Source organism: Phascolarctos cinereus, unplaced genomic scaffold (assembly GCF_003287225.1).
Source record: "Phascolarctos cinereus isolate Bilbo 61053 unplaced genomic scaffold, phaCin_HiC Scaffold_726;HRSCAF=1367, whole genome shotgun sequence".
NCBI lineage: Eukaryota > Metazoa > Chordata > Mammalia > Diprotodontia > Phascolarctidae > Phascolarctos > Phascolarctos cinereus.
This window is the reverse complement of record NW_027556098.1, coordinates 61,120,797-61,242,156: the sequence shown is the minus strand read 5'-3', so window position 1 is coordinate 61,242,156 and position 121,360 is coordinate 61,120,797. Positions and strand designations below refer to the sequence as shown.

General features: G+C 37.7%; 3 protein-coding genes across 5 annotated transcripts; 1 reads left to right on the top strand and 2 right to left on the bottom strand.

Annotated features, from left to right (window-relative positions):
- The first annotated feature begins 15,276 nt into the window (after positions 1–15,276).
- On the top strand, positions 15,277–39,951 carry MPC1L (mitochondrial pyruvate carrier 1 like). The gene is made up of 2 exons (XM_020967123.2): positions 15,277–16,584; positions 37,418–39,951. Exon 1 carries the CDS (start codon positions 15,749–15,751, stop codon positions 16,118–16,120), a length of 372 nt encoding a protein of 123 aa, XP_020822782.1. The 5' UTR covers positions 15,277–15,748; the 3' UTR covers positions 16,121–16,584; positions 37,418–39,951.
- Positions 24,694–45,621, bottom strand: CUNHXorf38 (chromosome unknown CXorf38 homolog). 3 transcript variants are annotated; one of them, XM_020967122.2, is made up of 7 exons: positions 45,333–45,621; positions 43,383–43,511; positions 36,066–36,185; positions 32,320–32,469; positions 31,835–32,014; positions 25,633–25,798; positions 24,694–25,129 (listed from the first exon to the last, which is right to left on the bottom strand). In XM_020967122.2, the coding sequence occupies exons 1-6, from the start codon at positions 45,546–45,548 to the stop codon at positions 25,658–25,660; spliced, it is 936 nt and encodes a 311-aa protein (XP_020822781.1). In that variant the 5' UTR covers positions 45,549–45,621; the 3' UTR covers positions 24,694–25,129; positions 25,633–25,657. The 3 variants fall into 3 exon arrangements, with proteins under 3 accessions (XP_020822781.1, XP_020822780.1, XP_078002708.1); XM_020967121.2 differs by having other exon boundaries at positions 43,383–43,517; positions 45,333–45,620; XM_078146582.1 differs by lacking the exon at positions 45,333–45,621 and having other exon boundaries at positions 36,066–36,257; positions 43,383–43,456.
- A 6,863-nt stretch (positions 45,622–52,484) lies between these two features.
- Positions 52,485–118,065, bottom strand: MED14 (mediator complex subunit 14). The gene is given in 32 exon segments (XM_020967120.2): positions 52,485–53,108; positions 55,475–55,667; positions 56,769–56,894; positions 61,022–61,129; positions 61,223–61,402; positions 62,160–62,395; positions 63,563–63,745; positions 66,249–66,380; positions 66,911–67,022; positions 72,365–72,511; positions 74,072–74,341; positions 74,674–74,826; positions 76,543–76,634; positions 76,726–76,872; positions 76,963–77,123; positions 85,648–85,724; positions 88,812–88,946; positions 89,287–89,481; positions 90,863–91,005; positions 91,008–91,021; positions 93,178–93,256; positions 94,465–94,590; positions 97,356–97,467; positions 99,569–99,719; positions 100,579–100,711; positions 101,553–101,660; positions 103,187–103,315; positions 105,190–105,319; positions 106,003–106,176; positions 109,420–109,525; positions 112,622–112,648; positions 117,802–118,065. Coding segments are annotated over 32 exon segments (4,362 nt in total). The 5' UTR covers positions 118,011–118,065; the 3' UTR covers positions 52,485–53,034.
- Positions 118,066–121,360: the final 3,295 nt, after the last annotated feature.

Below are 121,360 nucleotides of genomic sequence, written 5' to 3'. Positions count from 1 at the left end.
CGTCCTTTGGATAGTTATGGCCTGACCTCAAGGAAGAGTATATTTCTTCCATGTTGAGATCCTGTTCACAGATGGCCAATGGCACCATCCATTTTCAGGGTTAACTGACATTCCACCATTACTCTTAATGCCTTGTTATGTCCATGAAGGTGACTTTAGGCTCTCAAAGGCTGTTCCAGTCAGTCTCAGCAATAGAACAAGTCTGCTTCTGAGGGCCAGCCTACTTTTAAATTCGGAGAAGCTAATTATCAAGAAGCTGGCCACTTGGTGGTGAATTCCATGACTACAACAACCCTTGAAATGGAAATACAAACTATCATGTAGGGTTTTCTGCTTCTGCAGTGGAATTGGCAGAAAAAAAAGATGGTTCCAAGAATCAGTTTTCAGAGGGTCTGTAAACTTTAACTTGGCTATTCATGCTTTAAATGTTAACTGACCAATGAACGAATAAGCATACTAGAAAAATGGAATTGTATTAATCTTGACATTCTTACTATACACAAAACCAGGATAAGGAAGTTGCACCCAAATAGAAAGGTGGCTTGGAGTCCTTGAAACACAAAGGGATTGGCAGGGTTGGTTTATTGTGTGCCCAAAGCCACATTTAATCATCAGACATTTGATCATATATTGTACTGCTCATGTACACATTTGCAAAAAATGTCACTGTAAATGTAATTTCAGCTTCTCTACAAATATCTTTTGCAAAGAAGGAAAAGAACCTCCATGAAGTCAGTAGCTTGCAATTTAAATCTAACATATACTTTAATATCCAGCAAAAGCAACGCAAAGGTTAGAGTAGAAAAAACCAGTGAGAAATACTTTGGAAAATATGGGTGATCCTATGATCAGGAGTAAGGAATGAGAAGCTAACAGCTGCCTTATGCCTGTGTCTCGAATACTTAAAAGGGGAAAAAATTGGTAGACTCTGGACACAATAAGCATTACAAAAATGAAACTGATTATATTTTAATAGACTGGAAATGAGTTGTTATGATGTGGGTGATGTTACTAAATCAGCTCTCTATACAGTCTGACTACCAGCTTGTTAGAGCAAAAATGTAAATGAACACAAGGCAAGAAAGAAGAACAAAAATAAGAAAATACATGGTATCCAATTTAAACAATAACCCTGATCTATTTAAAGAAATTATGATAAAATCTATTGTGAAAGGAAGGACATTGACTGCAACAATTTCATACAGAATTTTAACTGATGTAAATCAATTGATTTTACAAGAAGGATACAAGACACTAAGCAAACACTTGATCTGTTTGTCAAGTGGGGAAATACAGAAGTCAATAGCAAGAATAGTTTAGAATGTCAACTAGTTTGTAATGCTCAATTCCTGTGAATAATCCAATGAATTGGTTACATGTATTCAACTAAACACTATTCGAAGTTATGAAAATATGATTTATTCTAATCCAGTGGAAATATGCCCAAATTTGGATAATATTACTGCTTCATAAGACTTATTATTTGCACTAATTATGAACTAGGTCTATTACAATGGGTGATTATAAAGGATTAGCATCTTGCAGAGTAGAGAGAAGCAATGTAAGGTAAAACTAGTGTAAAGAAAGCTTGATGAGAGACCCAACTAAGCAGAATCATACTAGGGATTTTAAGAACAAAATATAAGGAAGGCAACAAATTGGGGGGGGGCGGGGAATGGAAAAGATCTGTGAAATTTTTCGAAATAAAGTAGCTTCACCATCCAGCGTTAAGCAACAGTGGAACCACTCTGTTGATTCTAGAATGAGAGTCTTGGATATGCTTTTAGAAGAGGTGTAAATGGCACTGAAGAAAACAAAGATGGAAACAACTGTATTAGGCCAAGTGTAGATAGAGATGTGTGTAACACAATTGTGAAGATATTGAAAAATTTATTCACAAGATAGCTGGAGAAAAAGATACCAAAAACAGGAAAAAAGGAAATTCAAACCCTATAAATACTGAAAAAAACAAAACAAGAACACCAACAATTGTTGATCTATATATCTACTTCCCCATCTATAAAAAAATTTATGAGAAGCATCAGCATGCTCACTGAAGGAATCATCATTGATGGTATTAGTAAAAAAAAAAAAAAGGCAGGCTTTCACAAGTGATAGTCCAAAAGAGAATGTGTGTGTGTGTGTGTCTGTATGACACATATTTACCATTATATAATTTACTGAAATACGTAGAGGAGAACCCAGTCATTTACATTAGGAAAATACATTTACTTTGTTTAAAAACTTGCCATCTGTTAAGATATAACAACAGAACCTTATTCAGTGTTTATCCTACATATCAGATGTGACACAAAAGAGGAATTTGCTTACCAAAGACGTTTGCCACTATGATGGGGAAAGGGGAGAAAGGAAGGGAATAAGCATTTATTAAGTGCCTACTATGTGCTGGGCACTGTGCTAAGCACTATGAATACTTCTCATTTGATCTTGCAACCCTAGAAGTTAAGTGCCCATTTTACTTATTTTTATGATAATATTTAATATATAAATAATATAATTATTAAGCCCATTTTATAGGAGGAGATCCAGCAGAGAATCCAAGTTGAAGGAGGATTCCCTAATGATAGTGAAATTCTCCTTTCAAATTCTATCAATCCCTAAAATACTGGAGAATCTCCTGGAAGAGATCCGTAGCCATTCAAAAGAGTTTGGCCTAGCTATCCACACAGGAAAAGTCAAGTGGATGAAAGCCTCTGTCGCTAAGATGTTGCTAGGCATTTAGATGCACAACTCTAGAGCTCATCTATTAGTGTATACACACACACACACACACACACACACACTCACACGTATGTATTTACATATTAAGAAACTACGGTCCAGAAAAGGAAAGTAACTTGTTGGGTTTTGTTTTTTAGGCAATTGGGGTTAAGTGACTTGTCCAAAGTCACACAGCTAGTAAATGTCAAGTGTTTGGTCTGAGATTTGAACTCAGGTGCTCCTGACTTCAGGGCCCGTGCTCTATCCACTGCACCACCTAATTGCCCCAACAACAATAACTTGACCAAGGCTCAATCTTCCTCCACATGGCTGCCAAAGTGATTCTCCTGAAGTGGAGTTCGGATCATCTCATAGCTCTCAAAATAATCTATAGTGACTCTTTATTTCCTCTAGGACCAAATATAAAATCTTCCAGTTCACTTTTAAAGCCCTTCACAACCCAGCCAAATCCTACCTTTCTAAGTCTCCTTACCTTTTACTCCCCTCCATGTATTGTATTACCCAGAGACACAGGCCTACTTCTTCTTTCCACATGATGCTATTCTGATTCCATGACTTTTCCCTGTTCGTCTCCTATGCCTGGAATGTTCTCCCTCTTAAATTCTGTCTCTTGACTCCCTTGACTTCCTTTAAGACTCAGTTCAATGTTTTGTTTTGTTTTGTTTTTACCCTACTTAAAAACAAAAAACAAAACTCTTCCTAATTTCTTCCAGGAATTCTAATTGAGTTTGTTCCCAAGCTATGTTTTTCCTTGAGACTTTGGACGGGTTGCAGTCATTTTCTCCTTTTGAGTTGGAATTTTCAGTGTTCCTGTGACCATACTAGTATTTTAGGGTGGAATTATTTTTTGGTTTGCTCACTCTTCCAATCTACTTCCTGACTTCGGTCTTGATGTCAAGGCTGGTGTCTGCACACTTCTGGAGGGAAGGCCTAGAGTTGGTTCTACTGCTGCCTTCTCGGGGGTAGTAAGTGTTGTGTCATCTCAGGATCTCAGGAACAGCTCAGTCTGAGGACTTGTAACCTTTCAGTGCCCCCACAGTGATCTGATCCAGGGCAAAGTCTGATTGCTGCCCGCCTGGTCTGAGCTCTGCAAGTTCCTCACCTGGGCTTAGGTCTGAGCTACAACAGCCTCCTGGGGGACTCAGCCTCTGTCATCCAGCTGGGAAGCTCTGCTGGGTCAGAGTGACAGAACTGCAGGCTCCCTTTTGGACTGGAGTTCTTGAGCTGCTTATTCCGCTGTAGGCTGAAGAGTAGGCTTGAAGCTGCAGCTGAGGGGTCTGAGCCACATGGTTGGCTGCTGAGTTCTGAACTTCCTCCTCTCTCACCTAAAGCCTGTGTTGGCTTCTTAGCCCTCCTCAGTCGACCCTGGATCTGAGACTCAGAATTGGGTGGTGGGTGCCAAAGATTCCGATTGGCTCCTGTTCCTGAACTCTGCAAGAGGCTGCAGCACCCGAGAATGGGTCAGATTTGGGGTGGGAAAGCCTTTGGTATGGGCCTGGGACCTCCTCTTGTCTTGATGCACAGCCTCTCCCTGGGTTCTGGAATGTTCCATCCATTCTGCTGGACAGACCAGTCAGTGTACACAGACCTCTCTTGATGGCAATCTGGGTTTGCAAAATGACTCACGATGACTCTTTTTTGTACTTCCCCTTCAGGGTTCAGTCTAGTTCTGGTTGTTCATTCTTGAAGAAGACCAGAATGACATCACAATGTCAAGGTCAAGGTCCATTGTGGTCCAACTGTGGCTGATCAGACCAATATGAGTTTGAAAGGCTCTACCATAGATTGGGCACAAGTAGTGCGTATGAACATCTGAAGTGGAGATGTCTCTAAATTTGCTCATCTTACATTTCTTTTGAGCCACTGCTATTCTACTTTGCTCAGCACCTTCTTTGATGCAGGCATGCCATGCTGAATGGTCCTGTGCTAGTGTTTCCCATCTCTCACAAATGATTCCAAAGTTCTTCAGAGAGACATTGAGAGTGTCCTTGTATCGCTTCTTCTGACCTCCGTATGAGTTCTTGTCTTGTGTGAGTTCCCCATAAAATAGTCTTTTGGGCAAATGTACATTTGGCATTTGAACAATGCGGCCTGTCCACTGGTGCTCTCTGCAGTAGAGTCTGAATGCTTGGCAATTCAGATGGAGAAAGGACCCCAGGGTCTGGTACCTCATCTTGCCTGGTGATCTTCAGAATCATCCCAAGATAATTCAAATGGAAGCGATTCAGTTTCCTGGCATGACACTGGTAGGCGGTCCAGGTTTCACAGGCATACAACAATGAGGTCAACACAATGGCTCTGTAGACCTTCAGTTTGGTAGGCAGCCTAATACCTTTTGTCTCCCACACATTCCTTTGGAGCCTCCCAAACACTGAGCTACCTCTGGCAATGTGTGTGTCAATCTCATCACCTACATGTACATCCCTGGAAAGTATATTGCCAAGGTAAGTGAACATATGCACAGCATTCAAAATTTCTCCATTTGCTGTAACCCATGGTTCCACATATGGGTGGTGTGTGGTGCTCATTGGTGGAGAACTTCTGTTATCTTGTGTTAATTGTCAGGTCAAAATGAGCACAAATGGCAGAGAATTGATCTGTGGGTAAGATTCAGTCAAATGCAGTTTCTAGGTCTATTTGGGGGAGTTTTTAGGGGGAGTTCACTATAATGCTTTCTGCTACTCTACCATCTTGGCTCTGCCTTTCCCAGTACTGTTAATGATTCAAAGCCACTCAGTTACAGAAGATCATATTTTAATATCAGTATTCTCACCGTGATGCAATGCTCAAATGAATCACTAATCTTATCAATTTGGAATTTTCCTTCTAACAATGCAGACCACAAACCATCCCGACCCATCCCTGCTCATTCTATTAGTCAAGAAGCATTTATTAAGCACTTGATATATGTCAGGCACTGTGCTAAGTCCTGGGGATACAAAAAAAGGAAAAAGAAAACATGGTACCATCCTCAAGAAGCTTAGATTTTAACAGGGAGACAATATATAAAAAAAATACTTAAATATCATATATAACATATATATGTATATATAATTCAAATGGAAATATATATGATCTATATAAAATGTGGGTGTGGGTGTGTAGCTGTGTGTATTACATGGAAGGTAATGTCAAAGCAAAGGCAGTAGTAGTGGAGGGAACTGGGAACAGCCTCTTGTAGAAGGGGATGCATGGAAGAATTGTTTACGAAGGTGGCATTGACTGAACTTGAGAACTGATTAGATATGAAAAATGAGAGAAAAGGAAGAAATTAAAATACCGAGGTTTCAAACATGAGAGAGGTTGAATTGTGGAGCCACAGGTTGACATAGTCAAGTCAGAAGGACAGGCAAGGGTCAGCAGTAAAAATAAACTTTGTTTGGATAAACTGGGTTAGAAGTCCTCGAAGGGACACCCAGGTTTTTTGTTTTGCTTTTATCCAAGTATTTTGTAGGCATGCTAGAAATACAGGTCAGAACTGGAGATGTATCTTGCAGACTTGTAAGGTTGTTCAAACCCCTTAATGTGGGTAACTTTTACTCTCCTTTTGTCTCTTCACTGTAAGGAATCATGAACCTGATTTTCAACTCCAGAGGAAAGAGAAAACAAAAACCATTATAAAACTATTCTAGGTATACATGAATTGGGTGTGAGACATTCTTTCTCTTTGTTAATATGCACAGCTCCCACACCTTTCCCTGAAGGTCCTTAACTTTAGATTCTTGTCAGTCAGCTATTAATTTTGTACACAATACTGCTAGTTGGGTAGTTGAGATCTAAAATGGTGCAATGTGGTTAAGATTAATTTTTCTTTTTTAAAGTTCCTTATGGAAACATTGCCATAGAAGGTAGATTGTTGTGATGAAATATGAAGTAAGCCAAAGCCTTTGTAATTCAAAACTGATGAGATTTTAAGTTCACGGGTAAGAAAAAAATTAATTACACGACAGCACTGATCCTTACAGGGTATGTGGCACCAACATCCTCCTAGCTATATTAGTTAGAAGGCAATTAATTAAAATGGATGTTCTGCCAAGATTATTACACCTGTTGCTGATGATCCTCTCTTAAATTAAGTCTAATTTGTTCAAGAACATAAATCATGATGTCAGGATTGGTGTGAGAGGCAGGAAAGTCGGTTGCACAGAATAATCTCCCACTGACACCTATTACATTGGTGGGATTGTCTGTTTATGGAAGGTTTGAGATTCCATGTGTAGTAGTGTTTGTCTATACTGTGTTCTTATAGAAATCATTTGGCACTGAGTTTTGTTTTCTTTTTCTTTTTGGTTCTCTTTATTTCTAAGAAGAAAGATTGTGGATGTCACATGAATGCAACTACAGGTAAAACCAAATAAAACTATATTGTCTCAAAATGAAATAAAGTTATCTGTCCATCAATGTCTCCCATCAAAACAAATTTTCTTAAAATTATGAGTCAATCAAGTAATAGCTAGTCATAGACATTAGAAACTTTTTGTTGAAATATGTTTTCCAGGATATGAAGAACTGTAGTCAACAATTACCGCCTATTCTGGTTATAGAATAACATCAATGGTTATAACTATGGGCCCAGGTCATAATGATTGCATATAAAGCAAATGATACTCTTTAAATTTTTAAGAATTTCTGATTAGACCTAACTTTGTACCGTCAACAACTTGACCCAAGAAAAATTAGTTAACACAGTGGTACAGACTTAACCTGATAAAACAATCTAAAGGAAAGAAAGGGAGAAAAGGGTGGAGTCAAGATGGTGAAATGAGTCAGCATTTTTGCCTACTTCTCCCAATACACCTCTTCCACAACCACATGCACTATATCAAATTCGGTTTAGGAAGGCCAAGGAAAAGCCACAATGAGTTGTTTTTCCAGCCTAGGACAGCTTAGAAAGATAGAGGTCTGTGGATGCAGGAGTTGTGTGTGGTGGCAGTGGTGGGGAACATTTTAGTGTCCAGGGATTGTAATAGGGCTTTGATTAATCACCAGAGCTGGAAGCACTGGGGAAGAAAGAGATCCCCGGGGACCCCTGAACCAAGACTGGGAACAGGAATGGGGTGCCTTGTGGCAGCTCTGTCACCCATTATGCAGTCCTGATTTACCATTCCTGGGCAGAGAGGAGCACTTGTGGTCACAAGGGAGAGACTGAGCAAGAAACAAATGACAAAAACTTAGCTGTGTGTCTCTGAGCCCAAGAGCAGAGAGAGAACTCGCTTGTACCCTTCAGTCTCACACACAAGCCTGCAATGGAATAACTTGGGAAGGAAAACAAAATCAAAGGGTAGTCAAGCAGTTCTGTGGCTCTGAACCCGCAGAACTCCCAGCAGGCGAACGGTAACTGAGTTCAGCACACAGGCACTATATGAATACAATTACAAGACAGTCTCCACACAGATAAAGATAGATCTAAGTAATTGGAAAAATATTAATTGCTCATGGGTTGGCTGAGTCAATAGAATATAAATGACAATACTAGCTAAATTAATTTGCTTATTCAATGACAAACCAATCAAATTACCAAAGAATTATTTTTAAAGAGCTAGAAGAAATAATAACACAATTTGTCTGGAGGAACAAAAGGTCAAGAATATCAAAGGAAAAAATGGGGATAAAATGAGAAGAAAGAGGGACTAGCAGTACCTGAACCCAAACTATATTACAAAGCTGTGATCATCAAAACAATTTAGGGCTGTGTAAGAAATAGAGAAGTTTTTCAGAGAGTAGAACAGATTAAGTACACAATATACAGAAATAAAGGAACAGAGTGAACTCACTGATTGATAAGGCCAAAGATCCAAGCTGTTGGGGCAAGAATGGACTATTTGACAAAAACTATTGGGAAAACTGGGAAGTAGTCTGGCATATGCCAGACACAGACCAACATCTCACACTGTTTATCAAGATAAGCTCAAATTGGATGCATGATCCAGACATAAAGGATGACAGCATAAGCAAATGAGTGGAGCAGGGAAAAAAATAACCTGTCATATCTACGGATGGGGAAGATTTCATGACCAAACAAGAGACAGACATTCACAAGAAAGCAAAATGGATAATTTTGATTATATAAAATTAAAAAGTTTTCAAACTAACAAAACAATGTAGCTAAAATTAGAAGGAAAGCAGGAAAGTGAGGTAGGGGGAATCTTTGCAGCAGTTTCTCTGATAAAGGTCTCATTTCTCAAATATATAGGGAACTGAGTCAAATTTACAAAAATGAGAGCAATTTCCCAATTGATAAATGGTGAGAAGAAATTAAAGCTATCAAAAGCCATATAACAAAATGCTCTAAATCACTAATTATTAGAGAAATGCACATTAAAACAGCTCCAAGGTACCACCTCACTTGTATCAGATTGGCTAAGACAACAAAGAAGGAACATGAGAAATGCTGAAAGTGTTTTGGGAAAAACAGGCACACAGGGGTACTGTTGGTACTATGAAGTAGTCCAACTATTCTGGAAAGCAATTTGGTACTATAACCTCGTCTAGTAAACTGTATGCCCTGTGACTCAGCAATACCACTTCTAGGGTTATACCCCAAGGAGAGAAAAGGAGGAAAAGAATCTATATGTAAAATATATATATATATATATACATAAGCTCTTTTTGTGGTAGAATTGGAAACTGAAGAGATTCCCATCAACTGGGGAATGATTGAACAAGTTATATTATATGAATGTGATGGAAAACTATTATGGTGTAAAATATGATAAAGGAGATGGTTTTAGAAAAGCCTGGGAAGACTTATATAAACTAATGCAAAGTGAAGTGAGCAGAACCAGGAGAACAATCTAGTAACAGGAGAACAATAAGAATAAGCATATTGTAAAGATAATCAACTCTGAGAGACTTAGTAACTATGATCAACACAATGATCAATCACAATTCCAAAAGACTCATAATGAAAAATGCCTCTATCTCTCATCTGCATGAGGAAACATACCTCCAGACAGAGAGCTGGTGCACTCAGAGTAAAGAATGAAGCATTTTTTCCTTTTTCTACTTCTTGCTTTCTTTTCTTTTTTTCTTTTTTATTTTTTTGGCAGAGTGGGAGATATGGCTAATGCAGAAATTTGTTCTGCATGACTATACCTATTTATAATAGGTTTTATTTTTCTTGCCTTCTCATTGGGTAGGGTAGGGGGAGAGAAAGAATTTGGAACTGAAGAGAAAAAAAGAATTTTTAAAGTCTCGGTTTAAAAAAACAGATGTGCACTTGGTTTAATAATTTAGCTTCCGGAGGTGGGGATGTTCTTGGGCGTGAAATATTGTTTATATTGTTAGATTTTTTCAGTGCATTAATTGGTTTTACTGTTTTTTTCCCTCTTCCTCTTTTCCTTTAAAAAATTCTTTGTTGTATGAGATGGCTCTGTGGGAATGTGTAAGATATGGCAGTTTATAAACAAAAGATATTAATAAAAATAATTTTAAAATAAAAAAGCTGTGGGGTCACACTCTAAAAAAAGAGAAAAGAATGGGATATAAATAGATTTTAACAGTCTACAAATATTTATACTGTCAGTCAAGCATTTATTAAGTACTTAGGAATGTGCCAGCTATCATGCTAGGAGAGACAAAGAAAGGCAAACATATGGGCCTTGGACTCTAGGAAATCACATTCTCAGTGCTGGAAACTCTATGACCAAGTCTATGCAGATACAAGGGTTTGGGTAAATCTGTCAGAGACAGCTAAACCAGGTTGAGGGTGACTGACAAGTTTCAAACCTGTCAGTGAGTTAGTGAATGTGACCCAAAGGATGTGAAGACTTCTTCCTGGGGAGTGGGCAGATGAGAATAATTTGGTATGCAGGTGGCTGAAGCAGACCCTGTGGGGCACTTAGAGCTTGGTCAGACATGGAAGATGCCATGATCATCCACTGTATCCCAGGCTATCATGAGTCATCCTGACTTTTGTCCTGCCACTGGACTTCAATGACTCTGGAAAAGAGGGTGAATCTGACAACTTTGTGTAACTCTGCCTCACTTAAATCCAATTTACATGCAAGTCAAGACAGCTCCCTGTCATATCTTCGGTCCTCTTCAAAAACAAACAACTATTCAATTCTTAAAGAGTATCATTTGACATTTTTGGGTATGATTTTTATCACTTTTTCTTTGTTGAACCTTTGAGGGGACAGATTTTGGACTTAATTTGAAATTATTTTTCCAATAAACTAATATTTAATAGACTTTTTAAAAACCTAAAGCTTCTATTTAGTATTTATTGGGTATTGTTCAGAAATGTTTATTGATAATTTTTTTCAAAATAGGAAAAAGAAACACTTATTTCCTGTCTGAATTTTGAGAAGTTTCATCTACTAATGATAAAGAGCTAGAGATGTCTGTTCTGCCTCCCTTATAGCTCCACACAACTACAGCCCCTTGCCACATCATTTTAATACTCTTCTCTAATGGCTCCAACTATTATCACAATCTCAACATCCCTCCCCTGACAAGCCAATCATTGGAATTTGCAACCTCGTCATTTCTCTTCTTTAATCATATCCTAACCAACTTTCTTGACTCAGATGCACAATTTTACTGGGAAGCCTTCCCTAATGAATATTTGCTGAATGAATGAATTTATGAATGTATAACTTTAGCTAGCAACTAGGTAGGACAGTGAATAGAGCACCAGGCCTGGAGTTAGGAAGACTCGAGTTCAAATGGCCTCAGACCCTGGGCAAGTCACTTAACCCTGTTTGCCTCAGTTTTCTCATCTGTACAATGAACTGGAGAAGGACATGGCAAACCAATCCAGCATCTTTGCCAAGTAATCCCTGTATGGGTTCACAAAGAGTTGGACATGACTGAAAAATGACTGAACAGTAACAAAAACTTTAGTTGATACTCTCTCTCCCTTCAAGTCCCTTTGCACTAGTTTTCTATACTACATAATTAACTATATAGTGTCTTATTGTTACACATGTTTATCTTGTCACTTCAGATACTTCAATCCATGCTTCAACCAACAAATATTTGTTGAACAACTCCTATATGCACAGTATCCCTTTCCTCAGAGTTATTAGTCTTTAGTTTGGAAGATTACACACAAATACAAGTAAAAATCAAATCAGAATTAAATAACATCACATAAAATCAAGCCATGTTACAAGGCTGAGCATAACTGATTAAACACCTGATGGACAGGGTTGCTTAATTTTACCCATGCCCCTCAGCATGTGAGTTTGTGGTAAACTCACAAATAACTACACCCTTGGCTGATCAAAATCTTCTGAATTATCTTTTAAATACACACAAGACAGTCTACAAGCAGTTGCTATGCTTACCATGTGCCAGAAAACTCAATTACTGGGTATTCAAAGAAAGGGACAAACAGTTCCTGCCCTGAAAGAGTTTCAGATCCAATTTCTATCCGTATCCCTGGGTAACCAATGTTCCCAAGTATAATCAATATTTTGAGTTTTACCTACATGTAACAAGATCCCATTTGGTAAACATTTTAATAGGATTTAAAGAAAATTGAGCATTGCTTTAGAGCAGGGGATAAACCACGCATTTTGCAATTTATGTTAAAATATTACAGTATTTGGAATGAGTAAGGGAAGAATTTATAGGGCATTTATTTTTAAGTATGAAGGGAAAGTGAATAGAAAGCCAGTCAGCAAGACAGGAGTTCAAGGTTTGCCTCTTACTCGTACCAGCTGTGTGGCCTGGGGTGAGGCACTTCTCAATGACTTAGCAACTCTTCTAGAATATAAATTACAGAGAAGGATCCAACTCGAATTGGTAGGAGTTTCCTCCTCTGTGAGTTCACTGTGGCAATGAGATCACAGGTCCAGCCCCTATCTTTATATTTAAGTATGGAATGAATCCATTATTTTCAAACTGATAATATTTTGTGAAGGAAGGAAAAAAGGTGATTAAAACTTCTTCAAAAGGAAAAAAAATGTGTTGGTGAAAAAATCAAAATCAAAACCATTGTGTGACACCAATGTGGAGACAAGGCATTTCTCAGCATTTATTCAAACACAAATAAAAACTGCTACCTTATTTCTAGATGAAGTGTAATTCAGGGAGAGAAAGAAAGCTTGTGACAGTTTTGTCATTAAGCATGTACAATGGTTTTGCCAAACTACTGACATCGGTTTTAATAATGCACATCAAAATGATAGCAAATATTGCCAAAGACAATGTAGACCAGAGCAATTTTATATAAAGTTCAGGAATCTCATCACCAAATCTGGTCAAGGCAAAAATGTGGTTTTATAAGAAAAATCAATCATCTCTGCTTATATCTCTGTATTACAGAGCAATGATTGATTAGCTGTGGGAAGGGGGAAAGTAAAAACCAGCTGCAAAGTTGGGGAAGGTATGGAGATGGTCTAAATCTATTTGCACATCAGAAATAACATAAAAAATCGTAACCCTTACGTATATCTGTAACAGAATGCTGCATTTCTAATTATGGTTCAAGCTCAGTTAATCAAGTAGTCAAAAAGCATTTCTTAAGTGGCTACAAAGCAGCTACAAAGAAAGGGGGGGGAAAGGCAAAAAACAATAATCTCTGCCCTCAAGGACTGTACATTCCAATGGAGGGCAACAATGTATAAACAACTAGGTACATATAAGAAATATAGGGTACCTACATGGCACAATGGATAGCATGCTGGATTTAGAGTCAAGTACTCGCTGTGTGATCCTGGGCAAGTCCCTTAACCCTGTTTGCCTCAGTTTACTCACCATAAAATGAGCTGGAGCAGGAAATGGTAAACCACTACAGCATCTTTGCCAAGAAAACCCCAAATAGGGTCATGAAGAGTCAGACCCGACTGAAATGACTGACCAAAAACAAATATAAGATACAGAGAGAGTAGATGAAGGCAACCTCAGGAGGAAGGCATTAGCAGCTGAGGCTTGGGACAAAGTGGGAATGAGAAGGGCTTCTGACAAAAGGTGAGATTTGAACAGTTTTTAGAGGAAGCCATAGAAACTAAAAACCAGAGGTGATGGGGCAGAATGTTCCAGGCATAGAGCCAGTGCAAAAGAATGAATACGGTGATGAACGCTGGAAAGGTTAGATTATGAAGATCTTTAAATGTCAAACAGACTACTGGAACTCACTGAGCAGGAGAATCTTAGCTTTAGAAAAATTGACTTGGCATTTGAGTAGAGAATGGATTAGAGTGGTGGGGAGGGACCTAAGGCAGGGAGACCCAACAAGTCTACTGTCAAAGTTCAAATGAGAGAGGCTCTACTAGAGAGGCAGGTATGGGAACAGACAAAAGGGGACATGGAAGGGATGTTGTGAAGCTAGAAATGGCAAGATCTGGCAATACATGCATGGTCAAACAATGAAGAATCCAGGATGACAGCAAGGTTTCCCACCTAGTCTGGTTGGGAGAAAAATAATGCCTTCTACAGTAATAGAGAACTTCTGAAAGGGGTAAAGATCATGAATTCTGTTTTGGAAGTATGGAGTTTGAGATGATTACTGGACATTCAGTCAGTATTCACTGAGAAATGTTGAAGAGGCAGTGAAATTTTTAACTTTTTTTTTTCAGTAAACAATTTCTCTCCAACTTGTTCCCTTAGCCATTAAGATACCTAAATTTAAGTGCTCAGTTAATTTTTTAAACTTAAAATAAATTTTAAAAATTAATTTAAAATTTAAATGAATTACAGATTCAGTTAAATATTCACTATAAAATTTTTATGTAGCATTTGAATATTATTTATGTAACTATATTTATATAAATCATATTTTATGTAAATGTTTTACATATATAAAATTATTTTAAATATAAACCATTTAATTATATTCAAAATAACATTCATGTATGTGTAAAACATTTATATAAAATGATTTATATAAATATATTTACACAAATAATATACATTCAAGTGATATATTATATAAACATTTTATATTTTTAGTTAAAGTTTTTAAAAATTTAAAATTTAAATTGTGAGGATCCATTCCTTGAAGGGAAGATTCAATTAGGGTGTTCTGCAAGTCTTCTAATCCCAGCTTGCTCCACTCTTTTCTTTAAATATATTTATAAAAAGTAAAATAAATATATTTGTATGAAATGTATTTATACAAAATAACATATAAAACAAAATATATTTACATAAAATTGAACTATTTATATAAAATTTAGAAACATTTATATAAAATAGGCATGTTTATATAAATACATTTTATTAAATATACACATATAAGTTAAATTTATTTAAAACTTTAAAAATTGAAATTGTAGAGGTTCACGTCTTCAAGGGAAGATTCTGAATGTTTTGAAAATCCTCTCAACTCACCCTGCTTGGCTCTTTAAATTTATTTGTATAAAATTACATATATATATATTATATATATATATATATGTGCATAAGTAGTTATATGAAATATTCACATACTATATGAATATATTTTTGCATTTTAATTTTTATTTAAATTGTGGGAGTCTACCCCTACGAGTGAAGGAAGGCTCAGTCTAGGGGCTGGGCGGGTCGTCCAATCCCAGCCTCGCTGGGCTCTTTTCCCCCTGGGGCCCGCTCTAGGAAGGTGGCGCTGTGGCTTCCCAGAGACCTTTGAGCTCCTCAGCGGCCGTGCACAAGTACAGCGAGCCTCACCCCTCTTCCTTTCCTCCCGCCCACCACGGGCGCCTCAGAGGCTGCGCGCGCACCTTTCCAGACGCGACCAGACGCGGGAAAAGGGAAAGCTCGGAGGCTGCGAGGCACTCGCCGCACGCGTCACGCTCGCGCTCCCCTTCCTGCCCTGGGCGCGAGCCAGGGAGCAGCGGTTCTCTCGGCTGTTGTGGGGACTCCAACCGCTAACGGCCCTGCGGCGGAAGCGGCACTAGCAGCCTCGGAGGAGGGGGGCCCGTTGTGAATCCTCGAACTAACGCGGCCGGCGCCCACCCGCCCTCGGCCTCTCCCTCCCCTCTCCTTTCCCGCAGACTTCGGCTCGGTGCCTGCCCCCTCCCCGGGTGGGGAGAAGAAGTAGAAGTAGGAGTAGGAGAGAAAGGAAAGAAAAAAAAGGATGCTGCAAGCGTTTATCGGGGTGCTCTTGGGGAAGGCGAAGGCGTACGTACGCACCAAGGAGTTCCGGCAGTACGTGAAGAGCACGCACTTCTGGGGCCCAGTGGCCAACTGGGGCCTGCCGCTGGCCGCCTTCAAGGACATGAGGGCGTCGCCCGAGATCATCAGCGGCCGCATGACGCTGGCGCTCATCCTCTACTCGCTGGCCTTCATGCGCTTCGCCTACCGCGTGCAGCCCCGCAACTGGCTGCTGCTGTCGTGCCACGGCACCAACGTGCTGGCGCAGAGCCTGCAGGCGCGGCGCTACGTGCAGTACCATCGTGGCGAGTCCCCGCCGCCCGAGTGCGCCTGCTCGCCGCTGCCGCCCGCGTAGGCCGCCCGTGGGCGCCGGGGCCGAGGGGCCCGCCTGCCCAGGGAATGGATTTGTTTTTGACGGCCAGAGCCTTGAACCTCGTCTCGTCTTGCATTATCACAACCCCCACCCCTCCTTTAAAAAAAATCTATTATTTTTTAAACTGGAAAAAGAAAGATTAGATATTTGTGTGAGACTGACCTTTCAAAACAACCCTCTTCTAAAAAAAAAAACCAACCCAAATTCGTTCCTGAGAATCTCTTGGGTTTCCCCGGGAGACTTATTCTTCCATTCTCAGTCCGTAGTTATTAATTATTAGTTAATTAAAAAGAAAAAAGAAACGCTGAAGTCGAATCGTGGTTATTTTCATAGTCTGAAGACGTTATCGTCATCATCGTTATTATCATCGTCATTGTCACTATCCTTGTTTCTTATAAAGAGGACACTCTCCCCGCACAGGAAGTTGGCAAAGATGATGACAACAGGTAACACGATTTTAAAGATTTGGGGTTAGAAAGATTAGCTTTTGGATGGTTTCCTGAAAGGATACTAGAACTAGATAGGGCGGGGAACCTGGATGCGTCTTAATTTTCATTACTTGAAATGGAGACTTAGCTTCGTTTATGGAAGTAGGTAAATGTTTTGGAAAGAGAGCCGTAGGCTTCATCAGAGTGACTAAAAGGAGAGGGAAAGGGAACCGTGACACAAAAGAGGGTTAGAAAAATATTCACACTCTTTAAAAAAAAATTACTGTTATGAGATTAGACTTTAGAACTGGATATGAACTTAACGATCAGCTCAACTCGTAACAGTGCCGCCCCCCAAATCCGCCGTACACCCTGATGGAATTAACAGCATCTTTTTCAATACTAGAACCTGGGCATAGGCACAGACACTTTCACAGAAGCCTACAAAACCAGTTATTTTTTTCTACTGGGGGCAGAACATGAGCTCAAAAAAAAAATGCACCCAGAGAAAATTTAATGTTAAAATACTTTAATGCATTGTTTCTCAAACTATTGCAAGGAACCTTCAAACACCCTAGTTTTTTTTTAAATGAAACTTCGTTAATAACAAATATTAAAAGTAATGATTTTAAAGGATTTTACTGCAAGGGTTCTGCCAATGTTTTGTTTAAGCCGAAGATTTAAACCCACTGTGGAAAATTCTGAGAAACACTGCTTTAACGTAAGAGGACCCTGAAATGCTTTACCCAGGGGATCTACACACCATTGAGAATGGTTTCAGTCAGTCCTCCTTCCAAGAGAGTAAACAGATGGCTAAAGCGAACTAGTACTCTTTTTTGTTTAGGAGAGCAGTTGGCAGTTGACAGAATGTGGTTAAATTTAGTCCTGCTTGAAGGTAGATGAATTGTGGTCGGCAACCCTTTGTCCTTAGTGATGTTGGTATGTGGGCAGCTTGGGAATACTGTTATAGATCTCTCATAAAAAAAACCCTTTTTTGCTTACTAGTTTTTTCTCAAGTTCTTTCCTGTGAATGTTTTTAATATATAAAGTCTAAGCATTTATAAGTACCTTAATGGTACATTCCCTTGTACGGTTGTTTTACTCAGTCCTCTAACTAGGATTAATTCCTTCTTATAAATTTTTATTGCCTCTTTGTGAGGCATTGTATTATGAACAGGAAATATGGTAAAGGATACAGAGATGACTAAGATTTTAATTTCTTCCTTTCAAAAATTCTGTGGCGAGTAGGTGGATGTGAATTGTTAAAACAACTAAATACAAGGCATAAGGTAGGGTGGCTGGCTTTGTAATTGGAGGCCCTGGGTGCCTGGATTTGAATGGGCTTTAGTTTCCTTTTCTGTAAAATAAGTGGTTGGAACAAGATGACTCCAAAGTCCTGAAAGAGACTAAAATTACTATGCTCTTTCTATGAGCATCTGAAATAGAAACAGAGGTTGGGCTGCCAAGGAAGACTTCATGAGGTTGAGGGAGATATTTCTTGTGACAGTTTCTAATGCATTAGAACCCAGTCAGTTTTCAGAAAAATTGAAAAAGGCATTAATTTATAATTAGAATATGTATAAATAAAACCATTATACTTTTTCTACTCTTCCCATTCCCTCTACTCCTACAAGAATTGTTAGGGCTAGGTTATGAGCCGCATGTAGTAGGTATTATTAATATGAAGACCTTGCAGACTACAGAATTTATGGCTGTGAAATTTCCCTTCGTTCTTGACAGTGATTCTTTTATGTTCTGTAGATAGTGCAAATTCATGAAGCTTCTTTTTGTAGCTCTAATCATAGGGAGCAATTCTAATTAAAACAGTTTCATAAGACCTAAATGTTTCTTTCCCACAGAAATGTCACAAAGCAATAATTAATAAAACCTTGTTATTCTTGACTCTGAGTTAATCTCAGTGCATTTCCTAGGGCCAGGCTCTTAACAGGTGAATTTTTATTCACCTATAATAGGTGAATTTATTTATCGAGGTGACCTCAATAAATTTTTGATCATGTTAGATACAAACAAGATAAACCATTCCAGTTCAGCTTGCCTCTTTCCCAGTCCAGAAACTTTCCCTTTCATATAGAATAAATTTTTCTGCCTATTTGAACCCCTCCTTTGGGCTTTTGATGAGATAAGTAAGACGACTTACTTGGAAAGCAAACAATAGATTTAGAACAGGGCTTCCTAAGATGGGGTCCACAGATCTTAGTGGGGGTGGTCTGTGAACTTGGAAGGGAAAAGGTTACATATTGATTTTTACTAACTTTTATGAAATTTTGTCATTTCCTTCAATTATTTAAAAATGTTATTCAGAGAAGGGGTCTATAGTCTTCTCCAGAAGAGAACCAGAGGAATCCATGACACATAAAAAGCTGAATCTCTGGAATAAAACCTCAGTCTAATAACTGCTTCCCCCCCCCCACACATCTGTACTGGTAAGTAATCTATAACTTCATCACCAAGATACTTTGTTGCTGTCTTCTTGATGGACCACTGTCTTTCAAGAAACCAGGATTGAACAGTTCCAGAAAAACCTATCCCTTCCCAACAGTTACTGTAATGTTAAGCCATTTATTCATAATGGAGGCTTCACATTCTGTCCCAAGAATGGAAAGATTTCTAGTTAACAGTTGCTTTACCAAGATTGGTCTTATGGGAAGTATGATATAAAAGGGAATCTAAGAGCAATGGTTTGGAGAAATTAAACTGTTAAAACAATTATTAAATACTTGAACTTTCCTAACCTTTAAAAAGACAAGACAAAAGAATCTAAAAATATTTGTATGCCCTAACATATAGGGAATGGTATAAGTAAGCTTTTATACACTTCACATGAAAAGAAGTATAGCATAGTTTCCAAGTTTATAAGCGTACCTAGTGTATATGGTACCACTAAGTATGAGTGATGAATGGATAAATAGCAGTGTCCCCTTAACATATTAGATACTTTGAGCTAAAATTCAGTGAATAGAAAACCCATTCTGAAAGTACTAAAAGGACCAGAACCTTTATGAAACATAATTTATTTCAAGATTATTTTAATGTAAAACTACAAGGGCATTCTCCTATTCCATTAAATGTCATGTTACTGGAAATTAATATATTTCTTTAGTGCTCAAGTAAAATGTATTTTTTAGAACGCAGCATGCTTCATAAAAAAGCAGTTTGAATTATATTTCATTAAAAGGTCAGTGCCTACTGAAAAATTTGAAAATGGGTGGACTTCTGTTAGCCTGGAAATGGGGAGGAGTCATTTTTGCTCATTTTTTTTTAATTTAGAGGGAAAAATTTATAATGGAAATAAATGAAAACAAGTTGTAATATTTAACTGCACCCTAGATCTAATTTGCAGCATACCAGACCGATCTACCTCTTTGTTGCTCAGCATACTGCTGATGCTTACCAGCTTCCTTCCTTTCTTTATTTGTTTATTTATTTTTGGTCTAGATCTGTGTAATGGATCATTGGTGAAGTTTATAGGATCACGTATTTAGAGCTGGAGGGGACCTTGGAGGCCTCCTCATTCAGCCCCCTGTTTACAGATGTGGAAACAGACAAATTAAGTCAGTTGCCCACAACTATTAACTGAGGCACCATTTGCCACCTGGGTCTTAACCTGACTTCAAGTCCAGTGCCCTATCCACTCTGATTTCACAGATATAGAACAGCAAGTATATTAGAGGCATTAAACATCTGAGGATTAAACATAGCTCTTTCTGACTTCTAGACTGGCCCTTTATCCACTACACCACATTACCTTTTAATATTCAGTGATTTGATAGTTTTTATTATTTATTTGGACAGTTAACCTCACACAATTTCCCAAATTCTAAGAAATAAATAAATCCTCTGCCTTTGGGAATTTAAGATGCTATGAACTGCCCATGGGTCCATATAACCTTTAACAAACTAAAAATTGCTACAGGTTGCTAATCCTAAGCAGCTGCCATTGATACACATAGATTGTTTCCCAGATTTTGGCTATTTTGTCTTCTGTAGCATGACTTCATTGAGAATTTTAAGGTAGTTCAAGCCTAACTTATCTAACAAGAGAACTGAAAAAAATGAAAACTACTCTTAGCTAAACAGCAGTACTGTTAAACAATAATTATTTCCTCCAAATTTCTATACTTTAAACTCTCTTTTTCAAGGGGAGGCTGGGGGATTCCCCAGGGGGCTCAGCAATGCCTTTCCAACAGATCAGTATTCATTTCTTAAAATCATGGGGATGTGCCCGAGAATATTGTAGGTAGACACTGCTATGATATTTTCTCAAGGGTAGACTGATTAAATTTTACATGTACAGTTTGAATTTTCTTTCTACATCTTGCCTTTACAGTCTTTTTCAGGGATTCTTGTTTCCTCTCACTTCCTATTTCAGTTTGATTATTTTAATATTGCTGATGTCAAGTACAGTGACTTGTGAATGCCAGAGTGCAGATGTTTATTCAACAAGTATATATTTTTAAAGAGCCCATATTGCAAGTCTAAAGGTTAAGCTGTCCCCAAAGACATGATGTAGAAGCTTTTATTTATTAAGGCCTAAATTGGGTGGAGTATGAAATTAAGTAGGATATCAGATCCAAGACCTTTTGTTAGTCATGGGGTGAAGGACTCAGGATACTGACATCTCTTTACAAAGCTGAAATTATTATTTCCTTGGCTGGACTTGAGGAAAGTGGAAGGTCCTTTATATTTTGCTATGGAGGTCCTTCTAAGAAAATGAAAGATCAGAGATGAAGCATCATGTGGGAAGAGAACTGGAGTTGGGCAGAGAGGATATACACATCCAAACATTCTCTATAGTAAAATGCATTCCTTGGTATTAATAACAACAACACCAAAAAAAAAAGACTAAAAACTCTGCCATCCCAGTTCTATGGGATGTGTTCAACTTCTGATGGATACTTAAAAGAATTAAGGACCACATTTTCACATTGGTCTCTAAATGTAAATGAGTAAGATAGTGGTCAGTATAGTGGTCAGTCCTGTACTGTTGTCCTAAGAGGACCAAAAAGATGCTGCTGTTCACTCTGTCTGGTCTTTCTACTCTTGGAAGGTAGTCTTGATTAGGAAAATTAGGAACAAATTTGCCCTGCGATATGATCTATGGTATGGCATATAATATTTATGGACTGCTGGGTAAATTAGGAAAAAGTGACATTTTTGGTGTGAAATGTTTTAGACCTAAAGAAGTAGAACTTCCAATAATGACAGGCTATGAAAATGCATCTTGAGTCACAGATAAAAGAAATCAAAATTCTTAACTGTGAAGAGTGTGTTGCCATTAGTATATTCTCCTATCAACTTTAACCATTTTTATTTGAACAAGGTTTTCCTGTCTCCTTTTAAGGTCAGCTGTCAGGCAATGATGGGTTTGAATTTCCATGAGTATGTTTAAATTTCTCACTTGAAATTCAGTAGCAAGGATTAGCTTCAACCAGTATTTTCATATACTAACATTTCAGTCTAGGCATTGCTGTTTTATGAATAATTATGACAAGCATGGTAAGATCTGCATGAAGTGAAGCAGAATGAAGAAATCAGGGCCTAAATAGAAACGTTGATCAAAACAGGAGCAGTTGTGTGTACGTGTACAGGCCAGCGTGTGCACAAGGAGTTGGGGAGCAATGGCGGATAGTCCCACTGCAGGTGTGAATGTCAATAGGGAGTTAACAGTTTCATATCCACAGGGGACGGGGGGGGACATGATGATGGGTCCCTGGGAGCAGTTTTACTTTGGAGGAAAAGGGGGTGTGCTACAGGAATGGCACTTGCTGCTGGAAGGAATTGGGCTCCCTCCCCTTCTCTCTCCCTACCTCCATTTCAGCATCTTGTGGCTCATTTGTCCCATTCTAGTTAAGGCTTTTGCAGTACAAGTAGGCAACAAAATGATGAAATACAGCCATCAGTATTAGTACCTACTGTCAAAGTTAAAGGACACATCCCTCCTTTCTGTTAAAGTAGATTTGCCAAGATATTTGTTAGGATGTGTTAAATGTGTCAAAAGAAAATTATGTAAAACAAAGTAAGATTTCATTTGGGAAGAAAAAAAATCTAATGCTGATATGATACTTCATTGGATCTATGATCTCAGTTGATGTAGGTACTTCAACAGTGCAGATCTGTCACAACTCATCCATCCCTTTTCATTTTGTGTGATTCTTGTCCATGTCTTCCCATAAATTCTAAAAAGTGGGTCTACCCAACGCTGGAGGGTTCTCTAGATACCATGACATTATGTAGATATCAAAGGAACACAGAAATGGCCCAGAGATACCACGTTGCTTTTTGTTCCAGTCCAGGTCATGTCTCTCTGATGACATCTTTTATGCTGTTTCTCTTTTGCACACATGCAGTTTCTCGTGGGCGGTACACTACAGCCTAACATCTGCAGTGTGCCTCTTGTCATTGCTTTTGGGGTGACCTCCAACTTTTAATTTTCCAGGCTGGTATTCCATAACTCAGACATAAGACACCATCAGCAGAATAACGACATTAAAAAAAATAGGCCTTTGTTTCGGGGAAAAGCTTTGGGTCTAAAGGCCTGTATAATTGCCTCAAGGCAAACCAGCCTGCTTTCCTCCTCCGATTCTGGGTGCAATTCATTTTCTATTTGCAGTGTGTTCAAGAAGTATGTGTGGGTATATTCTGAATTTAACAAAATGATAGCAATAAACATTTCCATATATTAAGAATAGAAAAAAGATTGTATGTGAAACTGAATTTCTATTACATACAGCTTATCTCCCCCACCCCCCACCCCTTGTACTGATGGACTGGCTTGACAGGTTGTCAGTATCACAGTTTAGAAAACAGGCATTATTCAGCTACTTGGGTTTTCCAGTGTGTATAGTTAGGTTGAACTTTTGAATGAATATGGACATGGATTTCATTTAGGAGGTTCTGTAGGGTTCCAGGGCTTAATAGTACTTAACAGAAGAGGGACATTAAACAGTATCTTTGTTGTTATATCTTTCCAAGAAATTTTTATGATTTAATGTTATATAGGAAATACTGTGTGTCAGGCACTGTACTAAGTTTTACAAAGATCTCATTTGATCCTCAAAACTACCCTGGGAAGTAGGTGCTATTTTTATCATAATCCCAATTTTATAATTGAGGAAACAGGCAAACAGAGGTTAGTTGTTTTGCCTAAGGTCACAAAGCTAGTGAGGTCAAATTTGAACTCAGGTCTTCCTGACTCCGGGCCTAGTGCTCTATCCACAGAACCACTTAGCTACCTCATGATTTGTCATATGCATAGGGCCCACCCTGTTGGAAGTTTTTGAAGCAGTGTTTTGCTGTACTGAGTCAAACAAATGCTTTTTAATAATTAGTGGAGTGGGATCTTATTTTCTCTATAACTTTTCAGTCAATTTCAGTCTGTAAAGATTTGGTTCGCTATAGAATACTTCCTGCCACTGCTTGCTTGTTCACTTCCCAAGCCTTCAGCAAGGATTCCTTCAATGTGGATGCAGGTCATTCTTCTAAAAATTTTATAGAGGTAGAAATGTAGGCATATGGGTTGGGAGTAATTTCTTGGTTGCCTTTTTCTGCTTAAAATACGGCCTGAGACTTTCCAAGTGCTTGGTATCATCCTCCTTTTTAGATATTTTGAGAATCTAGCTCTTAGTATTCTCAAAATTGTACTGCCTTTTACATGGATCTCCTGAGTACATTTTATCTAGCTTGGCACTTTACTCGGTTTTTTCTTTTGTAGTTATGTAGCACTTTTTCCCACTTTTAGCCCCTTAGCTATGTCCATTCTCACTTACTGGACTTACTACTGCCATACTAAGCAGTTTAGCTTGATTTTTGTAATAACTGCAAAGGTTTTGGAAGCAGCATCTACATGACATAACTGAATTTTAATCATGAACCTATTTTTTATAACTAACCCATTAATTCTAATTTTAGGAATTTGAGGCTAAGGCAGTAAGAAATAGCAGTATTGTGGCAGTGGACATATCCACTGACTTAACATTTATAAAGCTAACCTTGCAGAGGTTCTTTCTATAGCTCTCTTAGGAATAGAAAAAAAGCCTTTGTTTTAATAAGAAAGTGACTATTGGGTAGGAGAAAGTTGTAGTATAAGAACTTCTAAAAAAGTTGGTATATGGAGAAGATAGAGCACCCAAACTTTTAATCATAAAGAAAAAGAGTCTTGAAGAAAAATCCCTCTTGTTACTATAAAGACTTCCGTTTGCTATTATATATATATTCTTCCTCCTCAAAAGTTTCCAGTAATGAAGGAGGAAAGGGAATAAGCATTTATATAGTACCTACTATGTGCTAAGCACTGTATAAATAGCTCATTTGATCTCCACAGCAATACTGAAAGACAGGTGCTGTTACTATCTCCATCTGATAGCTGAGGAAGCTGAAGTAAACAGAGGTTAAGTGGGTTGCCGAGTCACACAGCTAGTAAAGTGGCTGAGGCCAAACTCAGGTCTTCCTAGTTCCAGGCCCAGCTCCACCCTGCTTCCTCAATAATGAGACTGGAATCAAGATGGTCTTCAGGTAACATGTTTCATTTTGACTAAAGAAATCCCTGAAATGAAAGAATAAGGGTTTTAAATTAATTTTTCAAAGAAAAGGCAGGCAAAAACTAAAGGTTATTTTTATGGGTTGTTTTCACAGAATAAAAACAACAAATATTTCTTAAAATTGTCAGTCCCTATTACAGTTACATAAGAAACAGGCATCTTTATTAAATGACAATTTTAGGGATGAACTCCCCACCCCTCCATTAAATCTATTATGGATATAAAGTTAATTCTCTTAAAAGTAAAACAGTTAATATAGTTTTGTTTGTATAAGAATTGCTGAGTTTTGTTACACATCAATTTGCTTTTCATACTTAAGAAACCATTACTTGAAGCAAATCCAGCACGTAGCCGTTCTTTCTTACAAAGTCATCTTCCAGCAGTAGCATACATCATTTGAAATCCTTAAATTTAAACTCTTAAATAACCCTAATATCCCCCCCCATAAGAAGAGATTAGAGAAGAGACAACTCTGTCACTTAGTTAAAATGTGTGCATTAAAACTCACCTTCAACCTCCACCAGTTCAAGCGCCTACTCCCCAGGTTCCATTGTACACCTTTTTTGATACTGTAGATTAAGATCTTCCAACTTTTGTATTTCTTCTTCAAAACTAATTCCAAGATCCTTGTTGTTTCTTAGGAAGACCTTCATTGCCTGTACATTTTTAATGATCTGCAATAGTGAAATTAAACAGACATTTACACTGAAAATGATTTTCACAAGCTTTTCATTTTAAAGCCCAGCTCTGGGGGTGAGGGAAGTTATCTTGTGGCAGGTAATCATCTACCTCTCTAGTTATCAGCTTTATGTCTTATAACAAAGTATCATTTCCACTTACATTTCTAGTCTCCCTGGTCAATTGTCACAGTCAATACTGAACTTAATATTCCAAATGTGATACAAACAATGCTGAGTACCATGGAATTATTATTACTCTTTTGTTCTGGATGCTCAGCTATTTGACATACTTCTTATTCAGTCGTTTCAGACTGTTCGTGCCCCTATTTGGGATTTTCTTGGCAAAGATACTGGAGTGGTTTGCCATTTCCTTCTCCAGTTCATTTTACAGATGAGGAACTGAAGTGAACAGGGTTAAGTGACTTGTCCAGGATCACACAGCTAATAAGTGTCTGAGGACAGATTTGAATTCAGGAAGGTGAATCTTCCTGACTGCAGGATCAGCACTCTATCCATCTGCATCACCTAGCTGCCCTGAACATTCTGCCTGGTATGTATTGTATCATCTCAGCAGAATATAATATCCTTGCCCATGTAGGTTACTATGTAAGATTAATATAGAGATTTATACTTGCCAAAGCATTTTACAGATCTGATCTCATTTGATCCTCATTGTAGCCATGCAGATGTAGTAGTTTCTACTTAAAGCCCTCAAACAATTTCGGAGGGATGTTTCCCCTTACGAATGCCTAAAGAAATAGTGCTTTTGTTGGTGGGGAGTCTACCCTATTTTTTTCCTGGATTTTAATTTTTACTATTCTAAGCTTGACAAACATAACAAACATGGTCATTTCCCATTCAAAGTAAAAAATAAAAATTATATGAAACAATCTCATTACAGATATACATTTTTATTAAAACATATAGTGTGTAATATATAATATACATTATTATATATAACACATAATAAATTCAACATATTAGTTCTAGAGCTTTGTTTTCCCTCTTAATTTGCTCTTCTGTTTATTAAAAAAATTTTTTTTAATTGATCCTCTTTTCTTTCTTGGCATCACATCACCATACCCCTTCTTCCCACTTTCTTCCTACCCCAAGTCCCCAAAATGCCTTCCCTTGTAATAAATAAGCAGAGTCAAGCAAGGAAAATCTATACATTGGCTGTCTAAAAGTATCTCATCATGTGCCTTTAGTCCATCATCTCTCTGTCAGGTGGGAGATAAGCTTTATCATTCATTTTCTTAACCTTAGAGTGCCTGCTTTTGAATTGGAACAGGGAACACCAAGACATTTATTTTTTCTTCTACAGGAGCATTTTAGCTGCATTTATTAAAAAGTCCAAATAATGAAGAGAGTGGTAAGCATCTTCACATGTTAAAGGATCATGTGAAAGATGCCTTATGGCTCCAGCCCCACCCAACATGGTTCTCTGCTAAGCCTGAAGCTGCATTCTGATGAATGCACCCCTTGTACAGCTGTCACTTGATTCAAACACTGTCTGAACATCTACTGATCCCATTTGGCTCTTTTGCTGAAAATGCTTTAGTATCATTTGTATACATGTGCTGTATATTTTAACATTGCCCCCTTTTTATAATTTCATTTATTTATTTATTTTATTTATTTATGTTATTTATTATATGTTTATTGTTTTGTTTTTTTATTATCGTCAAGGCTCAGGCAAACTATAGAAAGTGAAAGGAGATTATGAGCTATGGCTGCCACAGTGTCCTTTGGTATCCCTCAGGAGTCTTCACACATTCTGTTTACATACCGCTATACATGTACTTTAAAGTGTCAATGTCACTCTCATCTTTCTAATGGACCAGTCTGAAGTCAGTCCCAAGTCATTCTTTTCCTATTATCTGTATTGAAAAAAATATAACTTTGGATTGTTAAATATAAGGGGAAAAAAGTTACTGGGCCCCATACTATAATGAATGGCAAACATAGGGAATTATAGTGAGGGGAAACCCTACTCTTGTAGTGTTTCAGGAGTAGGGCCTTGCCTACTCTTTCAGCACTGTTGTTATTTTGTTCTAGTCATACGAGCATGAAAATTGAGTTTAGCTGCCTCAGGACAGAAATGAAAAAAATATGGTGGCAATGGCAGTGGAGATGAGTGTGTCTCAGGATGGGCTTTTCTAGCCCCTTCTTCCACAGCTGCTAGGAGGTAAGATACCAATTTTCACCTCTGTCATCAGGGCTTTGCAGCAAAGGGACTTTGAAAGGAAAATGAATAGGGGCAACTAGGTGGTGCAGTGGATAGAGCACTGGCCCTGGATTCAGGAGGACCTGAGTTCAAATCCAGCCTCAGACACATAACACTTATTAGCTGTGTGACCCTGGGCAAGTCACTTAACCCCCACTGCCCAACCAAAAAAAAATTAAATTAAAAAAAGAAGAAAGGAAAATGAATACTGACTCAAATGGCAGAATTAAAGATGTGCTAGAAAAAGAGAACATTTAGTAAACAGCATCTTCCTTCTTGATGAAAGATAAAACTGATTTGTGATTAAAAATTATAAAATTCTAAGAGGTTCTTAGTCATTTTTTTGTGTCATGGAACCCTCTGGCAGTTTGGGAAAGTCTGTGGACTGCTTCTCGGAATGATATTTTAAAATTCTTAAAATAAAGCATATAAAATAAAAAGTGTTTTAAAATGAAATTCAGAAAGCTATAAAGGAAACCAATTGTCCTGATATAACATTATAAAAAAAAAGTTAACCAATTTACATACCCCAGGTTAAGAAGTCCTGCTTTAAAGTCTAATACCCATGAACAGAATCACAGAATTTGAGATTGGAAGGGACCTCAGTGACCATCCAGTCCAACCCAAAAGCAGAACAGGGAATCCTTGTTTAAGATTTTAAATATTTACTGTCAATAAACAAGTCACTGAGTGAATATCAACACATAATTGGTAATAAGAATTCTTCCTTGTGTTTAATCCAAAGTTCTCTTTTGCACCTCTTCTTCTGAATTTTCTCCTTATTGTATTTCTTTATTTTGGAGTTATAAATCTTTCATTTTCAGAATCTCTGCTGCTCTGGAGATTCTCCATCAGGTTTTAACTTAATTATTGTAGTGTTTGTCTGATACGTTTCTTGGAGGCAGGTAATTATGCAGTGGATAGGGTTGGGCCTGGAATCAGGGAGACAAGTTCCAATCTGGTCTCAGACACTTACTAGTTGTGTAACCCTGGACAAATCACTTAATCTATGCCTTAGTTTCCTCAACTGTAGCACCCTTATTCTGCAGGGCTGCTATGAGATCAAATGAGAGAATGTCTGTAAAAAGTACTTAGCCCAGTGCTTGGCACATAGTAGGCACTATAGAAATACCCTTGCTCCTCTCCCCTTCCTTGGGAACTCTGATTGCTGACCTCTCCCCATACAAATATCTTTTTTTTTAAAGTTGTGTTTCACTTTTGAATGACAACTGGAGCTTCTCGCTGTTGTTCCATGATCTTTGGAAAATCCATAAAATTTATTGTCTTGCAATAAATACACCCCCTCCCACACACACACAGACAGCAATGGTGGGGCAGGTAGGGGAGAAAGCTGAAGTTCTTCACCATTTTTGTGTCATGAAACTCTTTGGTGGTCTGATAAAGCCTGGGGACCAACTCTTAGAATAATGTTTTAAAATGCATAAAATAAAATTCAGAAAGCTCCAAAGGAAACCAATTATCTTGATGTACCGTTATCAAAATATTCTTTAAAAACCAAGTTCACGGACTTCAGAATGAGAACCCTTCATTTAAGTTTTAATACCCATTAAAAGAAGCATAGAATTTGGCACTGGGAAGGACCTCAGTGGTTCCAGTCTGGCCCTTATGCAGAATAGATTTGAACAGTTGTCGTCCATCTTTTGCCTGAAGGCTTTGGAAAACTGCCACCTCTCTTGGCAGCCCTTTCCTCTTTTGGACAGTTTGAATTTTTAGGAAGTTTTTCCTGCCATTAGTCCTAAACATGCCTCTTGTTAACATCCACACGTTGCTTCTAGTTCTGCTCTTTGGGAACAAGCAGAACAGGTCTAATTCCTCTTCCATACGAGAGCCCTTCCACTAATATAAAGAAGGCTATTGTATCCTACCCTCCCCCCCTCCAATTCAGACCAGTCTTCTCTAGTCTAACCATCCTCAGTTCTTGCAAGTGATTCCCCATTTAGTATGAATCCTTCACTGTCTTGTTCCGGTCCTCTGGATGTTTCTTAGCTTATCCATGCTTTTCTTAAACTGTGATATTCAGAACTAAACACAATGCTCTGTGTACCGTCTGCAGCAGTGTACAGAAAGACTATTCTTTCCTCATTCTTGGAAACCACACTTCCCAGTGCAGCTTTGTCTTGTGCACTACAGTTGCTATAGAATTAGTGCATTCTTATTCCAAGACTACTGGGATAGAAAAGTTACATGAAAAAAACTACCTTGCCAACCAAATGATCATCTTCCCTGTGTTTTAAGTAGCCACTGGCAAATGCTACCCATGCTACTAATAGGACAAGAGAAGAAAAGGAGTCGGGCAAATTGAAATTCAGAGAATCCTGGTGATTTTTGCCTAATTAGACCTATAACACTTCTGATGTCCATCTGTATACAGTGTTGTTCCTATTGCTATTTTTTATAGTCCTCAGCTGAGAACCTTGCCTCATATTTTACAGAAACAACTGAAAACATTTACTGTGAGCTCCATCTTCCTCATCACATAGATACCATATGTCCCTACTGCTTCCATCACTCCTGTCACACAGGATGAGGTAGCTTTGTTCTACCAAGGCAAACCCTCTATCTACTCAAATGATCCCCTTTCATTTTGTCCCCTCTGTCATTCCCACTCTTTCACTTATTTTCAATCCCTCCCAGTTTCTCATTTTTTTCCCCGTTGCCTATAAGCATGCCCAACTCTTCCCAAAAAACCCTCACTTTAGCTCTCTATCCCCACCATTGTACTTTGTCTCTTTTGCCCTTTGAGGCTAAACTGCTTGAAATGGCCATCAGCAATAGGTGCCTCTACTTTCTCTCCTACCTGTCCAGTCTTCTTACACCTTATGCTCTCACATGTACTCTTCAATCTAATGACCCTGATCTCCTGGCTGTTCAAAGATACTCAATGTCTTGGCTCTGGCTATTAACCCATCCCTGGTATGCTCTCCCTTCTGTCTTTGCTAATTGGCTTCCTTAAAGTCCCAACCAAAATCTCATCTTCTACAGGAAGCCTTTCCCAACCCCTCTTAATTGTAGTGCCTTCTTTCATTTATTTTCTATTTATTCTGTATATACCATATTTCACCACATAGTTGTTGTTTTTTTTTCAGTCCAAAATTGGTTTATAACCTTTCATCTCATAATTGTTGCATGGTATAATTCTGTTTGTCATGCCGCTTAAAGGGTAAACAGAGGAGCAATGTATTCAACCAGGGGCATATGGATACGAATTTGTCTCTTGCAAATTGCGAGATGTGAGCCTAGAATTCTCAGTGCATGCACATTATCAATATTTAATTTTAACATATATTCATGAGTATTCCACACATCCTAATCTTGCAGCAAATACAATTTAGTAATAAATGATTTTTAAGTTATACTGGCACAACTTCAAAAGTCTCACTCCACTTTTTTATGAAAAAATTTGGCATGAAATCTGCAACAATCAGTGGTGAAATACGGTAGTTTTTTGTACATATTATTTGCCTGCTATCTCCCTATAAGAATGAGTTCCTTGAGGGCAGGTATTGTCTTTTGACTCTTTTTGTATACCCAACACTAAGCATAGTGCTTGGCATACAATTAGCACTTAATAAATGTTTATTGATTGACTGACTTACACTTTTGACTAGTAACCAGGATTCATATTTTTAAAATATATTAATCTGTATTTATGAAATATTCATTGTCAGTAATTATTTGGTTTATAAGCCAGAACAGGAAATGTTCATTATAAGCATGGCTTGGATTACTAATTTCTCCTAATGGATTTTTTAAAAGAATTTTTACACATATCTGCTTTTTACCTCTTCAGGTGATATTGCTTGCTCTTCTGCTTGAATATAATTCTCTTGAAGTTTTTCCCTTAGTAATTCCATTTCTATTTCATTGATTTCACTTTCACTAAGGTGAATGCTGGTTTCACTTTCAGGACCATCCAACTGGTCATTCCCAGGGATGTGGACGGCCCAGTCAGATGTCAGCAGCTATTTGGATCCATAAAAGAAACATATATTAATTCATTTATATTCAAAACACAGTCTTTTAAAATCATTCAATAAGGATTATGATTAAAAGCTGTTAATTGGGGCTGTGTTGATATCATTTTGACAGAAAAAAAAACATCTAAGTAGAGGAGGATTTCAGGTCATATATGAACCTATCTGGAGCACTCTCTTTTTTTGTATCAAAATCCTAAAATTGGGTTAAACCCTGTTAAGATCCAAACTCCAGATGCCTGCAAAATTTTCTTCTTTGTTCCATGTATCACATAGTCACCAGATGTTTTTACCTGTTCTACTCTGGCACTTGTGGCTGCAATCTCTGGGATATTCCAGAATTCATTCAAAAAACTTTGAATCTTCTTCTGAAAATCTTGCAGCCATGTAGAAGAGACTTTCATTTCTGAAGAGTGCATGATTTCATTACGACACTTAATCACCTAAAAGTAAGAAGGAATCACAGAATCTTCAAGTTTGTATATGTCCTTATAGACCACCTAACTGAATTCATACTTGACTGGAGATGCCTCTACAACATCCTCAACATTCTGGGGAACATAACTATCTCTCAAATCAGTCTTTTTTATATCTTGGTAGTTCCAGCTGTTAGGAAGTTTTTCCTTTACGTAAAGATGGAACTTGCTTTCTTTGAGTTTCTTCAGTTCTGAGTTCAGCTCGTTACACCAACCAGAACAAGCCTAATTCCTTTTCTACATGCGAACCCTACATGTAATTGAAGAGAACTGTCATGTCACGTTATGTGTTCTCTTCCCCAGGCTAAACATTCCCAGTTCCTCCAACTCATTTTCATAAAGTTATGAACTTGAGGCCCTTCACTATCTTCTTTCTGCATGCTTTCCAGCTTATCAATGTCTCTCTGAAAATGTGAAATCCAGAACTGGAATACTCCTAATGTGGTCTGAGCAGGGTAAAATAGAGCAGGACCATTACCCTCCCTTATTCTGGACCCTTTGCTTCTCTTCAAGAAGTTCAAAGTTTAGGGGCAGCTAAGTGGCACAGTGGATAGAGCAACGGCCCTGGATTCAAGAGGACCTGAGTTCAAATCCGGCCTCAGGCACATAACACTGTGAGACCCGGGCAAGTCACTTAACCCCATTGCCTAGCCAAAAAAAAAAGAAGCTTAAAGTTTGCATTAGTTTTTTTGACTGTCATATTGCACTCTTGCCTTAGCCCACCAATGCCCCCAGGTCTTTTTCACGTTAATTGCTATCTAGCCAAGATTCCCCCATCAATTTGTAAAATTGATTTTTTGAACCCAGATGTGGGACTTTACATTAAGTATTAAATTTTATCTTGTTAGATTTGGCCTATTGTTAGCTAAAAAAAGTTAGTTTTTTTTCCTGGTTGTCATTCATTGCGTTAGTTCCTTCTTCCAGCTTTTGTGTAATCAGCAAATCTGACAGACCTGCCATCTTTACCATCTTCGAAGTTACTGATAAAAAGAAGAGCAGTACAGGGCCAAATAAAGACCCCTGGGGATCATCACATGAGATGTTCTTACTCTCTTGGCAACCCCCTCAGCCCTCATGGGTTTAATTACCATGTCTATGCAGATTACTCAGAGATCTGTATATCTAGCGCCTCTCCCCTGAGCATCACCAATTATCTGTTGTACATTTCAAATTGCCTGTTACTGAGACATCTCAAATACAACATGTACGAAACTGAACTCATTATTTTTACCCCCTCTTCCAAGCTAACCCATTTCTATTGAAAACTACCATCACTGTTCCAGTATCCCAGATTGTCAACCATGGCATTTTCCTATACTCCTCATTCTCCCTCAGCCTACATATCCAATTAGTTACTAAATCTTGCTGTTTCTACCTCCATAACATCTGAATCTAGCTCCTTCAATCAGGCCCTTAACACCTCTGATCTAGATTATTGTCACAGCCTATACTCTCCTATTCATTTCCATACAAATAGTTGCCTTTTGCCTCCAGCATAAAATATAAACTCTTCTGTTTATCTTATAATGCCCTTGACAACCTAGTCCCAGTCTATCTTTCCAGCTTCACTGAAGTAGCCTCACAGATGCAACTAGCTTGTTCAGTGAATATAGCGCTAGGCCTAGAGTCAGGCAGATGGAAGTTCAAATCTGGCTTTTGGCATTTACTAGCAAGTCACACAACTTCTTTTTGCTTCAGCTTTCTCAACTGTAAAGTGGGGATAATGACAGCACCTACCTTAAAAGGTTGTTGTGAGGATCAAATGAGATCATATTTGTAAAGTGCTTAGCTCAGTGCCTGGCACATAGCAGGTGCTATACAAATGTTTTTCCCCCCTTCATTGGACGTTACTCCCTTACTTGTCCCCTGTGATTTAACCAAACTGGCCTTCTCTCTGTTCTTCACACACAATACTCTGTGTATTTTCTGTCTCCATACCTAGAATGCATTACCTTCTTAACCCTGCTTCATAGTCTCTCTTTAAGACAAAATTCTAGCACCATCTTCTGCATGAAACCTTGTTTAGTTTCCTCAAATGCTAGGGTCCTCCCTCCCAAACTACTATGTATAAACTACTTAGTATGTATTTGTATTTGTTTATCCACTTTATATTCATATTGTATATATTTTTGTTTGTACCTGTTGTCTCCCATATTAGAATGTAAGCTTCTTGTGAGTAGAGATTTCCTTCATTCTTTGTACTTTTTAGTGGCTAGCCTAGCTAGGCACTTAACACATACTTGTTGAGAAACTGATTCTCAGCTAATTATAATTAGTTAATAAATACCCTTTGTGTGTAGTTATTCAAAACAGTTTCAAATCTACCTCAGTGTATTACTGTGAAGCTCACCTTTTTTCCATCTTTTATTCAAGAGTAGCAGGAAAGACAGTCAAATATTCTAAATGAATGAAAATGTATGTATTAACTACATGTATTTGACTACATGTCAAGTACTAGTGATACAAATACAAAAAGTGAGACAGTCTTTACCCTCAAGGAGCTCAAACTCTAAATTGGGGAGACAAGACATCTTGTTGCTGCAATGTAGATAAACGCTAACTACAAATTCCCCTGATTTAGTTTAAAAATGTGTCAGTAAATGGGGTTAGTTGGGCATGGTCCTTTTTTTTTTTTTAAAGAAACCATGCTGGCAATGATCAGCAACTTTTCTAGATGTTTACTAATCATTGTTTAAATAATATATTCTTAGAATTTTATCAGGAATAGAATTCAAGCTCATAGGCCTATAATTTGCAGACTTAGTTCTCTTCAGTTTTTAGAAAACTGGGAAGTGTTTCCTTTTCCAGTCTTGTCACACCTCTTCCATTCTTTATGTTCCATCAGAGATCACTGACAGCTCAGCAGTCACAGCCATCAGTTCTTTCCATATGCTGGGACAAAGGTCATCTGGATCTAATGACCTGGACTCAAATTATTTCAACTTCTTATTTAGACATTTTAGTTCTGTCCTGTCTAGTTCAAAGAACATCCTCTTTGGCTCAGAAAATGGACAAAATTGAGCAAGTCCTTTTCTCCATTATTGCTGTCCTATCCACCTGAAACAACAGTCTTATCTGTTTTCTCATACTCTTTTCCCCAACATAGTTAAGGAATAATAGTAATTTTTAAAATGTCATAGTTGAACAGTGACACAAGTTTAAATTAGAAGAGCAAATGTCAGGAAGAGAGCATATGTTGGGATGGGGGGGGATTGTGATTTTTAAAAATTTGTTCTGTTTATTGAGTAGCTTTTATTTTACCTATTCTTAATTTTAAAAGTGGAGCATTTTACATTTCTGTATCTCTTTAAAAGAAGAACAAACATCTTTGAATCTTACAAAACCATCAAAAACTGAATTAAGTTGCTTTATTTTTGTAGTCCTTGATTTTTTTTCCTATGAATCAGAGGTTCTCAATAGGAAAAAGATTTTCCACACTTGATTTACACTGATATTTTCCAGTGAAGGCCACTACTAAACTACCCAGTTCACTGGCATTCATGGCTGGCTTAAAATTTAAAATCAGACAACTTAAGTGTTTAGAAGTACCTGGAAGTTCTTACCTCTATGACTTTCTTTCGATCAATCCTGAAGTGATCACAGGAGTTGATAAGACTTAGAAGAGCAACTGCATCACATTCCTCAGGTCCTTTTTTGTCTGCCAGTCCCCTGGGCATAAAAGCCTATATCACAGAGCCCACAAAATTCTTATTTGCTTTAGGAAGTTGCAAATCATTCATCATATGTATATTTTCCTAAGGATAACAACCAAGGTTTTTTTAGCCTTTAAATAACAAAAATTTGCCTGAATCAGGGTTCTGGTGAATCCTAAGTACAAGTTGGGCAGCAGGATTCTAAATAATCATAGAACTTTCTGAAAGAAACTTCAAAGGAAGGGGTTCATCCAATCTGTTTTTCTTACCCCAAGTAAAACTGGCTAACCCATAAAATTTGTTATTTCTCCTGTTTTCAAAGGTCTTAAGAATCTTTTATAACCTCTCCTGGTAACTTGTGCCAGTGTTTCACAAATTCTAATAGTAAGGAGGCTTTCTTATTGAAATACAAGTGTTAAAACACATAAAAGCATTATAAAACTCAGACAGTGCCCCAAACAGACACAGTCTATGGGAGAGAAGTAAAAGAAACATCCATACAACACAACCCACTACATCTCAGGATTCAGTGTAACCAGACAGGAAGATAGAAGTCTAAGAAAGATTATACATACTTACATACAAACACATGTATCTATATCTATGTTCTACTAATGAAAACAAAATCAGACTACATACACACAGAAGAAATCTGTGCTAAAGCTAACACAACTCTGATGGATCAATTCTCAAGCTATCTGAAAGAGGAGAGGATAATAAACCCTTGGGGGGAAAATCATGTACCTTATAGTTACTTAAAAAATGAGACCAAGAAAATGGCAAAAACCATTGCATCAAAATGTGTGCTTGTGTGTGCGTGTGTATAAAATCTCCCTTAGATTATTACATGTTTTAGTGCATATTTTTAAATAAATACACACATATATGTGGTAGTGTCCTCAAAATTTTGTGCGGTTTTAAGCTTTAATATATGTAATTTTAAAAATATATTCATATATTTAATTTTTTAAAATATACACAATTTTAAAGCACTATTATCCAGTGTAAAATAGATTCTTTCTTATTAACCTGGCCTAGCTTGTCTCCCCTTCACTCTATAAATCAGCCTTTTTTCCCCTTAAAGCCACACTGAATGTAATAGGAAAATAGAAAATCTTGTAATTTCACAGATTCTCTAGCCCATGGTAGTAATGGTCCTAAGACTTGACTGCTTTGTTTTTCTTCCTCATTTCTTCTTGCCAATTCAGTAATGTTTTATTGTGTATTTAAGTCTTATTGTCTCCTTTTATTTGAGTTCACAGACTGTCAGCTTTTCCTAAGGAAGTTTAACTTGATGTAAATCAATTACCACAAAGAAGATACTAAAAGAACCTGAGAACTGTTTTATCAGCAAATACTTGATCTTTTTGCCAAGGGAAGAGAAAAGGTAGCCAAGGGCAATACTGGCATAGGCTATAAACTCTTGTAAAATCTTACAGAGGAAGATGGTGGAAGAATATGTGCAGTATCAGTTCATAAAACAGTAAGAAACAATGAAGGAACAAGTTTATAGAACAACGTGGCATGGAACACAACCATGCCAGATCATCTGAAAAGCAGTTAACAATAAAAATGGAAAGAGGACAAAGACACTATTTCTCTAAAAGAATTTCTCCATAATGTAGTATAGCTACATCCTGTCTACTTTTGACATATGGTTCCCGTGTGAGGAAGCAGAAAAGGCGCTAATGAAACAACATGGGCAGAGTGGCTGGGCTAGACCACGTACCCCCAGGAGGGATCGATGCTAGTGGTGAAAACTTGAGAGATCAATTCTCAAAATACTTGAAAGAGGGAGGAGAGGATAATAAACACTGGGGGTGGGGGGGAACATGTAGTTACTGAAAAATGAGACTAAGAAAATGGCAATAACCACTGCATCAACAGCAAGCTTGTCTCTATAAGTCCATCTCTATAGAAACCTTTTCACAGAATAATGCCCTCACATGCATTCAGGTTATCTTCAAAGATTTGAGAAGGGAAACAGGCAGGTTCTCACAAGCAACATTCAATAGTAGACTCTCCATCTTTACTATCACACAAATGACTGAAAGCTACTATAGAGCATACAAGATCCTACTTTCTTTCTTATTAACCACAAAAACCACTTGACTTGTTAGAGTTAAAACATTGCCTTAAAGATTCTTTTCCAACAAGATGGCTTCCATACACTGGTCACAATCATATAAGATTGCAATTAAGATATTAAAATATAATCATAGATTACAGGATCATAGTCACCTAGAAAAGACTGTGGAGGTTATTTAGCCCAATGCCCTCAAGAAAATGAGGCTGAAGGTAGTAAAAGGCAGAACCCAGGATTCAAATCTAGGTCCTGTGACTAAATTTAGCCCTCTTCTCATTGTACTACAATAGAAACTGCTTTGTTCTAAAGTCCTCCAATTATTAATGTGAAGCAAGGCATGTTACAGAAGTTGTATGTGTACCAAAAGTATCTGCTGCTGCCATGGAAGATGTCCATAATTGAATTTAAATGGAAGAGGTACATGCCCTCTCGATCAGGAATTCTTAAACCGGCTTCCATGTCATAGGGTCCACGGATAGATTTCAGAAGGCCCATGAACTTAGATGGGAAAAAGAAACACATCTTTATTTTCACTAACCTCTAACTGAAATTTTGCACTTCAGTTATTTAAAAATATTCTTCTGAGAAGGGGTATCCAGGTTTCACCAGACCACCAAAGGGATCCATGACATAAACAATGTTAAGAACCCCTGCTCTAGATGGTAAAGCTCTCTCAGATGCTCCTGGTAGCTGATGACATTGTGCTGGTTACATCAAGCCCCAGAACACCCAGCCACCTAAGGGAGATATGTAATCACTATTCACATGGGACCAGAGAAGAATGCCTGTTGTCCAGATTATGATACATAGTCATACATATATCAGAACATATCTTAGACAAAAACTAAAAATGGACAATGAACTGCACCCACAATTGATTAACAGGAGAAAGGAAGGCTGGCTTAAATTTGGGAAACCTCACAGTGCTTTTAATGATCCCACACTTCTCCTTGAAACAAAGCCTTGTCTTTTTAACATCAGTGTTTTTCCAGGGATGAGATGTGGATACAAATCATGGGAATAGTCACAGACTCTGAAGTATCTGAATTTAAGGGGTGGCCACCAAAGAGTAATGTCGTGGTAGGTACAGATGGGTCTGAGAAGGCTGCAGTATATTACCAATTCAGAAGTGAACAGGATAAGCAGCATAAAGATCAGAGAGAGATGTGACCAGAAAAGAAGTTGGGCTGCTCACATTATGAGAGTGAAGACTGGAAAGCCTGCCAGCTCCACCCAAGATCTAGGTGAAGGCCCCTAGCACAAGGGGTGAATGGCCTGTGAAGAATTTACAAGAGGAGCACAGGGGTGTTAGAAAGCTCGAAAGGACTTCCCAATGCCTCAGGAGAACATAGGATAAATAATGGTGATTGTTATCTGCACTGGTGGGTAAGCCTGGAGCCCCCCTTAAGAATCACCATAAGAAACCTGGAATATTAAAGGCCAGGGATGGTTTCCATATGACTGGACATTGTTACTTAATAAGCCCTCCCTCATAACAAAGAGGTATAGTTAAGAAAAACAAACCGAAACGCTTACCCTAATAGCAATGCCTCTTTCTGTTCCTACAGCCTACCACCTTTCAGTTGAGACTGAAGGCATGCTTCAGTCCTCATCAGGTCAAGATTGATCTGAGTACAGTGATCTGAATTATGACATCTTTTTGTATTTTTCTTTGTATTTTTGTGATCATAATATATGACCACCAAATAACCCTCTTGGTTCTGTTTATTTTAGCCTGAATCATTTCATACAATCCTTCCCACATTTTCCTGAATTCCTTGTATTTGTTACTGACGCAGTATATTTGTTATATGATGCAATAATAGTCTATCACCTTCACAAAATCACATCATTTTAGAGCTGGAAGGTACTTAGTGGCCCTTTGTGTATGGGTCCAACCGAAACACGGAGGAATCATATTCATAAACCACAGTTTGTTTATCCATTTCTTAGTCAATGGGTATCACCCCTTTTCAATTCTAGTTTTTCCTATTACAGAAAGCACCATTATTTTGCAAGGACACATGGAATATAAAGTCAGGTCTAAATTAGTCTGCATCTCCTTGGGGCTACCAAATCAACCCTTAGGGTAAATTTCATCTTCCTGCTCTCCAGAAATGGTTAGTGCTGGCCAATCTGACTTGACCTAAACAGTTTTTATTTGTGGAGCATTTTCTGGAAGTTCCTCATCCTACCTTCTGTTTTTCATTTCTTCCCCACCAGCCTCTATAAAACACATCAGAAGTTTCTTCTTGGGTCAGGGGAATAACTCAGGGTGCTGTTATAGTCCCTGCTCATTTGGGGATGTGGGAAAGAACCACATTACCTTCTTAGACTGCGGTTTTTTCCATTTTCATGGCCCCAAAACTCTGAGGTTCAGACTGGTGCCATTCCCAGTCAGTGCCCTAAGGGAGCTCTGGATTTCAGGAGAGGAGAGGGACCCTGATGTAACTATGGAAGGAAGCTGACTTTAGCCTCTAAAACACAGACTTCCAGAATGTTCTGGGGACTGCAGCTGTTCACTCAGTCAGTAAGCATTTATTGAATACCTGCTGTGTGCTAGGAACCGTGCTAAATGCTGGGGACTCAAAGAAAAGCAAAAGACAGTCCCTGCTGTCAAGGAGTTTGAAGCCTAAAAACAACATGAAAACAACTGAACAAAACAATATATATGTAGGATAAATTAGAGATAATCAGTAGAAAGCAGGCACTAGTAAGCAGGGGAAAAGCTTCTTGTAGAAGATGGGATTTTAAAGGAAGCCAGGCAAGTCTGGAGGCAGAGATGGGGAGGGACAATATTCCAGGCCTGGAGAACAAATGGCCACTGTAAATGCCCAGATTCTGGAGATGGGAATGTTTTGTGCAAGGAACAGTGTCTCTGGATGGCACAGTTCATGGAGGGGTGGGGAGGGAGTAAGATGTAAGATGTCTGTTGAGGTAGGAATGAGCCAAGTTGTGAGGGGTTTTGAATGAAATTTTTTATATAATTTTTTAGAATTTTATACTTGATCCTAGAGGTAATAGGGAGTCACTGGAATTTACTGAATGGGGGAAGACATGGTGAGATCTGAGCTTTAAAAAGATCAATTTGACAGCTGAGGGGGTAGACTGAAGAGCAGGGAAAGCCTGGAGGCAAGGGGACCAACCAGCAGGTTTCTGCAATAGTCTAGGGGTGAGATGATGAGAACCTGGGACAGAGGAGAGAAAGGGGCCTGTATGAGAGAAATTTCATCACCCTTTTACCTCCCACTCAGTTTTCAGCCTCTGGCAATCTGGTTTACAGGTCCACCACTGAACTGAAACAGCTCGCTCACTCCAGGTTACCAAAGATGTCTTGTTAAATTCAGTGACCTATTCTCAGCGTTCATCTTTCTTGATCTCATGGTAACACTCAACCTTCCTGACCTCTCTGCAGCACTTGATGCTGGTGACCACCCATTCCTTTGGCCATACTCTCCTCCCTAGACTATCTTCCTAGCCATTTCCATAGCATGATTGCAAACTGGAACTCAGGGTCCCACCTCTTCAACCACAGGTTTCTGACTTTCGAACATTCACTTTCTCTTACCCAGACCCAGACCCACCATACTACCTCTCCACCATCTCCTCCTTCAGTCCATTCCAACTCTAGCCCAGAAAACAGAAATCAAATCAACACTACCATTTCTGGAAAGGAAGTGTCAGTTAATTGTCCTGGGACTTCAATCACTGTTCTCTAGGACTTTTCCTGTTCCAAACACTCCTCCCTGGCCACCATGTCTTCTTCTGTTAGAATGTAAGTTTCCTGAAGACAGGGACTGTCTTGTTTGCTTTTATTTGCATCCCCAGAGTTTAGCACAGTGCCTAGCATGTAGTAAGTGCTTCATATCAATTCATTTTCTTTTCTTTTTTCTTTTTGGTGAGTCCTCTCTGATGGACTCTTCCCAGTGTCCTTTGCAAAATCATCTATCTTTTGTCCCCTATGTGTGAGTGTTCTCAAGACTCTGTTCTAGGCCTTCTTTCTCTATGCTTCATAAGTTCAACTAGCAGAGGACTAACAGATCTAGATATCTTACCCTCCTTTCTCTTCTGAGTTCTAGATCTCCAATTGCCTCTTAGGTATGAGTCACTGGAATCCAGAACCACCTCAAACTCAGCATGTCCCAAACTGAACTCAATCTCTGCCTGCCTAAACTCTTCCCTTCTCATCATCGTATGGCTCATATCAGTGATGTTTTCTGGCCACCCAAGTTGGCAGCCTCAGAGTCATCTTTGCCCCTTTTCACTATATCCAATCAGTTGCCTCTAGAACATCTCTTGCATCCATCCCCTTCCTTCTGCACACACTATGACCAACATAATTCAGGTCCTAATTACTTCTCACCTAGACTACCAGCAGAAACCTCCTAATCTTTGCTCACCTCTGTCCTCCCTAATCCATCATCTACACTGATGCCAGGCTGATATTCCTAAAGCACAAATCTGTCCAGATCACATCCCTGCTCAGAAGATGCAGCTGTTCCCTATGCCTTCTAGGACAAAATACAACCCCCTTTGGCATTTTAAAACCCCCTCATAATGTAGTTCCAGCCTGTCTTCTAAGCTGATTACATTTTTTTCATTTCAGCTAGAATGGCTCACCAGCCCAACACACAGCATCACATCTACTTAGGTGCCTTTTCATGCATTCTCCCCCACATCTGGAGCGCTCCCCTCTTCACCTGTGCCTCTTGGAACACTAAGTACCCTTTACAGCTCAGTTCAAGGGCCTTCCTTACTACCCCACATGTTAATGCCTGTCCTCCACCCTCTCCATTTTATTTGTATTTATCATATAAATATTTCCTACCCTTCTCTCTCCATCCATCTCACTCATCTGCTATCATTTATCTACTCAGTTACAAAAAAGTTCCTTGAGGTTGGAGACTGTCTCATTTTTGTCTCCACATTCCCAGCTCCTAGCACAGTGCCTGGCACATAATAGGAAATTTTAAAAATGCTTGTTGAACACAGTGCTTGGCACACAGTAGATGCTTAATAAATGTTTATTGATTGATTGAACTGAGTTGAATCCTACAGCCCTATATTTGGGTTACACCTTTTGCTCCCTGATGCTAGTTTAATATAGGTCCTTGTGAAAAAAGTATTAGATAAGAAATTACCTTTGCCAGTTCCCAGGGGTCAAAAGGCCAGCGCTCAGGCTTGCAGTTTCCCCAGTAGATGTCTCCATTTCTGTTGGTGTGATGTTTCAAAATCTCCTTTTTCCATTCTGCACACAACTGACATTGAGGCTGAAACTAAAAGTAATTAAGGGGAGGAAGGAAAATGGTATACGGAGTTCTGAGTAATTCTGGATGCAGAATGCTGGCATGGCATGGTGACTGGAATATAGTAGGTGCTTAACAAATGCTTGTGGACTTGGCAGATCTTAACTATCACTTTTCAGGGTAGTTCAAAGGTCATAGTTATAGCTGGAAGGGGCCTTAGAATCATCTAGTCCAACCCCCTTATTTTAGAGAATAAGATGAGGCCAGAGGTTGTCACTTGCTCACACAGCTAGGAAGGTCAGAGCTTGGATCTGGACCCAGTTCCTCTGACTCCAGATCCAGTGTTCTTTTACCACACTAAGCATTAGCATAGCAAACAGTTGAAAAACCAGTTTGCTGGGGAAGACTGGCTGCATTTTAGCACCTGACACTCAATTAATTAAAAACAAAGGCCCATGTGAGCAGCCCCCGACAAAAAATTCACCTACATAATGTCGGGCTAGGTGGTCCACAGGATTTCCACCTAATCCCCAAGAGTCTCATCCATGGGGGGTGAGGGGAGTGTCACTGGCTTTCATGTGGCCCTCAAGTGTGGCCCTTTGACTGAATCCAAACTTCACACAACAAATATCCTTAATAAAAGGATTTGTTCTATAAAACTTATCATCTGTAAAACCACTCCTGCACTGGCCACCTACCTTAGCTGACAAGTAGGCCTACCAAGGAAGATGAATGAGCACAGGACTTGGGGTTCTGTCCCGGGACGTTACAAGGTACATCAGTGGACAAGCATTTATTAAGCACCTTATACTACATGACAGATATGCTGGCTAAGCCCTGGGTGTCCCAAGAAAGGCAGAAGATTGCCAGCCCTCTCAAGGAGCTCACTGTTTAATGGGGGAGACATTATGCAAACTAGGTACAAATAAGAAATGAGCAGGAAATTGAAGCTAATCAGCAGACGGAGGCATTAGCATTAAAAAGGACTGGAAAAGGCCTCTTGGTGGGATTTTAGCGGGGACTTGAAAGAAGCCAGGAGATAGAGATGAGAAAACAGAGTATTCCAGGCATGGGGGGCATCAAGTGAAAATGCCCAGAGTCTGGAGATGGAGCATCCCGTGAGGAGCAGCAAAGAGGTCAGTGTCATTGGACAGCAGAGTACTGTATGCATCTGTGGCTGGGAATAAGGTATAAGACTGAAAAGGCAGAAGGGGCCAGCTGGTGAAAGGCCTTGAATGTCAGAGGATAGATTTTATTCTGGAGGTGACGGAGAGCCACTGCAGTTTACTGATTAGGAGATGATGTGGTCGAAAGCCCGAATGACCGGGAGGATGGCGGTACCTCCACAGCAACAGTAAAGAGAAGGAAGGAGGGTTGGGGGAGGAGGGGCGGGAACATGCTTAGTTTGAAGATGTCTACGGGACGTCCACCTGGAGATGTCCAAGAGGCAGCTGAACATGTGAGCCTGGAGGCTGGGAGAGATGTTAGGGTTAAGGGGTCTGAGCCCGTGGGAGCTGAGGGGAGATGAGTGAGAAACCAAGAGGGGAGGGCAGGTGGTCTGTGGGGGAAAAACTGGGAAGGAGGGGGTCTGAATTCTTTCGAGTTGCTTTGCTTTCCAAGGGCAGCTCGGTCGCTGGTGGTGGATCAAAGTGATGTCTGGAGTCCCTCACCTCCTCCGGCCAACTCTGCTAACTCTGTCCGGTCGGAGGCCCAGAAAAACCGGGGACCTCCCTAGGGGAAGCCTAGGGACAAAGGGCGCGAACGGGAAGAGAAGGCAGCCAGCTTGGGAAGGGAGGGGAGGGGGGGAGTTAGGGGGAGCACGCCGCCCCGGGGTGCCCATCTCACCTGCCGAGCGCGGGGGTTGCAGCGTACGCCGCCGCTGCAGGAGGTGCGGGGGCCCAGGCCGGGGACCTCGGACAGGATGCGCTGGTGGAAGGCATCCACCTCGGCGCGGACGAAGCCCTGCAGGCAGGCCCGCAGCAGCACCAGGCAGTGCCCCGCCTTCACCCAGTTCTTGTACTCGGTGCTGTTGAGGCGCAAGGCCAGCTCCGAAAGCACCATCTGCGCCGAAGGCCCGGGCCCTCCCCGAGCCGGACTGTCCGAGCGGCTTCCTGGGAGTGGCACTCAGGCACCGTGCGCATGCTCGCCCTTTTGGTTTGGACAGAATGGGGAGGAGTCAATTGCCACCTAACTCGGGCGCTCCTGGTACCCTGCTCGATTCCTTCTTTCTCTGGCTGCCCCCAGCTTACGGAGGTCCGGTGGCGCGCCCCCTTCCCCGCTCCCGGCCCGAGCCCTACGCGCGCCGGAGTTGTCCTAGGAGCCAAGGTGCACCGGGGCTACGCTCAGCCCAGCCGCCGTGGGGACATGCTGCGGTGCTCAGCCCGTCATAGAAAGGGCCATACTTTTGTTCTCTTTGTTTTGTTGTTTGGCTTAGATCCGTGGTGCTCGGAGGATTTTTCTTTTTAAAAAACCTTAAATCGATATTTTGTTTTAGCTTTACCTTTGTTTAAGAACATATCCATCATCTCCCCTCCCCAGGGACAAAGAAAGATTAAGAGGTAGAGGATTGGGGGAAGCAGTTCGGCAAAACCAGCCTACACCCCATTCGGGTTTGTGCAATATTCCACACCCACTGTCCCCCCGTCTTAGCAAAAGAAAGTGCTTTTTATGTGACTACTCACTAGGCCTGTGATGTGGGATTGGAGATTTCTACATTAGCGTCATCTTTGAGTTGGTTTGGGGCAGGAAGACTTATCTTCCCCAGTTCAAATCTGGCCTCAGACACTAGCTGTGTGACCCTGGGCAAGTTTGGCTCAGTTCATCATCTGTAAAAATGAGCTGAAGGAAATGGCAAATGCTCCAGTAGCTTTGCCAAGAAAACCCCAAATGGGGTCACAAAGTCGGAACGACTATACCATAACGAAACGATTTTGGTGAAAGAACCTTGGGGGTGGGGGTGGTCTGTACAGCCTCTTGGTTGTGTGGCTTAAAAAGGCTTAGTTTGAAACGAATGGTTCATTTTTATCTTCTGCACATAGTCCAGTGCTTGATTCATAAGCCCTTAGTAAATGCTGATTTGAAGATTTATCCATGTGTCTTCCTGGGTATTCCAATCTCCCATGGCAAAGGACAATTGGATACTAATTGTATTAATGATACAAAGAAGATCTTTGGTTTGTAATGCCCTCTTCCTTCCGTCATCCAATCCAATCTTACTCATACTTAGAAAGACTAAGCTCCGGTATTCAGTGTGGCATCTCAGACCACTTCGTGGCTCTAACAGCTACTTTTTGTCAACATCACATCTGTTAATACCCTAAAATTATTACTAGTTTTCATGCTTATGTATCTTTCTTCTCCCACTAGATACAGTAAATGCTTCATCTATCCGATAGAAAGTAAAGAACCTGGAAGGACCCCCCAGGCTACCCCTGCCTAGCTACTCTATCTATAGACTTCTATGTTATCACAGCATTTTTTACATTAGCTCGTACATTCACTTGTGAGATAGCACAAATTTTATTCCCATTTTACAGAAAAGGAAGTAAAGTCAGAAAAGCACCTTAAGACAATGGGTTATCTGTAAAATGAGAGGATTTGACTAGATGTTTTCTAAAATTCCTTCCAGAGACTTTTACAAGTCTATAATTCTGAGCTTGGTTTGTGATTTGCCCAAGGTAATGTGGAGAGTAGTAAGGTGCATGTTATTAATACCATCTCTTTTGACTAGGTTTTCTATACCACATTGCCTTTACATGTCATAAAGCCCTTGCAATAAAGCACATGTATTTTCAGTCGTGGGCAGTTCCCTCATGTAGAGCTTCTTTTATCACATACTTCTAATAGGGTTAGTAATCTGTTTTCCAAGTTTATACCAAATTAGGAGCAAAGGAAGGAGGGGACATTGTAGAGGCCTATATACCAAAAGCAGCAAAAAGCAAATCATTGGTGAAAGAAATTCATAACTATAAAGACAAAAAAAGTAAAGGAATTTGGGGTCACTTGACCTTCACAGTATTTAAATTTGTAATGAATACACATTATCAGGAAGTTATAATCTGTATTATGAGACCAGGCAGTATACAACATATTTGGGAAATATTTTCTCATCCAAAGTGTTGGTGCTTACAATTTACTAGATCTCCCCTCCAATCCAGCCAACTGGTTTGTTTTTTTTTTTCTCCTTAGAAGCCCTATGCTATCCCCCCTCTCTACTTGTGCCCATGCCTTTGACCCATTCCCATCCTCATTCCTCTCTACCTAATCCTACATTCACAATAGGCCCTGAATTACTCATCTGCTGGAGCATTCATCAATCTCCTATTCCCAAAACTCAATCATTCCTGGAAACATTTTTTCTCTTGAACTCATCAATATCTACTGTTTCAATTATGACTGCAGATTATTTCCAAATTTATACATCCAGCTCCATTCTTTCAGAATTCCAGTTACACACCACACTATTTGTCTTCTGGACAGCTCTACCCAAGTGTCCAGTTGGCATCTAAAACACGTTCTAAATGGAACTCATTCCTTCTAAACCTGCCCCTTGTAACTTTCCTGTTTCTGTATGACACTAAGAATTATTTTTGATTCTCCCTATCAGGTTAGTAAGTCTCGTCACATTTTTCTTCTTGCATCTGCCCTCTGATGTGGCCATCACTCTAATGTAGAGCTTCAGTACTTGTCACCAACACCATTTTAATGCCCCCCCCATTCCACCTAGCCCTGCCAATGTCTTCCTTTCAGTCTTCTTCAGTCCACCTGCTGTATAACTGTCCTAAGGCACAGATCTGACCATACTGTACCACTTTCCTGCTCAAAAACCTCAAGTGGCTCCTGTTACCTCTAGGATAAAATCCTCAGACTGGCATTTAAAGCTCTGTTCTGGCTCTAATCCAGCTTTATTCCATATTATCCTTTCACAGACAATATGCTTCATACTACTTATTACATCTACCTGCTCCCCAGACTCCATTTGGCCTCCTCTTCAGGTGCCTTCAAAGGTTTCAGGATTCTGTCTGGAACCCTCGGCTTCCTTTAAGGCTTAGCTCAGAGTCACCTCATGCTGAGGAGCCTTTAGTGCTTTCTCCCCATCACATTACCCAGTATTACTTACCTGTGTTAATGTTGCATCTCTGTCAGAATCTAAGCTCCTGGAGGAATCTATGTGTCTTGCACATAGCAGATATTTCAGCTACCTGTGGGCAATCAGCTTGGTATCTTGTACATGGGAAACTCAATAAATTTTAATTTCTCAGTGCCTTCCTGGACTGCCGAGTAAAGTGGCACAATTTGCCTTCTCATTAGCAATACTAAGTAGTCCCAGGCCTTTTTTTTAAAAATAACATTTTTTGTCTTTTTACTTATTGTCGGGCTATCAATTTTTTTGGGAGGGGGGCACAGACTTCCCCTTTAAGTTAAGCTTCTAATTGCCATGGACCTCAAAGTCAGTAATCAAGTTAAAATTGTGTCTAAAATAAGATGGCTCTGAAGGAGGACCTGAGACTATCCTAAGACTGTCCAGAAGTTTTTTTTTTTTTTTATTACCTGGCTCTTATCTCTAAATAGACACATACTGAACTAAATATTTTTGTGCATAGTTTCCCTAGTCTAGATATTTTTACAAATTTTTTAAGCCAACTGGGTAGTGCAGAGACACTTCACAGAAAACTTCCAGTAATATCACTACCTGCAGACCCATGACTTTGTCATTCAGTCATTTTTCAGTTGTGTCTAATTCTTTGTGACCCCTTTTGGGGTTTTCTTGGCAAAGATACTGGAGTGGTTTGCCATTTCCTTTTCCAGCTCCTTTTATAGATGAGGAAATTGAGGCAAACAGGGTTAAGTGACTTTCCCAGGTCATACAGCTAGTAAGTGTCTGAGGACAGCTTTGAACTTGGGAGACTCATCTCCTTAACTCCAGGACTATGCACTGTGTCACCTCATGCTGAATCTATTTCAAGTGTTTTCACATGAAATCCATGCATGTGGTCCCTTCCTTCTCCACTAGCAAATGAAAATGGGTGGGGGATATTGGAGCAGGGGGGAGAGGACTTCATGGGGAACAATCTTCACTTTGGCATCTATTTTCTCATTCTGTCCCATATTCATTTTGGCACAGAATTTTTTATGCTTTTCATAGATCATACTAAGAATACCACAGCTCCTTAAAAATGTACAAAATGTCATAGACTTTTGTTCCTTCTTTTGACTCCAACTGCATAGCAAGACTTCACTCTATGTTAACTCCTTTTTCTGTTGACAGCTCCTTAAATTCTCAGAAGCTATCAAATCATGAATAGCCCAGGAAAAAAACTAAGCTGTTGCAGTCTCACAACTGTCTTGACTGTTGTAATGGTTGTATTTATCTGTTCCTTGGCCAACTAGCCATAAAACCCCTTACATGATTTACATTAATTGTTTCTCTTCTGTTATGCACAGCACTGGATTCCAAGAACGTCTCCATTTGTAGAAGTTGAACAGTGAAAGGGAAACTCAGTGTTGGTAATGTTTTGTCTTTTGTACAGACACAGAACAGCTGATGTGTATTTGCAGAACTTTTAAGCTCACAGACCACTTTATGTAGGTTATGTAAATTGATTGACAACTATCCTCAGGCTAGTCCAATTTATTTTTATTAGCACTAATATAGCCAGTACTATGCTTGTAAATATAATTTACACACACACACAGAATTGTCGTTCTTCACCCTTAGCTTAACAACTATACTGATGAAAGTATAAATGGGGGCATGACGAATCCATGCCAAGTAAAGTATTAATGCAGCCTTTATAAAAAGGGCAGTGTGTATGGTTAAAAGAGTAATGGATTTGGAGTCAGAGGGCCCTGTGGTTAAATTTCACCTCTGCCACTTACCTGTATTTGACCTTTGGGCAAGTCACTCCTGTGCCTCAGTTTCCTCATCTGCAAAACAAGGTGGCTAGACTAAATGGCCTCTAGGTAATTTTTCATTCTAAATCTATGATATATGATGTGATCCATACTATAATTTGGCAAGGTCGCATTATGAAACTATGTTCATGCAACACTTCCCCCATCATTTACAGAACAAATGCATTTTCTATTACTAAAATCTCCTCGCCACAGCTTTAACTGCAATTATTTAAATGCTAACTGTAATGAATACTAAAGATTTACACAATCAGAAAAAAATTTAAATGGCTGCTCAGATATTTATGTTTATGCCTTTATTTGGCTCAGGAGCTGTCAATCAGAGTTCAGCCTCTTGTTTAAAGGTCTCTCAACTGTTTCTTAAAATATTAAATCAATCCTAGAATTTTAGCAGATATTAAAAAATGCAGTAACATCTTAGTTATGAGAATTTTAAATTTAATTTTCAAGGAAGTTATTGTGCACCTAAAATAAACCAGGCTACTGCTTAAAGCATCTTCAGTAAAAATAAATACATAAGAGAAGTGTCAGTTCTCTAAAATTTGTGGTACCATTTTTGTTCAGTGTTAGTATTGTATCATAAAGGAATCTGAATTAAGGCTGAAGGCATTCACCACCTCTAATATCTGTCTACCACCAGGAAAGCCCATGCTGGCTGCTGCCACTATTGTCTCTCAGCAGAAGTAAAAAGCTCAGGACATTATGCACTTTCTCATCATGGAATTTACAAGCCTAAATTCATGAGCTTTTACTTAGTATCCCTCATTGGAAGAGATGGATTCCAGCAAAGTTTACTGTAAAGAAAACTTCTGTGAAGTAAATTGTCCTTTGATTTACACTATAAAATCAGATTGCTGCACTGTAAAAAAAAACATGGCATACAGATATGGTAACATCACATTTAAGAATGATCTATGGCCTTTTAAAGTCACATATTTAAAAGGAAAAAAAACATTTTATAAGAGTACTCAAAACAGTAAAAATAATACTGTGCTAGAAGTCGCAAAATTAAAAAAAATTTAAAAACCAGACCTTTTTGTGCCCGCAGGAATGTACATGTAAGAGTAAACCCAATGGAACAGAATTAATCCAATGTTGTGGTATCTTGCATCCTCAAACTGATGTTACCACCATTTTAAAGATGAGAGAAAACCGAAGGAAAATGAAGTTAAAAGAAGAATTAAATAAAGGAAAATATAAGTCACCAGGAGAAGGTTCCATAATAGCCTCAAGGTTGGATATAGAAGCACAGCAATATCAGGAGGCAAAAGTAAAAGAAGCCTTAGAAGGAAGACAAAGGAAAGGTCTTGAATCTGATTCAGAACTTAATGGAGATCAAAAAGAGTGAGAAGAAACTGATGGGAACTACATTTTTCATGAAATGTGAGTCACAACAGGTAGCATGCTGGAATTTGGGTACTTAGTAGCGATGGAAGCCCAATCAACCTATGTAATCTAAAAAACAGAATTAGACAAATTATTAAAAATATACAGGAAAATATACCATTTCTAAATGCTCCCAAGGTCAAATCACCAGACGTTCTCCCTCCTTTCAGATAAATTCTCAAGCTAGTCAAAAAGTAAATGACTCTTCACTCACTCCCACATCATGTCAAGAGCACAAATGGATTCAAGAGGGGGTTGTCTGAGTGAAATAAAGGAAATTTCTTTCAAGGCTGCAACATCTTAATGCTTTTTTCTTGATCTCAGAAATGGAGTATTTCCCACTGATACCATGGCAGAATATCTTGTGAACTAATTTTATCCAATGGGAAATTTTCCATTTTCTCAATGGATGAAAAATATCACTGCAATACTTATAAACCATGGTCATATGCAGCACTTACAATGTGTTCTACCCAACTCAAGCCCTACAAAAAAGAGCCATGATTTGGTAAAGATAAACTACGAGAAGCCATGGAGGTTCAAAGAAAAGGAAACTGGCTCAACTCCAAAGTAGACAAAACAAATATCTGTAGTCAAGTTTCAGTCATATATTATTGCAAATGATGCTCCCACCAAGTTAAAGGTCACGGGAGAAACTGACTTTTATATAAAGTTTATACACACACATTAGTACTATTATTCTTTTTTTAACCTAGTTTTATTAAATATTGCTTCCTTGGGATATGTTTATAACAAATCCCAGAACATTTTCATGTAAGGATTCAAAGCGGTCATATTAAAATACAGCTTCAATATAAAGTTTATCACAGTTTTACAGTATTCAAAATGACAGACCTGCCTTTAAAAAAAAAAAAAAAGGACTATTACACCCAAAACATAAGAAAACAATTAAATAAACAAGTTTGGCATTTTTCATAATTTTTGTAGTATAAAACAGAATATTAAATCTATTACTGGCAAGCTGACACTGACCTATATAATCTAGTTTGAAATGTGTCCCATTTAAACACACTATACAAGATCACTGTACAAAAAGGTTGATGCGCATTTTGATGAAAGAAGTGCATCCCTGAAAGTTTTTTTTGCCAGTTTAGTATATTTATCTCTTTAAAAAAAAACAAATCATGTCAAAATGTCCTTTTCCTTTTTTAAACTGAAGGCTTAGTTCAGATTTTTTTTTTGTTGTTTTGTTTCATTTTTCAGCCTTGTTTAAAAACAATAGTGTCTATGGACGCCCACCAGGGGGCAGTGTAAGATTAGCCATTAAATCACGAACAGCTGGGAATATTGTGCATTCACCTGTAACAGAGAAAAATGTTAATTAGCTATTCGCAACATAGGAAGAGGATCTTAACACAACTGGTGGTGGGGGTAGTGTTTAACTTGTAAGTAATGAGAAACTGGAAAATTAAAGAAAATTTTTAATTGTCCAGATTATAGATAATCAGCTATAAGGCAACATTCGGGGTTTGGAAGAAATTTCTAGTCAATTCACATCTAGGATTTTAATTTTTAAAGGTACTAAGTAATGTCATCAACACTGAAAATTTTCCATAGTAAAACCTTTGCCTTGACTAGGCAAAGTTAGGTTTTAAGGCTATACTTGTTTCTGTCTTTTGAACCTAGCAAATAAAAGGGTTATTTATCCTAAATGTTGATACCTTACCTACAACATCAATGTGTTTGATGCAAAATTTTCATTGAAAGCCTACTAGCATTGCCTAGGAAATCCACTAAGGCTTTCAATAAAATTTCAGGTGAATAGCCATCCTTCTCAGTCACAGTAGTTTTAAAGACACATAAACAGTCTCTACTAAGTGAAGTCTTTGTATCAAAACTGAGATTTCTTTTAAAAAAATGTTATATCCATCCATTAAAAGCAGCTGAGAAGGGATTTTAACCAAAAACGCAAATACAAGAAATGTTTTGAGGTTGGGACATGTTGTTTAATGTTTTTTTTTGCACCCTCACCTCCCAGACTTGCTCTGGCCAAACAAATCAGAAACTGCCAGTCTCCCAGATCTTAATTTGGTCAGTTACATATATGATAATACAGTAGTTAAAGAGTGCAGCTATTTATATGGAATAGTCTACTTTCACACACATAACACCCTGGAAGAAAGTGGAATCAAGCATTAGATATGGTTAACTGTACTAGACAAAGACTTTTAACTTAAATCTTTAATCCATAGAAATGGAAAACTAGATAAAGGAAACTGGAATGTGAAAGTTTAACTATATTTTTAAAAATTCTCCTCCAGAATAATGCAAGTAATTTGTAAATACCAAAACGGTTTCTATCTTCCATTTATCTTCATGATTCTTAGTGTATAATTTTTTGTAGTTCACTGAAAAGTCATCACTCTAGGTGGAAAAGCTTACTTAGTTAATACAAGTTGAAATCACTCCCCCAGCCCCACCACAAGAAAGTGTAATTTTACATTTTACAAAATACAGTAATGCCACTCATCAGCCTGTGAAAAATGAAAATTGTTAGGTCAAAGACTCTGATAGCATTCAACTTTGATTCTTGAAGAATTCTACTTTTCGCCCAAAGAGGTGAGAAGCCAAAGGAAGAAATGAAGATAGCAATATGAAAGTTGAAGAAGTATTGCAATAAATAAAGCATAACCCTCCCTACTGCTACTGTATTTCTTATAAGTTCTGATTCAATTAGAACTTAAGAGGTAAGAAGAAACTACTGTGGTTACTTCTGAAATGAAAAAATACCTTTTCTCAATCTCTTACTCATGAGCATGCATAATATGGGAAACCACAATTTTTCCACTATGTGAAAAAAAAACCTGCTAAATAATAAAGTATAATTTCTTCTATGACTCTTACTCCTAGAAATTTTTTGATAAGTAACTTTAGCTAAAATATATTGAATATAATCTTTTTGGAGAACAATTTCACTTCATTTCAAACTGTAAATTGCTATCCTATTCAGATTAAAGAGAATCTTCTTTGGTATGAGCCAAATGGAGGAAAGTTCCCCCCTTCTGAATTAAAAAAAAATTTTTAAACAAAATTTAACACTGCCAGAAAAGTAAAAAATTTTAAATTGCATGCTACCATATAAAGTAAAAATTAGAGGGGTTTGACATTTAATAACATTCTGGTTTCCTTGAAAATGTTAGGTTTGAGAGCTTCACTGAGCACTTGGTGAAAATGTTCACTTGCACCCAACCTGACACTTACATAAGAAGCCCATACAGCAGTGATGCTAGTTATATCAGCTTTTATTCTTCACAAAACATTTGAATATACAGAACTTTTAAAGATAATTCTATCAATTTGTTATTCATCAGCCATGAAATATGATAAAGAAACATGCATTTCAACTTCATGAGTTACAGAGCAAGTATCAATGCTGGGGGAAGCAGGGCTATGGAGAATGTTGTGGTCCTAACTACAGTCCTCTGGCAACACGTGCTATACATATAACTTTCTGGTAGTAGCAATGGGGACAGTCCCATTATTAAATCATGAACAAAAGTAAAGTCTTGGCAGCAGAGAAATGAACAAAAATAACAAGTGAGGAAGGAGATAAAGTGAAAGCGGACATTAAGGGGATCACAACAAAGAGGAAGTGAGGAGGAGGGCGCTTTCTCATCAGAATCTTAAGACCCATGTAACAAAATACCATCTAACTGGTCATGTACCTTGTCGTGGTGGATTCATCTCTGCAAACCTCTTTAGAATGTTGCTAACCATCATGGGCGCAGCAACAGAAGAATTCTGCTGTCGGGGAATGTCTGCCTGCTGTGTGGTACCTGAAGCCATGTCATAAATAATTGGAACAATAATGCTAACAGGTTCCTGGGGAGGTACTGACGTTTTCTGAGTTAGCTGAAGCTGTAGGCAATACAACACACACAAAACAAAGAATTAAAATATTTGATGAGGTAAAAGACAGTAACTGTCTTAATTTAAGAAAGTTGCTATTACTATATATAGAAAATGAGGTACTATATATAAACTTAAATTCTTTATTTTCTTACCAAGGTAAGCTTAAAATGTCTACTTTAGAGAGGTGATGTCTAAATTAACTATTGCAAAACTCAACCTACTCTCCCCACATGTGGTTGCAAAATAATTACTTTCTGTTGATCCATTCTAACATTCATTGAGAGGCACTGGGAATACAAACATACATATGACACATCTGCTCTCCAATAGCTTAAAATCTAATTGTATGACAAGTAAAATTACTTGAGCTGCCAGGGTATTCTGGTGGAGTTATCCAGGAGGCATCTGTAAATACAGAACTAGAAGTTTTCAGGAAAGACTAAGAAAAAAATAAAAAATTGTGCATGTGTGTATGTATGTATGTATATATATGGTACATAAAAATGACGAGGAAGCCAAAGGAAGGGTGGGAATGTGCAAGGAACAGAGTGTAATTAGAGGAGAGGGATTTGGAAATAAGGAGATTGTGACTTTAGAAAGTTATTTAAGGTTGAAGAGGTCAAGGTAAGGAAATAGAGGATCAAATATAGCTTATCAATTGAATAACCTGGACTTGACACATGAAATTCAAGCTTTCAAAGTACAGAAAACTAGCCTCATCATTTGGCAATATCTGATTGTTTATACAAGGGACACGAACTTATTAGTCACCACAAAAATGCCTCATTTACCTCTAAATCACTTTCCCCCCCTTTTTAAAATTTTTATTTTTTAAAATTAATTTATTTTGTTTATCAACAATCACTTCCATATGCTTTTGAGTTTAAAATTTTTCTCCCCCTTCCTCCTCATGGTGCACAATCTGATATAGGCCACACATATACATTCCTATTAAACATATTTTCACATTAGTGATGTTGTAAGTAAGAATCAGAACAAATAGGAGGAACCACCAGAAAGAGGAACAAAGCTCAATAGAAGGGAAAAAAAATCGCTAATAGTATGCTTCGTAAATCACTTTTAATTCAGATACTGGATAATACTTACAAAAAACAGCATTTTGGATTTGAGTACTACAGCAGGTGTCCCAGGAGGTGCAATAGGTGGTGCACTGGGAGGGATTGTGAGACAGAACTGCACATTCCATTTCAATTGTGTAGCTTGATCAGGGAACTATATTTAGAAATAAAAAGAAAGTAATTGATAAGGCTATATAAATGGTATTCTAGTTTGGTATCTCAATTTGCATTAGATATTCTAATCTTTCAGACTACTTCAAACAATCATTACAAGATTATAAAAATAGCAGCTATTTTCTGTTTTTATGAATTTATCATTTGAGAACTTAATTATGGATTTATATATAGTTATCTTACACACTTCTCTGCCTAGAAATAAAATCTTCAGATGGTTATCTTTCTCCATATTACTTCCCTAGTGAACTAAACAGTTCATTTTGATCAGGAGGTCCAACAACTAGTCTGAAAACTTGGTCAGAGCAACTTAAGATATGTGAATCATCATCTCAAAAAAGGAAAGGTGTTTATTAAAATTTTAACAACGGTTAATTGCTCTAAGAGTTCCAGAGCTCCACTGGAGAGAAAGTTGCTTTTCCTTACCAATTAAAAAAAAAAAGTGACATGCTTGGTAAGACTGGATGTCCCATCTAGCCCAGTATTTTCTCTCTAACCCTAACAAAGAACATGGGCTTAGAAGGGTGGGTTTGTCTAACCTATTAACTGGACTTTTACCCTCAGGGTTTCTCAGAGGTCCACCATTCATCAGTCTGTTAAACTATTATTTAAGCTAATTGTCATCTCTTCATCCTATACCACTCATGCCATAGTTTTCTATGTACTGTCTTAAACGGTGGTTTCTTTAATTTGTTGTATTTTCACTTCTTTCAAGCTTTTTAATAATAGACATCCTTACAGCATGTTGATCAGGCTTACCCTTGGTTCCCCATCTTTACATCAAGTATCCCACTGTGATTCAAAACATTTAAGATTAAGACTTTGCTGCCTGGAACCTTAAATCAAAGGTTTTTTGAAAATGCCCTTAGATACATCAATCTACGATCACATTCACATAACTACTCCCTATCTAATGCAGGTCAACACCCCTCCAGACCCTCTAATACTGTGCAGTCCTTGACCAGGTATTCACGTAAATGCACTACAGAAGACCTACCCAATAAGCTTCTTAAATGCCTTCTTCAGAATTCCTTTGTTATCTCTAGAGTACCTATGGCTTGAATTCTCACCACAAGACTAGTTTATTTCCATTTCCATGTCCTCCATGGTGTCTTTTACATAACTTCTCACAGGCAAGGAAGTCACCACTGTTAATATCCTGTAACCTACTTACACGCCTCAGAGTTTACAGTAGTATGGATCACTTCTCATTTTGATTCTCATGAGGTTCAATGTTTTGAAACCACATACATCATAAAGAAAAACAGGTAGGCTTTTCTGCAGCAGTGAGCAGTTTGAGAACACTGAAAATATTATATAATTTCCCAAATAAGATCCTATTCAACTCTGGGCTCAGCTCACTATCCAGCTGCAGCATCTATCCAAGATATTAATATATACACTGATGGAAGAGCCAAATGGGCCATCTGTCCATCAGAATGTCATAGGTTAGGCTATTTTCATTTTCATTCATTTTGTTTTTTCAGTGTTGATGGTTAGACAACCCTCTTGTGTAGATTTCAGTTTAGAATAGCGTTCTGATGATCAATGCAATTAGTACAATTATCAGCTCTAAAAATGTTCAGAGAAACTTGCCATTTAATAAAGATTCCTTTTAAAAATTTTTATAATTAAACTTTTTTCAATTATCAAACATTCTTTTTTTTTTTTTAAATTTCACCCCTGGGGGACAAAGAAAAACAAAATATACTTGCAACAAGTATACATAGTCAAGCCAAACAAACTCCCATATCGGCCCTACCCTAAAATGTGTGTCTGTTTCACATATTTAGTACATTGTTTTGCTGTCAGGAAGTGGTCATCCACCCTCTAGAAAGATTGATTACTGCACTGATGCGAGTTCTGATCAAAATTGTTCATTTTTACAATGTTGCTGTAACATAAATTGTTCTCCTAGCTGTTCCCACTTTACTCTGCATCATAAGTCTTCCTAGGTTTTTCTGAAACTTTTTATAATTTCTTACAGCTCAAAAATATTTTATTATATTCATATAAAATAATTTGTTCGGCATTTCCCAATTGATGGGTATACCTAGGGGACATTTTTAAATGAATTTTGTCCAAGATATCTCCTGTGACACTGTTAAGCATCTTAAGGGAACACACATTTGCCTGTTTTTTGCTGCACTTAAGCAACACTCATGTGCACTGGACAAAACTCACAAAACTCACTGTAGCTACACATCTGTCACCGAATAATTCCTCAAATTATCTCCCATGGCTATGATTAAATTATGAAATTATATATGCTATACAAGATTCTACAATTTAACCATATGTTAGGGAGAAACTTTTTTTTTGAGAGGCTTAATTTTGTTCTACTAAGTTGAACTCAGAAAGAAATTGCACAGTGGAACTCATGTTTTTACACTTCTCAGTCAGTGTGACCACAAAGATATAGTTTCCCATAGAAAATCATTGGTAAGAGGGTGCTTTATTTCCTTCTCATATACAGATTCTTAGATATTTTATAGAAAAGAGGAAGTACATGGTAAGTATTTCATAAATGTTTGTTGAATTAAAGTAGATATATGGATCCACAGTTACGTCTTCTTGATCACTCCAAAAAAATTTGTGATCTTTTCCAATCTTTCAGTCATGCCCTCTTCTTAGCAGTAGATCCCTGAATGTCTTTAAAATTGTGTCACACATGAATTTAGTCACAGATTGTTAGAGTCAAAAGGGAATTCAAAATATCTTGTCAACCAACCTTTAAGAGCCAACTATGTGCTTGGCACCGGAGCTAAGACTTAGCCAATGTTAAGCTGAGGTCCAGGGAAATGGAGTCACAAAATCAGTTAGCTAGTGGCAAAAAATACAGCTTTCCTGACTCCAAGTTCAAAGCTCAATGAAGCACCATCAGTGTCACTGCCACTTCCTCATAAAGTTGCTCCATTACAGGAGATCTGAGAATTTAAAGGTGGTGATTCTATGAGCATTGAGTCGGGGAAGTCTGCCAACAGAGCTGCCATCTTCCCTCTGGTCTTAGTCAGGAGTGCTCTCCGAAGATCCCGTTTCAATAACTCTCACACCAAGATTTATGAAGCTTCATTACCTCCTCAATTGCTTTCCACTGTTTTGGAGAAGTGACACTGTCATCTCTCTTCTCACACTCTGCAAAAAAAGCTTCTATGACAAACATGGGCTGCCCTTGGATTCTCTTCTTGGTAAACGTTTCCTCTCCTGAGCCCCATGATTGTAATGCCATCACCAGCGTCAGTTAACTTCTCTAAGAAAGGATCGGTCACTTTCTTTTTGTTCGTTTTCCATTTTTTTCAAAGTTAACAGCCAAGTCAAACAGGTCAGGATGGAGCTACTGTAACTGCATTTAGCACTGCCTTCTCGTCTTTATTGTTCCTTACTTTAACTCTGCTCTAACTAGACTAACCATACACAGGTTGATTGTGAGATGCCTGCTCCACTGTCATGTAACCAGCTGTTTCCTATCTCTTAAAATGAGGTCAATTTCTTTTTTATGATATTGTTAAATCACCACTACATCCACTGCCTTTCAACTCTTCCTGAAGAAAGTACTCATGATGTACCGATGTGAATCGATGAGTAGTCTATAAGTCTATTTATCTCCTTAAGGTATCCCTTACTGAATCAGAATCACAGACTTAAAATCTAGTAGGGACTTCAGAAGCCATCTGGTTTCACCTGTCTACCCCCCATTTTAAAGACAAGGAAATCAAGGCTCTGGGAGATTAAGTGTTGTCCTAGGTCAGAAAGGCAGGAAGCATTGGCAGTAGGATTTGGACCCAGACTCTCTCAAGCCGTCATCTTTCCACTGTCGCACCCTGCCTCCCCTGCCATAAAGAACAGTGCCAATTTTCTACTCCCTCCCCCAAACCCTTGATGAAGTTATAAGCTAATTAGGTTCACAATAAGGCAATTAATAAAGCCAATATAATCCCCATTCCTATTTTTAGCTGTAAAATACTTCTAGGTAAAAAAAGAAAGGAGGCAGAAATGTAAGTGAAGAATAATCACAGAAAGAGAAAACAGACCTACTGTATTTATTCAAGTTATACTTCTGCTTCTACATACACATACACGTATGTTGCTTCTTTCCTTACAACTCACCAGTTCTAGTTTCATGATGTGCACACAGTCCCTGAGGATATGTGTCGGAGCACCTAATAGCTTGGTGAAGGCTATTAGCGTATTGGCTTTAAATGGTGGTCCTGCAACCTAAAGAAATAAAAGAAGCAATTATTTTTCATTTTAATATAACTTCACATTTCATTTTTAAAAATGCATAATTCATTCAAACTGAATACATACCCTTGTTTCAAAGAATTTCTCCAGAACTTGAAGTTCATCTGGTTTCCACTGTCCTGCATTTTCAGGTGTCACTTTTAGCTGAAGAGTTTGGTTGGTCTTGGGGCTCAGAGCAACTCTGCACTTAAGGGCGTCAGTCTTAAACATTATTACTCCAGGTTCGTTGGAGTTTATTAGCTGTAGCTACAAAATCAAAATAATTTATAATTATTAATATATTCAGGAACTTGATAGGCAGTTATTAATGTCTACAAGAAGCCAAAAGTCTACTTTAACATCTCAATTTCTCATAAAACATTTTAAAAATGTGAATAGTTATGAGTAAAATGGCTACAATTAAATAACAGCTATTTTAAAATTCACTATGTTTATTCCCTTTGAAACTTAAATAAACAATAATATTTGTAATGAATGGGCCACACATTTCACATAAATTTAATCATCTGTATTACATGAAAGTTTTATAATCAAAGGTGCCTGGTAACCATTCCCCAAGCATTTTTAGACATGTAAAAAGAACTATCAATCTTAGTTGACATTACTTATTTGACCTGAAATGATGGAATTTCTACAGATATATATAGATGGTTAGAATCTTGAAAGTCTTCAAAAAACAAACATCCATATTTTAATAAGGCTTAATGGCAGAATCTATAGGGAAGTCTGGCTAAGCACTTCTTCAAGTTTGAAGATGACATCTGTGATACAGGAACTATAAAAAGCTGAAGCATGACACCATCACATCAGAAAATACAATGTAAATAAAACTCATTCATAACGCTAATATTAAGGGAAAGGTGCTTTAATTTGATTAGCTTAGTAACATTAGGAAGATCACTTTAGTTCTGCTGTGGGAAGGAAAAGATGACATTCCACAATTTAGAATATTTCCTTTCAAAATTCATTTTGCTTGTGAAATTATATATGAAGTACCAAATACCGTTTCTTGTTGAATAATCCTTTGAAGATGTCGTCTCATGATAACTGAGCCAAGGAATCGCTCAAGTGGGGAGCAAAGGTAACTACCAGCCAGGCCAGGTACAAGTCCCGGAGTAGGAGAGGGTAAAAGTAAAATATTCAAGGCACTGTGAGTGAGGATGGTAGGTATGGATGCAGCCCAAGAGCGCTGAGGTAGTTTGCGAGGCGGAGGCATGTTGGTTGGCATTGTTTGAGAACCTTTTGAAAAAAATTTATTAATTTCAATCCTCAATGATAATTTTATATTAATTTATTTCTATTTTCAACTTTACATATTTAAAAAACTGTGGGTGTTTCTGGTTGAGTAATCCATTCTATACACTTATGGCACTGGCAGCAAATTTGAAAAATGAGGACAATACCACAACCAAAACTCTAGAATTATAAAAACAACTTTAAAATCTGAGCCTTTATTTTGACTCTACTGAATTAAAAGAGTTCCTGAAGTGTCGCTGATGAATAGCTACTGTTGTTAATTTATTTATTATACGACTGAAAGGCTGCTGCTAAGTAGTCTATTTCAAAAGCTGGCCCACAACAGTAAGATTTTTAATTCATGATCTTGAATATCACAACATAGCACTAAACCTCTTTCAAACTGACTGCAGTCAGTATAAACTTAACGATAAATAAGTGCACAGGCTCAGAGAATTTCATGAGATCACAACATTTAGGGATGGAAGAGACCTTGGGTCATCTAGTTTGACTCCTTCGTTTTACAGATAAGCAAACTGAGGTTCAGATAGAAGTGACTTGTCCAAGGTCACAAAGACCCAGCTCATTAAGGGAAACCTAGTCACCAAGTAATGAGTATTTTGGAAAAACTTCTGAAAAACTTGTTTTCTATAAAGCATGCATAGGGCAGCTAGGTGGCACAGTGGACAGAGTGCCAGACCTGGAGTCAAGAAGACTCATCTTCCTGGGTTCAAATCTGGCCTCAGACACTTACTAGCTGTGTGATCCTGGGCAACTTATTTAACCCCGCTGTCTACAGTTTCATCAACTGTAAAGTGAGCTGGAAAAGGAAACAGTAAACTGCTCCAGTGTCTCTGCCAAGAAAACCCCAACAGGGTCATGAAGCACCAGATACGACTGAAAAATGACTGAACAACAAAAAAGCATGGATGGGTCGATCTTTTATGGTAACTTATCAGCAGATATTACTGATCTCTTTTGATTTTCAAATTTTCATTTGAATATAAAATGACTTAAAAATGACTTATCAGAAACCCTTCATAAAAAGAAGCAACTACATAGGCCTTTTAAATGTGGGCACATAATGTATTCGATTGATTAGTATGAGAGCAAAAAAGATAATATTAACAAAAGACATTAATCTGTGCAAAATAATGTGATGAGATTTACTTGTTCCAGCCCGAGGGGAATGAGAAGCATCTGGAACAGGAGAATGCAGAGATGGATTGGCTGGTGACATTCCAGGCATCCGTGTTGCTGGTGAGGGACCAGACACTTGAGGAGATCCTGGCCAATTTCCTGCTCTTCCACTTGGTGACACCATAGTATATGGTGAACTAGGATCAATGGTACCTGTGCAAGTTGCAAAGTTATTCCTATTTCCATTATACTGAGAAAGCGTGCAAACAAAGGGTTAAAAAAATGGAAATCTATTACTGCTCAACATCCACAATGATTCTTCATGTTTTCTTTTCAGAGCAAAGATATTAACGGCTACCCAATTTGATTTTTTTTCCCCTTTAAAATGACATTTCAATTGAAGATGACTGCATCCTAGCATGCCACTTCCAAATCTATTATGTATAATTTACCAGATGGAGTAACATCTGGTTTTACCACCATCATAAAGATTCAGAAAGGGTACAATTTCCCTAAACAAATGCTCTATGCAGTAATACCAATGTCTTACACAATTAACTCAATAGACCTAAAGAGGATGTTAAAATAGGCTCCAGGGGCCTAGGGACCTCATTTTATATTCTTTTCTATATTTTATGCTACCTAGCACATACCATAATACTTATGGTTACAGGATACTTTCGAGTTACGATGCGCTTTTAGATATAGGTCTTTTGATCCATATAACCACCTTTTGATGAGAATCGAAATGACTTATTCAAGATTACACAGCAAAGAAATGGGAGGGCTGGTACTAGAACCCATGTCTTCAGATTCTCTGCTCAGTTCTTGTTCCACTAATGCATATTATGCATACAGCAGGTACTCAATAAATAACAGCTAAAATTAAGACTCTAGTTTTCTTGGATATTTTATTATACCAAGGAAAGGCTGACAAAACTGAAAAAAGGATGACTAAGATTTTCTTCATTTGACAAACATCAGATTTGCTAATGTGATTAGATTATGATGTAGCAAAAGCCAGCACCTTTCTGAACAATAGGGATCTATGAAATCAATAAACACAAACTTTTCCTTAAAAAAAGAACAGAAAAAGAGGCTTCTATATGAAACCACAGATATGTAATACATTACAGCTTTTTATTTTTCAAAGGTATAAATTAAATTTAACATGGTCACACCAAAACTGCCCTACAAGCCTGTTTCCTTAACTTCCTTTGGCTCTCTTCTGCGTATTTATGTTTTATCGATGCTCTTTATTTTCTCTTTTTTGGGTATCATCATCATTAATCCTCCACTCCCACCTTTCCTACAACTTTACCACAAAGGTCCTCCCTTGTTACAAACAGGCAGTCAAGTAAAACAAATGCATACTTTGGTTGAGCCTGAAAATACGTCGTCTTCTTGTAGCTATTCTTAAAAAAGACATTTTTAAAAATGGGATCAGATAAATGTTGGAGAAGATGTGGGAAAATTGGAACACTAATGCATCGTTGGTAGAGTTGTGAAATGATCTAACCATTCTGGAGAGCAATTTGGAACTATGCCCAAAGGGCTATAAAAATGTGCATAGACTTTGACCCAGCAATAGCACTTCTAGGGCTATATCCCAAAGAGATCATACAGTACAAAAATATTTATAGCAGCTCTTTTTGTGGTGGCAAAGAAGTGGAAATTGAGGGAATGCCCATCAATTCGGGAATGGCTGAACAGGTTGTGGTATATGAATGAAACAATACTATTGTGGTATAAGAAATCATGAGCAAGCAAACCAGAAAAAACCCGGAAAGACTTGTATGGACTGATGCTGAGTGAAGTGACCAGAACCAGGAGAATATTGTACACAGCAACAGCCATGTTGAGCGATGACTAACGTTGATAGACAGCCCATCTCAGCCATGCAAGGATCTAAGACATCTCCAAAGGTGTCACGATGGAAAATGCTATCCAGGTCCAAAGAAAAACTATAGAGTTTGAATACAGATAGAAGCATACTATTTTGCTGAGGGCCAGAACTGAAGAAGTCTAAATATGGGCTTAATTTTTCAGAATCTTTTGGCTCACCAATTTCTCCTGCCTGGAAGGTACTAGAATACTCTGACCAATCCTTGAACTTTGATAGCAAACAGGTGTGTATAATTAAAGTAACACCTGAGGGCTGGGATTAGCCACAAGGGCCTCGGGGATGACGGTTAGCTTTCACTATATAAACTGGACCCTCAGAATAATAAACAGGCTCAGTCTTTCGCTGATCTTGCCTGGCCCATGCCTTGTCATTTCACACTTCTCTGTTTGACACAATACTTATTCACAGGTGACACTATTTGCTATTTTTCTTTCTGCTATTTTGTTTCCTCTTTCTGGTGGTTTCTCCTATTCTAATTCTTCCTTACAACATCACTAATGTGAAAACACGTTTAATAGAAATGTATACGTATAGCCTATATCAGATTGTATGCTGTCTTGGGGAGGGATCAGGGAGAGAGGGGGAGAAAAATTTAAAACTCAAAAGCTTATGGAAGTGATTGTTGATAAATCAAAATAAATTAATAAAAAAATAAAGTGAAAAAAATAAAAATGGGATCAGAAATTGTCTCCTACAAATATACCAAGTTTAGTTCTTTTCTGGCTTTGTCTGTTAGTCTGAATTTGTTTCTAAGTGCATTACTTCAGAAAAATCTTTTACTCTATCACTGGTTTCTATATGAGGACTTACCATGTGGACTGGCAAAGCTGGCCCCTGGTCCTATAGAGATTCCATGTGAGGAAGGGGGAGGAGTTGGAACAAATGATGCTGGTGATGGAGCTCTCAAAGCACCACTAGGTGAACTGGCAGCATGCAGATTTCCTAATCAAGGAAAAATTAATCACTGATAAGCTTTCAATTAAAGAGATTATCATTTTATTAGTGTAACTACTTGCTCCACAGATCTATACCATGACCCCTATAGACTACTGAATGTCTATTGTAAGAAAAAAAAACCAAAACAACCAACCATCCCTGGGTAGCCAACTTTCTGGTGATGGGCCTTACTCCAAACTGGTTCTCTGGTTACCTGTCCACTGCTGGGCCAGAATTTGATGCCTTTGCAACTTGGTACAGAAAATTAACTGCCACACATGAGTACTACTCCAGTGGAGGATCATTATTTACATATACATAATATTCACATAACAAAGACATAGGCAATAGAGCTTAAACAAATGATGTAAAGGAAAAGAGCAGATTAATCAGTAAGAGAAAGACAACTGAGTGACAAATAACTAAACATGACTAAGGCAAATAATACTAAAAACTAGTTTACTGCTTACCAATGCACTAATTGATTCTAATAAAGTCTGAAGTAAAACATAACAATACAACGAGTGACATCTTACCTGGGGATTGTGTGTGCATCATGGAAGGAGACTGGTTGACGGTACTATGATAAGATGTAGGTGGTGAAGTGAGAGGATAAGCTCCTGATGACCCTGGCTGCTTTGGAAATGGCTAAAAGTTTAAAAATAAAATTGAAAAATAAAAATTGGCATAAAACTCACACTTAATCGTGAAAGCACACACAAATATGAAACTGTAGAACTAATTAATATTAACTCCAAATGAACAAGTACTTAAAAATCCTTTCCAGATTTGTAAAAATCTTTCAAACTAAAACTTCAAACGAGAAAAATCCCCCTTCTTCAATGGGAGGGGAAAAGGATAGTCCTACACACGATCATTATGAAGCCTACTTAGGATTTGAGTCTTATATGGCTACAATGCCTATCAACCTGAGTACAACAGAGACCCCCCGGCCCCCCCATGCCCCTTCTCTTGACTAGTTCTATTTCTCTCCTTTCCAACCTAATCCTTGGACTATCTGAAGAACTGTATTTTATTCTAGGTGGCCCATTTTAAGAAGGACATTGATCAGATGAAGCACATACAAGGAAGCCAACCAAGAGTCTGTACCACTGGATCCATCATGTCACAGGAAGATCAACAGAAAGATCTGGGGACATTTAGCCTGGAGAAGAGAAGACCCATTTGGGGCTGGGGGTGTGGGGTGGGATATGATAGTTGCCTTAGCTATTTGAAGTATGTGAAAGAGGGATTAAAACTATTCAGCAGTCCCTTCAGGCATAAAAAGGGGCAAGAGGAAGTTGAAGAAAAATAAATTTACGTTTGATTTCAAGAAAAATTTTCTAACAATTAGAGCTCGACAGTGGAGGGGGCTTCCACAAGATGAAAGAATAAACAGAGACCGGATGTTGTGAGGTTTGTGTATGGATTTACTAGATGGCTGCTAAGATCATTTTAAACTCACTGATCTTATCTTGACTATCTTCTTCTAGTTCTGTAACTTCATTTTTACTAGCTCAAAAACAAGCGTACACACGGTATCATTTCCAGCTAACATAATTTGTACCAATCTTTCTGGCACTACTAATAATGCTACTTCAAATTAAGATATTTAATATATTCCCAAAGCAGTTTGATTGTTTTACCCTCTGCTCCTCAAACAAGGTTCTAATGCTCTAGCCTGAAATAAGTAATTTTTTCCCCTCTTCTTTCTTTAAAAAAAAAAATTATGTTAACTGTTATTACATAGAATAAGGCTAGGATCTAGACCTGTGGGTTCACTAAAACAGGGAATTTCTGGATGTGGAAACTCTTATCATTGTAGGTCAAGACAGTTTTAAAGAGTTGCTTAGAAGATAAGGAGGTTAAATGACTTGCCTTAGGTCACAGAGTCAATATACATCAGAGGCGAGACTTGAACCAAATCTTCCTGCCTCTGAGGCCAGCTTTCTATTCACTACACCAGCAGTTTTCAAACATGTTCTCAGGACCTCTATACTCTTAAAAATTATTGAGGATCCAAACAGTTTTTGTTTATCTGGATTACACCTAATAATTTATTTACCATATTAGAATATAAAATGGATAAAATCTTAAGACATTTATTAATCCATTAAAATGATAACACATTACCTGTTGATATAAACATTATGAAAAATAACAATATTCTGAAACAAGAAAAATGGCATCAGTTTTATATATTTTTGCAAATCTCTTACATGTTTTAATGTTTGGCTTAATAGAAGATTGCTGGATATTCAAATTTGCTTATTTTCAATCTGCTGTGATAGGTTATTTTGGTTGAAATTTGAGAACAAAACTGGCTGCACACAGATATGTAGATGGAAAATGGAGGAGCATTTTAATAAGCAAATAATGTCTTAGTATTATTAAGAAAACAGTTTAGACCTCAAAGACCCTTGAAAGAATCTCAGGAATCCTCAGGGTCCACAGACCATGCTTTAGGCAGTACCATATTACACCATGATGCCTCTATTATTATTAAACACAAAGTACTTAATATTACAAAAGTCTAAGGTGTCACGCCAAACAGAGGTATGCATTGAAATACAGAATCTGCAGTATCAGAGGGCTTCTATGTTTTCTCTTGCTATCTGGTTTTTTTCCAATCCCTTGTTCAAAATAAAAGATGAGATCATCAACCTTGTAAGCTAGTGATTTAAAGGAGTTAAGTTACTATCCAAAACCACTATTACTATTCCCAAAGAAGCTGTTTAAGGAGAGGAAGCATCTACAAATTAGATTACGTGGGACACAGATAATGTGTCTGAGGACTCGGTAGCCTCCCTTTTTAGGCTCTGTCCCTGACTCCCACTTCTGTCTAGTTTTCTGTGGGTCTTTTCCACAAAGGAAATGAATCAAATTGTGTGGCATCTATCCAGTAATTACTTGTGAAATTGTGAATCTTTTGCTGATGTACTAGCTAACACTTTCCTCCTTTGCCCATATTGGCCCCTGGTACTGACACCATTGCTTCTGCCCTGTCAAGTCTCAGCCTTGGATCACTCCCACCACCTGCTGCTGAATGAAACTGGAGAAAATCACAACTGAGTCTACTACAAATTTATTTTATATAATCTCAAGTAAATCATCACTGCTGCTAGGCAATCCTTTTAAACCTGCCTAGTTAACTCACTATCCCACTCACACAGCAGCTCTTCCAAATGTTTTCATTGCCCCTCAAACCTCCCTTGGTTCCCACTCTCCTCACCCTCTCAGCTGGGGAACCCTGCCTATTTTTAGTAAAACAAAACAAAAAACCAAACAGACCATTTGCTAAGAACTCTCTTTTTCCTTCCTCTTTATCTCATATCACTCAGACACCTTCTGCCAATAGCTGCACCTTCATTTCTGTCACCCATGAAAGCCATTCTTACCAAGGTAAAGATAAACCTCTCTATGTGCACAATTGATCTCATTCGTTCCCATCTTTTCTGGCAGACTGTCCCCTCCAACATCTCTACCCTCTGAACTTATATTCAATCTTGTCTACTGGCTGCTTCTCCCCTGCTTGTAAACATGTCACATCTGTCCCATTCTCAAAAAACCCTTACTTGATCCATCTATTCTTGATGGCTATCATGCCATATCTCTTCTTCCTTTTTTGGCTAAATGTCTTGAGAAAGATGTCTACAATAAGTACCTCCAATTCTTTTCCTCATTCTCTTCTTAACTCTCTAGAGTCTGGCTTCTGATCTCACTATTAAACTAGAACCACTCTCTCCAAAGTTATTCATGCTAGAATCACCAATTCTAGTGGACTTTTGTCAATCCTTATCCCTCCTAATTTCTCTGCAGCCTTCAACATGATCAATCACTCAGTTCTTCTTTCTCTAGGTTTTTGGGACATTATTCTCTCCTGGTTCTTCCCTTACCTACCTGACCTCATTGGATCTTCACCCCTGGTTCCTCTTCTCCCTTTATACTATTTTACTTGGTGATCTTATCAGTCCCCATGGATTCACTTATTATATCTACGCTGATGATTTCAAATCTATTTAACCAGCCCTAACCACTTTGCTGACCTTCAGTCTCATATCTTCAATAGTTTTTCAGATATCTCCAACTGAATGTGCTATAGATTTCTTATACTGAACATGTTCAAAACTAAATCCATCATCTTTCCCCCTAAAACCCTTCCTTTCCAAACTTCTCTTTGACTATTTGGGGTACCACCATCTTCCCTATCCCATAGGCTTTAACCTAGATATCACCCCCTACTCCTCACTTTCTCTCATTCCCCATATCCAATCTGTTCACCCTCATAATAACATCTTGTATATACCCCCTTTTCTGCTCTGAAACCCTCATCAGCTCAAGACTGGACTACTATATCCTGGTTGGACCACCTGCTACAAGTCTCTCTCTCTTGTCCTGGCATATCCTCTATTCATCTGTCCGTGATTCTCCTAAAGCAAAGTTCTGACCATTACACCCCCCTGACTCCTCTTAATTCTAGTGCCTTCCTTTGTTCCCCATTAAACAATGAGCTCCCTGGGAGCATGGGCTTTTACCTTTCTTTGTATTTCTAGAGCTTAGCACAGTGCCTGGCATACAGCAGGCACTAATAAGTATTAATAAATGGCTTATTAACTGACTGATGCTAATAATGGTAATGTCCTGCTTCCTGCTGGGACTGAAGATTATATTCAAGTAAGAATTCAACAAAGAAACTGTAGGAACACTCTTCAGGAAAGTACGTACAATTAGGATAAAAAGAAACTAGTAAAATTTAAAAAGAAATATATAATTGAGCATCCAGAACATGAAGAATTAATTCAGCTAGAGTAACAAAGAGAACACATGTCAATTCTTAATCAAAGTTGGGTTAGCTAAGGATAACCACTTGAAAAGTTCATTGGTTTTAAATGTTTGCAGCTCACTGAAGCATGTTAGGATTTCCTTGTAATGGACAGGAATACCTTCTTCTGCCCTTTGTAACATGCTTAAAAACTTCACAATCTGTATAATATAACCACAGGAGACCACTGGTGGTACAGGAGATAAAACAATGGGCCAGGAGTCAGGAAGACCCGAGTTCAAATCCAGCCTTTTCCTGCTTCAGTTTCCTGAAACAGGGATAAAATAACAGCTACCTCCCAGGGTCGTTTTGTGGATCAAAAGTGCTTTGCAAACATCAAACTGCTATATAAATGCATTATCTGGGGTCTGCTATTTAATCTGAGATCACAGGGTCTCTAGAGCGAAAAGGGACATTAGAGGTCCATCTAGTCCAACCACTTTAGAAAAGGAAACTGATAAAACACAGCTTTAACTTGCCCAAGGTTATAAACTGAAAAGAGTCATGCTGTCTAGTCCCATCATTTAAATAAAGGTAAAGCAATGTGGGCAACTAGCAGGACATAGCCTAAACCGGCAATAATCTGATGCTTCTTCAAGTTTAAAGCCACAGCATCTTAGAATGTCTTACTAGAAGTTGTCTGAAGTTCCCTCCATAGAGCTTCCTGTTCTAAGTGTAAGAAAACACTTCTCCTTCGAATAGTCCTCCACGCAGGGTGAGAAGAGCAGGCAGTTGAAGGTACACCACAAAGGGAGCACCTGGAAGCAGAGGGATCCTCTGTGAATTGCACCTGCCAAGGGTGGTTTCCCTTCTGGATAGATGGCTGGGCATTTGATTTCTGATTCTGCACCAAAGTCAAGCTTGTCTGATCAGACATAACTAGAACCCTGCCTGTGGGATCTACAAGTAAAAACCACTGTATTATGAGGCCACCTGTACACCTGAAACAAACTTCTGATGAGAGGAAGAATTTCAAACTGATATACAGGTTCAGAATTTGTAATTTACTATCTTATGGTGAGACAATCTCACACAAGGTAACAGGTTTGGGTTTTTTTTTTTTAAGTTTTAATGTTATTTGATATTTTTAAGCTCAAATAAGACTGGTTTTCAGGAAAAAAATAGATTACATGTGTATAAAACATTTCTAAACCTTCAGCATACTTACCTGTTGTTGAGGTGGTGGCTGGGGCTGTAGCTGTGATATTAAAGAATCCATCACATCAGCCCCTATTGGAGAAGGGGGGTTATCATCTTCATTTACAGATCGTCTTCGAGCATCTTGATTACTATCAACAAACATGTTCAGGAATGTCTGTGGATACACATAAATGCACTATTTAAAATGTTTTGAACTTATTTTAAAATTTTAAAATATTTTTATTTTTAAAATATCTAAAAATCAGCCAACAGAGACTTGGGTGGATATCCTAGTCCCAAATTTCTTACATCAAATCCACAACCTGAAACAGACATCCTCAGGATTGGTGGCAGAAAACTTAGAATCTAAAGAATAAGCACCTTATCAAACAATCACCAAAATCCATACAGTTATTATCACTTGAACAGCAGGAAATTCTGATTAGAAAGCTTTTAAGAGTATGCTAGTAGAAAGAGACAATTGTTTTCATATTATCTTCTTGCTCAGAAATGGAAAAAAATTGTTTTGGCAATTTAAGTATTTACTATTTTCAGACTTTAAAAATTCCTAGGCCTAGCCCACAATTGTTTGCCACTAAGCTAGTCATCCTTGGGCAGGTCACGTAACTGAGATCTAAGTACACCCTAGGCTGGGGTTACCTTAGCTAGGTCTGAGTTGCCTCATCCATGAAATGGTTGGATTCGATAATCTTTAAAGATCTTTCTAGCCCTAACAATATATGAACCTATAAGTAACTTTAAAAACTCTTTCTTCTTTTCTTTTTTAAAGTGAGAGTACACAACAGAGGGATAGTGAAACAACATTAAGTAATGATTTCCTCCATTTCTTTTTCCATCATAGTTGGCCTGACTTCCAAAGTTTGTAACTGCTCCAAGAGGGATTAGGATTCAAATATGACAAAAGTAAGTTTCAATAAACCTTTTCCAGTAGAATGCAGTTTCTTTGATGGCAAGAACTATTTCTTTTTTGTCTGTAGCCAAAATACCTAATAAACAAGGACAGAGACAGGACTGGAGTCATGACTTCAAAGATACAGGGAATTCCCAAACGAGGGAACCACCTCTACCAAGGCCGGTTGGTTCCTTCTTTATAACACCGAGTCTTAGTCATCTAAAAGCACTGAAAGTTAAGTGACCTGTACAGTCACAGAGCCAGCAGATGTCAGAGGTACAGCTGGAATCTAGGTCTTCTTCCTGACTCCAAGGCTGGGCCATGCAGCACTAGAACTACAACTACTAGCACACAATAAGCACTTATTAAAGGCTTGTTAAATTGAATTAAGCCCACCTAAATGACATCCACATTCCTGGTATAAGTTAACCAGGAAGGTAGGTTGAATGCCTTCTAAAGTATTCTAATGAAAAGCACCGTTCTTTTCAATGCCATTCGCTAATCAGATGGAAGGGAAACTAAGGACATACCTTTTTTTGTCACCTCATTTTAATAAAAAAATAGCATTTCTCAAAGACAAGGAAAGGACTGCCACAAAAGACAAGTAGACCCATGTGATTTTAACAAAATTCCCATTATCTTTAGCAAGTTTGTTCTTAGAATGAAGTCAAAGAATAGACGAATTAAGCAGATGGAATCATTTTTCAATAGGCTTTTAAGGAAAAAATTTGATAAATGATTTTCCCCTGCAAAGCAATGTTTTGGGGCACATTTTAATGTTTCCTTACATATTTGATATGCTAGAATACTTAAAACTATTACCTTCAGTCCTGGTGCTGGATAAAAACCTTCAACTATCTTACTGTTGTCAAAAAGACTGTAGGCTCCATCACGTATTGCCACAACACCCCTACTCCGGCAGTATATATCAATACAATACATATTCCTAAAAGCCAGCCTAATGTGAGTGGATGACTGAGGCAGAATTGAGAAGCACTGGTAGGCAGTATTAGTCCGTTGTGTCAGGCCTAACATTGGCACAGTTGGGAGCTTATTGATGGCATTTAATGGAGCTTGAGTATCAAAAAGTACCTATAAGAAAAAAAACACAATGAGAAAAGTTAAATGACTATCAACACATACACTGGACATTCAGCTTATGGCATATGCTACCTTTAGATTTCATTCTAGGAAGATGGAAGCACTATTTCTAAGGCTCTTCCCATGCTCCCCATCAAAATCCCCCTTTGACAGTATCTAAAACACGTGATGGGACATCAAACAAATCAAGCACCTGGTGCTGTTTTAAAATAAAAAAGTTCTCAAAATAGACCCCAAGTGCCAAATGTACTCCTCTTCAACTTATGAACAATTTTGCATACAACCCTGACTTTAGTTCAATTCCCAGGAAGTTAACTGGTTACCTGTAATAACTGGACCACATTTGGAGTTTTGTTGAACATCTCCTGGAGCTGATGGAGGATAGTATTGTGACAGTTACTGCAACCTGAATTTGGACCAACGGTTCCCAATGAAATATTAAATTTCTGATGTGATGAGTTCCACTGAATGCTAATCTAAATAACAAAGAACACAAATTTCAGAAACTAAGAAATGCTAATTTAGATTAGGCTAAAGAAAAGCCACAGCAAAGACAAGGAGAAATGTAGAAAACATAAGATCTATATGTAGGAGTCACTGCTTTCTTATGCTGAATGAGTTCTCAGTAAAGAAACAAAAACAACAACAAAAAAAACACTAAGGAAGACACTAAGATGGGAGGGCTTAAGCCCTTTCTTCTGTAAGTCAGGACAGGTGGCGAAGTATTAATAAATAAACTTCTGAGACAGCTAAATTTTGCTGAGGAAAAATTAATTACTATGGCGTCAGAAGGCACCAAAGACAAATTTTCTTTGCAATGTTATGTCTAAAACACTATCTGAGTTTGACCAGAACTAAAAGAATTTTTTTCAGTCTTACTCCAAAGCACCAGAGAGCACTTAAACCAAGAGAGTTTACTGATTACGCCATAAGATATGCTCATCTGGTTAATATTAGATTTCCTTGATATCTCAAAACCCAAATTTTCATGCTTTATTAGAAAGGCCATCATGAAGTGGGGACACTGAACTTTAATGCAAAAATATCTAGCCTTAAGTTCATGTATGAAAAATAAGAAATTTTAAGTGACAAAAAAGTACCCCCTTAGCTAAAATAGCAACAGTGTTTTCATCAATCCTGCAAGATTCCATCAAATCTGCTTAGGGTCAGAACTTAAAAAATTAAATGAAATCCCATCACTTTTGATATTTATAGGCATATTTGACATTTATAACCATAAATTCTTCAAACCTCCTCTGTAATCGTCACTTTGAAACTATTTAAGTCTTGACCGCTTCCTGAATTAAGAGGGTTACTGAACTGATATTTGCAAAATTAAAAACTGCAGTGAGTCAAAAGATAAACAGAAAAGATGCAAAAATTATACACACCCACTGGCAATGGGTGTATATACAATTAATAATATAAAACTATTTGCACTGCTCGATGAATGTAATTTTGGCCCAGTAAAAAGCAGAACTGAAAAGCAATGTAATACAGAAGTAGTACTGGAGTTGGAATCAGGATTCAAATCTTGTTTCCTACACACAATTTTGTGGCCTTGGCAAAGTCATTCAGTGTCTCTAAGCTTTAGTTACTTTAAAAATAGGGATAATGACAGTACTTACTTCCCAGAGTTGTCATGAGGATCAAAAAAGGTTTTTTTTAGTGTTTGCAAACCTTAAAGCACCATATAGGCATTAACTATTATTATTACTACTACTTGCTGAAAGGATCCATACAAACTCAAGGAAACATAATGAAATCTTGCCCAACATTATTTAGTCATGTGTATTACTGATGAAGTATTTTAAATTAAAAAGCTAAGGAAAAACATTTTGGGCACTGCTTAGGTAAAGAGAGTACTTGAAATATAGCACTTTATACCTTGCAAAATTTTATTTTGTTAAATGAAAATTTATATCCTTTATAAGTAAATGAGTCTTTAAATCAAAAAAGGTCACAGGATCACAGGTCTAGAGATGAGGTGTCGAAGGCACCTCCTTTTACAGAAGAGGAAATGAAACTCCAAAGAAGTGATGTCACTCACCCAAGGTCACACAGGTAGGTAACCCCTTAGATGTCTGTCTTATACTGTAATTCTCCTACTGTAAGAAAGAAGCTTTAGATTTTCTACCTTCTAAACTCATTCGAAAACCCTCAGCTACAATAACAAGGACTTAATCACTTACTGAGCTTCCCTTGGTGGTTCCATAGCACAAGATAAGCTTGCGATAATTATAGACACGAACTTCTGAGAAAATATTTAGATGCGCGGGTATGTCTGGTGGAAAGACAAAAGAGAAAAGGAAATAAGGTTACAACAGGCACAAAAATAAAAATAAGCTAAAAAGAATTAGAAAAATCATACTTACCTGGTAGAGACCGTGCAAACTCTAACACACATTCATATAACCGTGCAATACTATTCCAGTCATTAAGGAACATCTCAACAACTTTTCGACCACCAACAGGTTCAGACAATAAATTTTCATATGTCAAGTAAACATGCCTTGTTGGTCCTAGACATTAAGAGGAAAAAAACTTGATAACTGGCAAATGAAAGTTGATAAACTTATTAAAATTCATACGGAATATAAGGAATATCTCACCTTGTTCTCTGGTAGAAGTGCTACTAAGTGGACAATTTGCAAACACTAATTCTGCCACCCACGTACGATTATTTCTACCTTGCAATCGGAAAGTGCAATCAAGAAGAGCTCGATCTAGAGCCTTCTGAGTTTCTTCACTCGTGCCTTTGCATGGAGGTATTCTGATGACGAAAAAATAACATATGAAGTGTACATTTACATCATATGCACACAAAAGCAAAATATGTATATTTTAGTAGGTTAAAAAGAAGCTTCAGTTGTAATAGTACTAAAAGCTATTTGTTGCCCCCTCCCCCCAAAAAAGGTGTCAATACATAGTTGCATCATTTAACCATTGGGCATTAGCAAAATCCTTGATTATGACCTCAAATTCTGCAAAGACACATTAGTCCTAGTCAGTAATCTACTATGGTATAAGACTCATTCCCATGGAAATAATGACTAATCAGGAAATAGTTTACAATAAGCACAACTGCAAAAATGCTTAGAATAATGAATGCTAAAAGATAACTAAACTATAAAAATCATTCATTTAATGACCTATAAAAACAAGTTTTGATTATATACTGTCATTATAAAAATCAGAGCAAAGGGAAGCATGGTCAAGTGAAAAGCCCACCAGATTTCGATTCAAAGCATGGCTCTACTCATTATCTACTACCTTCTTTCATTTCCCTGAGCTTCAGTTTCCTCATACAAAAAATAAGGAGCAGGGTTAGGTGGAAGAACAACTAGATGATGGGTTCTTAATGTGAGCTCTGTAAAAACTGTTTCCTTTTTCTATATTTTGATAACTATATTTCAATACTGGTTCCCTTTGTAATACTATGTATCAGTATTTTATGCATTTAAAAACATTATTCTGGGGAATCCATGGACTTCAGACCATCAAAAGAGTCCATGACACAAACAAGTTAAAAACCCTGAACTTGTTAACTTCTGAGGTCCCTTTTGGATCTAGTGTCTCCTGTTGTTGTTCAATCGTTTTCAGTCATATTTCACTCTTCATGACTCCTGTCGGGAGGTTTTGGCAGAGATACTGAAGTGACTTGCCATTTTCTTCTCCAGCTCATTTTACAGATGAGGAAACTGAGGCTGAGTTAAGTGACTTGCCCAGGGTCACAAAGTTACTAAGTGTCTGGGCCTAGATTTGAACTCATGAAGATGAGTCTTCCTGACTCCAGGCCCAGCCTCACCTAGCTGCCCTCTAATGTCTCCTGTTACAACATAAAACAAAAGGATTCTATTAGTCTAGTGTCTTGAACCCTCTTCTCCTAGATCCTCTCTTCTCTATAGACTTCCTGACCTTGTTCTCTCCTGGTTCTCTTTCACCCTGGATGACTACTCTTTCTCAGTCTCCTTTAATAGATCTTCATCCAGATTAAGTCCACTGACCATGAAGATCCCCAAAGACTAGGTTTTGGGCCCTCTTCTCCCTCTAGATTATCTTGCTTGGTTCATCAGTTCCCATCAGTTTAATTATCATCTCTGTGCATATGATTCCCAGATCTACAAATCAATCCTAAACTAACTTCTAAGCTAGTCTTGCATCACAAACTGCTTTTAGATATCTTGAAATATCTGATAAGACATTTCAAATTCAACATATCCAAAACAGAACTCACTATCTTTACCCTAATCCTCCTCTTTCCCCCACTTCCTCTTATTGTCTAGGGTACTAGCATCCTCTGTTACACAGGCATGGGTGTAATGGAGGTGACAAACCTTTGTGTCATCCTCACTTGCACTCACCCCACATGCTGAATCTTGTTTCTACTTATATAATGTGTCTTCTTTTTTCCTCCATTCACACAACTTTTTCCATGGTGTAAGTCTTCATCCCTTCTTGCCTTGACTATGGTAACAACCTTCTGGTTGGTCTCCCTGTCTCAAGTGTCCACTCTAAAATTCAAGCTTCCCTCACTGCCATGGTTATTTTCTCTTTTTTCATCCTTTAATTTTTTTCAGTTAACAAACCTATTTTCTCTCCTTTTCAAGTTCTCATTGGAAAAAAAAAAACCAATGCCCCCTCTCCCCAAATCTTTGTAATAAATATGCATAGTCAAACAAAAACATGGCCAAATTGGCCATGTCCCAAAAAATACATCTCAATATGCACCCTTTTTTTCCCCATCTCTATGCCAGGAAGTAGCTAACATGCTTCATTATGGGCTGGAATCATGGTTGATTAGAGTTCTTAAGTCTTTCAAAGTTGTTTGTCTCTACAGTATTATAATTGTATAAATTATTCTACTGATTCTGCTCACTTCACTGCAATGTTTCATAAAAGTCTTTCCAGGTCTCCTGAACAACATATTAGCTAAATCTGTAAACAGCCATTTCTTTTAGAAACTAAGCCAGTAGAAATAATTTTGAAGGCTTAACTCTAGTTTGTTAACAATTACTAAATAAGTAACTGAAAATTATGCACACATCGTATTAAGACAATTGTTTCCATGCATTCTCTACTTATACTTCCTTTTCTACTGGAAAGCAACATCCAAACAACAGGTGTTTCTAATATGTTTCCATATTTTAGAACAAAATTTTAAATGAAAATAACAATTCTGGAAAATATGAAGTGTTATACAAATACTGCCTAAATCTGGGTTACTATGACGAACTAGAACTCTTACTTGTGTCCATTAAGCAGAGGCCAGATGCCCTGTAAGAATGCTATAGAGAGTTCTTGGTCAGGTACAAGAATTTGGACCAGATGGCCTTTGAGGTCTATTCCAACTCTGACATCTTGTGATCCTAAGATTTTTTTTTTTTACAAAGAAAAGAACTACAAAATGAAAGAGAGTATCTTTGCCTCTAGACCTCTTCCTCCTGACTTCACTACTTATGTCTTCTGGAATAAACTTTTGATTCTTCCCCTCTCCTTTTCCTCTCATAGCATAAACAGTTACCAGGTTCTACTGATACTATCAATGGTGTTTTCTTCATCTATCTTTCATTTCAATTTCTATAGATACCACTCTAGTATAGGCTCTCATTTCTACTCACAGGAACTATACAATGCAATAGCCCCTAACAGGACTTCCTGCCTCTAATTTTTCTCCCCCCACAATCCCTCATACTACTATCACATTAATTTCCAGCATGCAAAAACATCGTATCTTCATTCTGGTCAAAACCTTCAAATGCCCATTATCACCACTGCTATTTAATGGTGCTAGAAATGCTAGCTAAAGCCATAAGACAAGAAAAGGGTAGCTTTAAAAAAAGACATTTAGGTGGCAGAGCGGACAAACCATTAGAGCCAGATTCTGAAAGAACTAAGCCCAGTTTCTGCCGCAGATACTTACTAGCTTTGTGACCCTGGGCAAATCTTTTAACCTTTTTCGCCTTAGTTTCTTCATCTGTAAAATGGGGATAATTTCATCTGCCTCTTAGGGTTATGAGGAAGATGAGGTATTTGTAAAGTCTTGCAAACCTAAAAGCACTGCAGAAATGCTAGCTAGTATATTATTAGAAAGAAATGGAAGAAATAAGCATAGACAAAGAGGAAGTAAAATTATTACTTTTTTTCAAGATGACATGATGGTATAAAGAATCCTAGAGAGAAAACTAAAATAGTAAATAAAATAATAGTTTCAGCAAAGTTGTAAGATATAAGTAAGCATTCCCACATATAACAATCAAAACCTAGCAGGAAGAGATCAAAAGAGAAATTCCATTCAAAATAACTAACAGAAGCTACAAAATACTTGGGAGTTATCTACTGGGATACACCCAGGGACTGTATGAATCTAACTATAAAACACTTTTTGTAGAAATGAGAATAGATCTAAAAATCAGAGAAATATTAATTACTCAAGGGTAAGATAAACCAGTGACAATCTCTCCAAAATTAACTTATTCAGTGCTGTTTCAAACTCTCAAAAGGCTATTTTAAAGAGCTAGGAAAAAAATAACTACATTCACACAAAAGAACAAGAGGTCTAGAATCTCAAGGGGAATAATGAAAAAAAAGTGTGATGGTATTCTATCAGTACTATATTACAAAGCAGAAATCAAACACAGTAGCAGTGTTTGACATACTCCAAAACTATAGTTATTACAGAAAATCTGAATATCTGATAAAAACTGCTGAAAAAAATGGACAGTTGTCTGCAGAAATCAGACCAACATCTAAAACCATAAACCAAGATAAACTCCAAATAGATATAAGACTTAAACTTAAAAGGTAATATCACAAATTAGAGGAACAAGTTGATTATCTTTGGATCTATGGATGGGGAAGAGTTTGTGACTAAACAAGTGATAGAGAGGAACACAACAAACAAATTAAATGTAAGAGTTAGAAGAAAGACAAGTAACTGGGAAAAAAAATCCTTAGAGCACGTTTCTTTGATAAAGGTTTCATATCAAAGATATGTAAGAAACTGATTCAAACTAAGAGCCATTCTCCAACTGATAAATAATAATAACAGCTACCAAGATTTACCAAATGATTTACAAATATTATCTTGTTTTATTCTCATAGTAACCCTGGGGTATAGGCGCTATTATTCTTCTGATCTTACAGATGAGAAAATTGGGGCTAATCAGTACCAGAGACTGCATTTAAACTTAGATCTTCCTGACTCTAGGTTCAGTGCTCTATCCACTTTATTACCTAACTACAAAAATGATCAAAGGATATGAAAAGGTAGTTTTCAAAGGGATAAATCAAAGCTATCAACAGTCTTATGAATAAAAGATGCTCTAAATCATTAATAACTACAGTAATGAAAATGAAAGCAACTTTGAGGTTCCCCCATACCTATCAGACTAGCAAGGATGACAAAAGAAGAAAATTACAACTGTTGGAGGAACTGCAGGAAAACAGCTCTACTGGTACCTTGCTGTAATTGTGAATAGGTTCCAGCCATTTTGGAAAGCCATTTGGAACTACTATGTCTAACAAGTTACCAAACTAAGCATACCCTCTGATTCAGTTATATCACTATTGGGCCAGTACTCCAAAGAAAGAGGAAAAGAACCAATATATATTATATATCCATCGCATCTCTTTTCAAGGTAACCAAGAAATTGGAATACTAAAGGGTATCAGGTATCCTACTGGAGAATGACTAAAGAAACTGTGGTATGAGTGTAATGGAATCTTATTCTGCCATAAGGAAAAATGAAATGGACAGCTCCAGAGGAAACTGAGATGACTGCTATGAACTGATGCAGAATGAAGTGAGCAAAAAAATTCAAACAATGATAACATTATAGACAAAAACAACCTTGAAAGACTTTAGAATTCTGATCAACACAATGCTAAACTGAGTCTAAAAGAATAGAGATGAAACACAATACTCATCACCTAAAAGGGGGAGGATTAACTTAAAGCAGGGGTGCGGAACCTGCACCTCAAGGCCATATATATAGCCTTCTAGGTCAAGTGAAGTCCTTTGATTGAATCCAAATTTCACAGAACAAATGCCCTCAATAAAAGGATTTGTTCTGTAAAACTTGGACTTAGTCAAAAAACCACACCCAAGGACCTAGAAGGTCATATGTGGCCTCAAGGCTGCAGGTTCCCCACCCCTGAAACTATAGAAAGAGACAAACTAGGATGTGGCTAATGTGGGAATTTATTTTGCTGGACTATACATGTACTTATAAGAAGCTTCCTTTTTCTTTCTTTTTGTAAAATCACTTGGTCAGTATAGGTAGTGGTAGATCAGATTAATTTTATAAAATGCTATTTTGATTTAAAAAATAAAATGAGCTTTTTTTTTAAAAAGAAAAAAATCCTTTAATGGCTCTTTATTGCCTGTGAAGTAAAGATCAAACTACTTAAGCTGGCATTCAAAGCCCTCCACAGTCTGGTACCACCTTATACTTCTCAAGCTCCAATTCACATTTCTGAAACATTTCCATGTAAGCCATAGCCTAGCAAACTGTTATTCTTTATATATACCCTGCCCTTTCCAGCCTCAGTGCTTTTGTTCATTCTGTAACAACTGCATCTTCCCATGCCCTTCCTGCTCCCTTCTCAATCTGCTCAAATTCTCATACCTGCTTAACAATCACCTATTTCAAAAAGTCAGGAAGTCTTCATTAACTCACCACCTGCCACTCCCTACAAAAACACTTGTGATCACAGATTTACACCTGGAAGGCACCTCAGAAGTCCCTGACAACAAACTGTTTACAAATCTCAAAGCTGTGGCAAAGCAAAAATGGAGGCCACACTTGGATATTCTGGAAAAGTGAGATGAGATTTTGGGCAGTAGGGATGGGGCAAGGAAATGGAAAGCTAAGTCTCCTTGACCTCATCTTTCTTTTTCAGGCATATTTACTATAAGTATTTTTTTGATTGGGGGGAAACACACAAGTTCCAAAAAAAAGCCCATAATGTCTAGCAACAATCATTTTAAATATCAAATATCTGCTAGTCATTGTGCTAGGTGGGAAGGGCACAAAGACAAATATCAAACAGTTCCTGCCCTTAAAGAGGTTACAGTCAGTCGAACAGGGAAGACAATCTATATGCATACATATAAAATACATACAAAATAATCACACTGTAACTTTTTGGGAAAGGCACTATTAGCTGGGCGAGGAAGAAAGGCAGGAGTTGGTCAAGAAAGGTTTCACAGAGAGGCAGCATCTGAACTGAGTTCCAAAAGAAACTGTGGATTTTAAAGAGATAGAGGTGAAGACGACACACATTCCAAGCTAGGGGACAGATAGTAAGATGGGAGATGAAGGTTGTGTGTGAGGAATAGCGAAGGTTAGTTTGGCTGAACTGCAGAGGGTGTGAAGGAAAGTAATGTGAAATAAAGCTGCAAAGAGAGGTTGAAGCCAGATTGTGAAAAGCTTTAAATACCAAAATACAAGAGTTTATATTTGGTCCAAGAGGTAATAGGGAGCCATTAAAATTTATTGAGCAGGGAAACAACATGGTCAGACCTAAGCTTTAGGTATATCAACTTGGCAACAGTGCAAAGAATGAACTGATGAAGGGAGAGATTTGGGGTAGGGATCACAACTAAGAAGCTATTACAATAGTCCAGGCAAGTAGCTATGAGGAAATGAACCAGGGTGGTGGCTCCATGAGTGGGTGAAGGGGACAGATGCTATGGGGGTCGGTAGTGGTGACAGTATAAAAGACAATGTTTTGCAAATAGGGTAAGAGTGAAGACTCAAGGATGACTTCAAACTTGAGAACCTGGGTGACTGGAAGGATATGGGGGTGCATGGAAAAGGGGTGGGTTTTAGGGGTAAGATAATGATGTCTGTTTTAGACATACTGTATTTCAGAAATGTCCAATAGGCAAATAGAGGACTGGAGCTTAGGGAGAGGCTAGATGAGCACATATGGATCTGGGAGTCTTTTGCAAAAAGATGATAATTAATAACTGAATCCATGGGTGATTATATCACCAAGGGAGAGAGTTTAGAAAGAGAAGAAGACAGAATTTCAGGACATGCCACAGTAGTTCAGGGTAAATATATGTGACCAAGCAATAGAGGCTGGGAAGGAGCAGACAGTAGTAGAACCAAGAGAAAGCACTATCTCAAAACCCATACAGGAAAAAGTACACAGGAGGAGAGGGCAATCAATAGTGCCACATGCAACAGAGAGCTCAAAAAAGATGAGAATTGAAAATATCAAATCTGGTCATTTTAAAAAGCATCAACGACTTAGAGCATTTTCAGATAACTGATGAGGTCAGAAGTCGGACTACAATGTGCTGAAAAGTGAGACTACAGGAAGTAAAAGCAAAAAGTACAGACAGGTTTTGGGGAGGCTCCTTCATTAATGGTTGGATAAAAATATTTAGGAATTCTTAATCATGAAACGGTGAGATAAAGGGTGTAACCATCTTACATGTGGTTAAGGTAAAGATCATGTAACCTAAGGAGTCCAAGGAAGTGAGAAGCCAGAGTATCTGAGGCAATGTCCATATCTATGTTGGCCAGAGTAGAAAAAATTCAATCCCACACATTTCAAACTAGAGAACTGGCTTGGAAGTTATAGCAACACAGACAATGGGAACAAAGTCCCTCCATAATTATATACAAGAAGAATAAGAACTCACAAAGAACCCTATGGCAAATTATAATGAATTCAATAGTTTAAGCACTTTACAATATAAATCATTGTATATTGTAAAGTATATTGTAAAGCAATAACTAGAAAAATAATTCAGTACTGCACAATGAATACTATATACTGAACAATGAGCCTCATTTCCTAATACATCAGGAGGTGACAGACACTAGGTCAACACATTCTCTGCAACTTAAGGGAGCAGACTGGAACCCCTAAGGGGTTTAAGGACTTGCCCAGGGTCAGCTGTGGGACTGATAATATAACCATACAATATCCTGTGCTATATGAAAGCAGTTAGTGTGGCAGCAGCAATCCCCAGGGCACAAAAGTACTGAGGGAAACTCTTTTAAGGCAGCAACAGGACCTCAAAATTCTTTAGGTTAACAATCAGCCCTTCTCCACCACTGGTCCCATTCACCCACCCAGCTAATCTCTATTCAATGATTTTGTGAAGTAACTGATAGACAGTAAATAATGAAATATATAAAACAAATTTAAAACAAGTATTTATAATTATGCCTCTTACAAACTCTATTTCCTTAGGGGTTTTTTTAAAGTAATTCTTTAGGGAAGTATAACTGAACTTTTGTTTCAGAAAATGAAATTCAATAAAACATTCTTACTTTAATAAACGAATAGCATGGCTGAAACCATCTCCTTCTACTTGTACTCCTTGATGTGGAATCTCCATATTACATAACTAAAAGATAAAAATTCAGTCAAGTTATACAAAACCTTTTACAAACTCTCCTAAGTCTTATTTCTTTTGGTATGGTGATATTAGTTTTTAGTAACACTTTTAAAATGAGAAATCGCACACACATTAGGAGATATTAACTATAAAATAATGATACACAGGAGAACTTACACACCTAAATGAGCAGATGTCTAAGGTCTGTTTTTTCTCATTCATTCATGTCATCCCCTTCCAAGCAATTCTATGGGTATATTTGTTCCACTGATGTAACCACTCCTCAAAAATGTATGAAACTATTTCAGAGAATGTAACACATTCTTTTGAATATTCTCAAAGATGAGAGTCAAATTTTAATCTCCCTAAGGAAAGAATTTACTTAAAAAAAAAAAAGCCAAAAGTCATTCAGAACCAAGTCTGACGAATAAAGCTGTTGATCATGTTGGGTAATAGTCTTTGGCAAAACAAAAATAAGGTAAATCTAATAATGCAACTGCTTCTGTAATGTTTGTAAAGTGGCTTGACTAAGCCTGTGTACATGTATGTATATACGGAGTGTCCCAAAAGTCCAAGTGCAGTTTTAAGTTATTAAAACTATTCTTAATAAAAGCTAAAAGCTGCACTAAGACTTTTGGGAGATGTGGCACACAAAACTCTATGAGAGAGTTCTTTCTGTCACTACTCTCCTCTCACTTCATTTCTAACCCCAAACAGTACCAACTAGCTTGTAACTTCTTCACAATACACAAATTTCTACCAAATTAAACATATTTCCCATGTGATCTATTTAAACAGAAACAAGATAGCTTCCTGTCTTTATTTGATCAAACATCTTACCCACCTGAATATAGATATTAATAGATGAAAAAGGATGACTATAGCTAGAGCATTTAACATATAGTTTCATGCCTGAAACTATGGATTACTGTCTGAAGTGAGCCTGGGACTAACCAGATTTACTAGTGTAACCCACTGGAGGCACTGACATTTTTGTAGGTTGGAGCATTGCATATGAGGCTAAGAGATGTTTCTATCCAAGTCCAAAAATGGCTCTATTTTTCCAAAATACAAAGATTATTTGGGTGGTAAAAGGAGAAGAATGAAATCTAAGTCTTTTGTAATACAGAAGTATTAATTCAAATTTCATTAATAAGCTCCTCTAAAATGTAAATAGTACCTCCTACCCCAACGGTTACGCCTGTATCAGTCATCACAATGAGTTACTTCAATCAAACAAGTCTAACGCTTCTATCTTGCTGTTCAGTCATTTCAGTCATGTCTGATTATTCATGACTCAATTTGGGGGTTTCAAAGATACTAAAGTGGTTTGCCATTTCCTTCTCCAGCTCCTTTAACAGATGAGGAAACTGGGGCAAACAGGGTTAAGTGACTTGTCCAGGGTCACACAGCTAGTAAGTGTCTGAGGCTAGACTTGAACTCAGGAAGATGAGTATTTCTGACTCTAGGACCAGCAGTCTGTCCACTGTGCAACCTAGCTGTTTCTATCTTAGCACACAGCTAAACACCTTACACAACAGGGACAGGAGAGTGAGAGAAAAGCAGGACGCTTTGGCAGAAAGAGGGAACTGGGTGCTGGGAAGAAGGTGCCAAGATATGAAGAGAGCCTCACTGAAAACTTCATCCACTTTGCTTAGGTCACCTACAGGGAGTTCCTTTTAAGTCAAGGAAAATTACTTTATATCATTTATCTGTATCATCTATATCTTATATCATCTATATACACATATATATGTCATACATATAATTATATTATGATTATAACACATGTATCAATTCACTTTGCTAATTCAATTAGCTGCATGAAAAGATGTAGAAGCACACACCCAGGTCAGCTAAAAATGTAGCTGCATTCTCTTCAGCAGCTTGAATGGAACATCGTTCCAGGTCCTAGGCCACAGCTACTCCTGAGACAAAAAGGAAAAAAGGAGAAATAGGGCAACTGCACTCAAGGTCAACTTGCTAAGCCTCTTCATCCTTTTCTCCATTCTTTACCCTATAAGTGCTCCAAAAGCTCCAGTGATCTCTACTCATCCCCACCATGATCTATAACAGCATCAATGACTTGTTCTGCATTTTGAAGCTTTCAATGTTTTCTTCCAATAAAGAGCATGCCTTCCTCTACTTTTATAGAGAAGGAGGTTCCCAATTCACAAAGTGTGGGAGTTGGGGTAGGGGTAGTGAAAGGATAGGCTGGGGAAAAAAAAACAAACATGAATCTTTTCATGCCACTTCTGAAATTTACTCCCCCGGGCTTCAATATGCACCAGGATGATGTGCTATGTGCTGACGACTTCCTCTTCTAGCTTCTTGCTCACCTTGGATGGGACAAGCTACAGATTCTGGCCAATCGCTTAAGAGCTTTTATATTTCTACAAATACTTAGTCAAATTATTTTATCTTAAGTGTACCTGACATTTTCCTAGGCTTTCCTACCAGAGAGAATGCCAACATTCCTAGTGATCTAAGATGGCTAAGTGATCACAGGATCATAGATTTAGAGCTGAAAGGGGCCTTAGAAGTTATCAAGTCCAGCCCCCTCATTTTACAGATGAGGAAAGTGAGGTACAGAGAGGTGAAATGATTTGGCCAGGGTTATATAACTACTAAGAGAGGCAGGATTAGAATCTAGGTCTTCCTGACTTCAAGTCTAGCACTCTGTCCCCCACACCATGCTGATTTCACCCACTACAAGAAAATCTGTGTCCTAGCATTTCCCATAGCCAAAAATAAGGAACCTGCTCAAGAGAACATAATTAAAACCGTGATTGTTAAAATTCAAATGTGTCTTTGGCTAGCAAGAATGCTGGTCTTCTCCTATTAAGAATTTAGCTTCACACACACAAGTAATGTCAAGGTAAAGCAAAAGATGTTAGGAGGCGAAACATTTGCTTCTGATTTTGTCACAAAAATCACACACATACCCCAAAACTTGCTATAATTTCACAGTAAAAGGAACAAAAAAGGATTTACAAACATTTCCGTTTCCTTAGAGGGAACCACTTAGCCTTAAAAGGACTTATCCTAAAGCAAGGAAGGGGAAAAGATGACAAACCAAACTGTTAGAACCCTTACCTCCATACGAAGTCCTATAAATGGCATGTTTGTGTCACACACAGCCACAAAGTGAGCCAGAACTTTATTGAAGGCACACATTTCTCCTGATTGTTTGGGTTTCTTGGGCTCTGCAGGGTTTGGGTCACCAGACAACTACAATGGAAGTATAGAGTACAAGTAAATAAACATTTTTTCAAAACAACTGCTGTAAGGCAATTTTCTAAGTTACTAATACCACAGTTCAGTTTTAAATATCTAGAATGACACACGACATTTTGTCTATCAAGCTGGCTTCTGGTTTCTCAATGAGTCATAAAATAATGTAACATCCAAATATTTAAGGAAATGGACTATGTTTACATAAATCAAACTTCTGTCTATCCCTCATAAATTCCAGGTAGTTCTTCCAAAGTTAGGATTGGTCAGCTCCCCAAAATATCTAAAATGACAGGTACCGACAAGGCCAAATTCCATGATCGCTGGCCTCCCTTACCTTGCGCTTGACACCTGCTCTTACTTGTTTCCCAGCTTTTGGGTCCAGCAACCGCTCTTCAATATTTGTTTTGAATTGCTGTAGTAACAAGGCTGTGGCTGGACTCTCATCTCCTTCTGCCAAGCTCACAGAGAGAAAATGATACTTGTATTCCAGCTCTGTGGGGCTGCTAGGAACTTCGAACATCTCTACCACCTAAACGTTAATAAATAAAATCTCAGATCTAGAAAATTAAACATTAACAATTAAAATGATTTATGGAATGAGGCATTTTCCTTGCTCTTTTCCTAATTTCAAATGTGATTTCAAGTGGTGCTGTGAAATAAAAATCCAATGCAGGATTCCACATAAGGATTAGTCAGTCATTTCAAAATGAATATTCCTTTTTGATATAAAAGATGCATGCCACTAAATCTGTCAGAAGTGAAACCCCGCAGATAAGGTGAGAAAAGCAAAAATAAACATAAAACTTACCAAAGCTAAAAGCAAACACTAGTACATGCTCAATGCAAAAAGTCTTCAAGATGCTGACACACTGACTGATAGCCAGACAAAATACCATGTCACACCAGCACAGCTAACTTCAAATTCTTACTCCCTCACCATAAGAAAAGGGTCACCTTCTTTAAGCAGTTGCAAAATTAATTCCACTGGAGAAGGCCCCATGCATTGCAGAGGCTATTCTGGAAATAGCCAGAATACTCATGTATCTGACTAATTTTAGCTCAATAAAGAATTCAGAGTATTAAAACAGTGCAAAAGCAATAGCCTACCTACCTACCTCTCTTCTTCTTTCTAATTCATGTTTCCATAGTCTTTTTTCACCTTATACTGAGTCACAAAAAACTATTTTCAAATCCTGCCTCAGACACTTACTGGTTGTATGGCCCTGGGCAAGCCACCTAAGTTCTCTGGGCCTCAGTTTCCTTATCTGTAAAAGGAGAGTTAGGACTAGATGACCTCTGAGGTCTCTTAATGCTCTAAATCTATGAATCCATGATTATTCCTAACAAATGTATCTAACTTAGGTGATAAATCTGGAGAACAATACTAGTGATCCTGTACATAGTATTGTGTTACTTGTAAATAAATATACCATTCCAAATCAAGTCCAATACTCAAAAACAAACAAACAAAAAAACCCAACTTTTGAAAGCCTTAGGAATACTGCTGAGCAGAAACATCTTATCTGAAGTCTAACATACTCCTTAAAATTTAAAAAAATTATACTAGCTGAAATTTTAAAAAATGATTTAGATATATATGAACCAAATTAAGATCTTTTAAAAGCAGGAAATGAGAACTGAAGAAGATTGTAAACAGAATCAATGTCCAATTAATCATGGCATATTATATTCAAACTGCTGTATTAAACAAAGATGGCCATCAAGTGAATTTTCTGTTTCAGTAACTAAAGAAAATAACCTTTTAAGGGACAATGGTGCTTCCTTTGCAGGAAAGTAATATTCACACCAACGATATCATTGCTCTTTTAAAGTAATAAAGAAGCCAGGGAAATGACAGACTTAATGAACCCTAAAAAGATTTATCAGAGAAGTTGCATTTAGTTACTTACAATGTAATACTGCGGGAGACGAGTGAGTTTGATAAACAGTTTATTCTTTGAAAGGTTTCCAACAGGATGAGTTGAATAATTAGAAAGCTGCAAAGTTTCACTGCACATTATAGGGAGATGTTTTATAGACTGCTTGCAACGTGCTGTCCAAGCCAAAATCTTAATTTAGAAAAACAAGTAATCATTAGAAAAACAGACTATTCTGGTTAATGTGATACGACTGATTAAGACTACAAATTCAGTCCTATTACAAGCAACCAATCCAGTAAATTAACATAAATTTCACAAAACCACTAAAGGGATATATAGAGGGGAAAACTCTCAGGTGGTTATCTTCTCTACTCAACTGTGGTTTAGGCTAGCTTTAAGTAAGAGAAACAGATTTCAGAGTTATGAGACAGAAATGATCAGTAAGAGAAGTTCACAAAACTTCTTTTAGCTTAGAGCAGAAAAACAAACTAATCTCTTAAGAAAGGGATTCTTAAACTGGGGTTTGTGAACTTTAAAAAATAGTGATAACTATATTTTCATATGATTGGTTTCCTTTATAATCCTATGTATTTTATTTAATGCATTTAAAAGTATTATTCTGAGGAGTCCATGGGCTTCACTAGACATCAAAGGGGTCCACAACATCTTCCTAATTCAATCATGAATTCCCTAAAGAACTTGTAAAATTATATAAAGGTTATATTCATATGTGTGTACATAAAGGAACCTATATACAATGATTCTTGACATTGTAAAGAAGCTATTCCATATAAATGATTTTTCAAGTAACTGAAATTTATCCCTTAGGACAACAACTTCTGATTTTCGCTATTTTGAATAGTAAAATTTCTAAAACAGATTATAAACTCTGCCTTCTTAAAAAAGAAAATACTGATTTGATTTTGATTTTCTTGATGACAAATACTCATTATGAGCAACAATTATTTTACTCACATTAAAATAGTAATGCCCTAAACGGCTGTTTGCCCTCAAACTGATAATGCTTTTTGAATTTGGCTCACTGCTTTCACTTCTTGCTACCCTGATACATCCTCCTATAATTTGCCTCTATCATCTGTTACTGTCTCAGAAATCAGATAAATAAGCAGTGAGGGCCTCTCCAGTAAGTAAAAAGCATGAGTTGATTCATGGTTTTAGGAGATCTGCTGTAAGAAAAACCTAAAAACTTCTCTTCTCTTGGCTGTGTCACACAACAGAAATACCAGAAATGTTTTAAATGTGCTGCAATTTTTCTTACTCATTCAAAAAGAAAAGTAGTTGGTCAAAATTTACTGGGATTAATATTAGACCAGTGGAAAAAAAAGAAGAGTAATGAAACTACGACCCCATCCCCAACGATTAATGACTTCTACCCAACGGCAACAAAAATAACAATTTTGTTCATAAAATTTTTCTTGAGTTAGAGCAAATACCGTAATGTTCACAAAAGCAAAACTGTGGGGCATGGGGAGAGGGAGAAAGCTAAAAAAGGAGTACAATGAAGTATTTACACCGTCTTTGCGGTCTCCATTTCACTAGAATCCTTTTCATACTTAACTTATAACTGAATTCCTTTTAAGAAAGGGTCCAAGACGAAGTTGCCTTAAATTAAATTCCACTTTGAAGTGGGATATAGTGTAATTTCAGAATATTTGTATTAAGATTAAATTAAATGACATTTTGACCAAAAAAGCTGACTTTTCCCATGCAGTGATGTTTTATTCTGAATAAATATCTCATAAATGATCACTTATCCAGCAGGTTTCTGTCTAGCAATTGCTCAATGTGATGGATTCTTATCATTATCTATGTCTTCTGAATTCACTAAATGTTCCAAGGTACAATCCATGGAATGAATTCACAAGTAGTTACTTCTAGAAGAATAGGCTCTGCTACTTGATTCCTTTGGTCAAAATACAACTTATCAAAATCCCAGGAAAAGATTTTTTCAATAATGAGAAAAGTGTGAGATTTTAGATAAATTTTTCTCCTACAAAATAAAAACCTTGTTACCAATTACTGAATCAAGTTAACAATATGTTGAAAATATGTGTGTGTGTGTGTGAGTGTGTGTGTGTGTGTGTATATGACATATATATATATATATACATACATACACATTCACATACAACCTTATTTAAAAAAACAAAAACAAACGCTTTCTGGAATATAATTAAAATGCTAAAATAGTAGTCAACATCAACATAAATTAAAAAATATATTTCCAAGCAATTAGATTAAACTGAATGAAGGAAAAAGAATGTGAAAAAGCAACACATCAAGTTAAAGCTAGTTCTCATTTGTCTTAACAAAAATAAACTTACTTGAGCTGTTGAATCCAAGGGATGATTCTTTTCATATCATCATTCACAGATTTCTCTATGTCATCCAGAGTTGCCTGATCTAAAAGGATGAAGCTTTTCATTAGTTGCTTAAAGGAACAAAATCTTTTATACATAAACCTTTCAAAGAATGGCGTAAAAAAAAGTAAGATACATTTAAAAAAAAACTCTTATTTTTGAATCACAAACAGAAGCTCAAACATCAAAGAACAATCACAGAGTTTAAATGACCATATATCACAGAATATGTTTGCCTAATTATTGCCAATATCAAAACTAAGTAAAATTCCAGGCTACTCCTGGCATAACAACAGGCACAGTGATGAATGGAAAGAATGGTGGAGAAGGCTTAACTCTCAGTAAAACTATACACAAAGTTAAATTAATTTTGGGGGAAATCTTTTCAAGGAAAGTTAGTGTATAAAATATATTAACTATCACATACAATATTTTGAAAGTCAGCTGTGTGACCCTGGGCCAAGTCACTTAACCCCAATTGCCTCACCAAAAAAGAGTCAGCAATATCACAAAATTTTCAAAATTTTTGATGAGTGGACCAATAACACTAAAAAAACAACACATATGCATCATTCAAATTGAGGCTCCAAGATTATTAACATGTATAAATTATGAAAATACAATGTAACTTTTTTATAACACTAGTGTTACAAGGCAAGGTACATCATGGGTGAATTATTATAACAAGTTTTTATTTCAATAAACTTGCTCTATTTGGAGGATATAATTTGATCTGTTATATTAAGAGGGCCTTAAGGTTAAAGACTATAAAGCTAAAACCTATTTTATAAAGAAGTGAAAAGCAAGCAGCAAATTAATGAATTTTTTCTTGCATCACTTCAGTTCCTAAAATTATTAAACTGTTGTAATCATAGATATTTTCATATTACAATGATACAGAGCTTGGTTTAGTTACAAAATAAGGCTTCTATAATTCCAGCACAATTTCCCTCTTTAAAAATCACCAACAGCTTGTAGGCAGGACCTGGTTAAGTAAACAATTAGCTTCCTACTTTGAAGCATAAACACTAAAGCAAAATGTAAATTTCTAGAATATTTCAATAAACCTGAAATACTACAAACATGGTAGTAATATATTATCAGAAGCATCATATCCTTTCATTGCTGGCATTTCTCTCACCAAATACCTAGGAGAAAATACACACACACCCACACACCCCTTTTCCATTTTTTAAAAGACATAGGTTAAACAACTATACACTGAGTGGTTGTAATATTTTATTAACCTACCAAGTCCATAAAGCATCAGTTGGAACATTCCAGAATGCAAGTCTACAAAAATATGTAGACATTCCGAGCGGCTACAGGGCTCCAAGATGGGAATGACAAGAGTTGGAAGTGCAGTCTCTATGAATGCTAAACAGTCAAAGGTTAAAATTTACATCTCACTCTATATTTTTAAAGTTCAACTCTAAAATAATAATATAAATCAACTCGATGTCTATGATGCATGCCTAAGATAAAGTAGCAGATTTGTTAAATTTGGGATACTAACGTATTATGAATAGGAAGAATGCAATTTTCAAGTAGTAATTAAATGTACTAGTCTCAAAATCTGCAGTAAAAAAATAAGATATAGAAGAGAAAAGAATATCTTTTGTAGGAACCAAATACTCCTAATACCTCCATAGTGAGCCTTCCGGGCTCTACTTTGCTCAGTGGTTACTATAATATTAATTTTAAAACGATTTCTTTCTTTTAGGTCATTTCTCTCCATTCCTACCCTCATCTTCCAATTACAAAGGGAAGAATGGAGAAGAGATAATTTAGGAAAACCTAACCACTTTAATTTATGGACTAAAGTTTTATAATACCATTCTCAACTAAATAATGCCTATATATTAAGATATAAAAACTAAACTATCAGAAACTACTAAATGCAGATACACATTCAAAAAGTCAAAACCAAAAACTTTCATTTTAAATACACTCAAATTTAAATGTATACTTCATTTTAAAGTCACAGATGACACTGGAATGTAGGCAATAGCTATACATATATCTCAGAACTGAGGATTTACCTGATTTCATCCAAAGTGTTTCTAAAAGGCCCAATTAACTTTCCCCTTAACTCCCAATCAGACGTAGGAGAAATTCTGAGACATTAGCAGGAAGTGGATGCAAACCAAGTGCCAGTCAGTCCAAGATATTATAGGCAAAAAAATATTATAACATGATAGCTCTAGTGACCTAAGCCCTGTAGAGCTATGGTACAGCAGAAAGAACACTGGTCTCAGGACAACCAAGTTCTAGTTCTGGTTGTGCCACTAATTAATCAACTCTATGATGATGGGCGAGTTGTATATACTCTGTGGCAATTACTTCAAAGATCATAGAACCAGAGCTAGAAGCAACCTTTCTCAGAAAAGGAGAGTGAGGTCCACGGAGATCAAAAGACTTGCCCAAAGTCATACAGGCAGTATCCAGCAGAGGTGGGATTTGAACCAAGGTCCTCTGACTCTAGAGTCAGTGCTTTGCCCACTGTACCGAAGGCCCTCAGAAAGGAACAGAGTTATCTGCTATCTATATATACTGTAGTTCTCTTAGATTTTTGTTTTGTTTTGTTTTTAGGCAATTGGGGTTAAGTGACTTGCCCAGGGTCACACAGCTAGTAAATGTCAAGTGTTTGGTCTGAGGCCAGATCTGAACTCAGGTCCTCCTAACTTCAGAGCCAGTGCTCTATCCACTGTGCCACCTAGCTGCCCCCCAGTTCTCTTAGATTTTAAGCTTCCTGAGGGCAACAATAATCACTTGCATACAGCAAGCACCTAATAAATGCTGAATTGAAACAAGATAATGTATATGAAATGCTTTTAAAAATGTGTAGTACGGCTCATTATGTTTCAAAATACTACTTATCCTCCATATTATCATTATTATATTATTCCTTATTCCTATTATCAGAAACAAACATCAATCTCATTAAATTAAAAAATGTTGACAGTTCAGGCACAAAATGTAGTTTCTTTTCAAGTTAACTAGGAAAATAGCATTTACTAAGCAAATTAATGGGAAATAGGACTTCAGAAGAAATATCTGATGTAAGAAATTATATAAAATCTTTTCATTATAGGATCATCAGATCATAGACCAAGAATTGGAAGGGACATTAGAGCTCACCTAGTTCATCTCCCCTCATTTTACAGCTGAGGAAACTGAGGCCCAGAGAAGTTATTAGAAGTAACATTTGAATCCAGATCCTCTGATACATAAATCCAGTGTTTCTTCCAATATACCATGCAGCCTCCTACTTTCACTTATATTTTATTGAGCAAGCATTTATTAAGTGCCTACTACATGGAAGGCACTGTCCTGGGCACTAAGGTACAAAGACAAAAATGAAATAGTTCCTGTCCTTAAGAACCTTACATTCTACTGGGGTATACAACATGCTAAAAAGTAAATGGAAGATAATATAAGTGGAGAGGGAACGGAGTACTAATAACTAGGGATATCAAGAAAAGCTTCCTCTAAGAAGTTAACATGAGCTTATCAGCCTTGAAAAACACTAAGGATTTTACTTTGTGTTATTATATGTAATTGAAAGCAATAAAACTAAATTTATTTTATAATAAATTACATATAACAAACTCAGACTAGCTTCTTCCACTTACCTAAATTCATGATCCTTTAAAAATCTAATGAAAAACACTCACAGCTTCAATTCAAATATGTGCCAGACACTGTGCTTAAGGGGCACTCAAAGATTACCAAGGCATGGTCCCTATTCTCAAAACTCAGAGTTAACCTGCCACTTTACTGATCTTTAAACAGGCCTGTGTTGTAATAGTCTACAGCATGGTTCACAGCCAAGTCCCCCCACTGGTCTAGCTGGGCTAAGTCGTTTAACCTCTGGGTGCTCTAAGCAACTCTCTAAGACTCGATGTTGCTCCAGGGAGTTTCCTTATCCAGGAGCTCTCTTTGCTTATTAATATATCTGATTAAATAAAAATGATACCAACATACAGAAAAACAGAATTTCTATTTCAAGAAAGCCCAAACCCTTGAAAACAAACTAGTATATACAAACAGTCACGTAAAGTCACATTTTAATGCAAAGTTTTCATAAAGCAAGGACTTATTTCAAAAGAATGAGTAAATGTTAATAAAAAAGGACATACAATTTTCATTGGCATTGAAACCTTTAAGAATGGACTTCAGTTCCTGGAGTTTCTGATGAGATCTTGCATGTACACTATCAATTAAGAGTTTTTCTATTGATAAGTGATCAATCTGCAGAAAGAAGAAAAACACATCTTTCTAGGTTTCTGTTAACAAAAGAACTTAAGCCAAGTTAAGAGAATTTAATTTTAATTTAATTATTTAATTTAATTAATTTAAATTATTTTAATTTAATTTTAATTTACATGGAAGTTGATTAACAATTTACATCTTTATTTTTAAAACCTCATAGCCATCTTGAAATAAAGGTATTTGATAGGTAATATTGTAGAGTTCCTTGAGAATTTTTTAAAGAAGCAAATTAGCCAAATTTTTAAGAATGTAAATTTACTTTATATGAAAAGGCTAACTTAATTTGCAAATTAGATTCAGTTTATGGATTATACCTAAAACTTTATAACATGATCAGTTATAGAATATAATAAAAAGATAAACCTGCAGTAGTTTGCAAAAATCAATATGAAGAGGTTTCAAGTTCCAGCTCTGCTCTCATGTATAATAGTAGCAAGTCACAACCTTTTCAAACCTTAGTTTTCTCATTTGTAAAATGGAGATACTAATCTTCACATTAAACTTGTACTAGAATTTGCACCCAGTGTCTCACTGTGGCTTGGAAACAGCTATGGGTTCTTGCAGGTTATTAGGGAATTAAATCCCCTCCTTGCTAAAAGATTAGCAACCAGTCTGGCCAAAATGTGAAGAATTTGGGGGCCCACAGAAACTGGCTACAACTACTTTCCACGTTTCATCTTAATTAGTATTGGTAAGTACCCAAAAAGACAAAATCCCAGGTGTGTCAAGTACTGAATACTAGAACTGTACACCCTATATACCTCTTAGGATGCTTGTCAGCATACAATGAAATCATTTCTGTAGAGTGCCTTTCAAACCACGTTTGGCCCAGACCTGTGATTTTATCTTTGTAAGGAACTCCCCATGAGGAAACTGCCCTTACCAATGAAGAGCAATCGTGTCCAGCAACTTGTATTCAAGACCTGTCTACAGCCCTGACAGATTAAGTGACTTGTACAGGATCATACAGCCAATTATGTGTCACAGGTGGGACTTGAACCCCAAGTCTTTCTAATTCCAAGACTAGCTATGCATTATACTCTGTGACTTCTTTTATCTTTTTAAACTATAAACCCTTTTTATAAATGGCAATTTCAGGTCCTCAGGAGCTATAACAGCAGGAACTTACCTCCAAGCCTTTGCTCTCCATCCCCATCCCCCTCTGTTCTCCCTGCCACCTCTAGCACCCCAGCTGTGTGACACTGTGTCCTGCTGATACCTTCTTCTCTCCCAAGAATCCTGGATGATGGTGTGAATTTAATCACTAGCATCCTGGAGGCCTTGTGGTCAGTGTCCAGGCCTGAGGGAGCCCCCGTGAACCTGCTTAAGAGCCCCAAGAGCATCATGGCTGTAGCTCACAGCCCCGAAAGGAACAGCTTCAGCTGTGGCCAAGGCCAAAGATTCCTCCAATCCTAAATGATCTTATTGTGAAACCTATCTCTGTTCAGGGACTGGTACCTGCCTGCCTCCCTCCCTGCTCCTCTCTTAGAAGTATCCCTGAGGGGGAGGTATTGTATGTATCCAGCAGCATGACCCTTACCAGTGCTCAGGTCTGTAAGCCACTCCCAGACCTCTGCTCTGTTCCTGAATGGAAATTGTCTTCCCTCACACCACCTACTTGTTCTCCCCTTCCCCTTCTCCTTTCCCTCTCTGTCCCCCTCCTCACTGCCCCACCCCTATTTTTTGCTTTTTTTTTAGGGTGTGGTTGAGGCTTCTCCCTCCTCTCCAAGAGACTCTGGATAAGTCACTCACTTCCTTGGTCCTTCTTTCTTGTGTTAAATGGAAAAGAAAATCCTTGCATACTTAAAATGATATTTTAATGAATTTGAAATGATTAATTTTCAACAACAACAAAAAAAAAATGGCAATTTCTACCTGGCATTGCACCTTCTAGGCTGCAAATTCCCTAAGATCTAAAACTAAGACTTCTCATCTTTGGATTCCCAATGTCTTCCACATAATAAGTATATAGCAAGTTTCCTAAATGGCTTTATGAAAGGTATGTTGAAGAGTTTCTGGTAATGACTAACATGCTAAAAATAAGTTAAATGATACTCACTTACAAATATCTGTTACTTACCTTCATGGCTCTTTCTACTAACTTAGAGTCAGAAGCTGGCAGAGGAGGATCATGAAAAATCTGTAAAGGTTTGGAGACATCATTCTCATCAATTTTGATTGTGACCTTGTGGACAGAGGCAATCCCTGTTTTTCTCCCAAGAACCTGTTGGCTTAACAGAAAACTGAAGTGTTAAGTATGTTAATTTAATGGTAGCTTTGAGAAACAAACCTTCAATATTACAATGCATTTTTGGAAGCTACGTTTCGTGTTACATTTGCATTTGCATGTCTCTTCTGGATAGCATGGAGATATAATTTAAAGGACATGAAAATAAACTTTTCAGTGTTTATCTATGTTATCATTTCTCATCCTTTTGTAACAAAAGGGTAATATCAGTCATATATTACAACCAAAGATGCAAGGCTAGTGGCAGTCTAATGGATGCTTGCTCCAAAATCCTAAAAAAGGGAAAGCTCTGCCAGCACACAACCTTCTGTGAGAGACAGCAGTTTCAGAGTATGTCAACATTTCAAACGTACATATACAACAATTCATTTTAATTATGTTTGTAAAAAGTATACAGGGTGTCCTGAAACTCTTACTGTAATTTGAAGCAACAAAAAAGAACTAAAAGCTGTTAAGCTATTAAAGCTTAAAACTGCACTAAGTTTTTTGGGACACCTGCATTTAAATATAGGGAAGTTCATCAGGCTAACAAAATTGACAGGAAACTTGTCAAATAATTAACAAGTTGAAATAAGATGGACCCCTTCTTTTAAGAATCCAGCTTGAGTCACAAGAGAATTATTTTATTTCTCAAATTTTTGAGAAACATGAACAAGCCAAATATGATCAAGTAGAAATGTTTCTATTGCAGCAGGACCTTGGTCACAGAATCATGAGCTGGAAGAGATCCAAATGTCACTTAATAATGAGAATTGTACTTTGCATAAATATCTAACAGAAATGAGAAGCAGAAAAATGTGACTTAAGTAATGCAAAAAGTAATTGGAAACTATTTTACTTACTTCCAAACCGTGAGTGAGAGGCACTTTCCAGCATGATACTTCTCCACTTGAACAAGATCACCCCAACGTTCTCGAATTAGCATTAAAGTTTGTGAATGTAATACTTCTAACTGAAGTGATAAACAGAAAGAATCTGATAAACAAAGTTAAGAACCTAAGCAACACTCTCTTGTTCAAATATCATTTGCTACTTGTTTTAATCCAGTAGAGAGGAACCTTATTTTTAAAACAACACTTGACACAAAAGTTGCTTAGAAAATAAATTGATATTGTCTGAATCATGGCATCTCATTGATTTACATTATGAAATTAGAGAAGAAAGGTCTTGGGTTACTTTTGGCCTTCGAACTGAAAGAAAGAAATACCTAGTAATAGGATCAGTCTACTCCTCCAAATCCAAAAAATAGTTATACAAAGGAAAAATAACTTTAATGCTATCGCAAATGAAAGTTATAAAATATAATAACAGAAAATACATTTCTTTGAGAGTTAGATCTCTGAGAAAGAGCCACCCTTTCACGCTTGTCTGGCCTTCTACCTAACTGGCAACTTTGCTCCCCATCCTGTCAGGAAAAGACTGACACTATCTTTCCCACCTTTTCAAAAGTCTGAGAAATAGAGAAACTAATTTCAATACAACTTTAAATAAGAATTTACTTTAAATAGTCACCTACCCCCTTATGAAAATGTTAGAATTTTCATTTTTATGCTATAAAAATGTATAGAAATTTATGCATGATGGCCAGACCCACTAATACCACTTTTCATTATTCTCTATTAACAGCCTTTTTTCCCTCACATTTGTCAAGCCAGCATAATCTTAGTTTAATAGTGGGATTTCAGTATGTTTGATCATTTAAAAAAACAAAACAAAATAGTAAATAGTCTACCACAGTTAAAAGTTAAGAACAAAAAGGAGAAGGGAATGAGAAAGCTGTATCTAGAACTACTACTCTCTATTTTCAAAAGGATACGTAGGCAATTGTACATGTCCTGAAGAGGCTTCTCATCAGCAAAGAGCCTAGACTGGACCAACTGATGAATAAAGCTGATCTGCATACTATGAACCAAAGCGCGACCATCTATATTAAGAAGAAATGAGCAAAACAAATTAATCACAATTTTACAAATCATGGAAATACGAAAACATATTTTTACAAGTATATGATAAAAAGAGAGGCTACAAAGCTGGCCTTAGAAGGAGATTTGGGAAGATCTGGGTTCAAGTCCTGACTTTGATGCATACTGGTTAGGCAATACTGGGCAAGTCACTCAAACCCTCACTACTCTCAGCAACTCTAAGACTAAGCTGCAGGGAATTATGTGCAGTCAATGATCTGAATTAACAGATAGTTTCATCAACTGAGGGTTCTTCATACCAATAAAGTCACAGGACTATAGTCCTCATCTTCTACCCTATGTGACAAAAATACATAGGCACTAGACACAGAAATAAATGCTGTATGAAATGAAATAAAATGAATAGAAATGCAATCCACTGTCAATGGAAACCAGTACACCACAATTCAAGAAAAACTAAAATGAGAAATACATCTTCTCACCAGATTTCAATCATTAAGAGTTAATTACGATACTCTTCAAAAGCGTTTAAATGGGAAAAAAAGAACTAAGGAATTTTTATTGCTCCATAGGCCATACTTCTATGAAAAATAATGCCAATGTAGTCTGGTAGATAGAAAAATCAGCACTGGTGCTTAGAAGACCCAAGTCTAAGTTCTGCTTCTGATAGGTACTGAAATATGTTCACTGGTAAAGTTACATCTATGATTAAAAGTTACTGACATATTACTGATCTGCAGATGTGAAAATTATAGGTCCAGACCAAAAAAAAAAAGTACATGTTTCAGGTGTAATGGGAATTTCTGATTCTTGATTTATCAACCTTACCTGACCAAAACCTGATTCATGGAATAATAATGTTAAAGGAAGGTCAGTGTCATTTCTCTTAGCTGAGAGGTTACTGAGTTGACCAAAACATAACCTACGGGACGTGAAAATTTACTTAAAGCCTTAAACATGCCTTAGATAAAGAGCCAGAGGAAGACTCTCAACTGTCCCTAACTCCCTGTTGACATATACATCTTGCCCCTCAATCAGACTGTTTGTGAACCCCTAAATGTAGTTTAATCTGTAAACTGACTTAGTCTGCTTATACAGTTTATTTGACAAAGTTTGTTTCCTTTGGGGATATATGAGATTATGACTGTTTAAATTTATTCAAATTTTATGACACTGGTGGAAATATGCTATTATGAATCTACCTTTTCTTTAACTTTTATAGCCTAGGAGGAATGTACAAGATTGCAATATGTTAAAGAATTATTTCTCTGTCACTGAAGTAATTCTGCCTAAATGAAGCCTGGTTAAAATCTTAATGATGATTCAGGTTTTCTCTGAAGCCTAAACCTATGATTAAGCATAAGAATAAAACCTAGGTTTTCACCTTTAATTTCCGCACTATGGGGAACATACTGTGGAAGCAGTCACCTACTACATGAACTTAGAAAAGATATTTCTCTGGATACAAATGACATGGATACAAAAATGACAAAATACTTTAACAAAACAACAGTTTTTCTGGTTTTACCTCCAGTCTCCTTATCCTCAACCAGTATCTCCAATTTGAGAAGACGCCAAGGAACATCAGGATCATCTCCCATCACTGTCAAGGTGGCTTCAAACTCTCCTTCCACTCGAAACTTTACCCGACCATTCGCTGGATAGTTTTTACCACAGTTTAAGAAGAATAAAAGAAAAAATAATTATCCTTAGCTTGCTGCTGACTAGATTTTTTTTTTATTTAGGTAGGAGAAGAATTAAAATACAGTTGAGAACTGTTTGAAAAAATCCGAAGTCCAATTCGGGCTTAGTTTTTCATTCAAGTACATGCATGTGTGTGAGAAGTGGCCAGCTTCTGTTCTTAGGTGATTGCGAAGAAATAAAACTAGATGTTCTACTAGTACTAAACAATATTTACTAGGAATTCAGTGACACTGAAGCTAAGTAGACATCTAAGAAAGAATTCTACTCAATGAATCTGTTCTATCAATAGTAAAGAAGACAAAGAAACAAAGTAGGATATTCCTGCTTAAATTTTGGTTTCAGTAGTTATATATATTCACCCACTTAACTTATTTATGTTACCACACCAAACTAGCTTTAGTAAGGGTTTGTGTGTTTTTAATCATTTTATGTCATGAATTTCTGTGATTGGACAGTAATTCTAAATGCCTGTAATACCAATCAGAAGATCAAAAATTTAAACCTCAAAACCAGTACAAAAGAACATGCCTTTTGTATATGCAAAAACTGATTAAAGGTTTATCAAAGGTCAGTAAGCTAAAACAAAAAAAAGAAAAATGACTGGCACCCTAATCAAGTACAGAACTTACAATTTTGCAGTATTCACATATTAGAGCCTCAATTAAGCAAGCAAGCAACTAGCAATTAATAAGGTTTTTACTATGTGCCAGGTACATGCTAACTGCTAAGGCCACAAAGGCAAAAACACAAAACCAGTTTCCGCCTTCAAGGAGCACATGAGACAACACAACATAAATAGGCATATGCTAATTGTTTCATGCTTTTTTGTTTCACCTCTCCAAATTGACTGCTAAGGTCAGTGGGCAGGGACTCTTTATCTTGCACTGCATAGTACACAAATCTGATCATGTCACAGCTTACTTAATACATTCTAGTGACTCTCTGTTTCCCGTGGGATGAAATATAAAACTCCTCTATCTGGCATTTAAATTTCTTCTCAACCTGGCCCCCATTCTACCTTTTCCAGACTTTTTCCACATTACTCTCCTCCATGTACTCTACCATTCAGCCATCTGGCTTCCTGACAGTTCCTTACACACATCGTCACCTTTTTGCACTCGATGGCTCTTCCATAACAAAAATGTTCTTCCTACTCACCTCCACCTTTTGGACTCACTGGTTTTCTTGAAGATGCAGTTCAAGTGCTTCCTTCTCAGTGTATCCTATCCTGCTCCCTACCCCCATTCAACTCCAGCTTTGAGTATATTCTCCTCCCAGGTCACCGTGTATTTGCCTTCTCTATGTTTAGCTGCATGTACGTGTGTCAACTCCTCTGACTTGAGGGCAGGGCCTGCCACAATTCTGCCATTATATCCCCAGCATCTAGCACAGGCCTGAAACATCTGAGGCACTTGAATGCTTGAGTTATCTGATGACCTAGCAATGTGCTACTTCCTTGGGATTGCCCATAGATCCTAATTTTATGTACTCAATACATATTTATTTATTGATGAAAAACAAGAAAAAAAGAATACTTTTTCTACCTGAATCTCCCACGTTCTTATTCCCCTTTATCTTCTATATTGTGTCTCTTTAATATCTTTTTCTTTTGCCACCCCTCCATAATTCTCTACTACTTTCCAAGTGAGACCTCTTAAGTGGCTACTCCAGGCTAGAACAGATAACTAATCTGGTTTTTATGTTACAGGTTGTACATAACTACATGAAATGTTTGTTAATATTTCAAATACTTCAAAATCAAGCTAGGGAGAAAAAGAAATCATTTAAACAAAACTACTCTTTTAAGAGAAACAATCAGATCCATACCCACTGTAAGATTTGCCAGCTGAGGAGGGAGGTCTGTAGTTACTAGTCGATGTCTAAGAATCTGGTTCAGCTGATGAAGAGTGGTCTGTTTCTCAGTTTTGGTAATAGGGTCAGGAGGAATGATTTTATCCTAAAAAATATATTTAAAAGCCATGTTTAGAAAGACCCAAAGTGGGAGTTATTTTTTACATGCACTTGAGTAAACCCAACTGTTTTCTTAGTTTGATTTTTTTTTTGAATAAGAACCAACATTTAATTTATGAGTTAACATTAGGGATAAGGATAGAAACTAGACTGGTGCTTTCATTCAGGTCAGGAACTTCCAGGTGAGGAAACTAATTAAAATGTAGATCAGTACCTTCTCTGTAACTTAAAAATCTTAAAAGACTTGCCTACATAGTACTGAGATGGTTAAGGGATCTTCCCAGGGTCACATAGCCAGTATGAGTCAAGGGCGGGGGAAGGAAGGACGGACATGAACCCATGTTTTCTTCACAGGCTCTCTAAGCCAATATGAAACCCTCCCTCTTATGATTTAGAGCTTTAATGAAGTGCTCTAAATGAAGAAAAGATATGTATGATTTTACCCAAACAAGGTTTCTCTTATTCTATTCTTGGAACTACTTCAAAGTGAATGCTCTAGTTATACTTTAACACTGTAAGTGATAATTAGCTTATGGCATTTTCATTTTAAATATTTATTTTTCAGTCCAATGCTTGATTCCTCACCTCCTCCCCAAAAGGCTCCAACACAAAATAACTGATTTTTAAAGTATTTATAAATATTTGGAAAATACAATAAAAAACTCTTACCCTAATGCATGTTGGTAGACGTGGATAAGATCCAGTAGTCAATACATCGATGGCATAAGGGATAGCAAAACTGGGTAGACGTGCATGGACCAATGCATCTCTAGCCAATGACGCCAGACGATCAGCAGTGTCAACAAAGAGGATGGCTTGCTGATCTAAAAAACTTGATATCATCTTTAAAGGAAAGTATAAATGTTATGGTCTTCATACCATTTACTCATTCTTAAGGTAAAATAAACGAAAACTTGAAATTAAAAATATTTCTAATGCAACAAAACTCAAAGTCAGGAACACATAGGTTCCAGTCTTATTTCTGACACAAACTTTTAGTGCCTCAGCAACCCTCTAAGAAATTAAGTTGCAGCATGTCTGCATTGGTGATGGGAATTTCTGCACGGGGGCATGCACAACGGCTGATAAAATCATAGATCTGGACCAAACTCTCAAGTACTTCAGAATTACAAGAAAATTTAGCGGATTATGAGACTGAAGTCAGGAGAAACAGCAAGGCAAGAGTTAAAAGGGCAACAGCCACAGAAGTGATGACTGTAACCACTGGAATGAATGAGATCACCAAGAAAGGAGAAAGAGAGTTTAAGAACAAAATCTTGGGGATGACTACATAGGATGATAAGTTGAGCCAAACAGCATGTAAGGTCACTTCTAACTTGGAGTCTATGAATCAATGAATCCCCTCCAAATCTTTCCTGATAAGAGTCATCGAGCCTCTACTTAAACTTAGTGATGAAGAACTTGTGACATAAAGAAGCTTATGTTCCACTATTGAGACCAGTCTTATGCTGATCCAAAAATCTTCCTTTTTCTCAATTTCATGCCAAGCATGAAACCCTACAAATCTGTGAAGATAAGTATCTCTCCTTCATTTCTTCTTCTCTAATTACCTCGAACTTTCCTTGAATACAGTGGTTCTATTACTTCTCCACCTAACTTCCCTGTCTTGTGGATGTACATTTAAGCTTCTTCTTGAAATAATGTCTAGAATTATAGCTGCCATCACTTGAATCACTTAGTGCTTTACAATTTAAAAAAGATTTTCATATGTGACTCCCCCCCCAAAAAAAACCAAACTAAAGTTAAGCAAGTATTATTATCCTTCTTCTAAAGTTTGGAAAAAACTAAGGCTTCACAAAGGTTAAGCAATTTGCTCCTGACCACAAAACTAGTGGCTAACAAAGCCAGAACTAGAACCCCTGTCATGAAACTTCTGGTCCATTACTATATGGTCTGACCAGCATTACGTCTCCAGCCTTTATACTACTTTTAGCACAGCAAAAGACTGCATAAACACTATATGGCTAGGTTATTTATTAAGCACCTAAAGCGTGGCAGGCACTGTGCTAAGCGCTGGGGATACAAAAAGAGGGAAAAGACAGCCCCTGTTTTCACGAAGCTTACAATTTAATGGGGGGGAGACAACAAGCATACAAATATACAAAAAACCAAGCTATATATGGATAAGTAGGAGATAATTAACTGAGGGAAAGCACTGGAATAAAAGGGGTTAGAGAAGGCTTTCTATAGAAGATGAGATTTTGGTTGAGACTTAAAGCAAGCCAGGGAGGTGAATACCTAGATTAGAAGGAAAGAGCGTTCCAGGAACAGGAGATAGCCAAAGAAAGTGCCAGGAGCTGAGATATGCACTGGCTTGTTCCTGTAACAGCCAGGAGGCCAGTGTCACTGGATCAAAGAGCACCTGGAGGGGAATAAAGTGGGAGGAAAGGTAGGTGGAAGCTAGGGTACAAAGGGCTTTGAAGCCAGACAAAATATTTTCTATTTGCTTTTAGAAGCAACAGGGAGCTACTGGAGTTTATTGGGAGGGGGTGGGAGTGGTGACATATCAAAGGAAACCCATCAGGTTCTTTTTTCTCCTTAAGAATTATTAAGTCAGGTACTGTTCCCTGCACTTACTGCAAATGATGTTTTAATAAGCCTAGATATAAAAGTTTGCATTTATCTTTGTTAATTTTCATTTTCATAGTTCTGATTTCAGTTCCAGTTTACACTTTGAATCTTGATTTGTTCATCCATCAGATCAGTTACTTTCCCTGCTTTGTAGCCTTCACAAATATAATTAGCATACTTTCTATGCTTCTTTTAAGTAAATGATAAAAATGTTGACTTGTTCAGTTTTACGACACTACACTGCAGGATCCTCTCCAGGTAGACACTATTAATCAATATTTTTTTATTTCCAACCAGTTGCAAGTAGGCCTAACTGTACTAGCTATTCCATATTTCTCCAACTTATTTACAAGGATTAAGATAGAACACTTTTGAGAAATACTTTTCTTACCTCAAGATACGTGATGCCTGAGGTAATCCCTTGATTTCCCAATAGTTTGGCATTACTTGTTTTTAAGAGAACCCATGCTTGACTGGCACTACATTCTTTTCTAAGTGCTCACAAACATGCTTAACAATCCATTCTAGAATTTTTACCAGGGTTCAATGTTATGCTTACTTATCTAAAATTTCTGGAAACCAGGACAATATTTGTCACTAGGCTTCTGGCAACTCTTATTAATTCTCCACAATTTCTCAAATATTATTGAAAAGGGCTCTAGAACCACATTTCCAAGGCAGTAGAAAGAAGGTAACTTTTTCTGGTAGTCCTGAATCTTTTATCTAGGCAAGGAAATTTCACTTCATTTAAAGTAAGCAGATGTTCTCTTACTATCTCTTTACCAACTCTGGGCTTTAATCACCCTCTCATATGAATTCTATCTTTTCACTTTGAAGAGTATTATTCTTGAAAACAGAAAATAAACAAATGATCTGAATAACTGTGCCTTTTAACTCTCAAGTAGAAGGATTTCTCCTTCCTTCTTATTATTCTAGTTTTCAAAACTTGTTTTGCTGGGACTTTTTAAAGCAATTTCCCCCCAGGCCTTAGTTCATTCTAGAATTTCATCCTCAAATCCTTTTTTAGAGGCTCCTGACATCCCTTTGTATTTATCCTTGGTCTATTTTTCCATCTCTGTTCTCCTAATACGTCCATCTTTCTATCTCTAGTCTCACTCTTTCTCATTAGGATTATTAGCAGCTGTAAGGTTAGAAATTTTTTTTTAGAACTTCCCATCTCTCGAATCATATTGCTTTTAAGAGTCTCTAAATATAAGATCATAACTCAATCCAAAAAGCAAACACATTCATAACGCTCACTGCTGGTGTAGAAATGAGATGTGATTAGTAGTGAAGCAATACACATGAACAACTGTTAAAATTCCACGGGAATGCATTAAATGCTATAATACAGAAAAGAGTATTCAAATAATTATGTTGCCTCTTGCAACTAATCAGAAAATGGAAAGGTAAGCTTAAATTAGAAAGTAAATTGATAACTAGCTTAAACATACCATAAATCAATTTTGTACCAAAGTCTGAAAAAAGACTTACCGCACATTTTTCCACTTTTCCAGCATTATTAGCCCATTTTACTAAAGCTAACAATCGAACAAAGAGTTGACGTGTCCGGCTAGCAAACTGCACAATTTCTATTTTCCTATAAAAATAAAGCATAATTCTAAGTAAATAAAAAATATCAAAAGTTATTTTACAGCTTTGTGTGAAAATCTCACCACCCTCATTTAAAACATAACAAAAAAATTTCTTTTACAAAAAGATGGTAAATAATTATTTCAGTCTAAATCTATAATTTATTATTATTCCAACATTTCTATAAGCAATCACTTCAAAAAGCTCAATTTCTGCCACAGGATAATAAAAATAAATTTAAAAAATTAAAGAACTGAATTATTCCATATGTTTTTAAAATGGGTTATAGTTTTTATTTTAAAAATTTTTTTAATTTCTATAGACTGACATGTGAAATCAAACTTTAATTTAGCTAAACAAAGGCCCATATTTGAAAATGGAGAATAATTATATACAACTATTTCAAAACATGAATCATTTAAAAATTTAAACATTTATTAAATGTCTACTATATGTACTAGGCCATGAAGATACAAAGATAAAAACAGACCCTAACCTCAAGTAGCTTAAAGGGAAAGACAAATATGTACATATGTAAGTATATACAAAGTATATACAAAATAGACTGAAGGCAACAACAGAGATAAATTACTAGTAATGAAGGAATTAAGGAAAAGCATTATGTAGAAGATGGCATTTGAGTTGAATCTTGAAGTGAACTAAGCCCATGCAAAAGTCATGAACATGAGAGGTAGAGTGACATATATGAAGAATAATAAAAAGGCCAGTGTGGCCCTCAGAGTGCATGAAAAGGAGTAAGTTGGGGCTAGAACGTGAAGAGCTTTGAAGATCAACCAGGAGTTTTTAGCTGACTCTAGAGTTAACAGGGAACCACTGGAGTTCAGTGAATGGGGTGAGGGTAGAGGATTGAGAAAATCAATCACTTTGACAGCTATGTGGAAGACAGTTTGAAGTGGAGGAGAGCCTTGGGGAGAGCAATTAGAAGATTATTTCAATAATAGGAAATGATCAAGGTCTGAACTAAAGTGGCAGCTGTGTGAGCAAAGAGGAAGACTGCTATACATGTTACGCAGATGGAAATGGAAGAATATGGCAACTTAAGAAAGCAACAAGGGTAGTATGTTATAGATTTGAGTCATATGGATAGAAATGTTAAATGAACCCATGGGACCTGTTAAGACTGAGAGTAGAAAAAGGAGTACTCAGGCAAGAGCCTAGGGGTACCCTAAAAGCAAAGGAGTAAGATATGAATGATGATCCTCCCAAGGAGGAGGAGCAGTCAGACCACAAAGAGTACAACAAAGAGAAAACAGTCACAACAATCCAGAAAAAACAAATTATTCATCAAAAATGTAGTACACTACTGAGAGATTAAGAACATGGATGAGGACTGAAAAGAGGCTATTAGATTTAATAAGTAAAAGACAACTGATAACTCTGAAGAGAGCCGTTTTGAGTGATGAAGTCAGCAGTCAGACTGCAAAGGGCTGAGAAGTGAGTGAGAAGAAGTAGAGACAAATGGAGACAGCATTTTCTAGGAGTAAGGCTGAGACAGTGAGCAAAGACAAACAACTTGAAGAGATAACAGGGTCTACTGAGAGTTTTTTAAGGCAGAGGAAACCTCAGGTATGTTTCTAGGCAGGAGGAAAGGGATTACGAAATGATCATGAGGAAAGCCTGCTGGAGATGAGAGGAGATAGGATCAAGTATACTTGTACAGGGGGTTGGCCTTGAAGAGAATAGCCACTTTTTCATGAGAACCTAGAGTAAAGGAGAAGAGAATGAAACAGCATGAAAACCTAAGCCTTTGTACAAAGTCTTTCAAAAATATGAAGCCAGGTAATCCTGTATTCATGTCTCCCCTTTAAGGTGACACTGCTAGAGAAATCCAACAATGGATAAACCAAAGGGACCATAAAATTGCCACGTAACTCTTTACTCATAATTAGATGTCAGCAAGCTCTTTGAGAACAGGGACTGTCTTACTTTTTATTAATTGTATTTCCAATGCTTAGCACAGTGCCTGGCAGGTAGTCAGTGCTTAATAAAGATTGATTGAATTGGATCAATAAACAGATTATATCATGATATCCAACATATCAACTTGCCAGACATAGCAGACTGTATGTATTGAAGAGCTTCTGCAGGCAAATAAATGGGGAAGCAGAGAAACCAAGTTCTGTCTCATGACCCCCTTTAATAAGGTCAAGGGGTAATAAGGACTCAAGAGTGAAGGAAAGTATTAATAAAACAGTTGGTTCTTGACCCCCATAACTCATCTGTATTTCCAATAGGCCTTCTAAACATTCAAAAGTAAAGTTCTACATAAACAGACTACAAAAAGAGAAGGAGCCTTAATTTAAAGGGCCTAAAAAAAAGTCATACTATTATGTAAAGTTTTCTTCTAAAGGTCATTTAGGGATATCCTGAAGATTAGTGGCTAAAGTAAATCCAACTCTAGGAAAGGAATGGTTGTTTACTTAAGTCATTATGAGTAAGGGACTGGCTGTGGCAAAAGGCTTATCAGTAAAAATGCCACAAAATGACAACCCTGAGCATTCATTAGAAGTGCCTTTCCAAGGCTCCCTAATTACAACGAAGTCTTCTATCTAAAAGATTCCCCCATTACTTGAGAGGAAGGGCTTTTAGAAGGCACTAAAGTCTCTCATTAAAATCTTTCTCACAGTATGCTGTTCTGTGGCATAATATGATTTTTAAATGTATTAATTTATTTTAAATTCTTTATCACTGGGCCATGTGCTAATACTTATTTATGTCCATCTCAACTTCATTCCTTTACAAGAATCAAGTTTTCTGTACAGCAATTATAGAAATAAGCAGATGTCAATCCACTAAGACATCTAATAATGAATACAGAGGAAGTGATGCATGTTCAAGATTGATGGATAATTCCACAAAGGTGACCTGAATGTACTACACCTTTGCACAGTCCCAAAGATTCTAGAACTTTATAGGCACTCAATAAACACTTGTTAAAAGAATGTAAGTTCTAAGCCAATACAGAGTACATTAGAAGCTAGTAAAGTTTCATTTCTTGAGGTTTCCTCTTCACATAACACATTCTTCAAATTCCTAGGTATATTTAAGCTGACACAGAGATAACGATATCTTTAAAACTCACCTTTCCACATCCGACTTCCTTGGCAGTCTAAGGAAACAAAAATAATTATATAAATATCACATGTGAATCAAAACATTACACTATTTTAAATATAGCATTGCATACCATTATTGATAGTTTTAGAAAACATCAGTATAATACCTGTCATTACACACTGCAAAGTCCAATTTAGCTAATAATCTGATTTTATTTTCAAAGACATAAAACTGCATGCAATAAAAGCATTTTTACAAGTATGAAACCAAGGGAAAATGACAATTGTCTCTCCTCAAAGGGCTTTATAAAGCACTTTTTATGCTAGTAATCAATCAACAAGCATTTATTAAATATACCTATTATGTGCTAGACATTGTGGAATAAGTTCTGCCAAGTATGACATTTCTTTTAACACTGAAGTGCTCATAGGTTCAGGAGACATAGGCTCATAGGAACAAGAACCAACTTCATCAAGGAACTATAACTACACTGGAAAAAGGTTTTAGTAATGCTACCACTAATTTTCTTAGACTTTTGAACAGATTCATAATGTGAACAGACTATTAAACTCAATGCACAAAAGGCTGAAGACTACTATGTCTCAATATTCTACTGTCCAACAGCTACTCTACTCCCCTCTCTTCAACATGCACACATTCCAGGAAGTCCTAGGTACCCAAAGGCTGAGGGAAACATAATTTCTATGCTTCTATGGTTGTCGGATGGCTTTTCCCAGAATTACTGAATGCTAACTACTTCGCAAGAATTTGATGGGGAAGACCTAGAAGATGGTGATACAGGAAACAGGTACACAGAAAAAAATGAGTTCTAGGTTCTAGACAATGGAGTCTTAAGGTGAGGTGAGAGGCAGTATGGCACAAGTAGACTGAGAATGAGATAATAAGGGAAGAACTAGCTATCTTCAATGAATCACCAGACTGGGTTCAACTATATCCCAGTACTGAAATGATTGAGACACTCATGTCTTTTTTTTTTTTTAGTCATGAAACACAAGGAAGGACTGGAAGCAGGTAAATGGTAAAGTCATTTTCAAACAAGGGGAAGAGAGAAAAAGTTGGTCAAATAGGAGTCCAAGGTAAAATCTAAACTGCAAGGCTTCTCAAACTTTTTCCACTCGGAGATCCCTTCAGCACGTTTTAAACTGTGGATTGAGCACAAGGCAATATGGTTTATTCTAAAGGACATCAACATTGCAGTTCCTGAGTGTGAGGATAGGGGTTAGTATGAAGAAGACTAGGACCCAAGTACTGAACTACTTGAGAAAGGAGGGGAATAACCTCCAGAAGATGATTCTGAAAAAGATTAGGATTAGGTGATGAAAGATGGAATAAACACCTCAAAAAGGGGAGAGGCTGCTGAAAGATGGGGGCAGAGAAAGGGGTTTGGAAGTGGTAGTGAGTAACAAAGCAAATTAAATTACTTCTGAACCACTGTGAGGGAATATGAAAGTGAGCATTTGGTACTAGAAAGAGTGGTCTAGGATGCAGAGTCTTGTAGAGGAAGTCAGGTTTCGATAAGAACAGAAATATGGAAAAACTATGAAAGGAAAAGGCCTAAGATGAAAAAGTTCTCAATATGAGTAAATATGGTGTCACTGGAGCCAAAACAACTAACATAACCTCAGGCTACATTAAGATAGGCTAACTGTCCTGACTGAGGAGGTGATGAACATCTTATATTTTGCCCTGGTCAGACCACATTTGTAGTACTTTAATTCAATTCCAGGTGTTCTATTTTAGAAAGGACATTAACAACGTGCAGGTCATTAAGAAGAGGGCAACCACAACAGTAAGGGAATTGGAGACCACATATATGGACCAAGAGTTTTAAATAACAGGGAGGTTTAATTTGAAGGAGGGTAGATGACATGATAGCTGTCAAAGTATATGAATTATCATTTGGAAAAAGATCAGACATTTTGCTTTTCCCCAGAAGAAAGAACTACACAGTAATAGGTAGGTATTGCAACAGCAGAATTTAGCAGTATTTAAAGAAAAACTTCCTAATAATTAGAGCCTTGGGAAGTAATAGGTTTCCTGTCACTGGACGTCATCAAGTGAAAACTGCATGACCACTTTTCAAGGAACATTATGGAGATTTGTTTAAGCAGAAATTGGATCAGATATCCTCCAACGTACCTTCTAATTCAGATTCTCTGTATCCAAGTTAAAAGACCTGGGTTCTAGTTCTGACTTTACTGACTATCCACATGACTTTACATCACTTAACTTCTCTAAGGCTCAGTTATCATATCTGTAAAATAAAGATAATATTTGACAGTCTGGATCACAGGATGTTTTAAGAATCAAATGAGATAATTTACATGATAACACCTAAGTATTGTAGAAGCATACAGTATGATTATTCTTCTGACAAAGGCTACTCCAAGGTTTTATTGTACTTTGTCTGGGTCCTTAAAAACTATGCTCTGCAGAGCATGCGCTCTGTCAGGTCCTATATCAAGTTGAAGTCTTCCAGTACAGCCAAGTGAGAGTTCTGGTCAAGGACTAACCTAATTAAATTTGGAGAACTTTATCACCAGAAGATTGGCCACCAGGGATTGTCTTTCAATCATTACAATTTACAGAGCCATCTACCATGATGAGGAACAAATCTGATCTAGGCTGGTAGAAGGAGTATACACTGACATCACAGATCTGTTGAAGCATTTAGATGCAATTATGAATATGGAACTGACAAGGATATTTGTAGAAAGGAGGGAATTCAGAAGGGACCTGGCAAAAAGATGTGGAGAGAAAGGAGTTCAGAACATGAAATCTGTGACTCAAGCAGTTTCAGGATTTAAATATACAGAGGATTAGAGGCCAATGGGACTCGAGATCACCTCGAGTCATTTTATAGCTGAAAATATCGAAGCCCAAAGAAGTTAAGTGACTTGGCAAAGGTCTGACAAATAGTAAACAAACCTGGTATTCACACACAGGTCTTTGGACTCTAAATCTAACGCCCTTTTTACCACAAAGACTGAGAGCAACCAAGTGACCCACTCTTGTGTCAGTAGATATATCAAATTCATTCACTGCCCTCTTCCTCCACACAGAGACCATGAACAATCCTTTCCGGCCCTTTATCCTAATAAAAGTATTACATTAGTCTGGGATTCAGAAATAGCCTTATGAATAGATTATAACTCTGGCTGACAGACACCTAAAAGTTCTTTATGTAAAGCAAAACTTTTCATTTCACAATTCACATCCTTTTTTTGGTCCAGACCTGTAATTTCACAGCTGTGGGGAGCTCCCTCTACTAAGAGGGTCAACAATTGTTCAGCACTTTACTGTCTGGGGTCTTGGGAAGTACTATGACCTTCTCAGAGTTACTAAGAGTCAAAGGTAACGCAGACTTTCTTGACTCCAGGACCTTCCATCCACCGTGCAACTTGAGAGAGAATGCTTAAAATGTAAGTGTTGGTAAAGGGAACAGAAGAAAGATTCAAATAAAGGATCATCAACCAGTCAATTTTTAAAGAAGTGCTACAGGGCAAATAGAGAATAAAGGTTAGTTAAAGGAAAGGCTGAGTTTATGAAGACTTTTTACTTCATAATTTTGCCTAGGGCCTTAATGTGTCACACAGACGCAAGAACACAACCACCTTATCCTGTAAGGCATCTAAGAAGGAACAACAGTTGTTCTAAGTCCTGGCCATTCTCCTCTGACTAAGTCAACAAGGACTATGCTACTTAGGAATTTCAAAACTTTCTTTCAAAAATTCCTACATGTGAGCAGAACTAGGAGAAAGTTGTACACACTTAACAGCCACATCGTGCTATGATTTTCAGAGATTTAGCTCTTCTTAGCAATGCAAGGATTTAAGACATCTCCAAAAGTCTTATGATGGAAAATGCTATTCACAACCAGAGAAAGAACTCAAGAGTTTCAATGCAGATCGAAGCATACTATTTGCTCTTTTTTTTAAATTATTTTGTTTTTTCTTTTTTTTTTGTGCTTCCTCCTATTGGTTCTAATTCTTCTTTACAATATGACTAAAGTAAAAATATGTTTCAAAGGAACATATATATGTAGAGCCTATATCAGACTGCATGAAGTCTTAAGGAGGGAAGCATGGAGAGAAGGGGAAAAATTTAAAACGCAAAAGCTTATGGAAGTGAATGTCGAAAACTAAAAATAAATTAAAAAAGAATTTCTACACATACCTCAAGTCATAAAATTCAAAAACCACTAATTCACAAAAGCGTAATGCACGAACCCTTAGACAGAATTCAGAGACATAAAATCTAGTTCTGCCTTCTCCAAACAGAAGAACTTTTAAAAGCCATCCTATGAGGATGTATATTACTGTAGAGAAAAAAAGTCTAAAATATATGCTGTGATTCTGAAATCTGTTTGCATCCTCCAAATTATAGCATAAATTACTCTATAACTAGTTGAATGGCATTAAGCTCTCTATCAAATTTCAGTAGATGAGATAAACACTTTTTACTTCCACTAAACCCAGGAAAACTTCAAGAATCTTCTCAAAAGCTAAAAAAAAAATATTTTCCCCCCAATCTCTTTATATAGTACAATTCCCAGACCACTTATTTATACAAGCTGAGGTACACAGCACGTAAAGCAGGTACTTGGATAAAGAGTTGGACTTGGACAGTAATGAAGTACTTCGCTCAAATGTGATCTCAGATGCTTACCAGTTTTGTGATCCTGGGCAAGTCATTTAACCTCTCTGACCTCATTTGTAAAAGGGATAACCTACCTCCAAGGTCCCTTCCAATTCTAAATGTACGACCCTCTAAGTTAATAATTAGATACTGCTACGCCAAGCAAACGAACTACTTATTACTTGAACTTAAAACTCATACAAAAAAAAAAAGATTCCTTCTCCATTACTCTGGTGCTGAAAAAAAAAACCCACATGTACCTGAGGCAGAAGACAGGCTCACCCTTTTGACAGATAGCCCGCCTTTCTAGCCAAGGGGCTCCTGCGGATAGGGCTGGCGGGGGGGGGGGGCCTTCGGTGCAAGCTTCGATACAATTTTAATAAATGGAGCACATACTTAAGATGCTTCTGGCGCGTCCGGGGAAGAGCCCCCGACCGTGACGGTCCGCACAAACCCACGCGCGCACACGCGGGGACAGCCCAGCCCCTCCAGTCCAGGCAGCCCAGCGGTCGGAGGTCAGCCCCGGGGCGGGGAGGGGGCACTTACAGGTCTGTCAGCACCAGAAGCTCGGCGTAGGCCCGGTGAAGCAGGAATTCGATGAGCGTGCTGAGCCGGTAGCCCGGGCTGGCCGCCGCCGCGGCCGCCGCAGCCACCGCGGCCCCCGGAGGAGGAGGCGCGGGCGCGGACGCGGGGCCGCCGCCGCCGCCGCCTCCGGGCGGGACCAGCTGGTGACTCTCCAGCTGCACGGGGGCCATGGCAGCTCGCGCGGGGAGGCGCGGGGGCGGCCCGCGCGCGGCGGCGCCGAAGAACGCGGCTCGGGAGACCCACCTCCCTCCCCCGCCCGCCGCCGCCGCCGCCGCTCGGAACTCGGGGCTGGCGCAGCCGCCTCGGCTCGGCCTGTCGCCACCCCGCCTCTACCTAACGCTGCCCCGCAACGGAGCGGGAACCGGAGCGGACGGCGGGGAGCCCTGACCCCATTCAGGGAGCCCGGGAGCCGGAAAGCGGACGAGATGGGGAGAAAGGAAGGAGGGAAAAATAAATTGCACCGCCGCCGATCAGAAGCCGCTCGCCCGAGAGGCCTTAGCCTCCATGTTGGCGGACCAAACCGGAAGTGGTTTGTAGAGCGGAAGGGGAACTTGTAGGGGACTTCCGACAGCAACCTACGCTCTTTTTCGCCGTGGTCTGTCTTTTCTTGGCGCCGGGGGCGGGGCCTGGGCCCTGGAGCTCGCGCGGGGCGGGAGGGGATGTCTGGCGGACGTGAGGCCGCTGTTAGCCGGTGGCTGCTGCTTGGCGAGCGCCCTTTCGGGGGGGAGGGGGAGGAGGGGCGGGGTTGGAGCTGGGCTAATAAACGGGGGGAGCTGCGGTGCGCAGGGCCGCGTCCTCCCTTCCCCTCCCCCCGTCTCGTTCTTCCTGACAACAAGAGGCGGAAGATGCCGAGGTGCATGGGAGGGTGCTGCGCGCACGCTGGGACCAGCCAGGCTCTACTCTCCTGGAGACTCGCTGTCTGCGGCACCCCGGCGTCCCCTCTCCGGGCCGTGCTCAGCATGCCAGTTTCGACCCCCGGCTCTGGTTGTCACCCGCAGGGGGCTTTGGAGATCACTTTTGGGGAATTAGCATCCTTACCTTTCTTCCCTAGAGGAAACGTTAGAAAAAGAAACCATCTATCCACTTAAGGCTCAATTAGCATCTTTTTTGTTGTTAGATAAAGACCTGGAGCGTCTAGACCACGTAGAACTGAGGTTCTTAACCTGGGGTCTGTGCATACGTTTCAAAGTTCCTTGATTTTTTTCTCCAAATTATTTTTATAATTTTTTCAATATAATTGATTTTTTTATATCATGTTGTTTTATGCATTTGAAAACGTTATTCTGAGGAGTTTGTAGGCTTCACCGGACTTCCGAAAGGATTCATAAATTTAAAAAATATGTATTTTAATAAATTACTTGCCTTCTCAATGAGGGGAGGGGGATGGAGAGAATTTGGAACTTTAAAAAAGTTAAAATTGGGGGGGTTACATGTAATTGGGTAAAAATAAAAACATTACAAAGAAAATACTTTGTTTCATTTTGATTAGTTTCCTTTGTAATCCTATGTATTTGATTTTATGTATTTAAAAACGTTATTCTGAGAAGGGATTCATAGACTTCACCTGTCAAAGGGATCTGACACAGAAAATAGTTAATAACTGCTGACAGCAAGGAGAAAGATCCATTCCCGGAAGCAATCGGGCAAGTCAGTTAACAAGCATTTACTAATCTGCCAATGTGCCAGACACCTTGCTAAGCCAGGGGATGCGAAGAAAGACAAAATGCAGCCCCTTCTCTAAGGGACTCTCAGGTGGGGAGAAAACATGAAAACAACCATGTACAAACAAGATATATACAAAATAAATTGAAGATAATCAATAGAAGAAAGATGCTAGCATTAGGGAGAATTGTGAAAGGCTTCTTGTAGAAGGTGTTATTTTAGCTGGGATTTGAAGGGAGCCAGGGGGCAGAAATGAGGAGGGAATTCCGGGGCTGAGGACTGCCAGTAAGAAGTGAAGCAGATTGTGGATCCAAATGATATCCCTATTAACATATAAACTTGTAAAATGCCAAACTCGTTTTGATATTGTTTTGTGTTGCTGGAAGACTTACAGATAGGGAAGGTTAAAAATTCAGCCAAATTGATTTCACTGAAAGGGTGGTAGTTCACTGATTATTCCACCCACTTCTTTTAAGTACCACTTTTACCTTTAAGTAATGACTATAATAAATAAGTAATTTAAGCATTACTTTTAAGTAATTACCTTTGTTAGGTAAGAACACTTCTTGGTTGAACCAATCAGCCAGAATCAGTGTGAACAGGGTTGGCATACTTCCTTGAATTAATCAAAGGCATTATGTGAGAGATTTCTTCATGCCCCAATAAATTTATATAAAAGGAAGGATCTTAGAACTATCTAGAGATTCTGCCGGTTTGGCATGGGAGTGGATGAAGAGATATATTAGCTAAATTAATGTAGTTATTCAGTGCCATGCCAGTCAAACTGCCAAGTAGTTACTTCATAGAAATGGGGGGGAGGGGATGACAAAAATTCATATGGAAGAATAAAAGGTCAAGTATTTGAAAGGAAACAGTAAGGAAAGTGGGGGTAGATCTCAATTTATACTTACAAAATAGTTATCATCAAAACAAATTGGAACTGCTTAAAAAATACAAAAGTTGATCAATTAGATTAGGTACACAAGATCTAGAAGCAAACTGTTCAGTAAACCCAAGTATCCCAACAGCTGGGACTATTGGACAAAAACTGGAAAGTTATTTGGCAGAAACTAGTCTAAAACCAACAGCTCCTATCATATCCTATAAGTCCCAAGTTGATATTCGACCCAGAGGTAGAAGGCCACATTATAAACAAATTGGAAGAGCAAGAACGAAGATAACGTTTCACAGCTACGGATAGGAAAAGATCTCTTGACCAAACCAGGGGTTGAGAAGATCATAGGAGACAAAACAGACAATTTTGACTGCATAAAGTTAAAAAGCTTTTGCACAAACAAAATCAATGTAGTTAAAAATCATAAGGGAAATAGTTAATTGGGATTGCTCTGGCAAAAGTCTAATATCCAAGATATGTTAGAGAACTAATTAGGGAACTAATTTAAACATAATTTTAGGAAACTAGTTTAAACATATTTTTTAAAAAAACATTTTCCAGTTGGTAAAGGATCTGAACAGGCAATTCTTGAAAGACGAAAAGCAAGTTATTAACAACCATATGAAAAAATGCTCCAAATCATTAATAACAAGGGGAAACAACTCTGAGTTTCCACTTCATGCCCATCAGATTGGTAAAGATGACAAAAAGGGACAATGACAATTACGAAAGGGATGTGGTAGACATGTGGTAGATAAGATGTATTATTGGTCAAGTTATGAATTGGTACAGCTGCTCTGGACAACAATTTGGAACTATACTCAAAAAATCACTTACTTGCTCATACCCTTTGACCCATTTATACCACTATTAGGCTTAAACCTCAAAAGATTAAGAGAGGGCAAGGACCATATTAGCTGCACTTTTTGTTGTATCACAGAAGTAAGAGGAGGGCCATTACCT

Coding starts and splice junctions, on each gene's coding strand:
- MPC1L (XM_020967123.2), top strand. CDS start 15,749: ATGCTGCAAGCGTTTATCGGGGTGCTCTTGGGGAAGGCGAAGGCGTAC.
- CUNHXorf38 (XM_020967121.2), bottom strand. CDS start 45,548: ATGGTGCTTTCGGAGCTGGCCTTGCGCCTCAACAGCACCGAGTACAAG. Junction 36,186..43,382: donor ACCCCTGGGAACTGGCAAAG/GTAATTTCTTAT, acceptor TCTGTGATATAG/GCTTTTATGCCCAGGGGACT. Junction 32,015..32,319: donor CAAGTGCCAGAGTAGAACAG/GTAAAAACATCT, acceptor GGATCCAAATAG/CTGCTGACATCTGACTGGGC.